A 144179-nucleotide genomic window follows, 5' to 3' on the forward strand; every position below is an offset into this window, starting at 1 on the left:
GCATTGTTGCTTTAGGTGGGGTGGGGGGGATATGGCTATTAGACCTTAAACACGTAGTGGAAACGCTAGGTGTGTCACCTCTTGAGATGACGCTCGACGTCGGTAATTAGTGTTCTGTTTATAAATTTCCCCTCAATGGTAATGAGAAGACAGGGAAAAATGGCAGCCGACATGCAGTTCCGTGTAAAGTGCACGATCTCCACGCGTGTCACCCTTCCATACAAAAAGAGGCATTTAAATTCTTCCTTCCCTGCGTCGTTTTGCATACTCCGTCAAGAACAGTGCGCTCGCCATACAAAATAATCCTCACTGAAAAGCAAAGTTTCGCATTGTGGCTCTAACAAGATAAGAGTTGTATCCTGTGTGCCGAATATTGACTCCAAAAACTAAAAGCACAGCGTTCATAGGCAATGTGCACTATCTCGTGTTAGTTAGTTACGTGTTCCATTGATCAATAGCTCGGAAAAACCGTTATGGTGTGGAACGTGTAAAATGCACAAGAAATGCGCACAGGAAACAAGTTTTTTTTTCTTTATAGCATTACGCATTCCTATTATCTATCCCATTCCCTTAAATGGCACAAAATGCATATATTTTATCTCCAGATTTATTTACTCATATTCAAGAATTCATCTATGGTATAGAAGGAGTTGTCAAGGAGGTATGATTTCAGTTTGGTTTTGAAACTATTACTGCTGTCTGTCAGACATTTTATTTCATCTGGTAATTTATCAAAAAGTTTTGTAGCACCATATTTTACCCTTTCTGTGCCAAAGATAGGTTAAGTAAAGGACAGTGTATGTCTTTCTTTTTTCTGGTATTGTAATCATGAATGTCTCTGTTAATTTTAAACTGGTCCATGTTGTTGAGAAAAAATTTCATTACTGAGTAAATGTACTGTGAAGCAGTTGTAAGAATTCCTAACCTTTTAAACAGATGCCTGCAAGATGTGCGACTATGAATCCCACACATTATTCTAACTACTTTCTTTTGAGCAGTGAATACCTTTTGCCTAAGTGTTGAGTTGCCCCAGAATATTATTCCGTATGACATCAGAGAGTGGCAGTACGCAAAGTATGTTAGCTTGCTAATTTCTGCATCCTCAAAATTGGCAATTATTCTGACTGCAAAAGTTGATGAACCTAGTCGCTTTAGGAGATCAAAAATATGACTTTTCCAATTAAGATTCTTATCTACATGTACACCCAAAAACTTAGCATGCTCTACCCTGGCTACTGACTTCTTTTCATGTGTTATGATTATCTAGTATAAATGATTCTACCCATATGCAAGCGAATGGTAGTGAGCTTTCCGTAAATGATCACTTGCACTTTTTCGCTTCCATTCGCTCCATTGTAAGCCATGCTTTAGGTGCTTAAAATTGGTGTCTGGATAATTTCGCTACGCGGCGCAGCGTGACTGCTCCGCTGATTCGCGCGCTAGGCGGGCATGGCTGTGCAAGCCGCTGTAACAAGCTGTTCGCGCGGCAAAAAATATGTAACTTCAACATTTTTTACAAAATACTTGTAGTGCCTCTTAGCAGCTAATATTTTGGCAGTGTATTTATTTTGTTGTATTCTTCCCGTGTAAAAAAAATTAAGGATAGGTTTCGACTTGTCTTGTTGGACTATTACCTTGTATGTTTGAATCTATCCACATACGTCTGTGTCAGAATCCAAGTTCTAAAATACTGGTACTATGCAGTCAGAGACAAAGGATGTTTTGTGTAGGCCTGTCCCCACCCACATTACGGTAAACAATTGACAGCAGCTACTGTAAGTTCAAAATGTTCAGAAAATCCACTTACTCCCAATTTAAAATGGTGGTAAGTCTGCCGACTGTCGAACTATAGAGTATTCGCCGTAATTTAAAAACTGATTACCCCACTGATGCAGCCTGTGTGGCTGTCACTATCGTTTTTAGTAGGACTAGGGGAGATATCCACTTGAGTCTTATTAAAACAACACCACACAGAGGAGAGTATTTTCCGAGTGCATCGCAAAGTTTTGCGTCGTTGTACCGACGAGTGTTGGCTGATGTGCCAGGCAGCGCTGCACTGCCACGCCCGACATCACCAGAAACTGTGCAGCGCTGTGTAACACTCCAAGGCTGCCTTCAAACTATCGACAAACCATGCACTGAGCGTTGCAGGACGTACTATAAACTACTACTGACTTATTCGCTTTCATCTCCAAGTACACAGCAGCAGGCATAACGTCATACAGACAGCATCCCTCGCCTACAGGATCTTGTTCAGACCTTGCTATACTCGGCATGACGTCACACAGTCCCATGCAAGCAACAAACACACTGTCATATAGTTTGCAGCCTGAATTTTGCTTTGGAAACGGAAGATCCAGTGCTAGGAACTCATCAGTCCAATCAAAAACCACAAATAAACATCCCGTATTTTGCTCATGTTTTAACATTTCGGATCTGTAATTAATACGTTGAAAACAGTGAATTATAAAATAATAAAATTTCTGCGCAAATTGGAGAATTTCCGTGGCAAATATATCTTCCTACTACAGTTGGACATACATATAAGAAAATTAAATGTAATTACCCACCCAGCAAAGACACGTTACGGCAACAAACGTTTTGTAAAGCCCCCTCTCTAGGTGCTTCTGAAATGAATATTGTACTGGCAACACTAAATCATGCACTGAAATAAGTCAGTATATACTACAAAATTAATCAAATTTTCGCATAAATCAAAGCATTCCTACATCAAATTTGAGGGCTATTCAGAAAGTAGAGAACGTTTTGACATAAAAAAACTTAAGTACAAGAAATACATTTTATTATATACATCTGAAAGAGCGACTGACATATTACTTTTCCACATAGTCACCAAACACATTGAGGCACTTATCATAGCGGTTGACAAGCTTTGAAAGACCTTCGTCATAAAATTCTGCCACCTGAGACTTCAGCCAGTGATTCACGCCCGCCTGGAGTTCCGCATCGTCATCAAAGCACTGCGTTGCAAGCCAGTTCTTCATCTTGGGAAACAAGTGGAAGTCGCTTCGTGCAATATCGGGGCTGTAGGGTGGATGAGGGAAAATTTCCCACTTAATGGCTCTGAGCACTATGGGACTTAACATCTATGGTCATCAGTCCCCTAGAACTTAGAACTACTTAAACCTAACTAACCTAAGGACTTCACACAACACCCAGCCATCACGAGGCAGAGAAAATCCCTGACCCCGCCGGGAATCGAACCCGGGAACCCGGGCATGGGAAGCGAGAACGCTACCGCACGACCACGAGCTGCGGGCTCCCACTCAATGAATTAAGGAGTTCTTTAGTGCTGTTTGCCGTGTGAGGTCTGGCATTGACATGCAAAAACAAAGTTTTGGACGTCATCTTTCCTCGGAGTTTGCTTTGAAGTGCTCTTCTAAGGCTGTGCAAAGTTTGACAGTACCAGATAGAATTTATGGTTGCTCCACGTTCGAGAAAATCAAGAAGAAGCACACCTTGCCTATCCCGAAACACTGTCGCCATCAACGTCCTTGCTGACAAGTTTGGCAAACATATTCTTGGTTTTTGGGGGGGACCTTGTGTGCCCCCACTCCATGGCCTGTCATTTTGTCTCACAATTGTCGTGTTTCACCCAAGTCTCCATCACGGGTTACACTTCGATCTTGTAATGAATCAGAATGTTTGTGGTCTGACCTCCAGAAATGTTAACGTTACCCCCATTTGCTGCTCTTTATGGTGCTCTGTAAGCATTTTGGACACCCATCGTGCACAAATTTTGTGGTAGCATAGCTTTTGAGGGACAATTTAAAACAACATAGTCCGTGAAACTTGTGGAAAAGAAAGCGATAGCTCCATTATTGTGATGCGACGGTTTTCACGAATCGTTTCATCAACTTTAACGACAAGATCGCCAGTCACAATGCTTGAGCGTCCACTCTTCTCCTCATCATGAAAGTTGGTTCGGCCATTTTTAAACCGAATCCACCATTTCCGGACCGAACATTCACTCATTACGTTGTTTCCGTACACTTCACACAGTTCACGATAAATTTCTATAGGTTTTAGGTTTTTTTGCCAACAAAAACCGTATCACAGACCGCACTTCACAACTGGTGGGATTTTCGATTGCAGTGCACATTTCAAATTCGAATATCGAAAAAACCAGACACGCAGAGGCGTTCCCTTTGTCACGGATGGATGCAGACTGAGCAGCCAAGCACGCACATACCAAAATATACGCGATCGACGCGCACCTAGCGGCGTCAGACGGAAACGTTCCCTACTTTCTGAATAGCCCTCGTATTAAGTTGGTGCATAAGTCTGTAGCGTTTTCCCATAAGTATAATAAACACAACAGATACACATAATAGAGATGTTACTCATCACTAATATTTCCTCCTTCACTATTTACAAGTCTGCCAATGCTGGGGCCACTTTTCTTTTCCGTGCTGTAAAAATCACACGGTTCCGCTGAGTCGTATTCAGAGAGTATTTTCATCTGGAAAGGAAGTTTCTTGAAGGTTGTTCGATAGAAAGTGGAAGAGGTGAAAATCTGGGGGCACAATATCAGGTGAATGTGGTGGGTGTGGAATGACTTCCCATCTCAACTCCTGTGTAGTGTTTTTTTGTCAGTCTAACAGAATTTGGGCGGGCGTTATCGTGGAGTTGCATCATTTCACGCAGCCCTCTTGTCCTTGTTTTCGGATTGCGTCTGCAAGACGTCTCAGTTGTTGACAATAGATGTCAGCCGTGATGGTTACACCTCGGGAAAGCAACTTGTTGTACACTATATTGTCGCTATTCCACAAGATGCATGACATCCTGTGTGTATATGTTTGTGCTGAGAGTTTCTGCTTTGTTTGGGCCCAACCATTCCTTTCTTTTCTTTATGCTAGCATAAAGACACATTTCTCGTTACCAATAACGATACAGGATAGGAATCGTCAGTGTTGTTCATGAGCCAATTGATGTCGAGCAAGCAGAAATATACATATGGCCACCCACTGATTTTTGTGATTTTGGCTTAGAACGTGCAGTACCCTTACACCCGATTTTTGAACCTTCCCCATTGCATGCAAATGTTGCACGTTGGTGGAATTACCACAGTTCATCACATTGGCCAGTTCTCTTGTACACTGATGTGATTCATTGTGGATTAATGTGTTTAAACGATCTTCATAAAACCCCAAATGTGGAGAGTTACTAATGTCAAAACGATTCCTCAAAACAAGAAGATCATTTTCTTGCCATGCTCTGTTCAGTAGCATTATCCCCATAGACAGCGCATATGTCAGAGACGATTTCTCCACATGGCACTTCATTTTCCAGCATCTACAGCTCCACTCACTATCTACAAGTGACAAGATAACAATATAAACTCAAATAGCAATAATGACTACAGATAAAAAATGGAAATCATTAAATAAACCCATAGCAAACTGTATATCAACACGCCAAACAAAAACTCTACGAACTTACCTGTAAGCACAAACTTAATATTTAACATCAGCCGTCTGCATAGGATTTCTAAATAGTGGCAAGTGACAAACGTAAAGTGAGTCACTGAATTTTCTCGTCAGACTGAACGAGGAAAAATAGGATCCAAACATCACAAATCTACTAGATTCGTATTTTCCTTATGTCGCTTAAAAAAGTAGATTCGTATAGAGGTACTGTATCCACACTTAAGGTAACATGGATTGCTGCTGGAGATCGTAATATAGGAAGAATAGCTACAATTCTGAAATAAACACAGCAGATGCAGCGTCAGATATATCGCAGCAGGAAGCAGAACTACTTCCAGGCAAGCTCCGTATACACTGACACCGACACTGGAGCAGAAACTTTAACAGGATGAAATTACTACGTTGGACACCAAATACAACATCGATTCTGTCTGACACAAACCACTTATATGTTCCCAAAGGTGTATAACAACGACTGTTTACGAAATTCATTTCCGATTACAGGTCGGAAAGTACGGCGGTTTCGCATCATCCCCTGTAAATGAGCGTCTGCGATGGTAAACGTATGTAACAGAACAGCGACTTTCCATTCTTATCCATGACATTTCAACGTGAAAATCAGTGCCAGACACCAGACTACAGCACATTTCAACACGAAAACCAGTCATCAGGCCGCAGGACACTTTATATTTAACACTGACCACAAGACAGGAACGCTAATTTCATATTCCAACACATACTTCACAACATAATCAAAGAGTAGATTCGGACATGTCTGCCACAGATTGAAATTCTCATAACGATCTATTTTGCAAAGTACAATCCGCACAGATTCACCACAATTCGACACATATGTTACTTGACAGAGGCACGTATTCGTTATCCCATAGCTCCATATCCAGGTTGAACAGCAAAGAAGACCAAACCACTCCCCCCTCTCTCTCTCTCTCTCTCTCTCTCTCTCTCCCCCTTTCTCTCTCTCTCTCTCTCTCTCTCTCAATGTAAGTGTCGAGGAAATCGAGAAATGCACATTCATCTTCCTGATGGTGGACCATTCCTGCCTCTACATGACATTTCAGCACGAAAAATAGCCACCAGTGGCGACAGATGCCATACCACAGCATTTTCTGTATTTAACCCAACCAGAAGTTAGGAATGCTTACTTTGTTTTCCAACAAATTTTTGACTACATAATCGAAGAGCAGTTAAGATCTGCTCATTGAGATCCATACCGCGCAGGTTCACCACAGTAGTGGAGCTGACTTGGACACTGCGAACTATGCCCCATCCACTGGTGCATGAGAAACTTGCAAACGTCAAATACTTCCGTACCATCCAACGAACAAAATGAGCACCATAAACGCAGTCCAGTTCTGTAACTAGCATTCGACGAAAGCTGTAGGAGAACTCCTTGACAGAAATGGACGTTTGCACAGGACATTTCCTGAAGCACACACATGACAATATACCTGTGGCATTGATTTGCCTATTGCACAGACATTGGACTGTTCGTAGCCCCCACCCCGGCCACAGCACTGCAGACATCTCCATCATACAAGAGCTGTGCTAGAAAGCGCCGCTCTGTGGATCGGAAAGTCTCAATATTTGTTCCCTCGTTAGTCAGTTAAAGGATTCGTATCTGCAGATTACCATCTCATACGACTCTGTTAATCGAAAACTAAACATCTACTAGAAAATGGAGAGTTCCACACACATTTTCAGAGAATACTGGTGCTAGTCATCTAACAGCTTGTTAACGTTTCCAAGAAATCTAAGTCTTCCATCTCCTTCTACTATAGGCACCCTCCCCTAAGAAGGAACCCTTTGAGTGTGAGGTCGAAAATGCACTATTTAGTAAGGATCATTTGAAAGTTTTGCGTTAACAGTTATGACTGGCAAAATATTAGTTGCTAATGACTCACCATGTGCATCAGGAGGGTGACAGAAAATGATTGTCTGGGAGGAGTAGAGATCAACCATCTATCGGATGTATGTATTACACTTCACAAAATGGACATAGTCGACATTCGAGAAATGTTCAAAACAAATCATTAACTGGCACCATGAACACTAAATGAAGAATGACACGCCACTGTGATCACAAAAGTTTGCACCATTAAGATCGAAGTTGAACTCCTTGGGGGTTACAAACATGTACACTCCTGGAAATTGAAATAAGAACACCGTGAATTCATTGTCCCAGGAAGGGGAAACTTTATTGACACATTCCTGGGGTCAGAAACATCACATGATCACACTGACAGAACCACAGGCACATAGGCAACAGAGCATGCACAATGTCGGCACTAGTACAGTGTATATCCACCTTTCGCAGCAATGCAGGCTGCTATTCTCCCATGGAGACGATCGTAGAGATGCTGGATGTAGTCCTGTGGAACGGCTTGCCATGCCATTTCCACCTGGCGCCTCAGTTGGACCAGCGTTCGTGCTGGACGTGCAGACCGCGTGAGACGACGCTTCATCCAGTCCCAAACATGCTCAATGGGGGACAGATCCGGAGATCTTGCTGGCCAGGGTAGTTGACTTACACCTTCTAGAGCACGTTGGGTGCCACGGGATACATGCGGACGTGCATTGTCCTGTTGGAACAGCAAGTTCCCTTGCCGGTCTAGGAATGGTAGAACGATGGGTTCGATGACGGTTTGGATGTACCGTGCACTATTCAGTGTCCCCTCGACGATCACCAGTGGTGTACGGCCAGTGTAGGAGATCGCTCCCCACACCATGATGCCGGGTGTTGGCCCTGTGTGCCTCGGTCGTATGCAGTCCTGATTGTGGCGCTCACCTGCACGGCGCCAAACACGCATACGACCATCATTGGCACCAAGGCAGAAGCGACTCTCATCGCTGAAGACGACACGTCTCCATTCGTCCCTCCATTCACGCCTGTCGCGACACCACTGGAGGCGGGCTGCACGATGTTGGGGCGTGAGCGGAAGACGGCCTAACGGTGTGCGGGACCGTAGCCCAGCTTCATGGAGACGGTTGCGAATGGTCCTCGCCGATACCCCAGGAGCAACAGTGTCCCTAATTTGCTGGGAAGTGGCGGTGCGGTCCCCTACGGCACTGCGTAGGATCCTACAGTCTTGGCGTGCATCCGTGCGTCGCTGCGGTCCGGTCCCAGGTCGACGGGCACGTGCACCTTCCGCCGACCACTGGCGACAACATCGATGTACTGTGGAGACCTCACGCCCCACGTGTTGAGCAATTCGGCGGTACGTCCACCCGGCCTCCCGCATGTCCACTATACGCCCTCGCTCAAAGTCCGTCAACTGCACATACGGTTCACGTCCACGCTGTCGCGGCATGCTACCAGTGTTAAAGACTGCGATGGAGCTCCGTATGCCACGGCAATCTGGCTGACACTGACGGCGGCGGTGCACAAATGCTGCGCAGCTAGCGCCATTCGACGGCCAACACCGCGGTTCCTGGTGTGTCCGCTGTACCGTGCGTGTGATCATTGCTTGTACAGCCCTCTCGCAGTGTCCGGAGCAAGTATGGTGGGTCTGACACACCGGTGTCAATGTGTTCTTTTTTCCATTTCCAGGAGTGTAGAACAATCAGCTAGGTATCCACTCTTAAAGAATTCGTATAGAATAATATTGGTGTAAAGAGGTGATGGAGAACTGAAAGAACGTGATTGCATGAAACGAAATGTGAAACAGTCTGTCGTGTAGCTTATCGTAAAACTGGCTATCCTTTAAGGTGTAGCTGCAGAGTTTTGTTTTATAGCTACGGAAAAAACAAACCTCCACAGGCTGAATTTGTCCAGAGGCTCCTGCTAGTATGAAATGCAATGTCATACACTTTTCAGGAGGGATACTGTGCTCTAAATTTTTATATGCAGACCAGAACCCAATCAAAAGAAAGTATTTTGATCAGCTATTGACCAAAAGCAGTGCTTATCCCACAGTTTTAGTTCTCTTACGTCTATTTTCCCTATTTTGCTTGTTACTGCCCTTGCAAGATCACTCACACGAGAAAGAATCATACGGGGCAGAACACTGCCAAGTTTTTGTGGCACAATAAATAACCATCCAGCCAGTTTACCATGCAATTAGCAGTCGGCATAATTGTATACAAATGCGTTAAGGTACTGACGTTAGTTAATCTTCATACAACGCCGTTGGTACACCTATTTTCCAGGGTTCCTTTTATATGCATTTCCGCTTTAAATCCCGATTGGTCAAGTGGAAAACAAATCTCTTACTGAAAGATGCAATAAGTTTGTCTGTGTCCTCTTCAAATTTTAGAGCCGTTTCCGCAGTTTGCTGTGCATCGTCAAGTTGATGCTTTGTTTGGAATTTCACGTCTTCCAGTTCCGTAGCATTGTTTGAAGCTATGCAACCATCCACAGCTTCCCTTGAAAGCACGCGCAATTTGATGTGCATAACGTAGTAGGTCACCATCATGCACATCCTGTAAGTTGTATCGAGCATGCCTAAAACGCGCAAATGATCTTCCATGTACGTAATTATGTTCAGTACTCACTCCTTGGACAACGTCTTTTCGTATGTTTCACTGGAGACTGGGTTTGTGGCTCGCTGTCTGACAAAGATGATGAACTACATGGCTAGACACCTGTTTCAGTATCAGTTTCACTCTTTGAGCATGTAACATCATTGATATGGTCAATCACAATATACTGCTCCAAAAAATTTATTCCTATGGAATAAGGGGCACTGGCCATGACTGGTTTAAAAGCAACCTCGAAGACAGAAACCAATATGTCAAAATGAATGTAACCAATCGACCAGGAATTGCTAATACTGCACTGTCATCTACCCAAATCACAGAACATGGAGTTCCCCAACGCTCAGTGTTGGGACCCTTATTATTCTTACTTTATATAAATGACCTCCCCTTAAATTTACGCAATAACAGAACCTTCCTCTTTGCTGATGATACCACAATTATGATATTCAACTCAAATGAACATCTTCAAGATGTAATAAACAGGAGCATAGCACAACTAAACTCATGGCTTAATTCAAACAGATTACTCCTAAATATATAAAAGACAGCTGGTATTACTTTCCACACAGTCCAAAATAAAAACCCACCAGTACCAAATATATCACTGAGTGATGATAAAATCAACTATGTAAAGGAAACCAAATTTTTGGGGGTTACCATTACTGACACACTTTCATGGAAAAGTCATATTGATATAACCTGCACCAAATTGAGTAAAGTATGTTTCGTGATTAGACAAATAAGGAATGTTGTTAATACCAGCACCCTCACATCAATGTACTGTGCTCCTTTTCAATCTATATTATGCTATGGAACTATCTTTTGGGGCCACAGTGCAGAAACAGTGCGGCTGTTTAAACTGCAAAAAAAGTAGTTAGAATGATATTATTCAAACAGCAGAAAGAATCTTGTAAACCACTGTTCCAGAATCTGAACGTATTACCCCTCCCATGTCAGTACATACTGGACCTACTATGTTTCACCAAGAAAAATATTAGCAACTTAGATATAAACTCAAACTGGCACCAACATGATACAAGGTCAGAAAACTCTCTACGAGTAATTCCCAATTCAATAAAACTATACAGTAAAGGTGTCAAATATATAGGAATAAAACTCTACAATCATCTCCCAATAGTAGTGAAGAACATTACACAAGTGAAGGATTTTAAAGTAAAACTATGGCCACTCCTAATTAAACACTGCCTCTACAGCATACAGGAATTCCTTGAAAACAACCTGCTATAACGAACTGCTCAACAAAAACATCAGATAATGGATCACAAACTATTGACCTTATGTAACATAACTGAATGTAAGTTTTATTGGTATAAATGCTAAATTCTAGTACAGAATAAATATAAGACCTAAATACATTACGCATGTAATATAAAAATGTAATCATTTTATAGATTCATAGACATGTACCTCTCCCTATAAACGCCTAATATGTATCAAATGACCTGTCCTATATAATGATGTGCATATCTGTACAATGTATGATTCAGAGGATCAAAACAAATAAATAAATAAATCATCATTGTACTCCTCATGTGCATTGTCTACACAGTCGATCGTATATGATATCATGCGTTCTGCTGACTCATCTTGCAGAAACGCTGACATTTCATATGCCATTCCTTTCTCATTTTGCTAAATTTCTTGGGTTCCCTTCTGACGAAATGTCAACTTTGGCAGCTGTCATAGTAGATATAATACATTGTTTGCTTTGTTTATGGTTGCCATTGCCCTGTTTCATATCAGTACCACTACAACAGTTGTGAGTTACTCGTTGACTAAGCAGATCAACTATGCTCTGTAGCCTCATGCTGTGCTCATCATCGGATACCTCCAGTCAATCACCCTGTTGCGATTAGCAGCCAACATTGATGATGTAGACAGTATGTGGGGCATGAAATGCCTAAACATCGTTTGCCTTTTGCGACGTCACACTCAATGGGTTCCTTGTAAGATCCTACACTAGTCGTCTAGAATACAACACTGTTAACATTACAATGTATGAAATCTGTTCCCAACACCGGGCATACATTCAACATGTAAGTTCCACTCATTGTGGTCACAAACTTTAGTCCAGCATCAAAACAAATCACTTCTCACATAAGAATCTTGCATACAGGAGAAATCATGACTCATATTGAGATACAACCATTTTGCCACAGCTACAGTGTCGTTACTTGATGGTTTGATATGTTTTCACATATAGTGTAATGACACTACGATGTTAGATGTCGACTGTTCTAGGAGTAATCATGAGACCTACGACCATGAGCCATTATGTTGTAGGATAGAACAGGGTAGGAGCATGCATTTATGTAAACAAACATGTGGGTCAAGATCGGTGCGTCACGCACGCCAACGGCCGCAGAGTCCAGCATCATGGCCAAAATTGTTTCCGCATGTGTGTATGATAGCTTGGAGTGATGAACATTGTCGGCTATGACCCCTCCTCTAGTGCACAAGTCAGAGGCAAACGTCGGAATTTTCGCGCCATACAACGACCGAAAAGCGCACTGTAATTACATTCCACGAAAGCTGTAGAGAAGCTCCTTCTTGGCAGAAATGGACGTGTGTGGGATAGCAACATTTGATGTCATAACTTACAGTATGCTGCAGTAACGCAGTAACAGAGCACTAGATCACCACCATCCCTCTCTCCTGCACACAATAAGTGCCAAATAAATGGCTGGAGAAACGAGTGCATAGGGCTGGCAGAATCTCACCAAAACTATAAATGTTTTACGCTGTACCTAGGGCATCTGACATATGCTGAAGATTTTTTATGGTACAGTCATCTGGCTGTGAAAGTGCCGATGATGTCGATTTAATACCTTCCACCAGTCATTAGATCGATATGTTAAAGTAAAATCAATACTGCATTGGTCTGCAGGTCACACAACACTTCAGTCATCCCTCCCGAGCGAGCAGCGACGCATTATGCCAGAAAGCTAAGTCATCCCATACTGGTGAAAGAGGTGGATGGAGACGTCTTCTGTCATTATAGATGCTAGAGCCGTTGTCATACACACCAGCAGAATTGAATCTTAAGCTGTTAAATCTTACATAAGACCAAAAGAAATCTTCGGGTGTGATATACAACACCCAAATGATTTTGTGTAGTACATGGAAAGAGTTGGACGTATTCTGTACCATCCTGTTCGAAACACCCTGAAACTCTACTCGAGAAACACTTCACTAATAGAATTCAGTATGTTGTAAAAGTTGACCATAGTCGACCTTTTTTTCAGAATTACAGTTTTAGATCACCAGTAAGGCATAATTTTATCCTGCAATTGTCAGTTGGCCTGTCGGTTTGGCCGAGCGGATCTAAGCGCTTCAGTCTGGAACCGCGCGACCGCTACGGTCGCAGGTTCGAATCCTGCCTCGGGCACCGATGTGTGTGATGTCCTTAGGTTAGTTAGGTTTAAATAGTTCTAAATTCTAGGGGACTGATGACCTCATATGTTAAGTCCCATAGTGCTCAGAGTCATTTGAACCATTTGAATTGTCAGTTCATCTGCTGTCGTTAATAACTCATAATATCAGAACTGACAGACTTGAACAAGGGTAAAATAGGGGACAAACGTCACAAATCTCCTAATGCGTATAGAGGTACCGTATCTAGTGTTACACTCCATACTAGTGAAAGAGGCTGATGGAGATATCTTCCGTCTCTTGACGATGTAGCCACATTATAGACATGAGAGCTAGTGTCATACACGTCACTAGAACTGAATCTCAATTGGGTGAATCTTACAAAATGCTGAAAAAATCTATGGGTATCATCTGCAACAATTAAATGCTTTTGTGCAGTGTACAGAAGGTGCTCAATGCATTCTGAACTCTCATATTCGAACACTCTAACAGGACACATAGAACGTTTCCAGAATTTGCTTTGATGAAGCATGTTAGTTACCCTACAGGCAGTGACTAGTATAAGCAAGTCTAAACCAGAAGCACAAGCTATCAGCTATTTATAACAGTGCTACTCACACCCCAGTACCATTTCAAGTCTACAAACACGCCCCCACGCTTTCACTCACCTGCAATGTAACACAGTAAACCACGTAACAGGGTAACAATGTTTCTAACCTACACAGACCTGTTTCATTGAAATTTTCTACAAACACGCCTCCACGCTTCCACTCACCTGCAATGTAACACAGTAAACCACGTAACAGGGTAACAATGTTTCTAACCTACACAGACCTGTTTCATTGAAATTTCTTATATAGGTAATTCCCAATGCAGTGATGTTATAAGTCAGTCACTAACACCCAAATGCTTTGGGGTAGTACATGGAACGAGTTGGTCGTATTCTGTACCATCCTATTCGAAACATCCTGAATCTCTACTCGAGAGTCACTAACAAGTGCACTTTGTCTTGTAAGTTAGATTGGCAATATTCCCATGTACTACTGCTTGATAACTCTTCTAGTTTTTTCAAAATTTCTGGCGTACTGTTATCCATTTTGCGAGTAGTGATCGGCATACAGAAATAACAACACTATATACGATCAAGAACCCTGAAATACTATGATTCTGTTTTGATACCCACACAAAAAAATCAGTAGATTATATACGGACGACACTTCACAGACAAAAAATTAGCTTGGCGTCGTTTACAGCTCATCTAATCAGACTCACCGCACGCTGTTCTGCTGTGCTACGCTGATGGATCATGCATGAGTGAAGCAGTGTCTCGATGGGCAGTTGTGTAATCATTCCCGGAGTCAGCTGACTGGTTGCCACACTGCTAAGTGAAGCCAGGTTGCTGTTGCGTTGGTCGTCTGCACCAGAGTCGCTCTCGAAGATCGCCACTGCAGTCGTAGCCTCGAAATCAGCACTATGAAATCTTGTCCTTCGTCGACGTAATATTTTTTTACTCACATGTCAACAGTTATTTCAACACAACTATTTCTTGTTGCTGCCCAGGTTTCTAAGGCCAATTAATTTCATTCCTTTCTTCTGATGTGATAATTCACAGCTATTTAGTTTTTGCTAAATCTCAGAATTACTTCTTCTTAGATATTGTAATTACGTTAGGTGAACTTCAGCATGTGTTCTCCTATGTTATCTTAATTTTTTGCTTTAGGTTATTCTAGGCACTGTCGTATTTTCATCCGCTATTTTTTGAAAATTCTCTTTATTATCGCAAAAGTTCTCTTATTTCAGCGCCTCTTATCTGCATCCTTCACCTTGGGGACCAAAATGAAGTGTTAGGGGCTCTGGTTATGGTTTGTCAATGGCTTCATTAATAATCTGTCATCCTGATGTTCATGAGCACATTTACCTTATTTTGGGCTTAGGCCGTGTCCTACGTGAGCGACAGAAGCGAGCGACAGCGCACGACAGCTTCAGGCGTCAAAACACAACCGCAGGTGTAGTTCGGAGGTGTTCTATGTGAGCGACATCTGTGTCCCTGCCTGTCTCCCGCTGCAACTGGCGACGTTTGAATTCAAACGTGTTTGAATCTTGTCGCTGCAGCACGCGCGACAGAGAGCGACAGCCACGTGTCTTCTCGGCAAAGCAGTGGAGCGGACGCGACGGCAGCTACGAATTACTTAACATCCGATTTCAAGAAAACTATTCGGTGAAAAAAAATTGGTTCTTCCGTAACCTATAGCTTGATATCTTTAAACGATAAAGGTCTGGATTTAGTTTCGTTATTCGTCATACTGTGCTGCACGAAATTGAGTACATGGTTGCACGAAATTTTTAAGAATTTGCAGAGGTAAAATCACATTGTGTAGACATTCCGTATAGTTCATTTAAGGCCATACATTATTACGTAATTGTAACAAATATATCTAAATTGTATTTGAAGTTTAGACCGGAATGATATCTCTTTTCATTCTTGATAAACTGGTCTTCATATACGGGTCGCTCGCGTCGCGTCCGAACCTTTCCTGCTCTTCGGGAATCAAGTGGTCGTAAAAATCGTCGTATCTCATAAAAGGTTCAAGATATCGAAACGACGAATTTTGAAAATGACAGCACGCAGGAAGGACTATTTTATCATATGATTAACACACGATACGTTTTTGTAAACGCGTGAGCAGAGCGAAAACAAGACTCCCTATAACTTACAACATGAGATTTTGTCCAAAGGAAGAGAAACAGGTAAATGGGGTATCAAAGTGACCAGCATGAGGTCTAGTTTGGCGTGAAAATATTTGCGTGCTTGAAAGTAATCAGGGTAATTAACCAAAACTTAATTAATAAGCTGACGAAAAATCGAAATATTTCACGAAAAGCTGCTGCCAAGCTAAGTAAATGAAGTGTCAAAAATTTCATCTGTTCAAGACCTAGCTATTTTGCACCTAAAAAGATACATTGGTGCAGTATTTAAATGTCAAAAAGGCTTCCTTCGAATCAAGTAAGTTAGGAAGGCAAACGAGGAGTCAGTAAGATCATTCTTTCTAAATAAAACTTGAAATTAAAAAATGAAAGAAGTCAGTCAAGTATTTTATGAAATGATTTGTGTAACAGAAAAAAGTAGATCAGAGAAACGTTCTACGTGCCTTTCAATGATGCTCAAAATCATGAACAGAAAATGAGATGCACCAAATGTTTCCCTAATATTTTTTATTTCATACTTTTAGACAAACATTACACAAAACGTTTGACTATCTCTTCAAAAATTTTGTGAGCTTTACTTTTACAGACTATTTAGAGTAATTGAAACGCTTGGCCTTAACACTGACTGCTGATCAATTACGCTCGCAACATCAAATATCGGTAAAATTTCATGGTTCATTGTAATTTATTAGGGATTAAATGTGTATGATAAACTGGCATGGGCGTATCCAGCGAGGGGCGGGGGGGGGGGGGGCAGCTCCCCCCCCCAGAAGATGTATTATTAAACAAGTGCATTCTTATATTTAAAATGTTTATTGAAAGCAGTTTTTCACTAGTTTACTGTTTTATTTAATAAGAAGTGCTGTATGTTGTCTCGAGTCCTTGTTTCCTGAGACTAGTATGAACTGCCCCCCCCCCCCCAGTTCAAATCCTGGGTACGACCTTATATACTGGGATATGTGTCAAGATCAAGTTCTTTGCCAAGACCTCAAATATATATTGCGATACAGTGTAAACAGTATACATAAAACTTAGTACACAGAATCGTAACTGAGCCAGTAAAAATTTATGACGGTCCTGGGATCGAACCCAGGACCTTTTCGCTACCCCTACACCACACCTAACCTCTGTTATTTGGGATAATTTTGTCTACTTATGATTGTTTTTGGCGTAGTTAGTCATGTAGTAGTCATTCCTTCGCATTTATTCGCTGTTAATAGTTCTTGCTCATGCAAAAAAACATTCGTATTTAATTTATTGATGAGATAGTCGAATGCTCCTCTGCTCATTCAATTGTATTCGAAGAATTTGTCTGGTGATTTTCGTAGTTGATGATATTTATGAAATTGTCTGTGGAGTTTCCTCCCTTTGTAAATTTCATGCACAGCATTCGTTTCCACTTTGTTTTCTTAACTAAACCTAATTATGTAGCCTGACTCTCCAGCTACAGTATTCCACAGGTTAGGGACGCCGTTTTATAGAAACAGCTGGTTGGATCTTAAGCAGCTATCTTGTAGCGCGACATGGTCGCTCACATGCAGACCACCCAAGCTTTTCGCCCGATGCTGCTGATTGTCGCTGGAGTGTCGTGTATCCAGAAGTTGCTTGCTGTCGCTTGCTTCTGTCGCTCACGTAGGACGCGGGCAACGGTCACCTTCTTGCAGTTTCTTGGAGCCGTGAACTTGCTATGCAGTACCACAACTCGTAATGTGGAACTTCTTCACTGTCTGCAGTAGGTCAAGGGCTGTAAGAGAGCCACGAAATGATGAGCCACGAAATGATGTAGCTGTCTTTTAAAGAAATATTCTGTTTTTTGCTTTTATGTAATATTCATATACATTGAGTGAGCAGATCTCGTATTAACTAGAGCAAAATTTTCGAAGAGAGAGTGACATTTCTCTTGTGCTTTGCCCAACAGTTTCAGGGAATTGACTTTGTAGGCAGTGCCTCTTTCTCTCGACCTTCCAAAATGCTGCCAAATCGTGACTCCAAAGCATAAGTGGCCCCTTCATAGCAGATGGAGGCGCTCGATCACCCTCGCACCCTGCCGATGTCCTGTGCCCACAGTTCTTTCATCATCTCTGTACATGTATCAACACAAAGTGCGCACAGTGGAAATTCTCTAGATGTCAACTGCCTAAACAACGTTTTTACATGAACACGTTTCATCTGATTGCGAAGAAGAGGTAGAACAATTTGTTACATCACGGATATCACTGTGAGCTATGATACATTGTGGACATGGTATTGAACTGTGCTTCATAAATAAAATGTATATGCAGCTAACTGCTTTGACTCCATAACTGAGAGAGACATTCCCTGTCACCCGACAGACAATAATTCCATAGATGTAACCACATTTGTCTATTTTATAATTGCTGTATTGGAAAGATAACTGCTACCACCTGAGTATTTGTTTTTTTAGGTGTAGAATTATTTTGCTTATCTCTTGTTGTTTTACTGCCTAAAATTCAAATCTCTTATCTGTTGTGTAACAGTGTATTGGGTTGTTGAGTGGATCTGTGTCTGAAACTGTGGTGCCAGTCAGGGTAGGAAAATGGTCGTTATGTATGTTACAAACAGTGTTTTAGTGTTGCGTCAGTAGATCATATCTGATATTTATTGCTTCCCCTTTCGTGTTCATAAATGTTTTAAGTATCTGTTAATTAGCTTATAAAAGGCATGACTTACATTTGCTGACGAAGCTATTGATTGACTGTGGACTTGTTTCCTAAGATTTGGAAGTTCTGAATTGAAACTTTGCTTAGCACTGACATATTCTTTATATTTGAGAATCATATTCGCATTGTCATGGTCACCAGAGCATAGTGCAGCCAAAGTTTAGGCACATTCAAAAATGTAAATATGAATGACAATGAAAATTTTTTATTGCCACCATTGCATAATGCGGCCAAAGTTTACAAATCGTAATATGATATGAAAGTATTCATTGTCACCAATGCATAATGCAGCCAAAGTTAATCTATATATGCAAATGCAAATATAATTTTTGTATTTCATACAGCATGCATGCATATCTGAAGGACATTGAATAGTACATTAGGACAACACAGGTACTAAAATTTAGTATATTTGCCTTTGAAAACGTACAGTGCAGATAATCTGTACAGTACATAGAGGTCACGGATGTGCTGTCTAAGCGGTAGTTTTTACTTAACTCTTTTTTCCCATTGATTGGAAATTATTTTTGTCTTAATTGGACAAAATGAGTCAAAATGTCTTAACGGAACTGAATAAAATTCATTCAGTTATTTTATTATTTGATCCTTCTAACTGGTAGCCACTGATCCAGTTCTGATGAGCTATTGTATTTTCACTGTGATTACGTTGTAATGGTTAGGTTTCAATTCTCCTGAGTTATTTTTCCAATTTTTGGAGGACCTACATTTAAGTAATCAATTTTCTGGCAATAATGATCAGAGAAGTTGAATTCTGTATTACTGAACATAATAGTATCACCATCTTATTTGCTACTGCATGTTATTCTGATGTCTGAATTTACCACATTTACAAGTTTACATGAATTCAATTAATCTGATAATTTTAAATGACTAATATTACAAGAATTAGCATCAATATCTAAATGACTCAGTACTGTGAGGCAATTGGGTCCAACTTACCCAGTGACCTTATTGAGGCTTTTGAAGAAATTATTCAGTTCTTCATTTGGTGGATGACAGACACCCATCAGTTTAGTTTCATTGTGCTGTTCATGAAGGCTTCACAATGTGTCACATTGTCAGTTAATTCTAGTAACCCTACTCTGCAGTTCCATACTCTTCATTCTTTTTGACTTTAGTATGTTACTTAACATAAAGAGCTACCCCATACCCTTTCTAATGCTGTCTACAGTCACTGCTTATTACGGATCAGAAATTTAAAATATATTCTTTCGTCCTGCTTTAGGTTGTGTGCTGTTATTGCCAGTACATGTGGATTATGTTCATCCATGAAAGCCTGCAGCAAGTGTAATTTACTTCATAAATATCGGTATTGGTGTTATATGTTTAAATGAATCAAAGGGAATGTCCTCTGTTCACTATTACACTATTTGATATAGCAGGAAATATATTCATGGAATACAAGCAATACAAGTTTGGGCGTTGTTAACATTTGCGTTCAAATATTTGTTTGGTGCAAAAGCAGCCTCTCTCAGTGCCAATACACATATTGATTGTTCTGCTTTAGCTACTTGGGTCTCGTTTTGTATAGACAAGGGAGATGCCTCATTTCTTCTTGGACTGTTTTTCTCTCATATGACACACCATAGAAAACATTGATCCCCTTTCCTGTTGTGTGCAGAATAAGCTGTTGCTTTTACTATGTGGTGATGCTGTTTTAGCTGCTCGTCCTGTTGGTTCTGTTGTTTATTGATGTGTCATGATACTTGTGATACTGATGCTTCTGCTGTCCCTGTCAGATGGGACACATCAAGGTATTCACATTCCACAGAATTTCTACAATTTTTTTACAAATGAATGTTTACCCTTTCCCATTAAGATACATACCACGTCTGGTAAAGAGTTATCAGTCCATATAATCTATGTCGAGAAAGAATGTGTTCTGGTAGGCTTCGCAGATTTTATAGTACCGTCTGTCAGCTTTCTCAATCTCTTTATTCACATAGCAAATATTTAGGAGGTTGAATGTGTGTGGAGTTCCAAAAAATCTTTGTTTGCTTGTACAAAGTTTAATGTTTTTTAAACATCTTTGGTTTCTTTCAGTTCATTTTTATACACGTCGTTGGCCCCCTCTATCAACGCCATGCATTGTTCGTTATTGTAGCCATTCTTACGATTTCACACACACATAAACTTGGTTTGACGAAACTAGTGACGTTTAACATGGATTCACACTTGATGAAACGTCACCATCAAGTTTTTGAACATCGACATTCAGAGGAACTCCTGAGCATTTACGCTACATGGCACATCAACACCAAAAGAACGTTGTGACGTTACAGCTGATTCATAAAACAGTCACCAGAGAGCTTTTTCGTAGTCCATGGTAGATCGTCATAAAATGCCGAAACTTAGTTTAAAGCAGTTTCCAATGATTACTGTTGAACTTGATGATGAGAAACAGAGAGCAAAAAAGAGTCTGGATTAGAAAAATGTTCAACAATCGAGACTGTGAAGGAGAGTTCCACACTCCTTACAAGGAGTTGGAAGAGGAGGAGTCATCGTTCTATAAATATTTCAGACTGTCTAAACAACATTTTCTTACCTGTTAAGCAAAGTACAAATAAAAATCGTGAAGGGGGTTTCAAAATATAGGCGTCCAATATCACCTCGACAGAAGCTGATGGTTTGTCTGTGGTATGTGCAGATGGGCTGCTGTATGTGGTTGAACTATGTTTACATATATTTCTGCTACCTGATGTTCATTGTTAATTTATTACATATATTATTTAAACTTCCGCATGCCGCATCAATTTTATTCCCGGTTTTTGTTTTCGCTACTCCGCTGGAAAAATAGCGAATAAATCACATTGAACAAAATATTTAATGTTTATTTTGTAATGGATTCCTTCAGTGTGCTAAATAAAATAATTTAGCTTCGTAGTGTCTTCCAGTACATATTAAGACCTTTTCGCAATAGCAGTTAGTGGGGACTACATCGTTTTAGTTCGCATAGTTGCTCGGCAAGTAGACTGCGTTATGGTCTGTCGAAACATTCTTCCCGAGAAACATTGACCTGATGCTGATGTGAAGTGACGTGTCGATTACATTTCGTTGACGGCATGTGTGAATGCCACCACTGAACTACAAAGGAGAATCTTTTGACGTGGCAGTAATCTTTCGTCAAATTTGAATTTACCTTTACACTTTGATCCCTCCGTAAATTTTTTGTAATTCCTCCTCGAAAACTGTCAAAATACACACATGTATCACTGTTCTGTTCTTTACACAGAGTTGCCTTGTCGCTAATAATTACTTTCGTCTGGCTTACTTTAGGTGGAATAATTGACGGTCTAGTAGCTGCATTTCGTGACTTGCGAGTGTCTTTTATGTGCCTCTTGTGTTTAATATTTAGCTCCACTGTTGTAATTCCGTTGTTAATAACGTTTGAAATCATTGTAAATGGCGTCAGAATTTCGTATCTGTTACTTAGAGGCGCATCATAAATTGTGACTGTAGGCGTACGACGGAAATTGGTTTTACACCTAACGAACTGCGACTGTTTGTCACTACTGTAAGTCTTCTATAAGTCAAGAAATGTCATCATCAAGTCTTTCCAATATCCGGTGCTCCCTATGCCTTTCCTTCAACGTACTAAAGTGGTCCATTGTTGATCAACCGTGTCGAAAGCCATACTGCTTCTCTTTTCCCCTCTATCTTCTTTCCAGTAACCTCTCCATTATTTTGTTACCTTGCTGTATTGCAGATGAGATTGAAATTAAATGTAATCTTAAATTCGTTTCCGCCTTTTCACTTTTGAAATATATTAATCAAAGGCCCTCTTTGACTGTATAACTCACGGATCACTTTATTGGATGCATACCACATTCCATTGTATAAGGACTCAATTTCAGATAATCAACTTTTAAAAAAATGTTTCACATCCGTAATCATATTAGTAATAAAATGGCTCTGAGCACTATGGGACTCAACTGCTGAGGTCATTAGTCCCCTAGAACTTAGAACTAGTTAAACCTAACTAACCTAAGGACATCACAAACATCCATGCCCGAGGCAGGATTCGAACCTGCGACCGTAGCGGTCTTGCGGTTCCAGACTGCAGCGCCTTTAACCGCACGGCCTATTAGTAATACAAAGAGGTTTTCTTGGGATACTTACCTTTTACGTACCAGTAAGTAAGTAATCTTTCCGTGAAATATATTTAATTCATAACCATCAGTTCTCTGGGTATTAGCATTTTTGTATTTTATTCCTGTCATAACGATATAATACGTCATCTGTGTCACCTCTAAAATTTAAATCTTGTGACATGGCACATATCCAAACTCACCATATGATGGCAACTTTGATGTATTGCGCCACCAACACTGCAGCCACTTATTGGTTAAATTTCCGCCGACGATCGTGATTCATATGTATGCCGACTGGTAATTGTAGCGTCGAAACAGAAGCTTCTCATTAACAATGTTGTGGTCACGGAAGTCCAGAGCTGCCAGTACCTAAGTTCCTTGGTAATAAATTTGTTTACTGGTTGCCTCGGTGCTGGACACTGGTACGGTATAATAGTAGCCGACTGTTTCTACCGCTGATTAGGGTTCGCCTTAAATCGGTATAAGCATGAGCGTTGCAGTCGCTCTGTTGGCTCCTAGTGGCGCGCATTTTTAAAACACATAAGCCGTAACTCCCACTGAAAGAACCGATTTCCTTCTTCAGTCATTCGTCTATTACGAGTCGTCGAACTGCTCCAGCATTTGAGTTTGGTGTTGGCGTTTTAGAGATATGGTAAGTATCTGCAGGGTATATCACAATTAATAGCGAAAACTGACGAGTTGAAAATATACCATAACATAATTATTCACAACTACTAATACAAAAATATGTAAATCGTGTATCACAATTAACATGGAAAATTGAGAGGAGAGAAAGTATACCATAACCGGAGGAAAAATGTTCCAATAAACATGAATCACGAAACAAACTGCCAACATGTGGTTAAAAGCTGCCACCGACTCGAGTATTTCTTATTGTAATATTTGATACAGATATATTTGAAACATAAACCTCTCGATGAACTCTCCATCTATAGTAACTGAATTTAAATTTAACTCCATGTAACGTGCTGATGTAATAAGCGCTATTATATTTCTTGTTAAGTAGGCCATGGGTGAAGCTCAAGCCCAATTAGATGAAGACTTAATCAAAGATTTTACTTTTGCACCAACGTAGACAATATTTCATACTAAATCAATGGCAGCTCGTAACCACACATTTCCAATATCATGCAAGTGGCTCATATGCGGAATCATGTTTATTGGAATGTTTCTGCTTCTATTCTGTTATGTTTTCATTATTATCAAGTTTTGAGTGTTAATTATGATACAAATGTATATGTCCATGTGAACAGTTGTAAATTTTTCCTCGTTGAAGATCTATTCTTGGTAAATTCACGTTTAGGATTTGGAACCAGACCACTTCCCTTCCCTCAACTAAAATGTTTGTTACTGCACTTCTGCTTACGGATGTTCGCCTTCTTTTGTATCATAAATTTATCCAAAAATGACTGGTGGAAAATAGGAAAAAATGGATCGGCTGAATCAGCAATGAATAAAATAGAAAACAATGAAGAAACTAGGAGGAAGAGCTGACAGGGGGCATTCTGAATGAAAACAGATGTCAGTAGACCTTACAGGATAGTTAATGTGTTTGAAAAATAGGTTGTGATATTTTAAAGGAATAATGTATCATCTTTCTTCAGACTGCTTGTTGGTAGTTAATTATATATAGGGCCAATGTAATTTGTTGTCACTATAGATTGACATTTATCCAGTGTGAAGTTATTTTTCCTTCCCCATAAAAATAGAATTGAGACCAATGGGGACATCCTACACTGATCATCTGAACAAAAGCATAAAGCAATTGTTATAACTATTCAGTTTCTCAGGACCACTAATGATACACATGAAAATAGCATGATTTTTTCCGAATGTTGTTATATATATATATATATATATATATATATATATTGGGGAATTTATCAACACATGAAAACAGGGGGGCACAGAGAGGAATGAACTATTTTTAGTATAAATAGTGGTCTTTACAATAACAGAACAAATAAATACTGCTGAATAGTTCATGGAAGGGTTATAGTGTGCTAACAAATGATGGCGATTATGAGAGAGAATAACGTAAGAGCAAATTTCAGTTTATCGTAAAAACTTTTTATGGTTGATATATGTTGAATATTAAGTGCAATAGCTTTCTGGATGGGAGATGCAGGTGTAAGTAATGGAGGGAAAGAGACTTTTTGATATTACTATAACCAATGCATTTGTTTCAGTAGCTACAGTAGTGATGGTAATACCAAGCATCCCAAAATTTTATGAAGTATGGGTGTAGAAGCGTGGAACTGCAACTCTGCTGGGGAGCCAGTAGCTATTTAATGATGGGAAATTGATCACCAGTCAGCAGCAACTTATTGCCATCTAACCACCAGAGGGCAAGCTCACAACCTTACTATTGTATATGGCTCATCGAAACAAGGGATTCGGTCCTGTGCTGTTACTTCAAGCAATTATAGAAGCAAGGATCCATCATGAGGCACATTACCTTAGTGTAGCAATAACAATGAATTAAACAAACAAATTAATAAATACACTGAGAATATTAAAGTAAAAATGTTAAGAATATGATCCCATAGGATAATAATGTGGATCAAATTGAGGGATTGTTACTGACTGTTTATTTAAATCATATATAGATTTTTTTCGAATGGTGGCCTCACACAGGTTGTTATAAACACTATATAGAAAGACAAATAAAAATGAGTGATGTTGCAGTCTGTCCACTGGCAGTAACGAATGGAAACTAAAGGCATGGCGCCATACAACAAATCACGTAAACTTCATAAAAATTCTAAAGTTTATCAAGTGCACATAGTTCCTTATAAAATAGCATAATTCACCCCTGCTGGAACGTTCAGTCACTGTTAGGCCTACTATGGGTCTATGCCTACTAGCACCCAGTCACAGAAAATTAATATGTCATAGGTCTCTAGGCTTGCGAGCCTTACCAAACCCACCTAACCAACCAAGAAACCATGAACCTCACTTTACCTGCCTATTTAAAAACTTGGTCATGTGACACTGTCTGACTCAGTGTATCAACTTAAAACTTGATCGCTGTTTTTTAAGATTACGTGTATTACAACATTTATACATTTCAAACATATGTTACATACGCTTTTCAGTGATAGGCAGTCTTATATTGCATTATACAATTTTACACATTGCTAAATAACTGGCTTTATTTAAATGTCGTATACCAGAAATGAAGCTGAAGGAACCTGGTCAAGTGGACGACTTTATACAGCTTGGTGCTGCTGTTGTATGTTATTCAAATTACAACATTACAAATATTATGTTACCAAAATTCTTAATAAACAACATTAGTATAATGGGATAAATTACTCATACTGATGCTAATTATTTGTGTCATGTGTATAAATCTTTGTTTTGACATTATTCGGTAAATTATTTATGATAATGTTTGTATTTATATAACAATAATAAAAATGCAGTCATTCTCTATCTGGCATCAAAACCTATCCAACTGCTTGCCATAAGTATATGTTCCATGCCTATAACATATGTTATAGATTTCATAAACCATTTTTAATATACGAGGGTAATCCCAAAAGTAAGGTCTCCTACTTTTTTTATAAGTACATAGACCTGTTTATTTCTACAATGACTTACATCAGTTTACAGCTTGAACATTTAGCTATTTTTTGACATAGTCACCATTTCTGTCTATGCATTTTTGTAGACGCTGTGGCAGTTTTTGTATGCCCATGTCATACCAGCTCGCCGCCATGTTGTTCAGAAAGTTATGAACCTCTTCTTTTACCTCATCGTCGGAGCTGAATCGCTTTCCGACCAAATGTTCTATTAACCTAGGGAACAGGTGATAGTCACAGGGCACCAAATCAGGACTATAGGGTGGGTGGGTGATTACGTTCCACTAAAACTTTTGCAGGAGAGCAACAGTTTGCCGAGCAATGTGTGGGCTAGCGTTGTCATGTAGAATGTGTATGCCCTTGCTCAATATTTCTCTTCTCCGGTTCTGAATTGGCCGTTTGAGTTTCTTCAGAGTCTCACAGTACCTGTCAGTGTTAATTGTGGTCCCAGTGGGCATAAAGTCGACCAACAATACCCCTTTCCGATCCCAAAAAACGGTTGTCATGACTTTACCAGCAGACTGTGTTTGTTTGAATTTCCGCAGCTTTGGCGAAGAAAGATGCCGCCACTGGCATGATTGTTGCTTGGTCTCAGGTGTAAAGTGATATGCCTAGGTTTCGTCACCCGTGAAAATTGAGTCCAGAAAGTTGTCCTGTTTGGCTGCAAGGCGGTGAAGAAATGTGCGGGAAGCATCAACTCGTTGCCGCATGTGGTCCTCAGGCAGCATGTGTGCGCACACCTTCTGGTAGTTCAATGTTTCCGTTAAAATTCTGTGAGCGGTGATTCGAGAAACCTCAGTAACCAACGTGCAGAGATCAACCAGGGTAATCCGCCGATCTTCACACATGCTTTGCTCAACCTTCAACACTGTCTCCTCAGAAACTGACGGACTCCCGCTCCTTTGTTCATCGTGAATTTCGGTCCGACCAGCTGCAAACTCTCTACACCACTTACGAACATTTTTGACATCCATGCATGACTCACCATACACTTCCTCAATTGGCGCTGGATTTCAATCGGCGCAGTGCCCTTTGCGTTCAAACTCCGAATAACTGTGCGCAATTCACACTTGGCGGTAACATCCAACGGGAGCTCTATTCTCAACGGCTGCCAAGTCAAGACTGAGCGCCTCAGTCAACACAGTGCGTGAAGCACTCTTCATAACAGTGTGACCAACTGCCACACAAACGGAGTTCTGTACTTATAAAATAATAGGAGACCTTACTTTTGGGATTACCCTAGTAAATATTAAAACTTTGTTAATAATGACTTTAGGAACATAGTAATAATTTTAGCGAGCTTGGCTCACTAATATGGGTTCAGTGGTGTCTTTGAATTTTTCGTAGCATATCTGTAAGGAGTTTTAGTGTTTTCAGTGAATATTCTAAGTTTCAGTTTCAACATGTTCGATTTTGCCTGTATTACTTCACATTTTTAAGCATACTATGGCTCCTTGTCTCCTATCACCTTGAGGTTTTCCAAGTTGCTGGTCTGCTGAGACTGGACCCACATCAATTCACAGCTTGTTGCAATAACTCAGGTATGCTGTCCAATGCATGCTCACTTACGTGGTCTGAACACTACACAGCAATCTGCCAGCTAGCCACATACTGTTCAATCAATCTGTTTTTGAATACAGTTGCATAGTGGACTCACAGCTCATAGTGTCACAGAGTGTTGTGTGGGAGGAACAATAATCTCTCTTTGTTAGTTCATTGAAAATTAGAATCTACATAGTATACATGAAAAATAAGAACAATAGCAAAACCTACAAAGAGTGCATGGTCTTTAATGAATGTACTAGATTTCAGCAACATACGAACACCTATCAGTAGTATTAAATATGTATTCCATTACCTTGAAAAAGTAGTGAATGTTCATATGTACATGCACTTAACAAGGGAAAGAAAGGTATTAATAACTTTATAAATCTATATTTTCGAAGAAACTTTTGTGTTCTGGGTAACTTAAGGACAATGGAAAAGCCACAGAATGTGAGGAGACTGTTGATTCATCAGATACATATTTCTACTTAGCAAACCCACTGATCCCTTTAAAATAAAATCCTCTAGAAGAGTGAGAGGACATGAAGAACATTTTGTCTGGATTAATAAACAAGCAAATATTCATTTACCCAACATAGCAACGTTAGACCATTTTTAACACCTTTTGTCACAAGCTAGTGTCACACTCACCCAACACAAAGACCATTTTCTGGCAAACACTTATAGAAATTAACATATTTAGGGAGCATATCAGAAAAATAATGGTTCAAGTAGACATGACTTTTCTCTTCAATAGTAGATTTGCATGTAATTATGACACAAGTGTAACATGAAAAACACATTTATCCCTATATTTTTGTGTATGTTCAGATAATTGTCCTTTACCTCATACATTTGCATTTGATTTTATAATCAAGTTCCTCAGGCAAACATTACATAACTTCCATACTTTGCCTTTTATTCTTCACTAGTCTTTGTGTTAAAGAAAAGCTCCCAATCCTCCACAGCGGGATACACCTTGCCTCTGGTGCTTTCCGTACCAGCCCTGTGGACAGCGTACTAGTGGAGGCAGCTGTCCCTCCACTGCGGTTACGGCGCCAAGTCCGCGTGCGAGAGCTTCTCTCTGGGCTTGGGTCTTTACCTCTTCCGCCTCCTTTCCGGGCACCTCTGCATACACCCTCGTGGTGTGAGCCTCGCCCTCGCCTTCAGCTGGAATTGGCACAGGGCCCGAAGGACTCAGTCCCTCCGGAGGCCTTCCACCGCCGCTTTCTTTCCATCCTCGCAACGTATCAGGGCTCTGGCATTGTTTACACTGACGGCTCGATGGTTGCTGGTCATGTCGGTTATGCGCTAACTCTAGGGGATCATTTCGAACAACGTTCCTTGCCGGCTGGCTGCAGCATTTACACTGCTGAGCTGGTCGCCATCTTTCGAGCCCTAGAGTATATCCGCTCCTGCTCAGGTGAGTCCTTTGTTATCTGTAGCGATTCCCTGAGCGGTTTACGAGCTCTCGACCAGTGTTTCCCTCGTTCTCGTCTGGTGACGGCTATCCAGGAGTCCCTGCATACTCTTGCCTGTTGCGGCCGATCTGTGGTCTTTGTGTGGACCCCAGGCCCTGTTGGGATACCCGGCAATGAAAATTTTGACCGCCTGGCGAAAGAGGCCACCAGTACACGATCTCTGGACATTGGCCTCCCTGAGACTGATTTGCGAGTGTTCTTACGCGGAAAAATTCTGGAACTTTGGTACACTGAATGGCGCGCCCTGCCTTCACAAAACAAACTTCGGGCCATCCAGGAGGCTACCGGTGTGTGGCGCTCCTGCTTGCGGGTCTCTCGCAAGGAGTCTATTGTCCTCTGCTGGCTGCGCATTGGGCACACATGGATGACGCACGGCCACCTATTGTGACGTGAGGACTCACCTTTATGTCGCTACGGCTCCGTTTTGACGGTGGTCCACATTTTATTGGAGTGTCCCATTTTAGCTATGCTCAGGCAGATGTTCGCACTGCCTGACACGCTCCCTGCCCTTTTAACAGATGACTGTGCCATGGTGGACTTAGTTTTGCGTTTTATTTGGGCAGGGGGTTTTTATCATTTAATCTGAGTGTTTTTATGTCCTTTTTGTTTTGATTCTGGCCTTTGGCCTACGATTTTAGACTGAGTTTTTAATGTGTTCTTGGTGGTTGGCTTTTCCTTTTTTTTATCTCTATGGTCGGCCAACCACCATCACACTCTGTGTGACTTTAATTTGTTTTGTCTGATCTCTGTCTGAGTCTGTCTTGTCCTGTGTCGTCTGCCGTCTTTTCTGTTGTTCGTTTTTTATTCTCTGTGGGTGATGTTAGTTTGTTTTGGAAAAAGGGAACAATGACCGTAGCAGTCCGGTCCCTTTAACCCCCACCAACCAACCGTTAAAGAAAAGCTAAAAAACATAAATAAACAGTACCAGCGATACTGTTGGTATTGATACGTTTGTTCCAACATTATGAAGTACTGGTATGATGTTAGATATTGGTGTTGCTACCAGTATTGCACTGAATCTGGTGTTTAAGCATCACGAGGGGGAAATATTGTTGTTCCACAAGTAGTCCCCTTTAAACTGAGTGCTTGCAGTTTTCGATTTAAAAGGAAACCTGATTAGGCCAGACAGAACACAGCCTCGTGGCATGGTTCAGGCTGTTGAAATTCAATGCTTCTCTAATTGTTGCAGTTTTCCCTTTGGCATTATAATTTAAATTAGCTGTGTCGGTCACCACTGTTCCTTTCCAATAGCCATCGTGACTACATTAGATATATTATGCCAACAGTGTAAGGAAGGCCACCCATGGCTGCATCTTTGTGGCAGAATTGCAGAGCTGTGTGAGCAGCATCATGCATAGCCTAGGCTGGGTGGTGACTGAGCAGCAGATGCGTCCTGGTGTTGTGTGATGGAGGCTGGTCATGGCTGCATCTTATCAGTGGAGTGCAGGGGCAATGTCAGACATGGCTGGGGGCAATGTAAATGTAAAACTTGTTGTGTTGGCAGAAGAGCCAACACCGTGTTACGAATGGAGGCTGAAATGCACGCGTTTTAGCTCGCGCAGGCTGGCGTAAGGAGGGAAGAATTATACTGACGTGAGGTCTGGAACATGACAAGGAATGAGAATTCAGAAAGCGGACATAATTAGTTTGATACTTAACTTTAATCCATTAATGATGAACGTCGCTCTTGATGGTACAAGATTCACAATATTATCTGTTCAGAATACATTCTAGTAACTGAATATGGCGCCTTGCTAGGTCGTAGCAAATGACGTAGCTGAAGGCTATGCTAAACTGTCGTCTCTGCAAATGAGAGTGTATGTAGACAGTGAACCATCACTAGCAAAGTCGGTTGTACAGCTGGGGCGAGTACTACGGAGTCTTTCTAGACTAGACCTGCCGTGTGGCGGTGCTCGGTCTGCAATCACTGATAGTGGCGACACGCGGGTCCGATGTATACTAACGGACGACGGCCGATTTAAAGGCTACCACGTAGCAAGTGTGGTGTCTGGCGGTGACACCACAAAACTTGTTGCCAACTGATGTTGTATGCCACCATCATAAGGGAGGCTGGCCGTGGCTGCATTTTCATGGCAAAGATGTGGATCAGTGGAAACGATGTCAGGCTTGCAGCCAGAGGATGATGCTGACTGGGCTGCAGCTGAGGTCCGGTGCAGCTGGAATGCTGCCGTATCCTTGTCACCGATGATGTATCCTTGGCTGTGCCACCACAGTGAGGATTCTGGCCATGGCTCCCATGTTCACACTGAAGTCACAATGTGGCAGGGCAGTATCGGGCAGAGCTGGTAGGGGAAGTGGCTGGGAATGACTAGAACTTCAGGTGAATCCTGTTGCTGCAGCATGCAGATTTTATCCTCATTGCTAAGTGATTCTCCTGAGTGGTAGGCTACACACAGTGAATGGTGAAGTTTCCAGGTAGCATATAAGCAATACTTTATTAACACCGCATAGAACACTATGTAGCTTCCAATAGATACAATTGAAATAGGTCCTCTAGTATGAACATGATGAAGCCAAGAGTCTGCAGTTCTCTGTAGTGATCTACATCATAACAGTACTCTGTTGTGATGTATTTCATGATTGTAAGTGCTAGGCACAGGTTCACATAAATAATAACATTTGTGGATACACTGAATCTGGAGATGGCCAGCATCAGAAGAGGCAAACAATTCAAAGGCAATGGCTGGCATAATGGGGATGCTGTTGCGTGTCTTCCATGGAAGGCTACAGAGATGCTGAGTACTGGGAAGGCCAGTGTCAGAGTAGGCAAAGGTTCCAAGGTGATGGCTGGGAAGAGCCCCAATTGATGGGTCACAGGGCACAAAGCCCATAGCATAAATGTGTGCTGCTTGATAGCAATCGAGCTGCAGCTTAAGTAGGCTGTGGGAGGATGGATATCATACTTTGTTGGGTGAACATGTGACTTGCAGATGCAACATGGTCTCTCTGATTGCAGCGCCACTGGTACTGGTACACACGATGCATGTGGATGAGGTTGGCTTCTGATAGAGGTCAGCATGTCAACAGATGTGTTATTGTCTGTCAAAAGTAATGTTTCCAAAACATGTGGTGTACTTACAATGCTAACCGCATACTGTCTGGTGGAGGTGCGCTTGGAACATTGGAGCAGACTACCCTCTGCTCGCAGGTGTTGCATCAGAGGCAGAAGTGGCTGGTGTATGGCCGGATATATGGCAGAAATTATGGTTAATTGTTAGAGACTGGTCATCGCTCGATAGTGTGTTGAAGAACATAAATACTGGTGAATCTGAAGATCCATTGTATGTGTTAGTAATTGTTGAACATAGTTAAAATAACCAGACAGTTCTTCAGTTTGAGACTACAAACTTTTGGTGCTACTGAGGAAAGAAGGGTCTACAACGAAGTAAGTCCATTTATAAATAGTGTATAACAATGTTATGACTACTTCCTTCCTCCATCATTATATACATGACACAATAAAATAGTTTCATCAGGGTAATTTGTATGAGATGTCTGATTCAAAGTGTCACTCACTGATACTGTAGTTATATCTTATAATGTCTTATTACATTTTTGCATTTTGTGACATGCAAAATTGCCATTTTCTGAACATTTAAATGAGTCATCAATCTTTGCACCACTCTGACATCTTACCAAGCTTTCATTGGATATTTATAGTGGCCTAGGTCATTATAGATAGCTCTATCACGTGCAAAAATTCTTAGTTTACTGTCTTCAAGACATATATCATAGACAGAAAGGTTCCCAACACACTTGCCTTGGGCACACCTGAAATTTCTGGTAATATGTCAGTGATGTTTCATTGCAGATAGCATGCTGCATCCTCTCTGACAAGAAATCTTCAGTCCAGACCAAATTTATTCTGATAACCCCATATTATTATACTTCATTAATAAGCATTTGTGTGGCCCCGAATCAGATGATTTTCAGAAGCTTTTAGGATATGAAATTACAAGTACTCTGATGGCATATTTAAAAGCAGGGAAAACAATACCCAACTGTCAGAACAGCCAATTCTAGTTGCTACATCAGGGAGGAGGAAGGTATAGTTTGAGAAAAGGTGGAATTGGAAAGGGGGGTGGGCGGAGTAGTCACTCAGATCCCAACTTGAGAGGTGCCCACCTGTTGTTAGAATGAGGTGAAATAAATAATCACGATCAGTTCCAAAGAAAACTAGAAACATACCTCAATAGCCACTCCCGTTATATGTATTCACAGAGTGCAAATTCCTGATAGCTGTATAACAAGTAACAGTGTTCACTGTAAAGCTTCATGACAAGTAATAGTCTATTTGAAACAGGCCTCTATTGGTTCATATGCAGATAACTACTTTTTATTAAAAAAAGTGTGAATATATTTATGTAAATATTAAGCTGTCAGTAGGAAATGAATTTGTTATAAAGTGTTTTGAATTTATTATAAATGTCCTGCCTGGTGCAAGCACAAGTAGTATTAAGCTGTACAGTGATTGTTCATTGTTAGCACACTGTACCGGATAAGTTTCTAGAACTGATTGTCTTTTATTGCTGTTTGGCTTGACTTGATCTACACTCCTGGAAATGGAAAAAAGAACACATTGACACCGGTGTGTCAGACCCACCATACTTGCTCCGGACACTGCGAGAGGGCTGTACAAGCAATGATCACACGCACGGCACAGCGGACACACCAGGAACCGCGGTGTTGGCCGTCGAATGGCGCTAGCTGCGCAGCATTTGTGCACCGCCGCCGTCAGTGTCAGCCACTTTGCCATGGCATACGGAGCTCCATCGCAGTCTTTAACACTGGTAGCATGCCGCGACAGCGTGGACGTGAACCGTATGTGCAGTTGACGGACTTTGAGCGAGGGCGTATAGTGGGCATGCGGGAGGCCGGGTGGACGTACCGCCGAATTGCTCAACACGTGGGGCGTGAGGTCTCCACAGTACATCGATGTTGTCGCCAGTGGTCGGCGGAAGGTGCACGTGCCCGTCGACCTGGGACCGGACCGCAGCGACGCACGGATGCACGCCAAGACTGTAGGATCCTACGCAGTGCCGTAGGGGACCGCACCGCCACTTCCCAGCAAATTAGGGACACTGTTGCTCCTGGGGTATCGGCGAGGACCATTCGCAACCGTCTCCATGAAGCTGGGCTACGGTCCCGCACACCGTTAGGCCGTCTTCCGCTCATGCCCCAACATCGTGCAGCCCGCCTCCAGTGGTGTCGCGACAGGCGTGAATGGAGGGACGAATGGAGACGTGTCGTCTTCAGCGATGAGAGTCGCTTCTGCCTTGGTGCCAATGATGGTCGTATGCGTGTTTGGCGCCGTGCAGGTGAGCGCCACAATCAGGACTGCATACGACCGAGGCACACAGGGCCAACACCCGGCATCATGGTGTGGGGAGCGATCTCCTACACTGGCCGTACACCACTGGTGATCGTCGAGGGGACACTGAATAGTGCACGGTACATCCAAACCGTCATCGAACCCATCGTTCTACCATTCCTAGACCGGCAAGGGAACTTGCTGTACCAACAGGACAATGCACGTCCGCATGTATCCCGTGCCACCCAACGTGCTCTAGAAGGTGTAAGTCAACTGCCCTGGCCAGCAAGATCTCCGGATCTGTCCCCCATTGAGCATGTTGGGACTGGATGAAGCGTCGTCTCACGCGGTCTGCACGTCCAGCACGAACGCCGGTCCAACTGAGGCGCCAGGTGGAAATGGCATGGCAAGCCGTTCCACAGGACTACATCCAGCATCTCTACGATCGTCTCCATGGGAGAATAGCAGCCTGCATTGCTGCGAAAGGTGGATATACACTGTACTAGTGCCGACATTGTGCATGCTCTGTTGCCTGTGTCTATGTGCCTGTGGTTCTGTCAGTGTGATCATGTGATGTATCTGACCCCAGGAATGTGTCAATAAAGTTTCCCCTTCCTGGGACAATGAATTCACGGTGTTCTTATTTCAATTTCCAGGAGTGTATTTTGTTGAATGGTCTCCTTCATAGAACACTATGAGAGAATGTTTTTTTATGTTGTTATTAATTCGTCCCAAAGTCTAGTTAAGTCATCAGAAGACCAAAACAAATTGCGAAATGATTTAGAAAAGACATATGTATGGTGCGAAAATTGGCAATTGACCCTAAATAATGAAAAGTATGAGATCATCCACAAGATGCTAAAAGGAGTCCATTAAACTTCGGTTACACGATAAATCAATCAAATTCAAAGACCGTATATTCAACTAAATTCCTAGGAATTACAATTATGAATAACTTAAATTTGAAAGAATACATAGAAATTTTTTTTTGTGCGGGGGGGGGGGGAGTCAAACCAAAGACTGAACACTTAGAAGATCAACAGATCTGTTAAAGAGAGCCCCTACACTACACTTGTCCGTCCTCTTTTGCAGTAGTGCTACATGGGATGGGATCCTTACCAAGATGGGTGGTGGTGGTTAGTGTTTAACGTCCCATCGACAACAAGGTCATTAGAGACAGAGCGCAAGCTCGGGTTAGGGAAGGATTGGGAAGGAAATCGGCCGTGCCCTTTCAAAGGAACCATCCTGGCATTTGCCTGAAACGATTTAGGGAAATCACGGAAAACCTAAATCAGGATGGCCGGAGACGGGATTGAACCGTCGTCCTCCCGAATGCGAGTCCAGTGTGCTAACCACTGCGCCACCTCGCTCTGTTACCAAGATAGGGTTAGCAGAATGCACTGAGAAAGTTCAAAGAAGGGCAGCATATTTTGTATTATCGATAAATAGGGGAGAGTGTGTAACGTACATGATACAGGGTTTGGTGTGTGCATCGTTAAAACGTGTTTCTCTTTGTGGCAGGACTTTCTCGCAAAATTTCAGTCACCAACTTTCTCCTCCAAATACAAAAGTATTTTGAGGATGCCAACCTACATAGGGAGAAACAATCATTATAATAAAGTAAAGGGAAATCAGAGCTTGCACGGAAAGATATAGGTGTTCATTTTTTCCATACACTTTTTGAGAGTCGAATGATAGAGAATTATTGTGAAGGTGGGTCGATGAACCCTCTGCCAAGCACTTAAGTGTGATTTGCAGTGTTGCCATGTAGATGTTGAAGTTTAAGATAGAAGCTTCCTCTCTGAAGTTTGTGGTCAAACATGAGGTCAGGCAGACAACAAACAGATGGATCCCTTTCTCTGCTAGGACTTTTTATAGGAGATGTCAAAAATTTAGAGATACAAAAACATTTACATTAATAAATAATAATACAGCAATAAAATCATATTTTTATGAACAGTTGTATATACCTAGTGGGGATATTAACGAGTTGTATTCAGCTCAAGTCACTAGTTCGTCTTGCATGAATATGCCCCACTGAGTAATATCATTTCAGTATAGCACCTGTTATAGCATTGTTTTTAGTGGACCTACCATCATCTGCATCAACTATTTCACTTTTAATTAATTATAAATTTTCATTTCCACTTATTGAGGAACTTTGGCATACAGTTTGAGACGGTGGGTGGGAAGCATAAGTTTTCTTTGTTTCTTGTGTTGTGTCTATAAACAAAATAATTTTCCTCAAATAAGTCCTGTTTGGTATACAAAAAAATGATAATATCATAAATATATACTAGTGAGAGACTTAAAATTTGTAAGTTTCTATAAGGGCCGGTCAAAAAGTTTCCTTTTGAAAGCTGTACAGTCCAGAATTGGTATGCCAGTCAGGGAAAATGACTGTAAACATTCAGGCAATCATCCCATTGACACACCAGGTTGAAGATACCCATTTGGTAAAATGTAGAGGCCTACTTCGCAAAGTAGTCTGTAACTGCCTGCTATATATCCTCATCTGACAGGAGTCATCAACCCCTCAAGACCTTTTTTAAGAGATCAAGGTGTGATAATCATGTGGCAAGAGATCAGGGCCATAGGGCGGGTGCTCAAGTGAAGACTGGCTTTCCAGATCAACCAGCATCTTGTGGCAAATCACAAACACCACCGAACTTGGTGCACCATTCCACAGTGGTGGTTGTCAACAGACATTCTTCATTCTCCTGTCGATGTCTACCAGCATATGTCCTTCAGCAGCCAAGAAAAGAATAACAGCTCGTTTATCCCGTTTGGAGCATTTGGTAATAGTTTCGCCACAGTTCATGTTTCTGCATTTACCACTTGGATATTGGAAAGACACGAATGCTACACTATCCCTCACGTATATATATTCACATAGAAGACATACTACACTGCATATACACTACAGCAATGCCCTCAAACAGAAACTTTTTGATTGTCCCTTAAAAACAATGAACAACATGGTTCTTTCAAATGTATAGTGCACGTATTCTTGCAGCGGTGTATCGTAGGTCTCTAGAAGAGCGTAGCGTTCCAAAGGATTGGAAAAGGGCACAGGTCATCCCCGTTTTCAAGAAGGGACGTCAAACAGATGTGCAGAACTATAGACCTATATCTATAACGTCTATCAGTTGTAGAATTTTGGTACACGTATTATGTTCGAGTATAATGACTTTTCTGGAGACTAGAAATCTACTCTGTAGGAATCAGCATGGGTTTTGAAAAAGACGATCGTGTGAAACCCAGCTCGCGCTATTCGTCCACGAGACTCAGAGGGCCATAGACACAGTAGATGCCGTGTTTCTTGACTTCCGCAAGGCGTTTGATACAGTTCCCCACAGTCGTTTAATGAACAAAGTAAGAGCATATGGACTATCAGACCAATTGTGTGATTGGATTGAAGAGTTCCTAGATAGCAGAACACAGCATGTCATTCACAATGGAGAGAAGTCTTCCGAAGTAAGAGTGATTTCAGGTGTGCCGCAGGGGAGTGTCGTAGGACCGTTGCTATTCACAATATACATAAATGACCTTGTGGATGACTTCGGAAGTTCACTGAGGCTTTTTGCAGATGATGCTGTGGTATATCGAGAGGTCGTAACAATGGAAAATTGTACTGAAATGCAGGAGGATCTGCAGCGAATTGACGCATGGTGCAGGGAATGGCAATTGAATCTCAATGTAGACAAGTGTAATGTGCTGCGAATACATAGAAAGAAATATCCTGTATCATTTAGCTACAATACAGCAGGTCAGCAACTGGAAGCAGTTAATTCCATAAATTATCTTGGAGTAGGCATTAGGAGTGATTTAAAATGGAATGATCATATAAAGTTGATCGTCGGTAAAGCAGATGCCAGACTGAGATTCATTGGAAGAATGCTAAGGAAATGCAATCCGAAAACAAAGGAAGTAGGTTACAGTACGCTTGTTCGCCCGCTTCTTGAATACTGCTCAGCAGTGTGGGATCCATACCAGATGGGGTTGACAGAAGAGATAGAGAAGATCCAACGGAGAGCAACGCGCTTCATTGCAGGATCATTTAGTAATCGCGAAAGCGTTACGGAGATGATAGATAAACTCCAGTGGAAGACTCTGCAGGAGAGACGCTCAGTAGCTCGGTACGGGCTTTTGTTGAAGTTTCAAGAACATACCTTCACCGAGGAGTCAAGCAGTATATTGCTCCCTCCTACGTATATCTCGCGAAGAGACCATGAGGATAAAATCAGAGAGATTAGAGCCCACACAGAAGCATACCGACAATCCTTCTTTCCACGAACAATACGAGACTGGAATAGAAGGGAAAACCGATAGAGGTACTCAAGGTACCCTCCGCCACACACCATCAGATGGCTTGCGGAGTATGGATTTAGATGTAAATGTAGATGTTAGCAGAGTTTCCATCAGAAAACAATACCATGCCCAATATGCTACTTTTGTGTGTCCATGTCAGTTGCAGTGATAATATTTGCATTGCAAATGCAATGTTCCCCAGTTTATTAGCTTTGGTAGAGTTGGTGAAAGGAGATCCCTGACAGCGTGCAGTGCTGTTGCTAGTTTTCAACTGGAAAGAGCAAATAGTTACAAGTGGAACCCTGAAGCATTAACATAGGGATTTACACAAAATTGCAATACATGACTGGTTCAGGTAAGCCCATGAAGCAGCTGCAGCAAGCCCCCTGGTAGTGTCAGGCATCTTCTTTCACCAACTTGAGTATAGGTACTCAATGTGTGCCTGCCAGGTCAAATTTTTATTAAAATTTAATCATAAAAATGTGATTGGGTCAGTTTTTTCTCTACCTTTGTTGCTGTGATAATCTTAATCTACTTACATTTTGACTGGTTTTGGACTGCATTATGTGAGTCTTAGGTATATTTAGAATCAATTCATTTAGCTGACACCAAATTTCTAAACTAAGGATATTGATCAGTGTTTCAGGAATTTTTTCTGATTCTTGATTTTCAACTAATATAGAAGCATCATCTGCAAACAGAATTGATGGGGAGCTGATATTTAATGGCAAATAATTAACTTAGAATCGGAATAGGATTGGATGTAGTATGGAGCCTTGAGGCACATCCTCAGGTGATATTTTCCAGTCACGATAATAATTTGCCCCATTTAAATTAATGATAACTCCTTCTATTCCATAAGTAAGATTTAAGCCCTTCTAGGGCATGGCCTGCAATGCCATACTTGGCACTGCCCCTAATGTCATACTCACCAAGTTTGTAAACAAGCAGTGCACAGTTTACAGGATTAAAAGCCTTTGCAAGGTCACAGAAGATTGTATAAGTTCACATAAGGTATCTCAAATGCTGAAACAGCAGAAGAAAATTGTCAGATACAAGTGTTCTGTATATAAAAAGAACCTTGTCACACATTACTTCAGAAACTACCAATCCTAGCTGTTCCCCGTGTAGACATTCACAAAATTACAATATTCTTTCACAGCAGACAAAAATTATTTGAGGAGAATCATTTTAACCACACATACAACCTGAGAAACAAAGAGAATTTTATGCTTCAGACATACTGATTGAAATTATGAGTATACGCACAGATTCCATGATATATAGGGATGGAAATGTGCAATAAAGTAACAGCAAAAACATACTTAACACGATGCCAGAAAGTCTAAAAATAAGGCTGCACCAGATTCTGTGGCACAAAATGTTACTATTTGGTAGAAGGACTTGAAAAATCTGTGGCAGCCTTGTTTTTATATTACCTGGCTTCACATTAAATATGTTTTTGCCTGTTTATTTATTATATATTTTCATCTCCGTATAGCCTGTAATTTGTGCATATACATTGATCAGCCAAAACATTATGACCACTGCACACCATGACGGATGCTGCCTGGTGGTGTTGCGGACATGTAATGTGGTAACAAAAGTATGCATGTGGAGCAGACATGGACAGGGGATCACCCTAGTGGAGATATGGTCTGTAAATTAGGAAATCCATTAAGATAAGTGACTTTGGCAAAGGGCAGATTATTATTACACAAAGTCTGTGAACGAGTATCTCAAAAATGGCGAAGCTTATCGAATGTTCACGTGCTACTGTCATGAGCATCTACAGAAAGAGAGAGAAGGACAGTGAAACTACCACTAGGCACTAAGTGGTTGGACATCAATTACTCTTCCTAGGATGTGGGGTTCAGAGGTTTTTCTGCTCTGTAAAGTCCGATAAATCGTGATATGTGGCATCTCTGCCAAAAGAGCACAATGCTGGTGCACACACAAGTGTTTTGGAGCACATCGTTCATCGTACAGTGTTGAATATGGGGCTCTGCAGCAGACCACATGTTCACCTGTTGACCCAATAACATTGTCAATTACAGTTTTAATGGGCATGAGACCATCAGCATTCGGCTGTCGATCAATGGAAACATGTCGGCTCTTTGGGAGAATCACAGTTTTGCTACAGTAGGTCAGTGGTTGTCTCCACAAACACTGTCATTGAATTGAATGGTGTCTCGAAAACTGCAGCACATCACCAATGTAGACTGGCAAGAGCAGTGTTATACTGTGGGAGACATTTTCCTGCACTTGCACGAGACCTGGTACAGGACCTGCGGTAGCAATTGAAGACACGCTGACAGCTGTGAACCACCTGCATCCCTTCACACTTGGTGTCTTCCTTGACAGCAATGTCATCTTTCAGTAGGAGAATTGTCCATGTCTTGGAGCCAGAACCGTGCTACAGTGGTTTGAGAAGCATTGTAATGAACTCATGTTCATGTTTGAATGACCTAATTTGCCTGATATAAATTGTATGGAATCCTTTTGGGTCGCTATCGGGTGCCATCACAGTGTACGCAAATCAGTGGCCTATTATTTACACAAACTGCATGATCTGTGCGCAGACATCTAATGTCACATACTTCTACAAACCTATCAACAAACTGTTGGATCCCTTATACACAGAATCAGTGCTGTATTTCGTTCTACAGATGGACAAACAAGCTATTAACCAGGTGGTCATAGTATTTTGGCTCATCAGTGTAATTTCAATTGGTGCGTGGGAAGCATGAAATTCTTTTTGTTTCTCATGTTGCGTGTTCGAATAAAATGATTCCCCTCAAATAATTTTTGTCTATAAATGTGTAGGTAGGAAAACAGGATATTTAGTTTCCGAAATAATACACAAAGTGTAATGCAGCATTCGATGAAAGTTTCTTGACGTACTATAGTAATATGTAACTTACTTTTAGATGTCCTTTGTACATAATTCAAGGAACAGTAGCTAATAATACTACAGTTTTGTTATATTAGCTACTGCTACTTGCGTTAGCTGCTCTATGTTTATCGTGAAGTTTTATTACTGCAAATTTTTTGATATGTGTTCTATACCAGAATTATTTATGAAGGGATATCAAAAAGTAAGTTTCACATTATTGTTGCAGGCCAAGTAACTTTTATTGCATGCTGCACTACACTTCAAAGTGACACAGATTCATTACATTATTGTTCAACACAATCACTAGGACTGTAAATAATTGCAGTAACATTCTTCCAATCGTTAAGTTCCTCAATAATACAAGTCTGCTCCTTGGTAATGGAGCCATTCAAGAGCCTCTGTCTGAATGTCTAAATTGCTAAGCGTAAGTTCCTCAATTGCTTGGACATTGTTGTCTGTGGTCGATGTTGATGGCCTTCCTTGCTGGTCAACATCACCCACATGTGTGCAGCCTTGGTCAAATTGTTGGCATCATTTCACTATTGGTTCACGTAGTGGCAGAGTTTCATGATGACTCTGTATGTGATTTAGACTTTTGCTCACAAGAATCACACTGTCCCATGTACTTCAACAGTACAGTAAGTTTCCAGTTGATACGCAGTTTCACTCGCACACTGTTTTGAACCTGTTCTTTGTACGGCAGGAAATCCTAAACATGTTCTCTCTTCTTGAAATGCACAACTGCTATAACACAGTGGTCTTAGAAAGGGACAACATGTGTAACTTACTTTCTGAAGTCGCTACGTATGTTATGAGACTAATAAGTAACAATTTACTTAATTTCCCTTGTCTAACAAAGTGCTTATTTTCTCATCAAAACTGTTTATTGCATCTATGGTGTTTTTCATGTGTTAAAAATTAAACTGATTGTTTACTATAATGGAATATTTTGCAATAAAATTTTGGATTTGGGTAACATCTTGTTACTCAAATGCTTTAGATATCACTGGGAGAATTGACATAGGATGATAATTTTCTATGACCCCTTTTAAAAGTGTCTTAAATTCAGTAAACTGCAGTATCCATGGAAATCAGCTATCTTCAAAATATTGATTAATTACTTGAGTTAGAGGGTGTACAATTATGTAGTGTCTTTCTTTAACGATTTCAGTGGGTATTTAATACCAGCCAGCCAAAATTTTGTTTTTTAATGCTAAGGTTACATTTTCTGCACCCTTCATGGAAACTTGAGTTAATTTTGTAGTGTTCAGAATTCTCAGTAAGACCAAAGAGATTTACTTTGTTATGATAATGTGTTACACTGATATAAGATTATGTTAAACAATGGAAAATCCAGGTCAGAGTATTAACAATAATATGAAAAGGATAGATTGCTGTTCACTCTAAAGATGACAAATTGAGTTGCAGACAGGCACGATGCCTGGTGATGTCTGTTTGCAATTCTGTGTGTCATCTTTATGGTGAATAGCAATCTATCCTTTTCATAATAAGATTTTGTTACATTTATAAAGAATTCATCGAAGCACTCTGGTATTTGAGTCGGGCTTCCAGCAGCGTTTCCTTCAATGTTGATTTTTGTAATTTCTTGATTACAGTTGGTTAAGATTTAATGACTGATCACATGGCTGTTGCCTTATTTTTATGGTTAAAATTATCCTGCTAATTGGCTGCCTTGACAACCGCTTAAGTATCTTTACATATTATAATAAAATGTACGTATGTATCACATCTCCTCCTAAACCATTTCATAGATCACCTACCTTACATAGGGGTAGGGGTTGGGAAGAAAACAGGATGACAACGGAGCATAATACCTATTCAATTTTAGTTCTTGCATGACAGCTGTGCTTGGCAGATTGCATCACAACTGCTACATGCGAAACTCAGTTTGCCGTTTTCTTACGTGATATACTGTGAACTATGGATGAAGGGCAATAGGCAGATTCCATATTTCTAGATTTCTGGAAAGCATTTGACACTGTGGGCCATTGCAGGCTGTTAACAAAGTTATAAGCATATGGAATAAGTTCACAGAAATGTGACAAAATTTCCAGTTGGTGTGATGAGTGGCAGCTAGCCCTAAATTTGGAAAATGGAAGTTGATGCAGATAAGTAGGAAGATCACACCTGTAATGTTCCGATACAGTTACCTTGTTTAAATACCTGGGTGTAAAATTGCAAAGCTATACAAGATGGTATGTGCATGTGAGAACTGTGGCAAGGAAGGTGAATGGTCAACTTCTGTTTATTGGGAGAATTTTAGGACAGAATGGTTTACCTTTAAAGAAGACTGCTTATAGGATGCTGATGCGACCTGTTCTTAGCACTGCTCAAGTGTTTGGTATCTGTACTGGGTCGGACTGAAGGAAGACGTTGAAGCAATTCAGATGCGTGCTGCTAGATAGGTTACCAGTGTTACAGAGATGCTTCAGAAACTCAAATCGGAATACCTGGAGGGAAGGCAACGTTCTTTTCGAGTAACACTATTGAGAAAATTTAGAGAACCGGCATTTAAAGCTAATTACCAAACAGTTCTACTGCCGTCAACATACTGTGTGCATAAGGACCATGAACATAAGATATGAGAAATTAGGGCTCATACGTAGGCATATACACAGTTATTTTGCCCTTGCTGTATCTGCAAGTTTAACAAGAAAGGAAATAACTAGTAGTTGTACAGGGTACCCTTCGTCATGTACTGTATGGTGGCTGGTGGAGTATCTATGTAGATGTAGATGTAGATGAATGTGCATAAATTACCTGCTGAGGGATGAGCCTGTGGTAACTCGTTTGATTCATAGGTACACCTTGTAACAATGCTTTATTCTTGAATGTTACCTAAATTAACTTAACTTTGCCTGGAGTTCATTTGATGAAAGAATATAACAGTTTCCAACTTCACAAAATTTATTGACAACTGAACTGCATACTCGTCATGTTAACAAAACACTGACTGACAAAACAACAACTAACTGACTGACATTTGCAGCATCGCTGCTTTGCTTTATGTAGAATTTTAACAATAAATTTCAAAATAACCCATTATTAATTTTGTACAATTTTGATGTTACAATTAAAATTTACAAAACGTAAAGAAACTGATGTTACAGCCGAATAAGGTATAAAATACAATATTAATTGACATAATTTTTATAGTATTATCATTAGTTTTAAATATGAAAATTGATCTGAACTTTAATTACAATAATGTCTCTTGTATTATTTTAGCTACATAATTAATTACAGTTTGGATTTGGTTACTAACATTCAATCACAGTACAAATCTCGTGCTTTATCCGACTACATCTGTAATACATAAGGCCTCAAATTCTGAAAATAGGAAAGTTGTGTGATGTAAACAATTGGAGAGTTAATTAGAAATGTAATTGCAAAGGATATTAATTACAGAGGAGGACATAAAAATAGATAAAAAATGAAAATGCATCACTTAGTAATAATTTTTAAGCCGTTTATCAAGATAATGAGGTTCTCTGTGTCAACCCACCAATCATCTGCAATTAAGGTAATTACAGGTGCCAGCCACTTACGTCAAAATTTCCACAGCCTCTTAACATTTGTTACTAGGTATCTCTTACTTCAACTTCTCAACTAGGTTTTTGATTTGGAACCTGTACATAATTTTGTTAACGACAACAATCCATAGACAATTACAATAATATACATCCTTCCAGAATATTAAACATGTGTTTAGAAATAATAAACTGTATTTTGGCAAATTGAACTGAATAATGCATCCAAAACACACACAAAAGTCTCGAGCAAGCACTGAATCGTCCGAAAACCACCTGGATGCATAAAGAAGCATGTTGCTAAAAACCACCTACCTTTTATAAGTGTGGGGGTTATCACTTGCAATATGGAAACCCACCCCTACGGCTGAGGGCAGAGGTGATATAAAAGCCTAACTCAGGTAGACCTGGAGCAGTTTCAGTCAAATTTGGTATATACATTGTGATGTCATCTGAAGAGCGAGGTGTCAAAGTGAGATTGGTACCTCTCAATATAACTGCAAGAACAGATAGTCACTGCAAACAGCATCGATGAATGAGCGCCACCAGTGTAGCCACGCTAAGAAACATTTCGCTATGCTTCAACAGATCTTTTACTAATGGCTGAGTGTAGTAGCATTCAGCTCAGTCTGCGATCATCGAGTAAGATGACAATGCTGTCTTCTAATAAGCCAGCTATTTGATCACTGTATTAGGCAGAGCACTATGTGAAAGTTATTGTCAGATATAATCTGAATGAGAGACTTATATTTTGTCTGTATCAAGTCATATGTCATTGTTCATAGACAGTTGGAAGTACTTATGATATTCCTGTGGAAATGAGTTGTGCAAAGTTAAGTAATTCTTCTTACCTATGTTATAATAAGGTGAACTAATATTTTTCATGTTATACTATCTACTCGGTCTCCTCCTGAAGCAAACCGAAGAACATGCCGTTGTACCGAAGGAGAGTATTTTCGTCTGATACAACTTACATGATTCATTTTTGGTACAAAAGTACTGTGGGAGTAGGATACCCCTACTACGACCTGTTGGTATTTCTTTCATTTATTTAGTTGACTTGGGATACTTTAAAAGCATGAAGTCCAGTTTGTTTCTTATTTGTGATGTTCGGTCTGTATACCAGGTCGTGAGAATCAGAAATACATATGTGCAATATATGTGATGTATTGGACATTATGAAATGTTCAATATTGCTCAATAAGAACTGTCATGATGCCAGATTTTGCATATTTTTGAAACACGTATTCTATGATTTCTTTCTCTAAACCAAATTGTCCAATACAAAAGTACCAATAGCAGAAAACTCAGTAGTACGTTTAGTTGCAATAGCAAAAGTTCAAAAACTGCACATTTCCTTTTATCTCAAATTCTTATGTTAAAAACTAATTTCATAATTTGGTTGTACTTTAGATCAGAAAACCATGTAATTGTTGAAAGCAAAAAACCTTACTATAATCAACAAGTAACCTTTTATTTCTTATATTGTTCAACGACTTATACAAATCAATAGTGTATGTGACACGCTTGCTGTCAAAATAAAGAAAACAATGCACCATTCTGCAAATGCATCTGTAATCAAATAATATTTGGAAAGTCATAAAAACTCAATTTTTTATTATAAATTAACCTATTTAACAAATCTAATAATAGATTATAAAATAGAAAAACTGGGGCTACAAAGGCAACCATGTTTATTGTACACATATCCAAATTTGCTTGGGTTCCACATCAGTAGAAGCCACAATTTTATCTCAAACTTTTGTGCAAAGAAGTAAAGTGCAATAAACATCAAAGTTTAATTACAAGCCTGGTGTCACCTATATTATTTAGAGAAACTCGCTCATAAGATTTCTCTAGGCACCAAAATACAGACAGACCCCCTTCCCTTCCCCTAAATCAATGTGTTTTTGTTGCCAGGTTATATGTGAATAAAACTCTGTCAACTTCAATTTGAGTGACACACACTTGTAAAAAGTTTGTCATTTAATTTGGAACATATAATCTTATTTTGATTACTGGTTTGGTAGTAAGTGTATATCACAACACATATGGGGGTGAATCCATAGGTAAAAAGCTAGTCATTTTATAAATTCTAACATATCCACTGAAATAAGTATTTCTTTGATGTTTTAGTTTTTTGCTCAACTGCCTTTTCCTTACATTGAAATTTTTTGCCCTGGGTGAGCCACTTTATTTATCACTTTACTACTTCAGTTTTGTAACAACGCTGGTGGATTCTTTCAATCTGTAATATTTTTTTACTCCCAAAAATAACCAATTTTTTTTGCAAAGTATTATCTTATTTTCAATACATTTACCGTGCGATATGTGACATGTACATGGAAATCTCAAATTCTTGTTTAGAGCTAATTTCACTGGAATTTGTTATTAAGTTCTTATATGAAGTGTTTTTTATCTCGTCTGTGTAATTAATTTTCATTAGGGCACTGATTTCTTCCTTTCCCATGGTTATCTCACTTATAACTATGTTCCAGGCAGCTTTACATTTGTTTTTTTAATTTAAAATACTCTCTTCATTTGCTTTCATTTTTGCTGCTTTAATTTCAGATTTGTATATTTTTCGTAAGTTTATATACCTATTCTTGTTTTCTTGACTGCCTTCAATTTTGTCCTTCAGTGTGAGTAGAAGAATTCTGATTTTATTGAGGTGTGGGGTGTGCCACTTTTTTGTGTGTTGTGGTTTATGCATATTGCTAGGGTTACCTCTCTTAGTGATAAGAGAACAGTTATTGTCTAATGTATTTTTTATATTGTATATGAATGCAGAAAAGTTTTCATTTATATCTTTGTTGATGGTTAGTATTCTAGCCCCTTCCATTCTACTCAGTTCATTTCTCATTACTTCATTGTTCTCTTCCTTGAGAGCTCTATATGTAGTTAGCATCCTGGTATCATCAAGAGTCAGATTTCCAATTTTGAGCCATATGGCATCATGGTCAGATAGTCCTCATTTGATGGTATCGCACTCTACTTGATTCCTACAGATGAAGCTAATTATATTGTCAAGGCATGCCTCCATCCTGGTCGGTTTTTCATTTAAGTTCTTATTCATTGATCTTAAGATAAATAGGATGAGTACCTAATGTGAATTAATCTGGGTAAATTTAAGTCCCAAAGGTTGGTCAAAAATGGCAATTGGATGCTTTTATAGACTTTGTGGATCAGGAGCTGTTGTGGTAAAGTGCTTCAGAGAGACCTTACAGAATACCATTAATAATTTTCCTGGTGCTGCCATTGTAGTATGGGATGACTTCAACTTGCCAGATACAGATAGGGAGTCACAGTATCAAAACTGGTGCCAAGACAGGGATTTGTGTGACACTGTTATGAATGTCTTTTTCGAAAGTCACACCGAACAGATAGCTAGAGAACCAACTTGTGTAGGTAACATCTTGGGCCTTCTAGCAAAAGACAGACCTGAACTTACCAAATATATTTACATAGATGAAGACATCAGTGATCATAAGGCTGTGATAGCAACTATGCTATCTGTTGTGCAAGAAATGTTAATAAAGGTAGGAAATGTTTTTGTATAGCAAGAGTGACAGGATACAAATTGCAGAGTATCTGAATATTCAGCATCAAGTATTCATTACTGAGGACAAAGATGTGTAGCACAAATGGAAAAAAATTCAAAAGCATTCTTCACTGTGCCTTAGGCAAGGATGTTCCGAGCAAGGTCTTAAGGGGTGGGAAAGACCCACCGTAGTTTAATAGCCATGTTAGAAAACTGCTATGTAAACAAAGGTAGCTTCATTACAGATTCAAAAGAAGTAAGAACCTAGCTGACAAACAAAAACTGAACGAAGTGAAAATGAGTGTAAGGAGAGCAGTGGGAGAGGCATTAAGTGACTTTGAAAGTAAGATTGTGTCAACTGATCTGATTAAAAATCCTAAGAGGTTTTGGTCTTAATGTAAAATCAGTAAGTGGTTCGAAATCCTTTATTCATTCGCTCAGTTACCATACTGGCATCAAAACAGAAGATAGCAGAGAGAAGGCCAAAATATTAAATTCGGTCTTCCAATATTGCTTCGCTGTATAGGATCGTAACACAGTCCCTCCTTTCAGCCATCATACAAATGCCAAAAAGGCAGGTACTGAGATAACCAACTGTGGAACAGAAAACAACTACGATTACTTAATAGTGGAAAGACATGAGGACCAGATGAGATACCTGTAAGATTCCACAAAGATTATGAGAAAGAACATGCTACCCTTTTAGCAGCAGTTGATTGTAGTTTGCTGGAGCAACAAAGGATATTTGGCAACTGCAAGAAAGCACACATCATTCCCGTTTTCAGGAAAGGTTGTAGGACAGATGCATAGGTCTTTATTGCTGATGTAAGTCTGTTTTATAATTATGGAACACGTTTTAAGCTCAATAATCATGACGGTTTTGGAGAATGAAAATCTCCTCTATAAAAATCAACATAGGTTCCGCAAATGGAGATCTTTTGAAATGCAGCTTCATCTGTTCCTCAATGAGATCTATAGCGCTGTAGACAACAGCACTCAGGTTGATGTCATGTTCCTTGACTTCAGGAAGGCATTTGACACAGTCCCACACTGCTGTTTAGTGAAAAAAATACGACCTTACCAAGTACTGGACCAGACCTGCAACTTAATTCAAGACTTTCTTACAGACAGAACTCAACATGTTGGTCTTAACGAAACAAAATCAACAGATGTAAATGTAATTTGGGGAGTGTGATAGGGCTGTTATTGTTTACAATGTATATAAATGACATAATAGAAAGTATCAGAAGCTCTTTAAGACTCTTTGTAGCTGGTGCGGTTGTCTGTCAGAAAGTAGCAATGCCAGAAGATAGCACTGATTTGCAGAATGACCTGCAGAGGATTGATGAATGGCACAGTCTCTGGCAGTTGATCCTGAACATAAATAAATGTAACATATTGCATGTGCATAGGAAGAGAAATCTACTACTCCACAGTTACACTATTGATGACAAATTGCTGGAAACAGTATTTACCAAAAAAATACCTGGAAGTAGCTGTCCAGAGTGACCTTAAGTGAGATGACCACATAAAGCAAATAGTTGAAAAAGGAGATGCAAGACTGAGATTCATAGGAATAATTTTAAGGAAATGTAACTCATCGTTGTAGGAAATGTCATAAAAGAAACTTCTCTGACCAATTTTTGAGTATTGTTCATCTGTCTGGGATCATTACCCAGTAGGACTGATAGAAGAGAGAGAGAAGATTCAATGGAGAGTGGTGTGTTTTTTTCACAGGAGTGTTTAATCAGTATGCTCAACAAACTCCAGTGGCAAATGTTACAAGAGAGACATTGTGCATCAAGGAGAGGTTTCTATTGAAATTTCAAGAGAGTCAGACAACTTATTACTTCCTTCCACATACATCTTGCAAAATGACCCCAATGAGAAATTAGAGCTAATACAGATGCTTACTGATGATCTTCTCCAACATGCCATTTGCAAGTGGAACAGGGAAGGTGGGGATCAGTTGGTGGTGTCAGAAGTACCCTCCACCACACACCATTAGATGGCTTGCGAAGCATGATGTAGATGAGAAAGGCCCGTGAATATAATTTATTACTGCTACGTAACACACGTCATCAGGCTGTAGATATTTAGTGCTACCCACGCAAAGCCAGGGCAGAACACTAGTGAATGAATAAATACATACAGATTTTAAACCAACAGTTGGCCTCATTAAGTGAGAAACAGTAACCAATCGAAAACTTTGTCCAACTCTGCATTTTGCCAGCAGTGTAACAGTACCACACTGTCTGAACTTGTGTGGCTGCCTATCGATATACGGCAATTGTCTCTTGTCACTTTTCTTCTTTCTCTTTTTTATTTTATTTATTTTTTAATTCTTTGCTTTATTCGTTTCACACTCAGTATGCTGCTGTTGTGGTCTTCAGTTTGAAGATTGGATTGATGCAGCTCTTCGTGCTAGTCTGTCCTTTGTAAGACTCTTAAACCTCTTCATACGTGCTTAACTACTGCAACTTACATCAATTTGCATCTGCGTGTTGTATTCAGGCATTGGTCTCCCTCTACAGGTTTCACCTTCACACTCTTTTTATTTTCTAATCTAATCCTTACAAAACTAATGATCCCCAGATGTCTCAGGTTGTACCCAAAACTAATCCCTTCTTTTAGTCAAGTTGGGCCATAGATTTATTTTTTTTTCCCAGTTCTGTTCAATACCTCATCATTAATTATTTGATCCACCCATCTAATTTTCAACATTCTTATGTAGCACCATATTTCAAAAGCTTCTATTCTCTTGCCTGAACTGTTTATTGTCCACATTTTACCTCTGTACAATGTTACACTCCATATAAACACCTCCAAAAAAGACTTACTAATGTTTAAATTTGTACTGAAATTTCTGGTTGAAAATTACAAATTATTTAGGAATAAAGGAGATGGCTCACTATAAGGCTGAAGCGCTGTGTCACCGTTAGGCACACAAACAAAAGGTGTGTAGCTTGGCTAGCTTTCCGAATGCACTTACTTCTTGTAGCCATAGGAAAAACACACACACACACACACACACACACACACACACACACACACACACTGTTGGGGGGTGGGGGAGGAGCAGGTAACTTGCGAGCTCCCACCCAATTTTGTGTGTGTGTGTGTGTGTGTGTGTGTGTGTGTGTTTGTACCCCAGTACATTCACCGTGGTCGAGTGAAGAGCTGACAGTAGACTGAGCACAATGTAGGGAGATAGGCATGTACATGTGAGTGAGTGTATGTTTTTCCTACTGCTATAAAAAAGGCCATGAATTCTCAAAGCTAGCAAGCTCCATACCTTTTGTTTGTGTGCCTATCGATGACTCAGTCCTTCTGCCTTTCGGTGAGTTGTCTCCTTTATTCCTAAATAATTCATGATGTTTAAATTTGTATTATATGTTAACAAATACCTCTTTTTCTTAAATGTTTCCCTTGCTATTGCCAGTCTGCATTTTATTTCTTCTCTACTTTGGCCATTGTCAGTTATTTTACTGTCCAAATTGTAAAACTCATTGACTGCTATTAGCATCTCATTTCCAAATCTAACTTCTGTAAGCATTGCCTGATTGAATTTCTACATTCCATTATGCTGGTTTTACTTTTGTTGAATTTCATCTTATAACCTCTTTTCAAGACAATATCCATTCCATTCAACTGTTCTTTTGAGGCCTTTGTCATCTCTGACAGTAAGAATATCTTCAGGAAACCAAAGACTTTATTTCTTCCTTAATTGAATGTCACTATGCCATGAAACAAGTTCTTTGGTTTTGTAGTATTTCAGGTGAGAGTTAAATATTGTTATCTGGTGCACAATCTTTTTTTTAATTTCATAAATTAGTAAAATATGAATCCTTCGTGAAATACTTATCCTATTGTATGTTTAACTGAGACATTATTTTTCTTTTTATTTCATAAATAGAATACCTATCTTGCAATAATTTTATTGTAAAAGATTGTAACTTTGTGATCATAATGAGTGTTGCTGTGGCTCAGCGGAAAGTCTCAGATTGCAAATCCAGAGGTCTGTGTTTCAGTCACCAGTCAATCCTAAGGTTTTTATTTCTTAAAAACAAAATATAGGATGGAATTGCTGACCAGTATTTACATTCAGGAGAAGAAATATTTAGTACTGCGAATAGATACATGTAAAAGTACATACAATATCGTAGTTTTCAGAACAGTTAGTTCCTTCCTCAAGGAGGATATGTGGATAGTCTGCGGATTCTTAAAATGTAAAAGCAGCTCACTCCCCCCTCTGTATGAAAGGGACCCATCTGGTGTGAGGATAAAGGAGACAAACATGAAAGGAGAGACGCACTAGAGACAATCGGAAGTCAAAAATGGTACACTGGTAGATGTCCATAGATGATGATGATGATGATGATGATGATGAGGCAAAGTGAAAGGTAAAGATTTGTTAGAGGAAGAAAAATGAATAATCAAATTAAGAAATGGGTGGAGGGGGTTGAAATGAGAAGGAGGGGAATGATGATTAAAATGTGAAAGTATTAAGGATTATAATGAGACATACAAAATGAAAAATTGTGATAGTTATGAATAAAAGGGAGGAGGAATGTGTCAACAGAGGCTGAGTCTATGAGGGTTTCGGGACTTGAGGGTGTGCCGGAGTGCAACCTATACAGCGTGGAAGAACCCAAATATACATGTGTGGTGCATCAGGCGGTCAGGTCTCTTGAGTCATGGTGAGCAGCATTTTCAGCAATTAGGTACTATGTGTCCCCAACCAAGGTGGACAATTCTTCAATATCTATGTATGCCCTCTCGCAGTCTAGCATCATTCCTGTATGAAATGCTACACAGTTGACACAAGTTGGTTGATAAAATAAAACGATTGGTTTTTCAAGTTGCTCTGTCTTTAATATCATAGCATTTACCAGTAATGAGAGTGGAGTAACTGGTGGGTGCACGTGGTAAGTGTTACAGTGGGAACAACTGCAGGGGTAGGAACCTTGTGGCTTGAGATTGTCACATGGTTTAGACTAGGATGCTATGGAGGTTAAGAGGATCACGGTAGGTGCTATGGGGAGGATATCAGGAACAGAGGATCTCATTTCATGACTTCATTTGAAAAATTAATATCCACAGTGGAGTAATTTATTACAGCATCTGAGGTATGGGCAATAGTGTGTAACAAGGAGGATGCATCTGGGTTTTTTGGATGTGGAAGCTGTAATAGTTGGCGGGTGAGAGGTGGATATAGCATGGGAGATTTGTTTCGAATGAGATCTATGGGGTTATTCTGGGAGAGGAAAACCTGGGAGATGTTCTTGGTGTAAGTGTTGATGGGTTCAGCGATGGGGCAAAATGTTAGCCATGGATTCCAAGACTGTGAGGATGGGAGCATTTGCTGTGGAACAGCTGGTGCCGTCAGAAGGTAAGTATTGTTTTATATTGATTAATTTTATATGAACTAAGTTTTGCAAGTGATCTTTGTTGTGATGGAATCAGCACAAAAGAAAGGTTGCTTTGGATTTGGAAAAGTACCAGATGAGTTTCAATTGTGGTAAGAACTTGAGTTGTTGCAGGAAGTGGGGAAGTTCATCTTCATCATGAGTCCAGACTTCAAAAATATCATCAGTAGATCTGCTTCAAGGAACGGTTATGAATTTTAATATGTCAAACAGCTGCTGTGCCACATACTCCACTCATTCAATTACAGCAGTAGTGGAGACTTTGTCAACAGGGAGGATAGTATGAAGTTCAGATCATATAAACTGTTTCTTGATCAGCTTATCAATGCACTAAGTCCATAATGCTTTTTCAATGACAGGATTTGTTCTATTACTTGTACCTTTTTTCCCCTTTAGTCAGTGATTTATAAATGTGAAAAATGCCAAGTTTCTTCATGATTCACAGTCAGTACCAAACTGTAGGTTCCCTTTTAATTTGTTGGTCCATGCCTAGTAAAGAAGGGCAGATTTTAAATCAATCTTCAGGTTGAAGACAGTTTTACCCATATTTAACATCAAACTTTATACCAGAAACTTTACTTTACATGAACGTTTCTTGATTAACTGTTAATAATTAATTTTCACAAAAATATTTCTGCAGACTTCTTCTGAGAAAACATTGAAGTCTCTTTCCAATAAGAGATCAAGAACTACATTTGAGCTAACAAAGGAACAGAAGGCAGATATGCTGGAAGCATTCCACTTGTTTGACACTAAGGGCACAGGAAAGATTGCAACAAAAGAGCTTAAGGTACATCTGAAAAATTAGAGAACAAACAATTGTGTGTATTACTTTGTAGTTAGTGTTTCATTTTCTTTAATTATAGAATATCTGCATATTCTTAACCCCATCCAGATCATGTTATAGACCTCTGATTATTAGTTTTTTTTCTGTTTATCGAGATACCTAGTAGATAGCTTTACTGTGTGTGTGTGTGTGTGTGTGTGTGTGTGTGTGTGTGTGTGTGTTTTTCGGAAGTTGCGAGTTAGTACTACTATTAAATCTTAGAACAAAAAGCTTGCCATGTTGGTGGCAGTCAATAAGTCACATGTGCCTCTGGGGTCGTGCCAAATAGTGAGCATCTCAGGGAGCTTAGTCTATGTTGGGTTGGTGAGTGACACTAGTTCTTTGTAACCATATGCTTTTAGTGACCACCATGCAGTGTGGCAGTGGAATGTTGTGTGTCATATGGAACAGAGGCCATATGTTAACCTTCCAAAAATGTGAGGGCATTACAAACCTCTATTAAAGACCCTTAGCATGACAATGTGCTACATGCCAGTGGTGTGGATGGTTGTTGAGGCAATACAGTTATCAATGAGGAACCTGTTGTGGCTCAGTTTTATAAGGTGGTCTGTATCAGTGGATTTCTATATCCCTAGCTCCTCATGAGAACAACATCGCTTCCACAAATCCTAAAAAAATCACACCCAGTGTTTTGTGTGGGCCGCTGTGCAGTGAAAACGCCCATCTAACAGAGAGAACTGGAGGGTAGTCCTTCTGATCATGCATGTTTTAAAGTAAAAGCATTTTGTTGTAACAAGGCACAGCTGTTGTGTCAAAATCTTTCTTTTGTCATAAGAAGAGGAGAATGTACCTTCTGCATCCAAAAAAATCTCAGAGATTTGGCGAGGACCCTGAAATCTGTTTAGAAAGCATGGTCACATCATAAACGATTTTGTCAATAAACTAAGGGCTCGCCATCTAATCAGTTCAGACCATTTAGCTAGCTATGATATAGTATCATCTTTCACAAATGTCAATCTTGCAGAATCTTTTCATTAACAGGTAATAAATTTCTGGTGGACATAACTCTTTGTTGCACTAGACTCTTTCTTCAGCCTTTCTTAGTTTCAGCCAAGGATTTTTTGAGCAGACTGACAGGGTCACTACACGTGGCCCATTTGCTCCCCTGATGAGATCGCTAGAATCAGCAGCCCTTAAACCAACTGTATTTTGGAGGTATGTAAATGATACTTTTATAGTGTGGGCTCATGGAGAAGGTGAATGAGCAGAGTTCTTACATCATCTTAGTTACATTCATTAGAAAATTAAATTCACTGGGGAAATAGAGAAAGTTGATTGTCTACCTTTCCTGGACATTTTGGCTGTATGGCGCATTTATTTTTATGTAAGCCCACTCGTACTGATTAGTATTTACTTGCATCGGGTTGTCATAACCCATGGCAAACTATGAGTATGTGTGTGTTTAAGACAGTTGCCCAAAGAACTCAACAGTCTCAAACGCAGATAGTTTGTCAGAAGAACTGGTCCACTTAAAGGCATTGTTCCAAGAAAATGGACATTCTACTGGGTAGATTAACAGGGAACTGTGTATAAGTACATGGTGAAAATCCCCCGGGGATATCGTAAAATTGAGATTTATTAACACTTAGGAGCTGACGCCCTTAAAAATACGGGTGCGCCTGACCAGCCCAAAAATCGACAATTTTACGGGCGTGTGTGCTCGATCTTCCCCTTCATTCCTTTACGTGTTCTTAGGGCTCCCAGTGGTCTGGGAGGCACGGCAGAGGCTATAGTTGAAGTATTTGACACTAGATGGTGCGGGATGGACAAGGGAGCAGCACTCCTTTTTTTTTTTTTTTTTGTGAGGCTTTGCGAGAATATTCTGTCGTGCGCACGCTCAGTTGTGTTGTCATGGCGAAGCGTGGTTTGACGGATGATGAAATCGCTCGTGAGTTATCGTGCGAGTTTGAAGAAAGTGATGTTGATTTTTCAGAGGATGATGATTTGCTTGATTCTGATGATGACATACACTATATTCAAGAAGAAGGCTCTTGAGTCTTCAAGTAAGGAATGCAGATAACAAAATACACAATATTTTTATTCAGATTTCAATTGAAAGAGCTTTCAATATGTAACTACTGTAGTAAGTGATTTTATTTGCAAATACTACTTTTATGGTAGATTTAGATGAGGAGAGCGAGTGTCCAAGTTCTTCAGAAGCATGTATTGTCATGGTTCCTGATGATACCACACCTGAAGTGCGTGGGCGACCAAGGGTGAGTGTGGGACCGAGAACTTTGCACCATACCGATTCTGAGGAAGGCTGGACGACTACTGATCATGTGCCAAATATTTATACATTCTCAGGACACTCTGGGAAGTGCAACCTTACCAGTTTATACCAGAACAGCACACCTCTACACTTCTTTTTGTGTTCACTTACAGACAGTATGGTGAATCATATAAAGCAGCAAACTAATGTGTATGCACAACAAAGCATAAGGAAATTACAAAGTACAAATTCCCTTTCCCCTACCTGCTCGCTATCAAAGTGGAGAGGAATTACTCTCATAGAAATAGGAAAGTTTCTGGCAATTGGAGTCCATATGTGAGTAAGCGTGAGACCCCGTATATGAGAGCACTGGTCTAAGAATCCTGTTGTGTCATGTAATTTCTGTCCAAACATCCTGAGCTGTGACGGGTTTATTTCTATTTTGAGAAACTTTCACATCAGTGACAATTCAGTTGCTAAGAAAAAAGGAGAAGGTGGCTATGACTCACTGCACAAGGTGAGACCCCCTCCTGGATATGGTGTCTGCTAATTTCCAGTGAGCATATACACCCTCTCAAAACATTACAATTGATGAAACATGTGCAGATTTTGTGGCCGTGTGTATTTCAAACAGTACATGCCACATAAGCCAAATAAATGTGGTATAAAACTGTACATGTTGTCAGAGTCAGAGACAGGTTATGTCTGGAATTTTTCTGTTTATGTGGGTGAGAAGTCTGACACAGTGACACCCGTAAAGACATTGCTTGGGAATCTGTCAGGAAAAGGTTACACTTTGTTTACAGACAGATTGTACACCAGTCCAGTCCTTGCTTGATTTGATTTGCTTTCATGTTCCATAGGTCCAATTGTGTTGGGTTCACGAGGACATGGAACGAGTCAGTTTTTTACAAATGCAATACAATTCAGAACTGGAAGCTGCTCTTTTGGGAACTACAAGAAAATCTAGACAGGGATTACCTTCTGCTGTAAAAGATCAGAAACTTCAGCGAAGTGAACTAATTTTTAGGCGTAAAGGAAATATCTTGGCATTATGTTGGAAGGACAAAAGTAATGAGCACATGATAAGTACAAGGCACACTGCTGAAATTGTGATGTATATTGATAAGAGAGGCAGAGAGAAGTCAAAATCAGCTTGTGTGGTGGACTATAATAAAACCAAGTTCGGTGTCGACTTATCAGACCAAAGACTATCATACAGGGCTGTTGAGCATCGAACTGTGAAGTGGTGGAGAAGTCATTCCACATAATACTAATGGTGATAATAAATTCAAGTATATTGTACAACAAGGTAACTTCAAGATGCCTCACCGAGCGAGGTGGCGCAGTGGTTAGCACACTGGACTCGCATTCGGGAGGACGACGGTTCAATCCCGTCTCCAGCCATCCTGATTTAGGTTTTCCGTGATTTCCCTAAATCGTTTCAGGCAAATGCCGGGATGGTTCCTTTGAAAGGGCACGGCCGATTTCCTTCCCCATCCTTCCCTAGCCCGAGCTTGCGCTCCGTCTCTAATGACCTCGTTGTCGACGGGACGTTAAACAACACTAACCTAACCCAAGATGCCTCAGAACATCACAGTTTATGACAACTATCTGTGCAGGTCTTGCAGACAGCAGAGATCTGGAACCCTAACCTGATACCTCGGGACTCTCCAGACTATCAACTGGAAACCATTTTCTGGAAAAGATTGAGACAGAAATAGGCAAGAAACAGAAGCAAAAACAATGTGTAGTGTGTTCTCTGAGAGGCAAAAAGCTTACTGGGAAAGTGTGATGCAAAGACACAAGCTACCAGTGTAGTGAATACAAAGTGGCATTGTGCAAACTATTGTGTTTCAAAGTTTATCATACAAAGACCAAAAGTGCATCTTAAAATAAAGCCAAATGAGGTTACTGTATATAAAACAAGCAGTATAAATAATTATTAAAATTCTTGTTTAAAAGAATGTAGTTTTCCTTCTGAGCATTAAGTGCATATATCTTTGACCAATTTTTTCCTCTTTTCAAAAACAATGCTATAATTGAAAGTTTCATGAAAGCAAATATTAATTAAAAGAACAAAGTATTATACATAGCTTCAAACTAGAAAGTTCAGGCTCTTCAATAAGGGTAATGTCATTACTATAACAAAAACAATTTAAGAGCTGTAGTAAATTAAAATATGCTAAAAACAGCTAGGCCCTGTGGTAGAGCTTCATGCGCTGTGGCTCAGGGCCCATAGTGTTAAAAATAAATAAAAAATAAAACACCAATCAATCATAAGCATTGGCAAAGACGTTAAATATGATAGCATGGCAAGAAAAAAAAAAAGAAAGAAAAAATTAATTTTTTTTACATGATTTTGTTTTTACACTCTCTTGTATGTAGAAGTTCTGTTAAGTAGTGTCGTGCGGAGGATGATGGGCTACAAGTATTTTGTATCACACATGTTTGGAATAAGAAAGAAATAAGAAATTTTGATACCAGTATTAAGTATTTCTTATTGAAGTGAAGTGAAACCAAGTAAAGAGGATTTTCTTAATTATGACAAGCACTGGTGTACTTGGAGTCCGCTGCCTGCAGCTACAATTGAAGAAGTAAGAAATGAAGTCTGATAGCCTAAAAAATTCATATAAGCACAGAACGTTTCTAATAATGAAATCATGTTATATCAATTTAAAAAGTGTTTTCATATGCATATGTAATAATATTTAGTAGTAATTATTTATTTATTCTTTTTTTATTGCAACACAACTGTCAGTTAAAGCCAAAAACCAGGAAGTGAGTAAAGAGAACATGTCGGTAAAATTCCTAAATTTTCTCCCCTTTGTTGGCATTTCTACCTGTTGGAGATTTTAATGCATGTAATATGCTATGGGGGCCTACATCTACCTGCCCTAGTGGTCGAGTAATTGAAAGCCTCATTGTGCAAGAAGAGTATGTCTTCTTAATTCTGGTAGAAAGACCTTAGTTTCTGCTTTCCTGCTCTTGGAGGTGCTGCATAATGGGAAGTGCTCAGAGATAAGCATTCAAGTGATCACTTCCCATCTGGACCTACCTCTCACATGGAACAATCTCTGAAAGGAAGGCACCACGATGGATGTTTAGCTGAGCAAACTGGATGCTGTATAGCCAACTGGCTGTTTGAACACTGAGACAGCATCCAGAACTGGGTCGATTGCATTACAAGAGTGATCCACTATGCCACCTACGCATATATCATAAAGTCCTCAGGCCAAGTTCACAGCCATAAAGTCCCATAGCGGAATTGTTACTCCACAACAAGGGCCAGATGCACAGCCTTATGATGGCTCAAATGGCAACCACCTGCTGTAAAACTCACAACCTCCATGAGGAGGATATTTAGCAAACATGTCAGGCCACCGATAACTGCTGTTCTGAAGTAAGAGTGTTTCCGACATACACCTGGAGAAATCGCACAGGCAACTGAAGCACTTCAGTTTGACCACTGCCACTGCAAACCAGGATCCAACTTTCCACTGTCATCGTCCATTAATTTAGAAGGATGGTTAGAATCAATGCCAACAACACAAAGGAATACAAGTACCCCTTTTTCTTTTCTGTGTGGGGAGTTAGAATGTGTGTTGTCCAAGATCAAGAAGAATGCACCAGGTTAAGTCTGAATTCACTACAGTATGTTACAGCACCTCAAAAGAAAGCAAACTAAATCATCTTATTTCTTTTTAATAAAATCTGGCTGACTGGAGAGTTTCCCGACTCATGGGGTGATGTAAATTTTGTACTACTCTTGAAATCAGGAAAAGACCAGTGTGTGGCACTCACTGGCTGTCTTGGAAAGACTCTATAATGCATGGTCAATCAACATTTTACCTGTATCCTAGAAGAGCAGAAACTACTTAATTGGTTTGACTGTGGGTTTAGGAGGTATCTTTCAACCCTCGTCAACCTGACCCTTGTGGAAGCAGGAGTACAACAATCTCTCCTTTGCTGACAACACCTCATAGATATATTATTAGATTTTGAGAGGGCCCATGACACTACTTTGAAGCATAACATAATCTGACAACTCCAAAAATGGGGTTTCTGAGGATGCCTACCCACTCCGTACTTTCCAGAAGGTCGTTTGGATATCAGTTCAGTGATGCTCTTTCAGAGCAAATTGAGAATAGTATCCCTCAGGGACATGTTTTAAGTGTGACTCTATTTGCTATAGCAACAAATGGCATTATGTCTACAGTTAAGTCTCTCTTTCAATGTCTGACGTGTGCAGGTGAGTTTGCCATAGTCTACTCCTGTTCCAACATTGCAAGAAATATTCATTAGCTGTGATTAACAAAAAGACAGTTGAAGGGGTGGACATACAGCACAAGTTTTAAATTTTCCTCAGAGAAATATATTTGTGTTTATTTTAATCATTCCTGTTACTCCTTTAAACTAACCATTCTTAAAATGAGGGACACTGTTCTCAAATTTAAAAGATCTTTGAGATTTCTGGGTCTAACATTTGATTAAAGGCTGACATATTTACTGCACCTAAAGAATATAAAGGCCTAAAGGCTGTAGTGGTTCCAGGATGGCTGGCAGAATTCAGTCAGCATATGGCCACCTGACTGGGAAGCACCTGATCAGCTCCCCATAGCATCAGGGATAGGGGCAGCTTGTAGCCTGCATCTAACAGAGGTGTGTCTACTAGCAGTAAGTTGGTGGCATATCTCATATAAACAATTTAGGAGACAATCTGCACAGTCCTCTTGAATTGTTTGCAGATGATGCTGTCATTTAGCATCATGTAAAGTCATCAGATGATCAAAATCAATTGCAAAATGATTTAGACAAGATATCCTTATAGTGCAAAGAGCGGTAATTGACTCTGAATCATGAAAATTGTGAAGGCATCCACATAAGCACTAAAAAAAAATCTGCTAAATTTCAGTTACACGATGAATGATACAAATCTAAAGGCTGTAAATTCAACTAAATACTTAGGGATTACAGTTATGAATAACTTAAATTGGCACAATCACGTAGATAATGTTGTGGGCAAAGCAAACCAAAGACTGAAATTTATTGGCGCACTTACAAAATGTAACCTCTACTGATGAGACTGTTTACAGTACGCCTGTCGGCCCTCTTCTGGAATATTTCTGAGCGGTGTGGGATCTGCTCATTTTGTATAAATGTAAAACAGGGGAGAGAGTGCCATGGATATGATACACAAATTGGGATGTCACTCATTAAAACCAAGACTTTTTCACTGCAGCAGGACATTCTCATGAAATTTCAATCAGCAACTTTCTCCTCAGAGTGTGAAAATAATTTGTTGTACCCACCTATCTAGGGAGAAATGATCATCATAATAAAATAAATTAGGGCTCTCATGGAAAGATTTAAGTGTTCATTTTTCCTGCACACTGTTCATGTGTGGATCAGTAGATAAGCAGCTTAAAGATGGTTTGATGAACCCTCTGCCAAGCACTTAATTGTTAATTGCTGAGTAATCATATAAATGTATATGTAGATCAGGTTGACAAGTGCTGTTGTGTACCTCTAGCTACAGGCACTGAGAGACATTGCATAGTTGGAACACATTGTATTTATGGTTGCTTGTTCCATCCCTCTTTTGCAGGACATCATTCTTTTTCAAGTAGGCCAAAGAAGGGGCACGGTGCCAGGCTTGGACATATGGCATTACAGATTATCACAGTGACAATCTGGCACCTGCAGTTTGCTGTATTGGCTATAATCCAGCCCAGGCAATCATATTGAGTCTGGAAATATGGTGACTAGTCCTGCTGGAGCACGGTGGAGTCCTCATCACTTTAGCTCGGCCTTTTTGTAGCTTCATGTATCACACTGCTGTGACAGCCTCCCTTCTGCTTGGCCACAGATTACAATGCTAAATTAAAAAGCTGTGGCATGACATGCCTGCCCTCTTTAGAAGATCCGATCCATCTGATCTCAGACTGGTATTATTTCTGAAAATTAGCTGAAAATATATTTTACATGTATGTACATTCCATTCTGATTTCTGGTAAGGTAACCCAGTTTGAACAACAGTGTCTAATGGCTGTCCAATGTCTGGTATTCTTAATGAGTAATTACTTGTTAGGGTGACCCGTTTGGTCCATACTTGGTGTACAGCGAGCAGCAGGAACACTTAAGGGCGGAAGCACTGTCACGAGTAGTAAAGCACTAGTGGTTACAGGTGTCAGTGCAGCATCTTTTTAAGGATAGGAAAGACGGAAATAAATAAAGTTTTAAAAGGTGTTAGGATCAAACCAAACCTTCAGTTTGAGAAAGAAACTTAACAACATAATTCTGACATCCTGCATCAGCACCAACAGTTATTGGTTAAAAATTTTCAGTAATTCACAGAAATTTTGTTTCAACCCAATTTTATGTCAGTCAGTGTGAAATTCTAGATATCTTTATTGCCTCAAAATATCTGAGGACTGAGAAGTAAAATTAGTGAACTACATATCTGCATTGACAAGTCAGTCTTCAAACCCAGCCTCTGAGCATTGTGTGACCATTAATATAGATCTGCTAAGTATTAAAGGATTTATAACATCTCACTTTTGTAGAGCAGAAATGGAGAAAGGAGAGCAGAAATGGAGAAAGGAGCATTGCCACATTGATCAGGAATTGTCACCCATCTAAGAGCATGGACATTCACACAGTTTGCCTAGAGCAGTAAATATAAGCATGTTGAACAGAAGTGGGATTTCACACTAAATCTTTCAGAATAGTAAGTGTATACCAAGCTATAATGTTTTAAGCATAACACTGTTTGCTATAGCAACTAATGGGGTTATTTATTCATACTGTCCAAAGATTTTTTTGTCACCATTACAGCAGGTGCACCCCTTGAGCTGTTACTTTACTAAACATTACATCATGTAATTGCTGGCTAATGAATTCCTCAATTCCCCAGTTATAGGTGATGGGGCACCCTATATGTCTTATGGTACACAGGTGATTGACTCCCAGTAGCAATTCTGCATTGTGTTGTGTTGTTGGTAACGGGCCATGAGGATTAAATAAGTCCTCAAATTCCAACAGTAATTCCTCCACTGCAAATCTTTCTGTTCCCTCTAAATATTCTACTTCCACACTTAATGCAGTTGCACTAGTGGCTTACTCATAGCTAAGATCCAAACTTATTCTGTCTAGCATCTAAATTGGTAACTAATAATCCCTTAGAGAAACTTACATCTTCGATCCCAAAATTAACATTACCAGCAGGTGGTACTTGTTCACCATCTATTTCCAGTACATGTACAACACTTCTGAGCACAAACACCACTCTTTATTTAGTTCGTCATTTTTTTCCACGTAAAACGTTTAAAGGTAATCCCATTCCCACATTCATCCAAAGTATTTACCCTGTACCATGTGATACTTTATCATGTGAATTGATCCTTAGTGATTTTGCATGCAATTAACTGGTTTGTCCCTCATGAGAGACAAAACTCATGGCAGTATGTCACTAACAGTCTTCCCCAGATGGAACAATGTCTCCTGAGATCTACCATGTGTTGTGCAGCCCTTTAGCTCTGCAGTCTTGCTCTCAGTGTCCCACTTTCCCACATCTCTGACACTGGTTGACAACACTCTCTTCAAATGTGACCTGAACATCCACAACAATAGCATTTCATATGGACTCTTGTTACCATATCTGTTTCCTCCAGTGCCATTGCTGTGCCCATGGCATCAGGCAAGTCCTTACGAGATTCAGTGCAGATCTCTCTTTACCCATGAGGTGGCAGTTCTTTTAGAAATGCATCTGTCACCCTTTGTTCCATTCCTTGCAGAATGATACTATTTGTCTTGTTGCTGTCTGTCAATTGACAGGCATCACCATCACCATAATCTTCTGTATTCTATCCAGGCCTACAAAATTTGCAACAGAACATTTTGTTACTGATGCCCCAATTAATTGTTTGCAATAGTATCTGCAGCTATTTTGCCTCTTATATCACTGTACTAGATCAGAGCCACCAGGTTAGCCAAGAGCGCTAATGCGCTGCTACCTGGACTCGTGTGGCATGCTGGTCCTGGATTGAATCCGCCTGGCTCATTAACAATGAGGGCCGGCCAGCCTGGATGTGGTTTTTAGGCGGTTTTCCACATCCCACTAGGTGAATACCAGGCTGGTTCCCACATCCTACCTCAGTTACACGACTTGCTGGGTGGTGACTCACAGGGTGGTGACAAGAAGGGCATCCTAACAACATTGCCAAAGCCCATAGCAACACGGCCAACCCCGCATTGGAGTGGGACAAAGGCCCAAAAGGAAATAATGTTGATATCAGTGTACCAGATCATCACGGTGTCCACTAAAAGATTGGGCACTCTTTGGTTCTCATGATGCACCACGCAAGTTTTTGCTTCCCCTCTCAACTGCAATTTGATCATTTGCAACTGTTCATCCATCCAAAATCCCAACTTTGCAGCTGTAAACAGGTTCCCTATAAACAGTAGTGTATCCTTTGCTGTCTTGTCTCAAAAAGAATTAACTAAGCCACCAATAGTTGAATCTAGGGTGGAGCAGCTAAATTATTTTCTCTCAATTGAGCCACATGCTTTGACAAACACTGAATCTCTCCTGTGCAGCAACCCCTTGCGTTTTTTGTTCAGTCATTATAAAGACTTTATCTAGTACACAGAAAGAAAACACAATAAGAGAAACAAAATGGGCACAACAGAAAAAGAAGCCAACAGTAACACTACCGAAACATACAGCTGCTCATAGACATGTGCGTTCATGATGTGACCTAACCTAATGCCCACACCTATGGCATGTAGAGCATGTCACTAAGGCCCGATTCCTTACAGGGAGCACTATGTCCTAAGAAATTACAATGTGTGCATTCACATTACACATGCACAAGAAGAAAAAAAATGAAAAACAGTTGCTGTGCTTACCCCAGTGTGCTGATGGTGCTGTATGCCATGGCTGTTGATGTTAGCACAAATCTACTGTCCACTTCTGATCCCAGTTGCAATGGGGGCAGGATGATTGGAGAGTTTATTTATCCCACTGCAGGTTGTAATGACAAGGCAGAACGATTGGTGGGACAGCAAGTACATAGAGACAGGTGGATGAGCACCATAAAATCAATAAATATAATTTGATTTATTCATGCACACAGTATAACAGTCCATCCATAAAAGTTCTAAGCTGGACTAGCCAGAAGATTACGAGAAAAAGGCTTGCATAGTTTTCTGTGCACCTCATATACTGGTCAATTTGTACACTATAGCTGCACAGTGAAGTGGCTGCACCTTTAGCAGACTGCTTTGCTACGCTGGCAACTCAGGTCTGATCCTACCTTCAGCTAATTTTTTTAATTAATTTAAAAATTATAACAACTTTTAAATAAAGTTCATGACCTAAAATACTATCGACTAAATTTATGAAATGATGTTTACATCTAATTAACATAAAATATGAGTTACAATTAGATTTTTTTTTAATTTGAATAATTTCAAATGCATTTTAATGGAGGTAAATTAAAGCTTTAATTAGCACTGTAACAAAATTTTGGGTAGTGTTTAATTTATATAAGAATTTTTCAATATCATCTTTGTGAATTTGAGTCTGCGACGGTTCACCTGAAGATGACTGGCAGGTGCCCAGTTGAAATATCGTGCGAAGTATTGAACGACGACTGGCTGCAAGCCCGAAATTTGTTTGAACAATATCATCTTTATTTGTCAATGTTGTATTTTACATACAAGCATCAGAATAATAATTATCATAAAAATATTGAAAACAAAAAATATTTTGACATCTTGCACAATGTTTGAAGGATGGTTGTTTATAGGAACAGTGGTTGTTTTTTAAAAAAATACATGTGTTGGAAAACATACTCTGTTTACATTCATGAAAAGTTCGCTTTCATCACTGGACCATCTCATTAAAAATTTGCAGTGATAGTAATGGTGCTCCATTGAATGTATTTTTATACAGTTTTTATGGCAATTTATCCCTCTATTATCTTCAATCAGATAAGCACAATTTTGTGTACACTTTATTAGATTTTCACACAATGGAGTATCATGGTGGAATAATGAGAATATTATGAAAAGGACAGAATGGTACTCACCATACAGAGATGTTAAGTTGCTGACAGGCACACTAAAAGCCTGCTAAACATGTGAGCTTTAGACCAACATGTCGTCTTCTGAAACAGAGAACATACACAATTCCGCAAGCACAACTCAAATACATGTGACCACTGTGATTTTTGTGTGTGTGTGTGTGTGTGTGTGTGTGTGTGTGTGTTTTGAATAGTGTCTGAAGAGAGAAAGGGGGGGGGGGTGCGCAAATATAATATACAATGGAAAATGATTAAAAATTGCTGCTTAAATAATTAAAAACAATTTTGAAAGAATAATTGAAAGAAATTGGAAAGTACTCATATCCTGAGGAACTTTAGCTGGCATTAATATCAACAGACCTTCAATATTCAATACATTATTAGATTAAAATTTGTAAATTTACATACATCCTTTTCCTGTTACTGCTATTGTACATAGAGATTAGTATAACAATACTGATTCCAGATTGCCCCTCCTCTGCTCACTCAAAGCCTTCTTGTTTGCTTCAATCCTCTTGATGCAGGCGTGGGCAAAATGATGAACAGAATATGAATGTACAAATAAACTTTGCTTTCTATAACACTTCTTTAATGTACGATTGGAATACACATTTTTTAACAATATTAACTCGACGGAACTTGTACTATGTCTGCCGGCTACCAGTTATAGAGACAAACAGGTAAAGATAAATCAATTGAAGAGCATATCACTCCTTGTTTTGTTTGTATGCCAGTATTATCTATGTTCTTTACAATTGCCCCCCCCACTGTGCACTGATGTCATATGGAGGTGCACAGTGCCTGAGCTTATTTCTTTTTTTTTATGGGTTGATAATTCTGGCCTGTATGGGCATATCCTTTATTTTTTGGCCATTGTAGTTATCCTATAAGGTTGTCAATTTATATAGGCATATCAGCTTCCCTTAACACATACACACATAAGATTTCTTTCATAACAAAGTGATTGTGTAACTGCATAGTCCCATTATTGTCAGTCAGTATCTGCCCAGTTTAGCTTGCAAAGCATGCATGCACAGCTCGATGTTCGTTACCGTCCTAGCTCACACCCACATGTTTAATACAAAGTCAGAGTACCCGTGTCGTGCATTCACATAGCCTTCACTGCACAAATATGTGAAGCTCGTGTTCAGTGGTGTGATCCTTTGTGAAATCTTCGATGCGGTGACAGCTGGTTTCCATATCAGCGGCCCTAGGAATGTATTTCAACTCGTCGCCTGCACTTATTCAGTGGGGACACCAACCGTACAGCCGACATATGCCAACAAGGTAAGTTTCTTGCCACTTCTACGACGTCAAGTACAGAAAATTCATGTTACACTAAGTATTGTCATTTTTAGTTCATCATACGCACACTTAACACTTCGCAGGCAGGTTTCGTATGTTTTGCGCTTTGTTTTGGAGCGTCTTTCATATGTTGCATTACCCAAAATTTCTGTAGTTTCCTATCCACATACTATACACATCACAAAAAAAATACAACTACAAAAATAAACTTCCCCTATTCATTTGCTGCCATGCCATTATCATTGCTTATATACATCATTGTCATTTTGTTTAGTACATTTTATTAAATTATAATTTTGTTCCCTTGTTCAATTCCAATTATATGAGTACACTTTTTACTGTCGTTTGGTTTTATATTCTTTACATAACATTCATACAATAATAGATTCTTTTTTCCTTTCTAGCATAAACTGACATATATTTAATGTTACAGTGACTTCTTGTCAGAGCATATTTATCAATTTAAAAGAATTAAGGAAGTAAACAATAGTCGCTACAACAGATTCTATGCGCTGCTTAAATAACTATACATGGCTTCACCTCTCTAGCATTCTCCAGGAAGGATCTACACACTACAGGGTTGAAGAAATTTCATGGAATGGCTTTTATGTGCTCAGTTATTTCTCATCACTAGATTTAATTGTGATCCCAAGGGCAAGATAGTTTGTTGTTTATAAACACAGTGCAAATCTGACGATACCAATCATATCGAATACTTATTCAGTGTTTAAAGTGCACCTCAGTATCTGCTTGTTATGTTCATTGTGTAAAGGATAACCATTTCATATGCTGAGGTATACAGAGTTGTATCATCATACTATATGTCATGTACAATGAGCACAAAATAGTGTTTATATAAGTAACAAAAGTGCAAAAAATATTCAATGTAAATCAGGTGTTTGACGCTTTCATGAGTAGTGGAGTAGTCGACGCTCACAGTAGGAAGGCTTTAACCCCTTGATTATTTCGTAGTGCTCCACCTTAGTTCAGCATCGTGATATGCAACATACTGTAACTGTATTCTTCTACACATATTTTCACACTATCACTTTCATACATATTATAAACTAACAATTGTATTTACTTTTGGTGTGGTCCTTTCTTATGTTTATATGGTACCTAACATTCGACAAGCATTTATCTTTCTTCACTTTAGGACATGCCAATGCATTGTTCCCAGGAAGAAAAAAACTTAATATTAACTTAAAATTAATTCTTCATTGATAAGTGTACAGTGGCTCAATGCTCTTTTATATATTCAACCATGTACTCATTTACTTCAGTGTGCAGTCATGCTATCACAAACTCATTTAATGTCTTTGTGCATCTCTACTTACCTTATAAACCTGAAGGATAAGCGTGGTGCAACCTCTTATTCAGTCTGCCACTTTTATTGTACTCACTTGTTTACCTGTAGCAAGAGTTTTCTTATGCCTCAATTATAATTAGTGTGTCTACTTTCAGTATTTAAATCTGTAAATATATAGATATGATGTACATAGTAGCATAACCTCAGTATATATATCATAGTTTAGGATCCAATTCCGTGTATATAGTCCCTTAGCTTATCTTTGTTTGTATGTATTGTGTAGATAGTTGTAGTCGTAGTACAGATTCTCCCTTAATTTTCTATGTCCATGTTTATACAATAGGCTTTAAAAATGCTAGTGCAGGCTGTAGCTCATAGGGTTTGTTTGGGTGCTCCAGCACTTTCGGCTGTCTGGCACGCACACGCTTGCAGTTTGTTGACTAGCTTTCTGTCCAGTGCACATGAACTGTGTCGCTCTGTTACCACTAACGTCGCAGCGAGTTGTGTAGCGCACTGCGCGCTACCGTGCATTTCAAAAGTTCGTTTATTCATTTACAACTGGACTACATGAAAGGTGAAGTGTTGTGTTTAAAGTAGCGTTATCTCTAAAAACATAAAAGTAAAATTCTTCCTTGTTACATCCACTCACCTTATCATTTACAAATTTGACATATAAGAAGAAACACAAACAAAAATTTTCTTTAGCCACTAAGAACATAAGTTCTGGAATGTAATTTTCCAGCATCTAAATCTAACATTATTATACACATATACAACTTAGAGGATATACAGCCCTTCTTCAATATATAAATGTTCTCAAGTCTTTGTGTGGGTAAAGGCCCTTGTCTTTAGGGATTTTGGTAATCATGTATGGTCCAGTGTATACTATTTGCCACTTACGGTTCAGTTTTCCAATATTTGTGGATTTGGGATGTGTTCTAAGTAACACGTTTTGTCTTATGTAAAACTATGTTGTATGTTTCAGCTTTCTGTTGTAAATTCCTTTCCTATATTTAGCCCACGTTTCAAGGTTGATTACTGCTTATTGTATTTTATCATTTAGTGATAACTCCAGTATCAGTTCTTGGGCAAAGGTTTTCCCCTTTGACCTACTTGTCTGCAACTGAACTTCAGCTCATTTGGTGTAAATCCAGTTAATGTATGGGGAAGGTTGTTAACAACTTGTAAGAAAGGAGTGATATATTCAATCCACTTGGTATGTTTGTGCGGTATATAGGTCCTAACAAACCTGTTGAATCCCTCAAAGTCCCTTTCTATGGGGGATGCTTCAGGATGAAATTTGGATACTAAAATGTGTTTGATTCGGTTGGAATCTACAAACTCTTTCCATTTACATCCCAAAAAGTACTATGCATTACCTGTTAACATGACTTCTGGTTTTCCTGCTCCTGCAAAATAATCATCTTTAATTCGTCTTATAATTGAACTGTCTGTAACTTTATGTACAGCATACAGTTTCATGTATTTAGTGAAAATATCATACAGGCTGTGAGGTAACGGGCGAGTAGTGGCACCCTGGAAATATTGTATGTTCGGAGTTGGGGTGGCCGCACAGGACGCTCGGCGGGCACGGGCCTCTCGGCATGCCGAACATATGGTGCTGGACATTGGCTGAAGCAAGGGGGCGGCAGTGTAGGACATAGGTGCTGGACTCAGGGCACGCGTTGGACACACGGAAAGACTTGGATGGTGGAGCAGTTTGCGCGTGGCCGCGAGAGATAGAAATACTTCGGAGTGCCGACTTGTGAACTTGTGAGATTTCCGTGGTTTCTACAGTGAAGATGTAGTGTGCGTTTAGAAGTGAATATCACGCAAGCTATGTTGTTGTTCATAACTAATTACATGTAGTAGGAATCTATTGTTTCCCTGTTATTCAACTTATATTTTATTTAATTGCTGCACCATCGACATCAATAAGCATTTTGCAGAAATATACCGCATTCTCTAAAGTACTTCTACTATCGAACTTATCATTTAAAGTCGTTAAGATAGTATCTGCAGATTTTATTTAATTGCAATCTTTCATTATAAATTTATATTTTACATTCATAATTCACAATTGACGAGTGATAGAAACCTGCGACCATTCTATTCATATGTGTATTCTTATCGTATACTGTAGAGTCAGCCGTATTTGGCCTGTACTGTGGCAACTACGTATCCCAGCCTTTAGACAATCAAACCAGCCAAAACTTCTAATATTGCAACGTTGAATCAGAGGGTACGTAGTTGAGTGCCACCATACCAACATCACCTGATACATTCATTTCTATTTGAAAGCCTGCAAGGCCTACTATATATTTTACTCCCCCTTTACCTCTGGGAGAGGGCCCAGCCACATCTAACAGTACCTTTTCTAGAGGTTTCTTAGCCACAATGGGATTTAGCTCTATCTGTTTGGAGATATTAGAATGCTTTGCTTTCTGGCAAACAATACACTTCCTTACCATCTGTAGTATTCTTTGTCTAAGGTTGGGGAAATAACAATATTTAGCTATTTTTATCAGTGCATTTTGCAGTTCCATAATGGCCCCAACTATTGGGTGTGTATAAGATAAAATCATCCACATATTCCTCTGGCAAACACATGCACCATTGTTCTAGTTCGAGAGGCTCCTATGGAACAGAACACCTCTGTGAATAGTGGAAAACCTTTAATTTTCATCACTGTTATGTGTAAGTTTTGCTCTTACCTTACTCCAGCGTGTGTCTTCCTGCTGTATTTGTTCCGTACGTTTGTACATGTGGACATAGTATGGTAGGAGTGTTTTGTCCTCCATCAACATAACTCTTATTTCATCATCCTGCTCTATAAGATCGTTGAATTCATCTAAGCCTTGTGGCAGTCGAGAAAAAGTATCAGCTATTATGTTCTGATTTCCTTTTATGTATACTATTTCAAAATCAATAACTTGAAAACACATACACCACCTGGCTATCCATCAATGTTGCAGTTTACAAGTTAACAAAAACGATAGGGACTGATGGTCACAGTACACTTTTGTGTGTTTACCCCAATATGAACATCTAGCTTCGGGTAAGGTACGACTGGCGAAGCTAATTACTTTAGGGATGAGATTTCCCTCTTCGTCTACCACTTGAAAAAGGCATGCATCCAGACCGTGAAAGGCATATCGGTGCATGAACAAAAGTCTTTCTTCATGTCTGCTTGAGATAAAATGTTAACATTTAAAATAAGACTTGCTTGATGTTTTCGAAATTGGTTTGACATTGCTTGACCCATAACCAAGGTGTGCTTTTCCGGAGAAGATTGAGTAAAGCATCACTGTTCACAAGTTGGTTAAGGACGAATTTCCTGAAAAATGACACTAGGCCTAAGTATGCTGTTAATTGTCTCTTGTTTTGAGGAACAGGGCAGTTCCTAATGGCATAAAGTTTTTTAGGATTTGGCAGTATGCCTTCCGAAGAGATTGCGTGTCCTAAAAATTTTCCGTTTTCTTGTCCGAAATTAGATTTCTTGAGATTTGCTGTTACTCCATATTCAGATAAACGGCTCAGTACTTGTTCAATTAATCTTAAATGTTGTACCCAAGTAGGTGTAGCTACTAAAAGGTCGTCCACGTATACTGTTATCTTCTTCAAAAGTTCGGGCCCTAGCACTCTGTCAAGTGCAGAGATAAATGCACCTGCACTTATGTTCAGTCCAAATGGTAATACTTGAAATTCGAAACCTTATTAGTTGCATGAGTTGTGTCAAGTTGTGGGGTGTCACTAGGATTTACATTGCTTTTTTGAACTGTTTCCTGCTCTTGCATTCACAACGTAATGAGCAAATATTCAGAGGAAGTTTCGCTGTCACGCGCTTCAGTTTCACTATTTGGAAAAATGTTTCCCGGTGAGAACTGAGAAATTGTCTCCTTGAGCATCATAAAAGTGACATCATCACCAGTGTCATCAGTTTTTAATAGTGGGACGTCAATTTTTAATAGTGGGACGCCAACCTGGTTGTTTTGGTAGCCATCATCCAGTTCACGAGTTGGGGTGTTACGTTCAGCTGTTGCCAAACTCAGATTTCTGACATCTTGGCATATTGCATTTTATAAAGAGTTTTCACCAATGGAAATTTCCTTTGACTCTATTGTGAACAGCGTTTAATACAATTATGAAAAGAAAAAAAAATTTAAACTTTAAATTTTGTTTGTATCGGTACTTTTCAATGAAAGCAGATTTATATGCATGTTCATTAATGAACCTGATTATTCTCCACTACAGTCTTATAGAATCTGAATGAATTACTTTGCATTTTAATGTTGACTTTACACAAATTTTTGTCTTTCCTGTAGAAAAGCACTTTCCGTAAAGAATATTAATTGGAAGGAAAAGAGATTATTTACTGCGAGACAGATGGTGCCAAACATCGCCATACAGCATAGCAGCTTCCTACCTTTACCGCTTAAATGAGCATTCCTGGTGTGTCTTGTTTGTAGGCAGTATTTAAATTTAATTTGCTCCTTAAAGTTGTTAATAGTCCCAATCTCATGGACATGTAACAAATGCAACAAAGGCCTCATTAGTTTCTTGTAAGGACAAAATGGACCAATTATTTCAAAAAAATTTTATCTCAATAATTGGAAGGTCTGTTCATATTCCGCTCGCCGCCGTCCTTTGAACAGTTGCCAATGAATGGTGTCTGAGGAGAGGAGAATGGGGAGGGGGTGGGGGAGTGTATAAAATATAATATATAATGGAAACTGATTAAAAATTGCTGCTTAAATAATTAAAAAAGAAATTTTGAAAGAATAACTGAAAGAAATTGGAAAGTACTCATACCCTGAGTGAACTTTAGCTGGCATTAATATCAACAGACCTTCAATATTCAATACATTATTAGATTGTTGTTGTTGTTGTTGTTGTGGTCTTCAGTCCTGAGACTGGTTTGATGCAGCTCTCCATGGTACTCTATCCTGTGCAAGCTTCTTCATCTCCCAGTACCTACTGCAGCCTACATCCTTCTGAATCTGCTTAGTTTATTCATCTCTTGGTCTCCCTCTATGATTTTTACCCTCCACGCTGCCCTCCAATAGTAAATTGGTGATCCCTTGGTGCCTCAGAACATGTCCTACCAACCGATCCCTTCTTGTAGTCAAGTTATGCCACAAATTCCTCTTCTCCCCAATTCTATTCAATACCTCCTCATTAGTTATGTGATCTACCCATCTAATTAGATTAACATTCATAAATTTACGTACACCCTTGTCCTGTTACCACTATTGTACATAGAGATTGGTATAACAATACAGGTTCTGGATCGCCCCTCCTCTGTTCACGCGAATTCTTCTTGTTTGCTTCAATCCTCTTGATGCAGGATCCTCGGCGCAGGTGAAATGATGAACAGAATATGAATGTACAAATAAACTTTGCTTTCTATAACACTTCTTTAATGTATGATAGGAATAAGCATTTTTTTACAATATTAACTCAGCGGAACTCGTACTATGTCTGCCTGCTACCACTTATAGAGACAAAGAGGTGAAGATAAATCAATTGAAGAGCATATCTCTCCTTGTTTTTTTGTATGCCAATATTATCTATGGCACAAAACAATAATAGGATTATTTACAGTGAGAGAGAGAGAGAGAGAGAGAGAGAGAGAGTTGCGCATATGTGTGGTTTGTCTATGTCAGAAGGAGGTCTCTTGGCCAAAAGCTCACATGTTCACATGTTAAGCAGTCTTGTTAGTGTGCCTGCCTGCAACTCAGCGTCTCCTTCATTAGATTTATCTAGCTGCCTATAAAAATAGACCTCACAAGGTTGAATAAGAGAAGTATATTTTGGACATTGGGAGATTTTGCACATGTTGGTGATTTCTGATCATCCTGAAAGATTTGTTATATAATTCAGGCTTTTCTAGCCCATCCCCAAGAGTCCATAATTAATAGAAACTGTTCTTTTCCCAGAAAAGACTTTAAACAATGGTTGAGTCACCATACAGTCCTGTCATTGCCTTCCCAGATTCTGAAGATGTTATTAAGTCATTTTTGTGCATATTCATTTACTGTTTTTAATTTGGGGGCCAAAGTTACCAGTTACTTCTTGTAACCAAATAAATACTTGAGGCACAATTTTCCCTGAAAGAATGAGAGCATACTGAGTGGTATGTGTATGCATCACTTTATTCATGTTGTGTCTTTTGACAAAAATAGTTCTGCTTTCTTAGTCAGCCAGAGTCCTATTGTACATCAAATGGTACGCACATCACAGAAAGAGAAAAAAACCTCAATTGAAGGATTTTGTTAGAGAGTTGTAAAAATAGAGAGCAAAATGAATTTGCCAGTGCTCTGCAATAATCTGCCTGTCTGGTCAGTGATAACAAAATCTTTGTTGAAACTCAGTTTCAGTTTGAACATCTGGGTTCAAAAAGTGTCTGCAGAAGCCAAGGTTTCTTCAATCATTGCTGTTTCTTTTTCTGAAACAAATTTTGTCACTTTTCATTGACAAATTCCAAGATTATTTTTGAATTTATGAACCCAGCTGTCGAAAGCTTTAAATTCAAAATCTTTAAACTGTTGTGCTGCTGTTAAAGCTCACTGTTGTAAATTTGAAGTAGTCAATTGTTGATAATTCTCTCAGGCTTCAACAAAACAATCATATGCCCATGAACTAATTGTTACTCAAATCACGTTGATTACCTCGTTTTCTTTATTTCTTCTTCCCATTGGTATAAATTTTCCATTGACAGTGCTGTATTATTTCCTGAATATGCCATCAAGATTCATGTACCTAATACATTTATAGCATATGATGCTGAAGGCACTTGCAAGCACTGAAGCAGATAGGGGTAATTATGGTACCAAACTCCTCATCTTCAATGACTCCTTAAGTCCACTGCAGGCTATCTACCACATGTACCCAGCAGAAAAACATATCTAGATGATCCCTGACACCTTTTTATCTACAGAGGAAGGGCAATGAGGATCATTCTGCTGAATTCATGGTAATGAAATAGTTAAGAATGCCTGCATGGAAAATGTGATTCCCCACAATGTGGGCACCTTGCTGCTGAGACACAGGATCATGCGCCTTTAGGAAGAGGAGGAGAGGGTAGGGTTGAAAACAACAAACTGTCAACTGTGAAACAAAAAGCATGACTACGGCATTATTAATTCCAGCCACTGAGGTGGAACAAAGAACTTTCACTGTGTTCCAGAAGTAGGCACTGTCCACTGACGCATGCATACACCCACTGGCGAGAGGGCCCAGCAGTGGTGCAGTACTTGTGGTGTACAAATCTGGAAGACAAGAAATGAAGTTAGTTTGTATTTAAGACTCTGAGTAGCGTCTGACATTCTGTATTTTAACAATGGGTTTTACTTAACGACTGAATATTAGGTATTTTGAGCTTTTCTGTGAGTAAGAATGGACCAGAATGGAAGAGATTTAGATTTCGTGTTTTACATTTTGATATGCAATTTTAAACATTTTAACCACATTTGCCTCCAGTTACTTTATTAAGGGCACTGATGAGATCATTACTGTAAGCACTGTACATACAACCAATCAGCCAACAAACTTATTATTTCTCTTTAGATGAACAGATGTCTGTCCTGAGTTTTTATATGTTTTTCCTCCAGGGACTTCCATTATAATAATATGAATTAAGTTCACTTCCTGTTAGATACTAGAATGCAGAATTATTGTATGCACCTGTGGTACAGAACGTATATAAATATTCACTGACTGTAAATTAGGTTCCTCATTACGTATGACCATTGATGTTAATAAAGTTACATTTTTCTGTGAAAGAAAGTGATGTATGAAGAATATGACTCCTTGATGAAAAACAGAATGTTGTTGTTGATAGATCTACCCCAAGAAAAAAAGGGTTTTACCGTGTAGTAAGTGTGTATTTGAAACAACTGCAAATGAGAAAGGGGAAATAATTCAGTGTAAGGCAAGACTAATGGTTAAAGGAGCTGCTCGAAGAAAAGTTACTGATCATGATAAAGTCTAATATCCAGTTGAAAGATACGCTTCAGTTTGTTAACAATTTCCTTTGGCTAAATATAACGTAAATATGGATCAGATTGTTGCAGTAAATGTGTTTCTGTGGGGGCCATTGACTCTGAAAGTTATATGTAACAGCTGGAGAGGTACTCAGAAGGTGCTCAGGCATGTTTGTTACATGTATGGTTTGATGCAGTCTAACCAACAGTGGAATCTGAGGTTGAGTAGTGTAGTGTTTAAATAGGACTCATAAGGTCAAGATTGGTCCCTGTATATATTATTCTGTTGATAAATCAACAATATTATTTCTTACAGTGTGTGTAGACATACTGATTTTTGCTGGCCATCGGCAAAACAGTAGATATCAAAGAAAATCTAAAAGAAAAATTTTGCATTAAAGGTACTGAGAAGTGAAACAAACAATATATTGACATGAAAAAGAAATTGTGAAAGAGCCATAATTAAGTCGGGTCAGAAGAAGTATGTCAATGAAGTATTGGATCTTTTTGAAAGTCAGGCTGAAGACTAATTTGAACTCCCATTGAACTAAATGCAAATTAGATGAAAAATCTACTGAAAGAAGAGAGAACATAAGTGATGGGATGTGTATTGTATCTTGCAGAATTGACAAGACCAGATATTTCATATGCTGTAAACTAAACAAGTTAAGAGAAGACTGCAATGATCCACAGAACCAACACTGGCTCGGTGCGAAACAAGTTCTCAGGCATCTTCAGGGAACCAAGGATCTGCAACTACATTTCACTAAAGAGGATTTCACAAAAATAATTTTGTTCTTGGCCACAGTTTGGGAGTGGCCATTTACACGGGTAAGCAGTTGGTTACCTGGCATGCCCACATAGAATGCTGCACAATAATTTCAGCATGTTATTGTTGTGGTCCTTAGTCTGAAGACTGGTTTAATGCAGCTCTCCATGCTACTCTGTCCTGTGCAAGCCTCTTCATCGCTAAAAAACAGCTGCAACTTTTATCCTTTTGATTCTGCTTACTGTATTCATCCCTTGGTCTCCCTCTATGATCCCCCCCCCCTCCCCCCTCCCCTGCAGTTCCCTCCAGTACTACATTGGTGATCCCTTGATGTCTCAGAATGTGTTCTATCAACTGAGCCTTTCCACCCACCTAATCTTCAGCATTCTTTTGTAGCACCACATTTCAAAAATTTCTATTCTCTTCTTGTCTAAACTGTTTATCATCCATGTTTCACTTCCACACATGGCTACACTCCAGACCATCAGAAAAAAACTTCCTAACACTTAAATCTCTGTTCAATATTAACAAATTTCTTTTCTTCAGAAATACTTTTTTGCCATACAGTCTGTATTTTATATGTCCTCTTCTTTGGTATCATTAGTTATTTTACTGCCCAAATAGGAAAACTCATGTAATACTTTTAGTGTCTCATTTTCTAATCTAAAATCCTCATCTACATCTGGTGTAATTACACAAATTTACTGCTTGCCCTGTATACAGATTGAATAACATGAGGGATCCTGTCTCACTCCATTCTCAACCATTGCTCCCCTTTCATGCATCTTGACTCTCATAACTACTGCCTGGTTTCTGTACAGGTTGTAAATAGCCATTCATTTGATCTCTGTATTTCACCTGTGCTACCTTCAAAATTTTGAAGAGAGAATTCCACTCAAGATTGTCAAAAGCTTCTTCTAGTCTATAAATGCTATAAAGCAGCAGGTGTGATATATAACATGGCTGCTTTCACACATGATCCTCCTTTTTGTTGGGTAGGAAATATCTGTAACTGGACTGAGGTAGGAGGTGATGGGTGGGGGTATGGGACAGGTTTTGTGTCTGTGTCATCTACAAGGTACATAGCCATGGAGTGCAGGATTGAAACAGGGATGGACAAGGATATTTTCTCTAGATTTGGTGGGTAGTGGAACACTACTTTAGATGATGTGGGTAGGATTCCCCCCTACCCCCTTCTCACAGCATGATGAGAGGCAGTTGAAGCACAGCATGATGAGAGGCAGTTGAAGCCCTGGTGAAGGATGTTGTTGAGCTTTTGAAGACCAGGATGATACTGGGTGATCAGACAAGAACTGGTCAGCAGCTCGCTAACAGTTTACTGGCATCAGAAGGGGAGATGGCACGGGAGATCTGTTTATGGATGAACTGGATAGGATATTGCCAGGCTCCGGTAAGGTTATTGGCATATTTCGACTACTCCTGCTTTCCATTGCAGATTAGATGTCCACAGTGGTGAGACTAAGGAGGAGAGTTTTTGAAATGGAAGGGGTGACAGCTGTCAGAACAGAAATACTGTTGGTAGTTGGTGTGCTTGATATGAACAGACATATTTGTGGAGCCATCTGAGAGGTAGAGATCAACATCAAGATGATGGCTTGTTGAGTCGAGGACCAGGTGAATAGATTATGGACTCAGGTATTGAAGTTATGGAGGAAAGATCAAAGGTTGTTCTTGTCTCGAGTTTAGATCATGAAAATTCACTAATGAATCTGAATTCTCCTTTGCCCTAGAAAAATTTCAATCACACACACCCTCTTTCTGATGTCTGGCGTGTGGTATCCCACCTACGGTAATAGGATTACTGTTAGAATTGGCATGTCAGGCTGTCACCCATCCTACTTCAAGAGCCTTCACCTTTTCCTATTCTATCAGTTTCCCACCCTCACCAATCTGGTCCTTCATAATCATACACTCAAAGCTCAAAATATACTCTGCAAACACAACTTCCAGACTCCTATCATTACAATAGAATCGCTTGCCCTTCAACAGTTGGAACAGCATTCCCACCTCCAACTGAGAAATCTGTCTCAGCTGCTCCTATTATGCCAGCATGGGATTACCTCTATCCAATGTGAAATCTACAATTCTCATTCAGCACCCCTGTCAACCCCTAATAGCTCCTTGATATATCTTGCTGACTTAATTCACCTTGCTCACACCCATAAACTTCCCCCACCCTCCACAAAACACATGGCTCATGAACACCCACCCTGTAACACTTTTCTTGATCTTTTCGCCACAACTTGGACCACTGCATAAGTCTCAGTTTTTTCTGAAGGCCTTGTCTTTAGCCAAAAACCTAAGTTGAACCTTTCTGGACTTGTAAAAGGGCCATCTTTCCTTTCCTCATTCTCTGCAGTGGGAACTTTTCTTTGCCATGCCCCACACTCACAACAGTCAACCAAAGCTGCACATAGAACTTCATTTAAAACAGTTCCAGCCTCCGTCAAAACGAGATCCTCTTCACCTTCCAACCAGTCATCCCACGTTATCTTTCAGGAATTCCTCATTACTTCTAACTTGGCCTCACCTTCCTTTCCTAATCACCAGTGAGTCCAGCATCATAGCTATGGAACACACAGCTATTTAACCTGAAAAACTTACCAGTACCTTATTATCCTTCCCAAGGACAAAGGTTCCACCACTTTGATCATGATCAATAGTGGCAGTTTGGCTGAGGGGGTCTCCACTAAGTTTCTGACACTTCTGCTTACAAACCTAAGACTGTAATCTTCATTTCAGAACTCCAATATGACCTTCAGCAACTACTCCAAGGCCCTAGGTCCATCCCAAAACTTGATACCTGAATCCATCTCCCTCCTCACACTGGCAACCCCCGTTCCTCTCTTTTACACAATCCCAACCACACAGGCCTCCCTATTGCTCGTCCCTTTGTGACTGGTTACAGTGCTCCGAAAGGATGTACCTCTGCCTTTGTTGACCAACAATTCCAAATATTGTTCGAACCTCCCATCCTACATCCAAGACACAACTCACTCGCTTCACTGCCTTTCCAAAGTTCCTGTCCCGTTACCACCAGACTCCTCATTGGTCACTGTGGATGTGATGACCTTGTACCACCAGACTCCTTATTGGTCACTGTGGATGTGATGCCCTTGTGCATGAAAGTGTTAACGCCATGGAACACTACCTCTCCCAGGATCCTTCTGATACCATACCCATCACATTTTTTCTAAACCTTCAGGTCAACCACATCTTGAAGGTCAAATCTACAAACAAATCCATGGTTCTGCCATGAGTATTTGCATGGGACCATCCTGTCCTAACTTATTTCTGGGCTATCTGAAGGAATCCTTCCTATCCAGTTAACACCTAAACTTCTTGTGTGGTTCAAATTTATTTATGACATTCTCATGACCTGGACTCGTGGCAAGGACAACATTTGCTTTTTCCTTCATAATCTTAACACCTCTCATAGATCCACTTCACCTTGTCCTTCCCAACTGAACAAGCCATTTCTTAGGTGTCGATCTCCACCTCTTAGATGGCTCCATAAGTATGTCTGTTCATATCAAGCACACCAACTACCACATTCACGTAGACAGCCATTACCCAATCCATGTCAAAAAGTCTCTTCCTTACAGCCTCATCACCTGTGGATGCATCTGCATGGAAAGCAGGAGCTGTCAAAATATGCCGATAACCTTACCAGGGCCTTTATTGACAGACAGTATCCTACCCAGCTCATCTATAAACTGATCTCCCATGCCATATCCTCCTCTGGAATCAGTAATCCTGTTAACCAGCAGCTGACCAGTAAGCCGTCCTTTGATTATCCAGTATCACACTGGCCTTCAAAAGCTCAACCATATCCTTCACCTGGGCTTTGACAGCCTCTCATTGTGCCTTGGGGTGAGGGATATCCTACCCAAAATCTTACTCACATCACCCAAAGTAATGTACTGCCATCCACTCGATCTATAGGATGTCCTCCTCCATCCCCATATCCCTATTCCAAACCTGCTCCCGGTCCCTTGATGGATGACTCAGGTGCTAAACCTGTCCCATACACCCAACTGTCACCTCCTAGTGTAGTTCAGTCACTGGCATTTCTTACCCAGTAAAAGACAGGGCCATATGTGAAAGCAGCCATGTTATATACTAACTATGGCACAATTATTGTGCAGTCTGATTGCTAACCAACTGTCTACTCATGTGAATAGCCACCACCAAACTGTGGCAAACTGCAAACTTGATGATCCAGTCACCAAACATGCTTCCCCCCTCCTGCCCCCTCCCCTGTCCCCCGCCTCCCACCACAAGACAAACAACTTAAACAGCTACTTTACAATGCGTGTCAACTGGATGCTCCCTTACAGCACAATTTCTGTGATCTTCTCAGGATGGTACTGTCTGCAGCATATGTTGTGTTCTCCCAGCCCTCCTGGCCTAAATCTCCACTGTTTCTCACAACCTCACCTTACCCTTTTTCCTTTCCTCCTATGTCATTGTCCACACCACTTTTTCCCTGTACAAATTGTGCACTCCACACATCCAACAGCCCCAGTAACTACTCACTAATCATCAGTATTGCTGTGGCCACGGTAGTGGGCATTTGATTGTCTGTGTGTGGGAATATGTGCACTTTCTGCCAGAAGAAGAGCCAGGACTCGAAAGTTTGTTAATACTGTGTCTGTTACATATTTCTGTACACCACATGTCTGACTGCTAAATGTGAGTTGTTGCCTTCCATTTATTTATTTTCCATTAATTTATTTTACATATTATTCCATCTAGCAATTTCCTTTATTGTTGTGTATCGCAATTCTGAGTAGCTGAGTTCGTAACTTTTAACAACACTGTCACAAGACAGCTTTTGGTAGCTTTGCCGAACAAATGAGCTGACGACTTGCTACTGATGTGTGTTCACGTCTGCTAATACAACAACTATCCAGTGACACCTCAATTTTTAAAATGTGTTAACTACTTTTTGTGGTTTTAATTTTGCAATTGCTAGTGCACTTTCTTATCTGTTATTGCTATATGAGAAGCCATTATCACCAGTAATTCTGTTTCTGCATTTTCTGTAGACCTTATTATGTAAGGCATTGGTAACCTACATTTACCATATTCTTCTGAAATATTAAGCATTGTATTCCGCCATGCTGCGTGTATTCAGCACAGGAGCCATTCTCCACCTTTGAGCTCCTGGTTCCCAATGGATTTTTCACTGTATCACTGCTTTTATCTAACCTTGTACTGGTGTTCATTGGTCCCCACCATCTGCCAGCCAGGTGCAGTCTTAACTCATCTTTCTAGCTTGCACAAACAAACAAGCACTTGACCAAGAAAGTGCCCAGCCTGATTGTGCGTACAATCTGCCAAACCTAGTCCTCAGTCATGCATTGAGTCTGTACATTACATCATCTAAACCAGCACAACAAAATAAGCAAAGATACACAAGTCACTGAATGTATAAAACATTGTTAAAAAAGTACAAGAAACTGATTTTGATGAACAATGTCAAAACAATCGAAGGTGCACAAAGAAGAAACAGGAGCCATGTGAACTATCATAAAAAATGAAACAAATACAACAACTAGAGACCAATCTTAAGAGAAAATCAAGGAAATATAATAAGGGGTCAAAAATTAGGTTATTATCTAAATGACTGTTATAAAAGCATACCAATGAACTGCCTCTTAATGTGTACCAAAGTGTCAGTATAATAGCTACAGGCAAGGCCTGTGCTGATTAATGATGTTCAATCCCATAGACGAACTATAAGTTCTGGGAGTAATGAAATTACTGAAAAATAAATGTCATGTGGTCTATCCTAGTTTTATATGCTAATTTAGATTCCAAACCTCTATTGCACACTATGAAAACACCTTTTTTAAATGATTTTCTAAACAAATTAAAAGCTTCTAAAATGAAGCCTCCATACAAAAAGGGAGGAACACGTAGAAGTGGATGACTATAAAGTTATATCATACTGTTAACCTTCTCAAAAATGGTACTTTCTATCATGATGAACGGAGTACCAAATGTTTTTGTAAAATTTGGCCTTCTTCCTACTTTTCTACATGGTTTCCATGAAGGTAGAAATATCGAAACAGCTATAGCTCAATTCATAAAACACTGTGAACAGACGAGCAGACTGCACCAAACAGTAGCACTAGAGGAATAAATTTTGACTTGTTTAAGACATTTGATGCACTGTGCACTCTTGGAAAAACTAGACTAAATTGATATTAGAGAGGTACCAAAAGAAATTTTCAGTCTTACCTTGAAAAGAGATTCAAGGTCGTGGAAATTTTGGCATCATCCAAAGAACGAGGTCCAAGGTAATGTTGGTACCTCGTGACAGCCTCACAAGTAAGCACAGTTACTGCCAGATGCAACAATGAATGAGAGACACTGGCATAGACACACCCTCAAGAGTCTCCATATGCCACCACTTGAGAAGGCCTACTTATGTCAGAGTGAAGTGCTGCTTGCTGCAGTCTGCAGTCATCGCTGAAGATGTCGGCATGGTCTCACTACAGCCATCAGTGCGAAAGTTGTATTTGTCAGAACTGCAGCAAACTTTATAGTCAATTGTATTTTGAGAGAAGGGGCTGTTATCTCATACTGTATCAAGTGATACATTAGTGTTCAGAGACAGCAATAAATATTGATGACGTTCCTGTGGCCATGGATAGTTACAAACTTAAGCATTTCATTGTGTTTAAGTTACAATAATGTCATCTAATTTTTTTTATGTGTTGTAGTATCCAGTCGGCCTCCTCCAGAAGTAAATCTAAGAAGCCCCCACTGTGCTGAGTGTTATTTCATCCGGCACAAAAGAAATAATCTTGACTAACAGTCAGTATCAAAGAATTAAATTCACATCAGAAAAGCAACCAATAACCATGGGTGTTCCTGAGCATAGTGTCATAGGCCACCTCCTTTTGCATGTTTTTATTGATGATGATAGACTCATTATAAATAATTCAACATTACACTGCTTTCTGATGACACAAATGTTGTAATAAGGGACATAGATCAGGCACTGCCAAATCTTGCAAGCAGACTTGTGGAATATATACGAAACTAATTTGACAAAACTAATTTTATTCATTTTAGGAAAACAATATTTCAGCAAGAGCTTGTGCTCAGTATCATTAAGCACCAGCTAGAGATTGTAGCATCCACTCAATTTTTGGGATTGCAACTGAATGAAAGCCTAGACCCGAAGGCCTTCATCCTAAATCACACAAATAAGCTGAACTCAGTTTGTTTTGATTTATCTTTAATACCATATATGTGAATCTTAAATGTGATGGAGGCACTTGTTTTTCATATTTCCACTCTGTATTTAAGTATGGGATCATGTTATGATGGCATGGTACAACAAATCTCAAAACCATTTTCATCTTACAGAAATGGCCTATAAAAGCAATTATAAAAAGTTCCAGGATAGCTCCCTCCAAACAACTATTTGTCCAACTAAACATTCTTCCTTTGCTTTGTTGCTACATTCAAACAGTGTAATTAGCATAAAATGAGGATAAGTTGAAAATTAATTCTGATCTCTGCCCATACAAGACAAGGACATGTAGCAGCTTTCATGTAATAATAGTTCTTGTTGTCTCTGAAAGCTAGCAGGCACTCCTGCAGGGAGTGGGGCGCTGCTCCGTGTGCTGTGTGTCCACAGTGCTCTGTAGATGATGGTTGCGCTATGAGCCTTCAAGAATATGTGATAACACTTCACACTAGAACCTCAAATGTCTGGAAATGAGCTCTTCATAGATTTCAAAATAAAAATTTTAGCTGAAGACACACTTTGGTTGTTAAGAACACGATCGGGATACTGTATCTTACTACCAAGAATTTTTAGTTCCTCCAAAATGTTGTATCTGCTTTTGGGAGTCGTGCACAAAATCTTCAAATTATTTGCTATGTCCATTAGTCTGTGGTTTTGATTTTCTAAATATAAACTGGAATATCAGAAACAGGCCAATATGCATGTTCTCAAAGTTAATTTCATCTTCTTCCTTTACCAGATTGATTTTAGAGCCCTGACATTGTATTCAATTTTAGAATGATTTGTGTAATCATTCTTTATTTTTGAACATTTTTTTTTAATATCTGACCAGTTTAAATTGTCAGAAGATGGATATTTTTTTTCATGTGGGCAACTTTTTTAAAGAAATATTTTGCTTTCTCACATTCAACAGAGACAATTATAAATAACTGTAATTTTAAATTTAATTTTAATCACTTGCTTAAATATCTGTACATTATGCATGTATCAATGACCTCTAGGATCACTTTGTATCCTATGTGTATTGCTAGTTGATGGATGAATCGCAGTTTTGATTTGGGTTATTTTAACATGTTATGACTTGTTGCAGTGCAGCAGAATGAGAGGTATTAACTTTTGTCATTTGTTGCTAATATCATAATGTATTAGCAAGTAATGTACTTTCTTTTACTTCTATTGTACAATCTTAAAATAGCTATTGCACAGTCAAAACCACTAATTCTATTCAAAAAGCTGTGCAGTCAAGACAATTAAATAAAAATTATGTACATCATGATCGCTCTCCAAATGGTCATTTTATGCCAGATTCTGTTCTATGAATGTATTTTAGTAAGATTAATTAAAATTATCAGATTAAAATGATTTCTTCAATTTTTGTACATAGTCAAGGAACCCGTTAGTGAAACCTTACCATATTTTTTTATCTTTGCTTGGAATATTCTTTTTATGTTATGTTGTCACCAGTGTTCAGAGGAAATATCACTTAATGCTTTAGTAAAATGAATCTTATGAATTATATATGTCTTATTATAATGTGATGTCATTACAGTAACTCCAACAATGGGTTTGTTATTATTATTTATTTTATGGCCTTCATTGGACCACTCTAGTCAAAAATACAAAGTTTTAAACAAGTTGTTACACAGGGATACAATTTGGTTCAACAATAACTTAATATGATATCTAGATAATATAATTATTAGAGTCTATTCTTATATGAAAGGTGTTTTGCTCTTCTGTCTGTCCAATATTTCTTCATTCTTTCAGATATTTTCTTTCTTTCTTCATCTGAGACAACTCTTCCTGTACTCCTTTTATTGATTTTCATTTGTAGTCTGGTTTGCGGGACTTGCGGTATTCTGGTTTTCTCTGTCTTGTTTTTTAGGTCATCTACTGTAATTTGAAGTTCTTTTATATCTTCCTTAATTTCTGTGATCCATTTAATGTCGCTCTTGCTATTCCACAATTTTTGTATTATTTTTTTACTAATTCTGTTTTCTGTAGTTCTCATCAGATGTCCAAAGAATGAGATGCGTTTCTTCCTGATTGTGCTCATGACTGGTTCTATTTTCTTATATATTGTTTCATTTGACTCTATTCTCCAATGTCCATTTATTTTATACTGTTTATTTATACATGTCCTAATTATTATTCTTTCAATTTTTAGTATTCTGTCAATTTCTGCTGTATTATTTGTTTTGAAGATAGTTTCAGCTGCATGCGTTATTTCTGGTTGTGTAACTGTTTTATAGTGTTTTAATTTTGCATCTATAGATAGGCTTTTTTTGTTGTATGTAGTTTTGGTAATGTAATTTGCATAGTTCAGTTTTTTATTCTATTCTGCCATGATGGCTTCTCATTTAGATTGTATGTTATTATTTCGCCTAAATATTTAAATTTATCAACAATTTTGATTTCCTGTTCTCCTATTGTAATTTTGTTTGCAAGTGGTGGATCACTTAGCATAATCTCCGTTTTTTTCAAATGATATTCTAGGGCCTACTTTCTCTGCTATTTCTTGTAGTGATTTCACGTGTTGCCTGGCTTCTTGAACGGTGTTGGCTAGGAGAGCAAGATCACCAGCGAATCCCAAGCAGTTTAAGCTAATATCTTCTTTTGCACTTCCAATTCTTATCCTCTTTGGATTGTCCTTGTACCATTCTCTCATTATGTATTCCAGTGCACAGTTGAACAGTAATGGTGATAGGCTGTCACCTTGTCTTAAGCCTGTTTTTATGAGGAATGGTTCGGAAATTTCTCCTCTAAACTTCACTTTTGATTTGGTGTTGGTTAGAGTGAGTTGTATTTTTTTTATTAGTTTTGGATGGAGTCCTAGATTTCTTAAAATTTTTAATACTGAAAGTCTGTGGAGACAGTCATATGCCTTCTTAAAATCTACAAATGTTATTGCCAGAGGTTTGTTCCGTTTCTTGTATTATGCTATAATCAATTTCAAAACTAATTATCTGCTCTGCACAGCTTCTCCATGGTCTGAAACCTCCCTGATATTCCCCTAACTCCTGTTCTAATTGCTCCTTGATTCTTTCATATAGGATCTTGGATAGAATTTTGTAATATGATATTATATGTCTGGAGACACTTCATCACAAATGTGAAACAGGAATTATGATGCTTTCCAAATATCTTGCAATAGGTTCAACAACTAGGTTTACTGGAAAACAGTAAAATGCAAAGCAAAACACAAAAGCCTGTTATAATTCTATCCCAAGCATGAAACTAATTTCCCTTGTTTTCCTAGCACTGGACTGAAACTTTTGTTTATATGTTTTCTGAAACCTCACTTATGCCATCTGCTAGAGCACAGGCGAGATAAAATGACTTGTTTAACTGTAAGGTACAAAAATCTTTTCATTTAGTATTAGTTCATTTTCTGTGTATGTATATCAGGGGCAGGCAAATGTTGCACACGGCTCATGAGCGCACAGCACTGCATGTGTGCTGCTCGCATGCGATCGTAGACCGGGGCAGTGGCGACAGCCGGCAGGTTGCGGCAGTGTAGTACCAGCTGCAGACGTTGATGCGAAGCGACTACTACATAGTGACAAGGAAACGGAGATGTGGAGATTTGCTATCTTTTAAAAAGGAATGGGAGAATCATTTTTTCTTTGTGCAAAAATGTGAAAATTCGAAATGTTTAATACGTGGCAGTATTCTTGCTGGTCAGCAGAAGTTTAGTACTGAACACCATTATAATAAATTTCACAAGGACGTGTACAATTTATTGTCTGATTCTGAGCGGATGGGGAAATTGACTGAGCTTAAGAAGAGCAATCTGGACGAAAGTTGCTGTTGTCACGAGATATCTGCGACTTTCTTTCGTCATATCTCTCATCTAACTGATTGAACATTTTATGGAGCACTGTTTCCAATTTTTCAGGACAACAACAATGATAGCCCAGTGGTACGTGCAAGTTATAAGATTGCGCTTAATATAGCAATAGCTGGCAAACCATTTGCTGAAGGTAAGTTTATAAAAAAGTGCATCAATGATGCTGCTGATTTACTTTGCCCACTGAATGCAGATCAGTTTCGAGCTATCACTCTTTCTCGGCGTACTGTAAGTCATCGTATAAGTGCCATGGCAGGTGACGTTTACCGTCAATTAAGGAGTGCAGTGCGGGAGTTTATTGCATTTTCCATCGCACTTGATGAGTCTACAGATATTTCAGACACTGCAAAATTAGTGATTAATGGACACTGCTCTGCACATAACAGAGGATTTTTTTTTTTTTTTAGCTATGATGTCTTTTAAAAGCACGACCACTGGTGTGGACACCATACAAGCCATTGAACAAGCTGCCATTTCAGCTGGCTTAAATTGGGAATGTTTGGTGTCAGTGACAATGGACGGAGCACCTGCAATGAAAGGGGAACAAATGGGATTTGTTGGATTAGTAAGAAAGAAGCTACAGTGTGCAGAAGAATCATTGTACAGCGTCCACTGCATTTTGCGCCAAGAAGTACTCTGCGCAAAAGCAGCAGAACTGCGGGACATCATGCAATTAGTTATTTGGGCAGTTAATTATTTGAGATCTCATGGGCTTCCACATAGACAGTTTCACACATATTTAGCTGAAATTGGGGAAGAATATGGTGGCATACACTACCACAGTGAAGTCCATTGGCTTAGCTGCTGTAATGTACTCAAAAGATTTTTTGAGCTGAGAATACCAATAAATCAGTTTTTAAAGGACAAAGGAAGGTACAACCCCAAGTTAAAAGATCCAGATTGGGTTGCCAACCTTGAATTTTTAGTCGACATTATCGGACACATGAAAGCATTGAACACAAGTTTGCAAGGGGAAAATCAGCTAATTTGAGAAACAGCTGAAAAGGTGCAAGCTTTTGCCAGCAAGCTTGAGCTGTGGAAACAACAGTTCTCGTCAGGGAATACAGTGCATTTTCCTACTCTGTCTACTGTGCGAGAACAGAATTGCAAAGAAAAAGTTTCCGTACTTAGTGCAATAAAAGAGGAATTTCTCAAGCGATTTGGGGATATATCAAATTTATCCCAAGCTTTTGAATGGTTCTCGAGACCATTTGCTGTTTCTGTAGGTGAAATTCATCCCAATTTGCAAATGGAATTAATAGATCTACAGTGTAATTCTTGTTTCAGAGACAAGTTCCTTGTGGCAAGACGTGTAATAGACTTTTATCACAGCTTTCCACAGCAAGGGTTTCCTCGTCTCCATCGTGAAGTCGCAAAGATAATGTCAATGTTTGGCTCGACATACATTTGTGAGAGATTTTTTTCTGTTATGAAAATTAATAAGTCTCGGTTAAGACCAAACATCAGGGATGAAAATTTACATAACTGTTTGTGTTTGTCTGTATGTAGAAATTTTGTTCCATACATTAAACGTATTGTGAACTACACCTGTGATAATTAAATAAAATGTATTGTAGGTAATAGGTACTCTTTCAAACCATGATTTCTTTCAAGCACTCCTACTAACCTTATTCCTTCATGCAATAAAGCAAGCTAGGAAACAAAACGCATTACAGAGGAAGGAGCGGAGAGACGGTATGGTGGGGAGGGGAGAGAAGCGAGTGGCCAGCTTGCCCCTGTGTGCACGCAGAACACCTGTGAACTGCACATGTGCAAGTGCACTGCACATGTGCAGGATTACTGCCCACCCCTGATCTATGTGATGAGCAGTTTACTGTGTTATCCTTTTGTATGTGACTTATAGGTAAGAATATAATAGAGGGAAACATTCCAACTGGGAAAAAATATATCTCAAAACAAAGATGATGTAATTTACCGAATGAAATAGTTGGTATTTGATACAGATACTAATAAACACAAACCCACACACAAAATTCAAGCTTTTGCAACCCACGGTTGCTTCATCAGGAAAGAGGGAAGGAGAGGGAAAGACGAAAGGATGTAGGTTTTAAGGGAGCGGTAAGGAGTCATTCCACACACACACACACACACACACACACACACACACACATATACAGACACAAGCAGATATGTCTGCTTGTGTCTGTATATGTGCGGATGGATATGTGTGTGTGTGCGAGTGTATACCTACCCTTTTTTCACCCTAAGGTAAGTCTTTCCGCTCCCGGGATTGGAATGACTCCTTACCCTCTCCCTTAAAACCCACATCCTTTCGTCTTTCTCTCTCCTCCCCTCTTTCCTGATGAAGCAACCGTGGGTTGCAAAAGCTTGAATTTTGTGCATGTGTTTGTGTTTGTTAGTATCTGTATCAACATACCAACGCTTTCGTTCGGTAAGTTACATAATCTTTGTTTTGAGATATGACTTATAGGTAAATTATTCTGTTTTTTACCTTGAACATCTATACTAAATGATATCAAACAATGGAAAATATGGGATGAAATGTAATAATATTATGAAATAATCATCTTGAGGTTGAAGCTCTTTTGTCTGTGTTTGCTTTAACAGTACATATGTTTCTGGGTGGGGTCCGCCTTTAGCAAACCACAATTTTGTTTTTGTCCCAGACATGTTTCACTGCAGTTGCTGCATCAGCAGTGGGTTCTTTTATTTTATGTCTATTAAATTTAATGAATGTTCTTTACTGTATATATAAAAAGTTTTTAAATCATAGTTATAGATTTTTGAAGAGCAGATAAAATTATGTATGTAAGGTATGATTACATAATTTTATGTGCTCTTCAAAAATCGGTAATTACGATTTAAAAACTAAATATATGCACAAACAGTAAAGAACATTCATTCTGTTTGATAGCCATAAAATAAAAAAACCCATTGATGATGCTGCAACTGCAGTGAAACATGTCTGGGACAAAAAACAAACTTGTGTTTTGCTGAAGGTGGACCACACCCAAAAACATATGTAATATTATGAAAGTCTGACCTCTGCAGCCAGAGACTGTGGTCATTTATGTGTGTGAGTTGCATTTGCGTGAGTGTGTGTATATGTTGTCTGTTTTCAACGAAGGCCTTGTTTGCTGCAATCTCACTTTCTGACAGTCTTTTTGTTGTGCCTATCTGCGACTTAGCATCTGTGCTATATGGTGAGTAGCAACTATACTTTTCATAATATTCATACTAAATTATATGTAGGATATAAAGACATTGTATGTGAAAAATGAATGCCAGTCCTCCTCCTTAATATGTCAAATTGTAACATGATTTTAGATCCAAGGACTACAGTGTTTGTAAACATTCGTGAAACTGTACGAAAGAGCCGGAAGCGAAATTAGAGAAATCCCAGATTAAAAAAGGAAAAGGCAAAATGTAGTGATGAGTACCTTGTTATATTATACAACAACAAAAACGATTAATTTTTGACAATATAATGTAATTGAATAGATAAAAAATCTACTCACCAAGTGGCAGCAGAACAAGCACATTTCTGAAATCTACCCCTTTTCCTAGACCACTCCAGTTCTTTTCCTTTACCTCTCTTCTTTCCCTTTCAAACCTTCTACCAGAAGAAGGAGCCACTGGTTCCAAAAGCTTTCATAATTATAATAATTATAACCCTTTTCTTTGTTTGTGTTCTGCCACCGCTTGGTGAGTAATTATATTGTTCCTTTTTCTTTGTGGAATGTTAAATATGTTCTGTTATATTATGAATACCATCAACAATCTTGAATATAAACGATAGCTATGTGGCGCCGATGAAATCGACACCAACATCAACGCATCCATCTTTTAAGTAAGCTAAGCTTATCTTTGCTCGCTTACGCCATGTCCAGTTCTTTGTGAGCCTAGCTTGTGTTCGGGTGAATAAATGAACTACTGCTAAATGGAGGTTGTTTGGTGTAACTAACCCGAACATCTTCCTCACTGGTGACTGTGAGTTGTAACGTCTTCCGTTTTTGCCATTTTACTATGTCCGCGACCTCCGCGTCGGTTATTTTCGCTTATATTACATCGAAACAGTATTCGAACAATGACTTCGGCCCAATGCCTAATGCCGGATTTTGTGATCGACATGCATCGTGTTGCGGGCAATGTACACCCGCCAGGACTGCAACATGATGCCTCTCACTCGACGATTACGCCGATTTTGCCGGACATTTTTGAGCCTGCAACAATAAGTGAGGTTTAGGAGTGTGCATGACTCCGGCTATCAAACGCCTTTGTTCCCAACACATGTGCCCTCCCTCATCGACTGTGCAGTTACATCTTACAGATCTCCGTGCAGTGCGGGACCAATACAGATTTCTGCAAATGCTTCGCTGGACAACCTACCACCGCCAGGACAACGATTTGTCACACCGCAATCCATGCAGTACCACGCGGATACCTGCCATGCGGCCGGAACTGCTTTGTTCACAGGTCAACCTACTCAGCATCTGACCACGCCACACCTGACTCGGTTCAGCATCAGCACTTGCCTTCCTACTTCGATATCTCGGCCTGCAACAGGAACAATAACTTGTTATCTGTGCCTGACCTCCACCTCTGTCCCACTGCTATGCCTCAGTGTTTTGTACCACGACATTCACCTTATCCACATACCGTTTTGAGTGGAGTGACTATGAATAGTGAACATTCACACATTCCGTCCCACGTTCGACATCATTTCCCACACTGTGCTTCTGGACAGCCCGTACCTCCGCAGCCTTCCTGCAACACAGATGGCCCCGGCTCTGATCGTACGTCGAGCTTTCCACGGACTAACACGCATTCTCAAACTTTGAACTTTTTCTCACCTGTCGCCCCCACGCCGGCTCCGGTCGAGCTTCCGCTACCATTCTCGGCGCATCTCGGTGCCTCACCCGCGTCGGTCTTCCGCGACGCGTCAATCTGAACACACCCGCAATGTGTTGAGCTTCTGCAACTGCAATTGACACATTACGGTGTCTCACCCGCGTCGCCTTCTGCATCATGATGGATCGCGCTCAACCACATCGTGTCACCCTGACGCTGCCACCCAAACAGCTGTCGTTGCCACATCCCCTGGAGGCACACTGTCCTGGAATACTACAGCAACAACAGCTCGATTCAGGCAGTGCCCCGATGAACTCAACCTGTTCTTCCGAACATTCCACAACGCTTAGCGATGCTGCCGCCGTTTAATCCCGACAGAGCAACAACCTGGTTTAAAATTGTGGACAAAGTGTTTGACCATTACAAACTCGACGAGTCAACCAGGTTTCTGTGCCTCATCACCCACCTGCACGACCAGGAGGACTTGATTGCTGACCTGGTCGACGGCCCGGACCCATCTACCCGGTACACTGTAGTCAAAAAGACAGTTCTACTTTGGCTTGCAAGCTCAACTGAAGCAGCAATACGGCAAGTGCTCCATGTAGAGCAACTAGGCAATGACAAACCTTCCCAGTTCTGGAGATGGCTACGTGTCCTGGTCAGCACCGATCTACTCTCTGACACAGCTCTCCTCGCCATCTGGTCAGATAAACTATCTCCTCACATCCGGTTTGCTGTGGCTCAGAGGTCTCCCAAACCTGTCGAGCAAAGAATGACAATTGCTGACAAGCTACACAATGCATCACTGCTCTATTTCGCCAGCCACTGCCTACCTGACACATCTCAGGTTCAGGCTCATCGTCCTGCGGCCGGACGTGGCCGGGGCCGCACTGTACCGACCGTTCCGCTCGCTCCGGGAAGCAGTAAACAAGCTACTGGGACGTCACCGGCTCCGCCCATGGTCACGCCCCCTCCTGCAACCGAGCCTGCTGTGGCCACTGAACCTCGGCCACCACCACTGGCAACGAATGTTCCGCAGGAAATGCAAACGCACTACCCGTACTGTTACTTCCACACGCGGTTTGGTGAGACAGCACAGAACTGCAGACCACCCTGCTACTTCCCAAACGCCAATCGCAGGTAGGTCTGGGTGCCACTTCCTGCACACAATATGACAGGCACCCCCCAGTGCTCCATTCTGTCCAGGAGCGACCAGATAATTGCGGACGATTTTACATTAAAGACATTTTGTCGGGATACCTTTTCCTAGTGGACACAGGCGTCGATGTTTTGCTGCTGCCTGCGTCCTTAGCATCACTGAACATCCGCTCTCATCATACTTCACTGTAGGCCGTGAATTCAACTAAACTACAATGCTCGGGTTCAACTTCCCATGTCGTTTCACTCACCGCAAACTCGAGTGGACTTTTTTAGTGTGCAAAATTGACGAACCTATACTAGGCATTGACTTGTTGCGACACCACAAACTTTCACCGGACCTAGTGCGACACAATGTGTTTCATCACCCATCCAAGACTCACTTCCCTGTGCTCTGTCAAGCAAACACCCCCCCACCCCCCCGCCCTCCGTGACACATCGGTCCGGGCTCATCTCATCCGTGCATGCTCGTCTCTGTCGACAACGTTACAAGAAACAACGCACAAGTGCCTTGTCGAGCTTCAAAACGTCCCTCGCCTATGCAAGGAAAATTTCGAGTTCTCCCTCCAGCTCCACTAAACTCAGCTCAAGCTCTCCGATGCAGCAAAGGAATTACAGACACTACAGCAAGGACAAAGCAAGGTCAGTAAGTGCACCGAATCTGCTTGCAGTCCCAGCAATCGAGCCTCCGTGTGTTTACCTCCCACTACCCCTCGCAACTGTGCTATCAAGACTGCCATAACATGCACTGACAGCTCCGCAGGGCCACACCCACCTAACATGGCAGCGTTTGACACTTGGCCAGACACAAGTGCGTATGCGCGACGATATGGACGTGTTCCCGAACTGACGGATCCTACTCCGCCCCTTGCGGACAGCACCTCAAACTATGCAACTTCGGCTCCTGCGCACTGCCGTGCGACCGCCACTGACAACATAAACAGTGCACTTGCGCCAAGCGTTTCGCCCGCGACCGTGCTGCCACAGGCCGTGCCCTTGGACGATGGACTCACTAATGGCTCACGAGCTTACCCGACCACAGTGCCACTGCTTCGGGCCGGCCGCCACCTTGTCGCGTTGACTCCTGGGACACTTTGCCGCCTCAGCTCCCGTTGGATCCGCCGAGTGGCTCCGAACACCAAGACCATGCCTCGCCTGCCCAGCCCGCCACACATTGTAAACAAACCGCCTCCCGCGCCGCCGGCAACATTTCCATTGTCACCAACGCCCTGGTTCAGAAGCTTAGCCTCACGCCAGGTCCCCCGATCACCAGTAAACCACATCGACTTTGTCCTGAGCACCTCTCAGACCTTAAAAATCAGATTTCTGAACTACTAAGCTCTGGCATCATTGAACCCTCTGCCAGTAGCTGGTCTACACCCATACATATGACACCCAAGAAAGACGGGTCCTGGAGTATTTGTGGAGACTACTGTCGACTAAATGCACGAACAATCATTGACACCTACGCCATACCCAACATTGCCGACTTTACCAGTTCCCTCGCAGGTGCGACCATGTTCTCTGTCACTGATTGCAAACGGGCCTACCACCAGATCCCCATGGCACCTGAAGACACCAAGAAGACAGCAATCACCACCCCGATCGGGTTATTTCAGTTTTAATTCATGCCCTTCGGCCTGAAAGACGCAACCCAGACCTGGCAACGCTTCATCAACGAAGTGCTATTCGACCTAAAATTCTGCTTTGCATATCTTGATGACATTCTTGTGTTCAGCTCCTCCGTCGATGGCAACATTCGACACGCGCAAACTGTTATGAACACTCTTGCGGCAGCAGGCATAGAGACCAACCAGGACAAATTGCAGCTACATCAACCCGCTGTCACTTTTCTTAGTTTTCGGGTATCTGCCGACGGCATTTCACCGCCCCCTGAGAAAGTACAAACAATAATAAACCTACCCAGGCCTTCGTCATTCAAAGAGCTCCGGCACTTTCTGGGGACGGTTAATTGTTATCGCCGACATCTACCTCGGGCTGCGGAGATTAAGGCTCCACTGACGGACGCCTTGGCAGGCACCAACACTTCTGGATCTCGGCCCGTTCCGTGGACCCCTGCTATGACTGACTCTTTCACCGCCCTCAAAAATCTTCTTGCCGAGGCCTGCACCATCGCGCATCCTCATCCCAATGCGCAGTTTTTCATCACCACAGACGCGAGCGATACTGCCATCGGCGCTGCCCTTAGCCAGACAATTGACGGCCAGACTTCGCCTCTGCGGTTCTTCACGCGTAAGCTCACCAGTTCGCAACGGAAATATTCCGCATTTGACAGGGAGTTGCTCGCGGTCTACGAAGCGATCAAGCATTTTAAGACTGATGCTGAGGGATGCCCTTTCTATGTTTTAACGGACCACAAACCCCTGGCTGCGGCCATTACAAACCTGCCAGCTGACCTGCCTCCTCGCCACTTCAGATACATGGACTTCATATCTCAGTTCACGACCGAAGTGAGACACACACTCAGTTGAGCTGTCTTCAACGCATTGCAGAATTTAGCCCACCCCGGTGTTCGAGCGTCCGCCCGCCTCGTAGCGGAGCGCTTTGTGTGGAGAAATGTCAACAAGGTCTGCCAGCAATGGGCATGCTCCTGCATTGCGTGCCAACGCTGCAAAGTACACAAGCACACTTCACCCCCCCTCGGCACCTTTTCGATCCCTCCTGGGCATTCCCAGCATATTCATATTGACATTGTTGGCCCTCTACCCCCCTCTAACAGCTTTCATTATGTTCTCTCGTCTATCGACCAAACAACTCGCAGGGGTCGAGGCTGTCCCCCTCCCCAATATTACGGCAGAAACTGTTGCTCGAGCTTTCGTCGAGTCATCGGTATCACGTTTCGGATATCCAGCTATCATCACGACTGACCAGGGCAGATAATTTGAGTCGGCCCTGTTCAACGAGATTTGTAACATTTGCGGCATCTGGCGCATCCGTAACACAGCATATTACCCGCAAAGTAACGAGCTAGTTGAGTGCTGGCACCGCATTTTCAAGGCAGCTCTTCGATGCCACGACTCTCTATGGATGGAGGTCCTTCCCCTTGTGCTACTCAGCATTCGTGCGATCTATAAGGAAGACCTCAAAGGCACAATAGCCGAGTTTGTATATGGCCAGAACATTGTTCTCCCTCCTTTGCCAGCCGGGGTGACCGAGCAGTTGTAGGCGCTTCAGTCTGGAACCGCACTGCTGCTACGGTTGCAGGTTCGAATCTTGCCTCAGGCATGGATGTGTGTGATGTCTTTAGGTTAGTTAGGTTTAAGTAGTTCTAAGTCTAGGGGACTGATAACCTCAGATGTTAAGTCCCATAGTGCTCAGAGCCATTTGAACCATTTGTACTATATCCTTTGTTTTATCACTATACCAGAGTGTTTCTTTCCATCTCTTTTTGTTGCTTGTCCTTCCACATATTGCTTCTGCCGCACTTACTAATGTTCCCTTGAATCTACCCCTTTCCTCTTCTACCGTTTTTGGTTCACCCTTTGGGATGCTTTCCTTTACTACTTGTAGGTACTGTAGCCTGCTTTCTTCCTCCTTCAACATCCATACCCTTTTATGTCTTTCCTGGTTTTCTGTCCCTTTATTATCCTTAGTCCCCCTCAGGTTCATTATCTGCAAACAGTGGTCTCTATCCAAGGCCTCTGGTGGTATTACTTTAATGTCAATGATGTTCCTATTCATCTCACTATCGTGCAGTAAGTAGTCAACTATAGACTTTCTCTTTAAGTATTGACTGTAGCAGGTAACCTCGTGGCTCTCGTTTCCTCAACCAAGAGTTTCCAACCAGCAAGCCATTCCTTTGACAGAACTCGAATAGTCTTTCACCTTCCTCATCGAAAAAGTGCAAAGAAGGGCAGCTCGTTTCATGTTATCGCGCAGTGCCGAATGTGAAAATATTTTGTTGACACCCACCTACGTAGGAAGAAATGATCATCATAATAAAATAAGAGAAATCAGAGCTCAAATGGAAAGATTTAGGTGTCCCTTTTTCCCCCCCACTCGCCATTCGAGAGTGAAATGGTAAGAAGTAGTATGAAAATGGTTCGACAAACTCTCTGCCAGGCACTTAAGTGTGAATTGTAGAGTAACCACGTAGATGTAGATGTAGAATTGCAACATAGCTGATCTACAACATGGCTGCTTTCACACATGGTCCTGCTTTTTATTCGGTAGGAAGTTCCTGTGACTGGACTGCTATAGGAGGAGAATGAAACAATCCATAGGGTGCAGGACTGGAAGTAGGATTGGAGTATAGTGGACAAGGATATTGTGTAGATATGGCGGGTGACAGAACACGACTTTGGCTGCTGTGAGGAGGATTGTGGGTAGGATATCACTCACCTCAGGCCTGGTGGAGGATATGGTTGAGCTTTCCAAGGCCAGAGTAATACTGGGTGATTAGAGGAGTGCTGGTCAATGGTGATTAACAGGTTTACTGGTATCAGGGGAGCAGATGCCATGCAAGATTTGTTTATGGGTGGGGTGGATTGGATACTGTCTATCGATAAAGTCTCTGGTAAAGTTATCAGTATATTTTGATAACTCCTGCTCCCCACTGCAGATGTGGCATCTTCAGGTGGCAAGGCTGTAAGTAATAGACTTTTTGACATGGAATACATAATAGCTGTCAAAGTGGAGATACAGTTGGGGTTGGTGCACTTGATATGGACGGATGTATTTTTGGAGCTATCTGAGAGATGGGGATCGACATTTACAAAGGTGGCTCGATTTCTTGAGAAGATTTGGAAACAGATGTTGTGGTTATGGGAGAAAGAGTAAAGGTTATCCTTGCCATGTGTCCAGATCATGAAAGTGTCATCAATGAATCTGAACCAGACAGGAGGTTTTAGGTATTTAGTGGTTAGGAAATATTTCTCCAGATGGTCCATAAATAAGTTGGTACAGGATGGTGCCAAGTGAGTAACCACAGCAGTATCATGAAATTTTTTTATACATTTAGCTTTCGAAAGTGAAATAATTGTGAGTCAGAATGTGACTGGCTTTTAGGATTGTGAAAGAGGTGGTGGATTTATCAGGAGAATGTTGTGAAAGGTTGTATTCCATGGATGCAAGGACATGGGAATGGGGAATGTTGGTGCAGAAGGAGTCTGGTGGTATTTGGATGGTAACTGTGGAGAGACGGTGAAGGAAGTGAGCAGTGTCTTGAATCTAGAATGGGAGGTTATGGACAATAATCTGGAGATGTTCATCAACAAAGTCAGAGATTCATTCTGTGGGAGAACTGTACCCGGTCACAAAGAGACAACCAATATGGGGGCCTGTGGGGTTGGATTTGTGGAGTAGGTAAAAGTAGCAGTACAGGGGGTTGCTGGTGTGAAGAAGGAGATGGATTCAGGTGTCAGGTTTTGTGGTGGATCTAAGACCTTGAGGAGCCCCTTGCGGTCTTGTTGAACTTCTGGGATGGGATCATGGTTGTAAGGTTTGTATGCAGAGGTGTCAGAAAGTTGGCAGAGACCCTCAACCACATAGTATGATTCATGACCATTGTGGTGGAGCCTTTGTCCTCAAGAAGGATGATTATGTCTGCACTATTTTTCAATTAACAGATATCACTGTGTTCCACAAGAGTGATGGTGGATTTACCAGTGAGGAATTTAAGAAAAAGAAGATGAGGTCACAACAGAAATAACTTCAACAGCTGGTTCACTACACAGACTGTTTGGATACCCTGTTCCAGCAGAAGTTTCCCTGGATTATGCAGATGGAAAGTGTGCCTCCAATGTATACTGTGCTCTCACAATCCCCCTCGCCTAAACATCCGCTAACTTGTTCCCACTGCCATTTCTTACCTTTTCTCTTCTCTATTCTGTCCACATCTTTTTGTACACCACTTTCTCCCCAACACTTTTCCTTCTCTGTCCCCCGTCTCTCTCCCCCCCCTCCCTCTCTTTTTCTCCTCCCCCCATCTTTTTCTCCTCCCCCCTCTCTCCCTCTCCTCTCATCCCTTTTCAACCCCTCTGTGCTCTTCTTGTGGCTGCAGAGTCATCTGCCTCCTACCCCTTTTGTATCCTTGCCTACCCTTCCCCACCTCCATCAGCTCAGGCAACTGGTTTGAATAATTGAGTATCAATAATCAGTGTTGTTGGAACCACAGAAGTGTGTGTTGCCCATGTAGATGTGTGTGTGAATTTATGTAAATGCTGCTTTCTGTTCTGTGTTTGTGTGCACAACACATTGATCCACTATAGGTGAGTGCTTGCCTTCCCTTATTTTAGATAAAACTAGCTAATGTGCTGTAACTGAATACCATGGTAAGTTTGGTTAATGTGACTTGATTAACTGGCCACTGGTATGCAGAGTGGCCAATTTTATACACTGACTGAACAGTTTAAACCTGCTGAGTGCAAAGTGACAATGATAATTGTCCTATAAGTTGCGTTTCTAAAGAATGAGCTGGAGGAAAATTAGTAACTTTGTCAGTTCATTATTGGTCAACATTATGATACTGAAATGACCCAAAAATACAGGGAACATGACAATGATGGGGCAAAATTAAATGATAAATACACAGAATTAAAGTTTCCAAGACTCTACATTCACATACTGAAAGTTATATCTGGATGGGTTCAGATAATACTTCTCAAAGTTTTCCCTGTCATTAGCACTAACATGGTACCACCTTGGTTACTGCATAAACATTTACAGCCTTCGTCTCATGCAAACTGGATTGTGATCAATCCATGCTCCTTAGGCAGGAACAGGCATGATCCGAGATGGTCCTTCAGTACATTTAGACTGACGAGTGCAGAAATTGCGTCAATTGCTACTTCCATCCCAGTGCCTTAGACATGCTCATTTCTCAATGATAGCTTCCAGGTGTGGCATATAATGGTTGTGCATGTTACTTCAACAGTGATCTTTTTTCTTGCCAAAAATACAGATTCTATGATAATTAGATATATGATGCATCATATTTTTCATAGCAGAGCAATTTTCAAATGCTTATAAATTTATTTGTAGGCCAAAATTAATTATTCCTCACTTTTAATTACTGTGTTTTACATAGCTATAAACAGATGCAATTATTTTGTTACGCCACCATCTTCCTAAGCCCACTCCGCAACTTGTTGCCGGGTGAGCCAGCAGTGTGCATGTCACATTCTGCAGACAGAGCTGAAAAGGTGATAACCTGGCATGATAAAAGCCTCAGCTCTGGCACTGAGGTGAGCACAGTTACCTCATGACGCATGTTGCCTGGGTAGTAGGTGATTGAAAGGTACACTTTTCAATAATAACACCTGTGCGAGCTAGTATAAATAGTAGCTGTCCCAACTGTGCTGTAATGAACACTTGCCAGTCGATTCACAGCAAGAGAAGTCAAATGGCATCCAGAATAAAGACTCTTCGACTGTCACAATTTTATCAGTAAATTGTCAAAGTATTCATAATAAGTTACCGAATTTACTGCCCTCCAGGAAAGTTCTCGCCACTCAAATTATTCTTGGGATCGAGAGATGGCTGAAACCCGATGTGGAAAGCTCTGATATATTTAGTGAGTCATGGAACGTATATCAGAAAGACAGATTAGAGGCCATAGGAGGGAAAGTGTTCATTGCAATTGACCAAAATATTGTTCTTATTGAAGTCGATATTGAGTGTTACAGTGAAGTTATCTGGTTGCAGATAAAAAGTGTAAGTGAAACTAAGTAAAATTGTTGGATGTTTTTACCAGCCACCCGATTCCACTGTGACCATTTTAGAGTCATTCAAAGAAAGTATACAGTCAATAGCACATAAATACCCAGATCATGTAATACTAGTTGGAGGTGACTTTAACCTGCCGAGTATAGACTGGAACGTCTATGGATTCATTGCGGGGGGGTGCACACAGTCAGTCATGCAAAATACTTTTGAAGACATTTTCTGAAAATTGTCTTGAGCAACTGACTTGTTAGCCCACATGCAATGGAAATATCTTAGATCTTGCAGCCACAAATAGGCCGGACCTTATCAACAATGAGAGTGTTTTTGCAACATAGACCAGATAAGCAGTTATTAACATCCCACTTAGACAGTGAATTGGCATCAATTAGCTCCAGTAAGATGGATGTAGAGGAATTATGAGTGAAGTTTAAGCAGACTGTAAATTGTGGTCTGGAAAGTTATGTGCCTAGTAAGTGAATAAAGGATGGAAAAGACCCACCATGTTTTAATAATGAATTTCAGCGGATACTGAGAAAGCCGAGGCTGTTACATTCTATCTTCAAAAGGGGACACACAAATGATGATAAGCAAAGGTTAGTAGAGATTTGTGCAGCTACGAAAATATCCACGTGCAGAGCTTACAACAAATACCACCTTAGCAAAAGATCTGGCAGAGAACCCAAGAAAATTCTGATCCTATGTAAAACTGCTAAGTGGGTTCAAGGCTTCCATTCCCTTGTTGACCAGTCTGGTGTGGTGGTTGAAGATTGTTGTTGTTGTTGTTGTTGTTGTCTTCAGTCCTGAGACTGGTTTGATGCAGCTCTCCATGCTACTCTATCCTGTGCAAGCTTCTTCATCTCCCGGTACTTACTGCAGCCTACATCCTTCTGAATCTGCTTAGTGTATTCATCTCTTGGTCTCCCTCTACGATTTTTGCCCTCCACTGCTAAATTTGTGATCCCTTGATGCCTCAGAACATGTCCTACCAACCGGTCCCTTCTTCTTGTCAAGTTGTGCCACAAACTCCTCTTCTCCCCAATTCTATTCAATACCTCCTCATTAGTTACATGAACTACCCATCTAATCTTCAGCATTCTTCTGTAGCACCACATTTCAAAAGCTTCTATTCTCTTCTTGTCCAAACTATTTATCGTCCATGTTTCACTTCCATACATGGCTACACTCCATACAAATACTTTCAGAAATGACTTCTTGACACTTAAATCTATACTCGATGTTAACAAATTTCTCTTCTTCAGAAATGCTTTCCTTGCCATTGCCAGTCTACATTTTATATCCTCTCTACTTCGACCATCATCAGTTATTTTGCTCCCAAAATAGCAAAACTCCTTTACTACTTTAAGTGTCTCGTTTCCTAATCTAATTCCTTCAGCATCACCCGACTTAATTCGACTACATTCCATTATCCTCGTTTTGCTTTTGTTGATGTTCATCTTATATCCTCCTTTCAAGACACTGTCCATTCCGTTCAACTGCTCTTCCAAGTCCTTTGCTGTCTCTAACAGAATTACAATGTCATCGGCAAACCTCAAAGTTTTTATTTCTTCTCCATGGATTTTAATACCTACTCCGAATTTTTCTTTTGTTTCCTTTACTGCTTGCTCAATATACAGATTGAATAAGATCGGGGACAGGCTACAACCCTGTCTCACTCCCTTCCCAACCGCTGCTTCCCTTTCATGCCCCCCGACTCTTATAACTGCCATCTGGTTTCTGTACAAATTGTAAATAGCCTTTCGCTCCCTGTATTTTACCCCTGCCATCTTTAGAATTTGAAAGAGAGTATTCCAGTCAACATTGTCAAAAGATTTCTCTAAGTCTACAAATGCTAGAAACGTAGATTTGCCTTTCCTTAATCTATTTTCTAAGATAAGTCGTAGGGTAAGTATTGCCTCACGTGTTCCAATATTTCTGCGGAATCCAAACTGATCTTCCCCGAGGTCGGCTTCTACCAGTTTTCCCATTCGTCTGTGAAGAATTCGCATTAGTATTTTGCACATGTGACTTATTAAACTGATAGTTCGCTAATTTTCACATCTGTCAACATCTGCTTTCTTTGGGATTGGAATTATTATATTCTTCTTGAAGTCTGAGGGTATTTCACCTGTCTCACACATCTTGCTCACCAGATGGTAGAGTTTTGTCAGGACTGGCTCTCCCAAGGCCATCAGTAGTTCCAATGGAATGTTGTCTACTCCCGGGCCCTTGTTTCGACTCAGGTCTCTCAGTGCTATGTCAAACTCTTCACGCAGTATCGTGTTTCCCATTTCATCTTCATCTACATCCTCTTCCATTTCATAATATTGTCCTCAAGAACATCGCCCTTGTAAAGACCCTCTATATACTCCTTCCACCTTTCTGCTTTCCCTTCTTTGCTTATAACTGGGTTTCCATCTGAGCTCTTGATATTCATACAAGTGGTTATCTTTTCTCCAAAGGTCTCTTTAATTTTCCTGTGGGCAGTATCTATCTTACCCCTAGTGAGATAAGCCTCTACATCCTTACATTTGTCCTCTAGCCATCCCTGCTTAGCCATTTTGCACTTCCTGTCAGTCTCATTTTTGAGACGTTTGTATTCCTTTCTGCCTGCTTCATTTACTGCGTTTTTATATTTTCTCCTTTCATCAATTAAATTCAATATTTCTTCTGTTACCCAAGGATTTCTACGAGCCCTTGTCTTTTTACCTACTTGATCCTGTGCCGCCTTCACTACTTCATCCCTCAGAGCTACCCATTCTTCTTTTACTGTATTTCTTTCCCCCATTCCTGTCAATTGTTCCCTTATGCTCTCCCTGAAACTCTGTACAACCTCTGGTTTAGTCAGTTTATCCAGGTCCCATCTCCTTAAATTCCCACCTTTTTGCAGTTTCTTCAGTTTTAATCTACAGTTCATAACCAATAGATTGTGGTCAGAGTCCACATCTGCCCCTGGAAATGTCTTACAATTTAAAACCTGGTTCCTAAATCTCTGTCTTACCATTATATAATCTATCTGATACCTTCCAGTATCTCCACGATTCTTCCAGGTATACAACCTTCTTTTATGATTCTTGAACCAAGTGTTAGCTATGATTAAGCTATGCTCTGTGCAAAATTCTACCAGACGGCTTCCTCTTTCATTTCTCTCCCCCAATCCATATTCACCCACTATGTTTCCTTCTCTCCCTTTTCCTACTCTCGAATTCCAGTCACCCATGACTATTAAATTTTCGTCTCCCTTCACTACCTGAATAATTTCTTTTATCTCATCATACATTTCATCAATTTCTTCAAGCTTGTACTACTGTAGTAGGCATGGGCTTCATGTCTATCTTGGCCACAATAATGCGTTCACTATGCTGTTTGTAGTAGCTTACCCGCATTCCTATTTTCCTATTCATTATTAAACCTACTCCTGCATTACCCCTATTTGATTTTGTGTTTATAACCCTGTAGTCACCTGACCAGAAGTCTTGTTCCTCCTGCCACCGAACTTCACTAATTCCCACTATATCTAACTTTAACCTATCCATTTCCCTTTTTAAATTTTCTAACCTACCTGCCCGATTAAGGGGTCTGACATTCCACGCTCCGATCCGTACAATGCCAGTTTTCTTTCTCCTGATAACGACGACCTCTTGAGTAGTCCCTGCCCGGAGATCCGAATGGGGGACTATTTTACCTCCGGAATATTTTACCCAAGAGGACGCCATCATCATTTAACCATACAGTAAAGCTGCATGCTCTCAGGAAAAATTATGGCTTTAGTTTCCCCTTGCTTTCAGCCGTTCGCAGTACCAGCACAGCAAGGCCGTTTTGGTTAGTGTTACAAGGCCAGATCAGTCAATCATCCAGACTGTTGCCCGTGCAACTACTGAAAAGGCTGCTGCCCCTCTTCAGGAACCACACGTTTGTCTGGCCTCTCAACAGATACCCCTCCATTGTGGTTGCACCTACGGTACGGCCATCTGTGTCGCTGAGGCATACAAGCCTCCCCACCAACGGCAAGGTCCATGGTTCATGGGGGTAAGAGTTGAAGATAGCAAAAAGAAAGCTGAAGTTTTAAATTTCACGTTCAAGAAATCATTCACACAGTAGAACCATACAAAAATACTGTCATTTAACCATTGGGCAGACTCCCATATGGACAACATAGTAATAATCATATGTGGTGTAGAGAAACAACTGAAAGACTTGAAAAAAAATAAATCACCAAGTCCGGGTGGAATCACACTTCGATTTTACAAAGAGTACTGTACGGCATTGGCCCCTTATCTAGCTTTCATTTATCATGAATCTCTTAGCCAGCACAAAGTCCCAAACAACTGGAAAAAAGTGCACGACTCCATTATATAAGAAAGGTAAAGGATGGACCTGCAAAATTACAGATCAAAACCCCTAATTTCTGTTTGTTGAAAACCCTTCAACATATCCTCATTTCAAATATAATAAACTTTCTTGAGATTAAAAGGCTTATGTCCACAAGTAAGCATGGTTTTAGAAAGCATCACTCATGCGAAACTCAGCTCACCCTTTCCTCACGTGGTATATTGAGAACTATGGATGAAAGGCGACAGGCAGATTCCATATTTCCAGATTTACGGAATGCATTTGATATGGTGCCCTATTGCAGGCAGTTAACAAAGGTACGAGCATATGGAATAAGTTCACAGATATGTGAGTGGCTCACAGACTTCTTAAATAATAGAAACCAGTATGTTATCCTCGATGGCAAGTGTTCATCAGAGACACGGGCATCATCAGGGGCCCAACGAAAAAAACGATCTCTTAATCTCGCTAAAAAGAAAACTGTAGGAGCTGAGAGGAACAAGTGTTATTGTTTTTTCAGTGCTACACCGTTACGACTTGATAGAATGGTCCTGTGTAAATAAAGAAATTGAAATTGCAAATAAAGAGATGCAAAATATTTGCAAGCGGTTTGAAAATGTAACATTTGTGAACACCAGCAATTTAGGGAAAAGATTTCACACAACACATGGTTCTCATCTAAATGTACTTGGAAAAGACGTAATGGTAACAAATATTTTAGAACTTGTAAATAAAATCTCAAATGTGCAGTGTGATGATAGAAAAGTCATACCTCTCATGTACAGGAAGTGTGTGTTACCTGTAGACTCCATTGTGAAATCTGCTGTCAGTGAAGCTAACACCTCTCCAAGACAAATGTGAAATTTTATTAATGCAAGTGAACACTCCAAATGTTAATAATTCACAGAAAGGCACAGCAGTTGTGGAACAACAAACACCAGAAATAAGTGAAACAGCAGCAGCACCATCATTATCAGCAGAAGCAGCAACAGCAGCAGAACCAACGACGACTGGAGCAGCAACACAGCAATGCTTAAGGATGAGCCAAAGGAAAAATACATCTGTGTCATTCAGTGATAATTTTTTATGGTTTCAAGCCAAGAAGAAAATAAAAATGTGAAAAACCGGCCTGCTAACTCACAGATAAGTCATAACAACATCCTATTTTTAAACATTCAGGGTCTTGAAAATAAAGTTGAAATTCTGGAGGAGTCATTGCCACAGAATAAGTATTCTTTCTTATGTCTATCAGAGCATTGGCTTAAACCAGAACAAATACAATACTATGTACCAGAAGGTTATAAACAAAGAAACAGTTTTTGCAGATCTCAGTACCGTAATGGTGGTACTGTTATATATGTTTCAAATGAAATAGAGTGTAGAGAACTAGATCTTAGTTGGGCATGTGTAGAGAAACACTTTGAAATTACCGGGATCATACGTGACATAATGAAACTTATCATAGTATGTATCTACCATTCCCCTGACTCAGATGATAAAACATTTTTAGATAATTTAGACAGTGTACTCTGCTACATAACAAAATGGAAACAGTATGTAACTGTAATTGGGGGAGACTTTAATTCAAGCTTTCATGTAACATGTAACAAACCCAGTGTAAATAAGTTACTGAATATGCTAAGGCAGCACAACTTCCATCATGTAAATTCAGAACCAACAAGACTACAAGCGTGCTTGGATAATGCTTTTGTCAACTGTGCTCGTGATACGTACTCCACCAAGGTAAAGGAATTTGTTTTCTCAGACCACCCCATGTTAACATTAGAGTTAAGACATTTTATAAAAGAGGATGAGAGCAAGGCTGCACAAAAGTTAACAAAATCTAATACCTTAATATTAACAAAACACAATCTCATAAAACTAACACACCAGCTGAGCATAACAAACTGGGACAAATTATTGCAAGACTGTGATTTCAGTGCCCAAACAGTTTATGAAACATTCCACAATTACTTAACAGGTATTTTAAAAGCCCATCTTGTTCAAAAGAAATACCATAAAACAAGAAAGGGTAAATTTTGGTACACCAAAGAACTGGAGAATCTAAAAAATAAGCTAGTACTGCTGAAGCCCCTTGCCAAAGTAAACAATTCTAATGAAATTAAGGATCTCGAAAAAATCACTAAGAAACTGTATAAGAAAGAGTTGCAATTGGCGAAACAAAGATACAACACAAATTTCATAAAAAATAGTAAAAACCAATGCAAAACAGCCTGGTCAATAATTAATACTGTTAAAATTGAAGTCAGAAACTTCGACAAGACAGTCCCAATACCAGCAGATACATTCAATAAATATTTTGCAAGCTGTGCTGATGATATCAAAAAGCTGACCAGTAAACCCAATGCAACATGTATAGATTATCTTAAGAGAGCAAACCTAAATCATAATAGGGCCAGATCATCATTGAAACACTTCAAAGAGGTACGCCAACATGGAGTTCTTAAAATAGTCAAAGAAATGAAAAATTCATACAGTACAGATATTTTTAATATGTCAAACAATCTATTGAAAGAAATAATACATTACATTGCAGCACCATTAACATATTCTATAAACCTATGTCTCATAGAAGGGTTTTTTCCTGATCCTCTCAAACTATCCAAGGTAACTCCAGTCTTTAAGAAGGGTGTCAAATCAGATCCTGCAAACTACAGACCAATTTCACTAATTCCAATACTAGGAAAAGTCTTTGAAGGCATAATATATAAGCAGATGTATCAGTACCTAGAACTAAATGGTATGTTAAGTGCATCACAGTTTGGTTACAGAAAAGGAAGGTCAGCTATACATGCCATAGAGCTCTTAGTCAGAGACATTCTAGCAGCAGTTGAGGACCATGCGCACACACAGGTAACCTTATGTGATCTGAGCAAAGCTTTTGACTGTGTTGACCACCCACTTCTGCTCTCTAAACTTGCATACTATGGAATATGGGATAAAAGTTTTACCAGGAAATATAGATGTAAAGACATATATGTATGCAGATGACACAACTTTTCTATCTGTAAACCATGTACTTGATAACCTTGTAAGTGATATGAAATTGGCAAAAGAAAATGCAACATCATGTTTTAATGCCAATGGTCTGCTATTAAATGAGGAAAAGACCCAGAATATGTGGTTCAGTCTATCAAAGACTACAAAAATAGAAAAACAAAAGGCAAAGTTTTTAGGTATCGTACTTGACAACAGTCTAACATGGAACTCTCATGGTGATCACATAGTGGTTAGGTTGTCAAGAGTTATGTATTTGTTGAAGAGACTGATGTGTTGTGTGACATTTGAGCATGTAAGGACAGCGTACTTTGCCTTTTTTCAATCTGTTTTAAGGTATGGGTTAATACTCTGGGGAAACAGCAGAAAAATAAATGAAATTATGGTGATCCAGAAGAAAGCAATCAGAGTAATGGCTAAGGTAGATAATAGAACACATTGTAAACCATTGTTCATTAAATACAGAATTTTAACAGTTATTAATTTATATATTCTTGACAGTGTTAACTACATACTTGCTGAACTGCCTAATTTAAGTGTAACAAATGAAAGGCATGACTACTATACAAGAACGTGTACTTCTCTGCTGTTGCCACAAAATAGATTAGCTAAAACTAACAATAGTCATAAGTATATGGCAATTAAAATATATAACAAATTGTCTAAAAATGGGTCAATCAAGCCTGACAAATTATTTAAAGACAATGTTCATAACTTCTTGTTAGCTAATCCATCCTATTCATTAGAACAATTTTTAAAAATGCCCAGTATCAACTTAAATACGTAAAAATTTATTTTGTAAAATTAATTTAAGTGAACTGACGAAGTCTATTGCATGTAATAATGCTGAATGACCAATAAAGAATCTGAATCTATGCTGTATCTTTCTGCCATTTTGCTGATTGGTTCGGTATGCGAGCACACCGAATGGTCTTGTTTTCAAAACAGAGCCCCAACATTATTCAGTATGCATTTTGAAAGTGATACCGAAAGGTCCTAGTGAACTGAAACACTGTTGCCAGTTCTTCTAGTGCCAACCAATGGAAAGCAATCTGCCTCAGATACACGCATGCTCACTGCAGCGGCACAAACTCGAAGAGGCTATCAGCCGACACAGGCATGCCATTCTTCACAGTACCGAAAAGTGTGGTTAGAGTACGTAATACTGTTCAAATTTTGCTGACCACGAGCTTCCATGAATGCATAATAACGATAGAATATTGACTGTGTTCTGGAAATTGTCGTAAATGTCACATTATGTCATTTTATTCTCATTCACACTGATGTCTTGTTTTGGATTTTACGTTTCGGAAAGTGTAGCACCACATTGTACAAATACATCTATAGAAACACCCGAAAAATCCATCATTTTTCCGTTCTCCATCGTTCCTTAGTTGCTTTAAAATTCATGAAGGTATGTTAACGTCTGTGCAGCTAATTGAGGGCAGTTTGTGTATTGCCATACGCATTTTGCTTCCTTTATTCTTGATGATGCTTCACAAATAAAAGAAGCAAAATGGGTATGTGAATGAACTGCCTTCAATTAATTGAATAGATGGAACACATCTCCAAGAGCCCAAAAAATTGTTTAAGAGAGTGTCAAAGAATAAGAAGATGCATAGAATGTGGTTGTAGCTTGCTAGAGATCCAAATGATGAAGTAGCCTACTTCCCTATGTGATACACCAACGATTTGGTTCATGAAAACAAAATTTAAAAAAGAGTGCATCTATAGAAGTTCACTGTAGTTTATAACATGCATCTGATGAATCAAAATGTTTCATAAATGATGGTGTAGTCTGAAAATACTTTGGCGGGAACCTTTCATCTCTGTCTACTGTTGTTAGCGATTCAATCGCAGATAAATATTTGACAAGCTAAAGTATAAAAACGATTGCTGCTAGTCTCATTCGCAGTAATTTACATTGCGCTCTTAGATTCTTGTCTGGCCACACTCTCGGGATCGCTACGTATTCCAAAAAAGATGGTGAATTATTTGTGACAAGAAGAAGTTAAGTGTCACTGTCAGTTGTTTCACGCACAGTAATTTCATCTTTCGTTTCTTGAACATATCGAAGTCATGAAACAGGAGCTACTCATTACTGAGAAAGCGCGCTTTTACAAGTAAATTACAACGAATATTTCAGAAAAATGCTTAACTTTGATGATTAACGAAGTCTCAGAATGCATTACAAACATGAAGAGGAAAAAAATATTTTCGCATCCAGCAGTATATGAACCTCTGCCATGGCAGCTTTTTTTATCGTTGTGTTTGGTCGTTGCAGACGTCACATGATATCTGTTCAAGTTCGTTTGTTGATCTTCCCACTCGAGGTTACAACTTAAGTGCTGCTCTGCTGCTGCTGCTTTATTTTATGTAATTCCAAGCAAGAGAGACGCAGACTGACTTCGTTGCCAAATGATGCATGAAATTTTGGAAGGTTCCCTCTATCAGGCTTCACAAAATTCCTTTACATTGTTGCTTAAAAGTTTTAAATGTGTTTTGATAATTAATAAGTAAACAATTTGCGGAAAAGAGTACGCAAAGTCACTAGTAATTTCAGCTAACGCTCACGTAATATACGTAAGCAGAGTCTGGGTATTTAACGATCTTTAAACTCGTAATTGCATAAAATAACAGGTATTTTGAGAGAATACTGACCGAAAACGTTTTTTTTTTGTTGGATGTTGTAATCATTCAGAGTAACAGCCTAACCTAACCATATTTCTAACAAAGGAAAATAGTCTATTATGAACTGACTTTGCAACCGGACACGTCATGTGATGATTCTTTAGTAACAGAAACACTAAATCCAAAGCTAAAAGTGCTCAATATTTTTAAAATAATATATTACAGTTGTAAATAATCCACAGCTAACCGAACGACAGAGCCGTACCAAAATCCAAAACCTCTCGGTACAGTTGTCGAAAAATCGGCAGGAGGACCATTCGGTAACAGGTCTCAGAAGGTTACTGAATAGGAAATTCAGATAAAGAACCAAAAATGACGTCACTACCGAGACTAACCTACTGCACCGATTGGTATGAACTTTATAGAATAGGGCTCCAGGAGTGCCCCAGGGAAGTGTGATAGGACCACTGTTGTTCTCTATATACACTCCTGGAAATGGAAAAAAGAACACATTGACACCGGTGTGTCAGACCCACCATACTTGCTCCGGACACTGCGAGAGCGCTGTACAAGCAATGATCACACGCACGGCACAGCGGACACACCAGGAACCGCGGTGTTGGTCGTCGAATGGCGCTAGCTGCGCAGCATTTGTGCACCGCCGCCGTCAGTGTCAGCCAGTTTGCCGTGGCATACGGAGCTCCATCGCAGTCTTTAACACTGGTAGCATGCCGCGATAGCATGGACGTGAACCGTATGTGCAGTTGACGGACTTTGAGCGAGGGCGTATAGTGGGCATGCGGGAGGCCGGGTGGACGTACCGCCGAATAGCTCAACACGTGGGGCGTGAGGTCTCCACAGTACATCGATGTTGTCGCCAGTGGTCGGCGGAAGGTGCACGTGCCCGTCGACCTGGGACCGGACCGCAGCGACGCACGGATGCACGCCAAGACCGTAGGATCCTACGCAGTGCCGTAGGGGACCGCACCGCCACTTCCCAGCAAATTAGGGACACTGTTGCTCCTGGGGTATCGGCGAGGACCATTCGCAACCATCTCCATGAAGCTGGGCTACGGTCCCGCACACCATTAGGCCTTCTTCCGCTCACGCCCCAACATCGTGCAGCCCGCCTCCAGTGGTGTCGCGACAGGCGTGAATGGAGGGACGAATGGAGACGTGTCGTCTTCAGCGATGAGAGTCGCTTCTGCCTTGGTGCCAATGATGGTCGTATGTGTGTTTGGCGCCGTGCAGGTGAGCGCCACAATCAGGACTGCATACGACCGAGGCACACAGGGCCAACACCCGGCATCATGGTGTGGGGAGCGATCTCCTACACTGGCCGTACACCACTGGAGATCGTCGAGGGGACACTGAATAGTGCACGGTACATCCAAACCGTCATCGAACCCATCGTTCTACCATTCCTAGACCAGCAAGGGAACTTGCTGTTCCAACAGGACAATGCACGTCCGCATGTATCCCGTGCCACCCAACGTGCTCTAGAAGGTGTAAGTCAACTACCCTGGCCAGCAAGATCTCCGGATCTGTCCCCCATTGAGCATGTTTGGGACTGGATGAAGCGTCGTCTCACGCGGTCTGCACGTCCAGCACGAACGCTGGTCCAACTGAGGCGCCAGGTGGAAATGGCATGGCAAGCCATTCCACAGGACTACATCCAGCATCTCTACGATCGTCTCCATGGGAGAATAGCAGCCTGCATTGCTGCGAAAGGTGGATATACACTGTACTAGTGCCGACATTGTGCATGCTCTGTTGCCTGTGTCTATGTGCCTGTGGTTCTGTCAGTGTGATCATGTGGTGTATCTGACCCCAGGAATGTGTCAATAAAGTTTCCCCTTCCTGGGACAATGAATTCACGGTGTTCTTATTTCAATTTCCAGGAGTGTACATAAATGATTTGGCAGACAGGGTGGGCGGCAATGTGCGGTTGTTTGGACAAAATTTCCAGTGTGATGAATGGCAGCTAGCCCTAAATATGGAAAAATGTAAGTTAATGCGGATGAGTAGGAACAACAAACCTGAAATGTTCAGGTACAGTATTACTAGTGTCCTGCTTGATACAGTCAAGAAGTTTAAATATCTGGGCATAACATTCCAAAGCAATATGAGGTTGAACGAGCATGTGAAAACTGTGGTAGGGAAGGCAAATGGTTGACTTTGATTTGATGGGAGAATTTTAGGAAAGAGTGGTTCACATATAAAGGAGACCACATACATGGTGCTGGTGCAACTTATTCTGGAGTACTGCTCGAGTGTTTGGGATCCGTACCAGGTCGGATTGAAGGAGTACATTGGAGCAATTCATAGGCGGGCTGCTAGATTTGTTACCTGTAGGTTTAAACAACACATAAGTGTTAGGAGATGCTTCAGGAACTCAAATGGGAATCCGTGGGGGGAAAGATGACATTCTTTTCGAGAAACACTATTGAGAAAATTTAGAGAACTGGCATTTGAAGCTGTCTGCCAAACAATTCTACTGCTGCCAACATACATCGAGCATAAGGACCAGGAAGTTAAGATACAAGAAATTAGGAATCATACGGAGGCGTACAGACAGTTGTTTTTCCCTTGCTCTATTTGCAAGTGGAACAGGAGGGGAAATAGTAAGTAATGGTACAGGGTATCCTTTGCCACACACCGTACAGTGGCTTGTGGAGTATCTATGTAGAAGTATATGTAGATTGTTGTCAACCTCTGCCTACACCAAGTAGCACTCCACACCAGCTGTTTCTTTGGTGTGAGTCATCCAGTCTCAACTACTACTAGTCACTACCTCTGTCTGCTACCTCCTGGTCTATTGAGTCATGCCTAGCCCTTATGCTGCTGGGAGCTGAACTTCTGGCTCCCAGCCTGTATCTGGCTGACATCAGCGGACTCCACAGTGCCTCCAATGGTCCTCAGTTCAGTCCCCACTCAGGTGCTACCCACACCTGACTTGCTGTTGAGCTGCCATCTGTCTTGCAAGCATGTACCCTGCTGCCACAGAGTTTTGTCTGTGGATCACTAACACTATATGCTTCGTTGATGTTACAGGTTCAGAGCACTGAGCGACATGTCTCTATGCTGCTGCCAGGTGCCACAGACTAAGTCTGTCACCTGATGTAGAGTCACTCAGGCACAGTTATCACCCAAGGCTGCCGCACTACTGTGCCTTGCTGAGCGAATCTATTTCGACTGCCACTACATGCCACCTTGTTTTGCAGTGGTCAACACTACTTCTCGTGGTCACTGCATGTCACTGGGAGCTGTCTACGGCATCTGTATGAATGCTGCTGAATAAATCATGTTTTTGTTACCATTGTATTTATGAATCCATGATGGCCAAGGAACTGGTTCTTCATACCTGCTGCCCAGCCTATCATCCTGCATGTCATCGTGACCTATTCCGGGGTCAACAATGCCTGTACCATCCTGACCCCATGACAGAATACACATATATGGCTTGTGGTCACTCCCCTTTTTAATGTGTAACGGATGCCTAGCATTTTAATAATAATGATAACAATACTCATTTTAGCATAACACCCAAGAAATTTAAATTCAGAGTAATACATCATTTTAAAACCATTGGTACCAAAATATGATTGTTCCTATGCACAAGCTGTGATTGATTTGTGGCTATGATAGCAATAATCTAAAAGCACCTGTGGCAGTATCGCCATTTACATATTATGAATTTTTATTTATTATTTATTCAATTTATCCTTGGAACAATTTCCATAATCTGGATTACACATGAAGCACATACCTTTTTCTAACTTTTTTTGTACAGTACAAAGTATACAAATTTTTTATTACCACAGATTTTAAATATATGTCTACTATAGACAAAAGAATATAAAAATCAACGTGCAAATTAATTATAAGTTAAGTATCATAGGGCTAACATAGAAGATATTGCACTATGGACAAAATTAAAGTTATATTTGACATAAACCGGACTCCATAAATTCGGCAACAGAATAAAAACTATGCTGGTGACATTCTTGCTAAATGAGTTATTTTTAACTGAGCTAGGTAATGTATTTTGAAATATGCTCTCTATGTACCTCTAATGTGAACTTAATTATGTATATTATAAACTGGGTAATATAAAAGTGGAAATTGAAATTTATGTAAGTTTAATATGTAACATTGTATTCTGTTGCCCAGAAATAAATAACTTGTACAAGCATAAATTAAAATTTATGTAAGTTATATGTAACCTTATATTCTGTAGTCCACAAAGAAATAACTTGTACTTGACGGTGTCTTATTCAACAGCAATGTTGTATTCAGACAAATGAAAGGAATTGATAGATATGTGTCTCATTCTGTCACAGCATTTATTGGCTTTGGCTTGTGAGATAAATGTTACCATTAATATGAGTTGTTCCATTCACTATTACCAGTATTTCACTTTGCACAATGACTGTGAACACATCTGCAAACTACATCTATGTGAACATGTTATTTTGTGTGTTTGTGGGGGGGTGGATGCTGTTTCTCTCCATTGTTTCTGCCTACTTTCTGAAAAGACAGTATGTTATTTTTTTCTTTGTAAAAGCTTTCCCTTATCTTCTTTCTTGTATTACTCAACTTCCTGTGATTTGAAAGATGTACCAGTGGACCTACAAACCATGTTCGACCTTTTGTTGACAGCATAGATTTAGTGGAATTCTTTATTACACATGTGGAGCAAGTCACATTTTTATTTTTCAGGATCAACTGCCACTTTTCATACCATGCAGATATCTTGTTTAAATCATTTTGTTGGTTGGTTGGGAGAAAAAAGGAACTAAACTGCTTGGTCATCAGTCCCAATCATTCTGTAATTCATTTTGATTTTCTGATGGTAAGTGAAGACATCATCTACCAACAATCTAAGAGGTCTGCACAGATTGTTTCCTAAATCATTTAAGAACAGCGGAAGATCTATGATGCTTTCTTGGAGCACCCCATTTACACTTCAATTTCTCTAGGTGACTTCTCATCAATTACTAAGAAACTGTGACTTTTATGCAGTCACGCAACATTACTGCATAGGCAAGCAGGCTGATTAGAAACTGCTTGTGAGGAATGGCATGAAAAACTTTCTGTAGATTTATAAATATCAAATCAACTTGAGGTACCCTGTGAATAGGAATGATTCTCTCATGCGAATAAAGAACCAGTTGTCTTTCACACGAATAGCCTCTCAATCCTTGCTGGTTATGTATCAATGGATCATTTTCTTCAAGGTATTTCACGATTATTATTATCATCTTGAAGATTGCAGTGACCCAACCTTTAAGAAAACATTCAAACTAAAACAGTCTTTGATTGTAAGTTTCTTTATTGAATTCAGTTACCAGTCATCGTCATCATCATCATCAGATTCATCTGTCTCCTTAAACTTAGTAAAAGAAACAAAATTTGTAGCCATGATTAGAACTGTTATAAGATATAAAGCACAATGATACTATGATGAACATGGTAATACTGTAATGAACTTGATAATACTGTGATGAATGCTCATGACCCACAATGTAGGGCTGTCATTAATACAGTGAATTTTTGTCCAAATTGGCATAGCCAAACAAAGACTGGGAAAAGTACAAACAGGGTATCAAATTTGAGAAAAAGCAATCAGTAAATTTAAAGTAATCATGCTAATTTAAAAAATCTTAATTAGTGATTTGAGAGAAAACTGATATATTTCACAAACTTTATTAGTTTCTTCAAGTGCCAATCCCACAACTATTTGTTGATTTCATGGTAAACCACACCAGTTACTGGTGAGAACTTTATTGAGTCCACTGACGGTTTTGGCTTTTATATTAGGCCATTTTCAAATATTTCTGAAAAATTATGCTGTAGAGAAACACCAGCCCAATAATAAAACTACAAACCAGATTTTTTTTAAATGTTACATGCGTAATGCTTCTCATGATAATACCGGGCATGTAATATGTTAAATCCACCTGGCTTGTACTTTTATCATTTGGATGTTGTTTCTCTACAGCATTATTTTTTAGAACCTCTTGAAAATGGCCTAATATAAAGCCCGAAACTGCTAGTGGACTCAATAAAGTTCTTGGCGGCAACAGGAGCAATTTTTCACCAAATTTCACAAACAGCCTCTGCTAGCAATGTAATGAAGTGTCAAGAGGTTCACGTCTTCATGAACTAGTTATTTTGTACATAAAAGGATAGATTGCTACTCACCATAAAGATGACACTTTGAGTTGCAGACAGGCACAACAAAAAACTGTTACACACTGAACTTTTGGCCAAAGCCTTCTTCAGAAAAGAAAACACACATTCACACAAGCAAGCACATCTCATGCACTTATGACTGCCATCTCTAGCAGCTCAGACTAGAATGCAACTGTGATGATGGGGCAATCTAGAGTGGGGCAGCGAGGGGAGTGGGATAGTAAGGTACGTGTGGAGGGAGAGTCGAGAACTGTCTTTCGGAGTGTTCAGGGACTAGATGGAGGCTTGAGAAGACTGCCAGGTACAACGTCTGGAAGCTGTGGTGCAGGGAGGTGGGGGGAGGGAAGGAGTATAAACGTAGAGGAGAAGGTTTGGGCAAAGACAGGCATGTGCATTGGCAGAGGGCAAGTGAGCAGCATACACAGGAGGTGAGGAGAGCTGAATAGGGAGGACATGGTAGGGTAGAGGGGGCTGAAACTGTTGGATGAAGAGTGTGGGGACAGTGGGTTACTGTAGGTTGAGGCTGGAATAATTTGGATGCAGAGAATGTATTGCAAGGATATGTGGCAACACATATGCCATAACATCGCTGGTGTGCAAAAACTCTTTGGGGGCCAAGGCAGCCATTATGTTCTGTCTATGTGATACTTTCGATGTGTAATGATGTACATCTGAAGTGTGACAATAAATGTGCTCATTGTTTTAACAAGTGGATCAATGGGGTGTTATTTATAACGATAAGGACCCAAACACCCACATTGGTGACCCCGATGACAGTTTGTGACGTTCTTCCCGTGTTCTATGTGAGTTCAATAACAATAACAATCTTGTGTACGAGTGAACTGCCTGTATCGTCATGTGGCCTACGCAACGAGGTGTACTGCCGTACGATTTCTATGGTCAGAATCCGACCTTGCCACCCACCTGCACTACGCATGGACTCTATACATCGAACATTTCGAGGCCCTCCAACCTGCGAGTGGATTGCAGTACCACAGTACTCACAGACAACGCGTATGTACCGCCTGCCATCTTGCCTCAAGATCGTTCTTTCGAAAATACAGGACAAAGTGTGAAAAGAGATCCAGACATTCCACCGCTAATGTCGCACGCTCAGAGGTGCGCAACCCCCTCAGAACTTTGCACCAACTTTCGGAGCAGTGCCACTAAACGGCTGCTACATCATTCGCGCCGCGAATCGGTTCCATGCCTGGCTACGCACAGCCTCAATTTTCTGATCGAACTGAACAGTGTATAGTGAATGTGACCTCTCCTAGTACCTCACCCACTTTTGCTAGACATCAGACAGCAATAACGACCGATCCGAGGGGTGTAACAGTTTACGGGCTCCCAGGCCTACCCCCCCACCCCCACCCCACCCCCCCGGCAGATGCCATATTGACTGCTCCCACACCTGTGGCTCTTACACACCCAGTGGTTGTGGATTCCAAACCAACTAAGTTACCTAAACTACCAACTTTTGCAAAAACACATGGTTTGCGTTAGTCGACACTATTTTTGCCACCACAGGCATTGACTCAGAAGAATCATGCTTCGTGTGTTTGGTGGGACATTTGCATGACCATTTGGATTTGATTAGCAACATTGTGATCAGCCCACTGCCTTCACCGAAATATAAGAAGGCGAAAAGACTCATTTGTGAAAGACTTTCTCGAGCTCCGGACAAGATTATTCATCATATCATTCACGAGGAACACCTGGACGACCTCACCCAATCGGGAATATGGCGATGACTCCGCGCCCTCGCACCTATGGATTTGCTAACCGATACAGCGTTATGGTCAATGTGGCTTGTCAAAATGCCGGAAGAATTACAACTACAGCTCCTGCCGGTCACCAACAGCACCTTGGACGAGAAGATTTCGGTTGCGGATTGAGCTTTCAGGATTATTAACAGACGAGCGCACAGCATGAAGAGTGGGGGTAGCAATCTCAAAAGCACGCCACCCTCCCTTCCCCCTCCAGGATTCGGGCAAGCTCGCTTCCTCAGCGCTCACACTACGACAGTGGTGATATCTGCCCGCTGTCGCGGGGAACCAGATACAGCCTCCACGACATCCGCCATGACAACCGACACTGCACTGCAGCGCTCAACAACGGACACAGCCGACACCAGGAGCTCTACATCACCCCCGCCTAACGCAACCTGGCCGCTGTGTTGGTTCCACGCCAACTTCGGCGGCACGGCCAGGAAATGTTGCAGCCCTTGCGTGGCATGAAACACAGCTCACGAGGCGCCATAGGAGCAGCGTCTCGCTCACAGGAAAAAAGATGCCTTACAGCAGCAACAGCATCTAACACGGTAAGTGCCGACAGTTGTCTATTCGCTCTTGACCTCATCTCAGCAACTACATTCCTCGTTGACAGTGGTGCTGATACGAGTGTAATACCCCCAGCGCTCGCACCTACCGTGTTAACTTCCTCGCCCAGACTGTTACGCGCAGCTAATGACTCTCATATCAAAGTGTTAGGTACGGCGTCTTTAACGCTGAAACTGTCAAAAGACTCGAAGTTTTCGTGGACTTTTCATGTGGCACAGGTGACTTGTCTGGTCTTAGGCATTGACTTTCTGCGACACCACAAATTTTCGCTAGACATTCTGTGAAGTACATTAGTCCACCAACCTTCGCAAAAGACTATTGCCCTTACTGCCACTGCGTCTGTATCACCTATTTGGTCAACAAACATTGACATTTCACTATTGCAGACAGAATGTGCTCTTCTTGCGGCAGAGTTAACTAGTAAAAGTTGTGACGTGCTACGACGACGACAAGAAGTCAGTGAACTCAAGCAAACACAGGCCAAGCTCACCTCCCTTATTGAGCGTACCGAACAGACATTACAGAGCATGAAATCCGAACTCGCCTCACTTCGAGTTATTTGCTCTTCACACAAACCGGCGTGTGCTCAAATCATTGACTCATTGCATGAGTGTTCGAACGCTAATGACGCACCCTGCACGCATAGCATGTTATCACTCACAAGCGGCGCATGTCACAAACTCAATACGACTGAGGGCCCTCCGGTCAGACACCGGCCACAACGCCTTAATCCACACGAACTCAAAGTGGCGAAAGCAATCATCTCGGATCTAATAAAAGCAGGCATTGTACGCCCATCCTCAAATGACTGGTCGTCACCGATTCACCTCACACCGAAGAAGGATGGTTCCTACAGACTCTGTGGCGATTATAGATGTCTCAATGACCGCACAATCATGGACAATTATGCAGTACTGAACATTCAGGACTTGGCTTCTCAGTTGGCAGGCGCTAAAATTTTCAGTGTGGTAGACTGTGAGAAAGCGTATCACCAAATACCAATGTACGAACAAGATATCCCTAAAACGGTCATCACCACACCCTTCGGCCCCTTCGAACACATTTACATGCCTTACGGATTGAAAAACGCTGCCCAAACCTGGCAGACGTTCGTAGATACAGTGTTACGACCCCTACCTTTTTGCTACGCATACCTGGACGACATTTTGATCTTTTCTTCCTCTCGGGAGGAACACGAGCTTCACATCCGGGTGCTGTTTGACACATTACAATCCCACAGTGTGATCGTCAATAAAGAAAAATGCAAACTGAGACAGGATTCTGTTGTTTTTCTGGGACACACAGTTTCAGCCAATGGTATCCGGCCCACACAAGAGAAAATAGACATTATCAAACAGCTGCCGATACCAGAAACATTCCATGAACTCCGTCGGTTCTTAGGAATGATCAGTTTTTTCTGACGCCACATTTCAAGCACAGCCGAACTACAGGTCCCCCTCACAGACTCACTGCGCAGGCCACAAACGTCAGGCGACAGGCGCGTGCCATGGACAGAGGTCATGCGTGCATCTTTCAAAAGACTCAAAACTGCACTCACGGAAGCCATCACGCTTGCCCATCCACACCCAGATGCAACACTTTCGCTCACCACGGACACTAGTGAAATATCTATCGGTGCAGTACTTCAACAACACAGAGGAGAGGTGGTGCAACCTCTTAAGTTCTTTTCAAAAAAACTTTCTCCCTCTCAGTGCAAATGGTCCGCTTTTGACAGAGAGCTCTTAGCTGTCTAAGAAGCCATTAGATATTTCCGCAAAGATGTCGAGGGACGCCCCCTCACGATCTTTACAGACCACAAACCTATCGCCCAAGCACTCACAAACCCTCCAGCCGACCCACCTCGTAGGAGGTTCTGTTATTTCGACCTCATTTCACAATACACAACTAATGTACAATATGTTCGAGGATCTAACAACATAGCCACTGATTATTTCTCCCGGATCTCAGGCATATCTTCCTCAATCGATTTCGATGCCCTTGCTCGAGCGCAAACAAATGATGACTCCTTGGCGAGCCTTTTATCTGACAATAATCACTCTCTGCACCTGGCGCGCAAGACGATCCCCGGCACATGCTCAGAGCTATGGTGTGACACTTCCACTGGTGTGCCACGCCCCCTCGTCCCCACCTCTTTGCGTCGCTCGGTGTTTGACGCACTGCACAGTCTCGCCCACCCGAGCATTTGCGCAACTACGCGCATCATCGCCGAGCATTTCATATGGCCTTCGCTTCACAAAGACTGTCGCGACTGGTGTCGCACTTGTATTTCGTGCCAGTGGTCCAAAGTCGGACGCCACTGCACACCCCCCTCAGGCATCTTCTGTTCTCCTTCTGGCAGACTCCGCCACATCCACATCGATTGTTGCCCCCCTTCCCCAGGTGGACGGTTACCGATACTTGCTTACTTTTATAGACAGAACAACTAGATGGGTCGAGGCAACCCCTCTAGCCGATATTTCGGCCTAAACAGTCGCCAACGCCGTCCTCTCCACATGGATCGCACGTTTAGCTGCCCAGAAACCGTTACTACAGACGAAGGCTGTCAATTCGAGGCTGTCCTCTTCACAAAAATGTGCGAGCTTTTGGCCTCAGCTGCATTCGCACGACAGCCTACTACCCCCAATCAAACGGCTTAGTGGAACGATGGCACCACACATTAAAGACAGTGCTAATGTGCCACGAGGAACGGTGGTTACACGCCCTCCCGTGGGTACTGCTAGGCCTCCGTTCTGTATATAAAGGTGACCTGCAGTGCTCGGTGGCTAAACTGCTCTATGGTGAGCCGTTGACTCTACCAACAGAGTTTGTCGAGCCTTCACCGCTCCAAGATACCATCAAATACCCCTGTGCTAATCGAGAACATACGACAGACAATACGAGTGCAGAGAGCACCCGCTCCGAAAGCACACACTCTGCCTAAAACATTCGTGCACCAGCGGTTAGACACATGTGAAGCTGTGATGCTTAGGGACGATACAGTGTGCGCCGCCCTGCAACCCCCATACACAGGCCCTTACAGAGTACTTAGGTGCTTGTCGAATACTTTCGACATCTGTATCAAAGGCAAACACTCGACAGTGTCAGTGTCTCGACTCGAGCCAGCGTGGGTCACTGCAGACAACACCTCCAGCGACCCGACACCACCGACCACGACAAACAATGACCTCCACACTGCCACCCCCTTCCCAAATGCCGGGAACCTTCACTGGGCAGAGTCCGGGGTCCACGCCCTTCACCCCACCTTCTCCTGCTATGCCTGTCACACACTTCTCCCCCAACATTCAACTACCCACTACCATCTCCATTGACGTCTCTCACTTTTCACCGTCTGACATCTGTATAACTACCACAAATGTTTCTCTCTTAGTCATCCACGCTCCTCCCTGCTCCGCCGACAATGACACCTTCCAACTTTCCATTCTCCACTCCTCACCGATCCCCAATTCCTTAGATCCTTCCCTCATTCAATCTTTCATTGACGCCACGGGGACACTTTACGTGTTGTACCCCGTGTCTCCGTCTATTCCCCCCACCCCCTCTGTCACCTCACGAACCGGTAGCCGCATACTCCCACTGGTGTGGCACCGTGATTACATTTTTCCATCCAAAAGGGCTCGAGCCCCGGCCCCGCCCCGCCCAGTTCCCCCTCCAGACGAAGACGGCACGACACCTGCACCCTCCCCCCACAACAGCCAAAGCCTCATGCTCCGTACTGCAGGGGGGGGGGGGGGGGGGCTCTGCGGGAACACTGACATGCCATAACATCTCTGGCATGCAAAAATACTCTGGGGGCCAAGGCGGCCATTATGTTCTGTCTATGTGATACTTTCGATTTGTAATGACGTATATCTGAAGGGTGGCAATAAGTGTGCTCATTGTTTTAACAAGTGGATCAACGGGTTGTTATTTATAACGATAAGGACCCAAAATCCCACAGATAACTCCCGTCTGTGTAGTTGAGAAAAGCTGGTGGTGGAGGAGAGGATCCAGTTGGCCCGGGTTGTGAAGCAGCCATTGACACCGTACCTGTTACGTGCAGCTGCATGTTGTGCCATAGGTTGATCTACCACGGTCTTGACCACAGTTCAGCAGTGGCCATTGATACTGGTGGACAGCTAGTTGGTAGTAACACAAATATAAAAAGCTGTGCAATCATTTCAGTAGAGCTTATATATGACATGGCTGCTTTCACAGGTGGGCCAGCCTCTGATGAGGTAGGATAAGAATGTGACAGGACTGGCACGGAAAGTGCTGGGTGGGTGGATTGGGCAGGTCATGCAACTGCGTCTTCCAGAGGAATATGACCCCTGTGGCAAGGGGTTGGGATTGGGGGTGGCACAGGGATAGACTAGGTTGTTGTGGAGGTTGGTCGGGTGACGGAACCCTGCTTTAGGACGGGTGGGAAGGATTTTGGGTACGATGTCCCTCATTTCAGGTAATCAAAGATCTGACAAATGATATGATTTAGTTGTTCCAGTCTGGTGTGGTACTGGCGGCACTTCTTTGTAGCTGATTCTTGGGGGTGGGAGGATTGGAACACAACCTACGACCAGCTTAGAGAAATAAGTGATGACACTTTCTGCAGGACCAAGACCATCATTTTGCAGGACAATGCTCAAGCACGTACAGTGTTATTGATTGTTTGACTGATGGGGCTGCTAAGTGCTATATGACCTACTGCACTCCCCTGACTTAAGCCCTCATGAGTTATCTAGATCTCTTAACTGAAGGAAACACTTCGCATTTGCTTCAGAACTGCTACAAATTCATCAGGCAATAGACAGCGCCGCTCCTACTGTCAACACAAATGGCACTTCTAAGAGTATCCTACGACTTCCACATCACTGGCAACAGGCTACACACAATGCTGGTGACTACTTTGAAGGTCAGTAAAACTTTCAAACACATATCTATTTTGTGTGAGCTGTAAATAAATAATTGCCACTATTTAAGTTCCAACCCTCATATTTATTTTCAGGGGCATTTTAGTTATGGATTAAAGATCATTTTATGGAGTTAAAAAATGAGAGGAACCTTATGTAGTTCCAACAGAAAATCCAGTTTTATCTGATCTAAGTGAATCTGAAGACTGTGAACACAAAGTTTTGGCACATTTTAGTGATGATGACCCAGACTATTTTCCAGAATACAGATCTTGATTCCATAAGCTAGTGATACGAGAAACCGATTCTGATTCAGGAAGTGAAATTGCAGAAACTGAGCACATACTAGAGTCATCATCACTGAAGTGCTACTCAGGTGAAAAAGAAAATTACAAAGAGAGTCACCTACACGTGGCTAACGCAGATCTAACTGTCAGAGCAGATGGTCTCTCTCCCATGTTTTATAATGAATACAATAGACCTGTGAATTATTTCAAAAGAGTCTTCAATTCAGAACTAATTACTAAAATGGTGCAGGAAATGAACTTGTACTCTGTGCAATGAACCACCATATCAGTAAACACTAACCAAAGCAAAATGGAACAATTTTTCTTTTTTTTGTTATGCATGGGTCTCATTTCCATCACTTCATACAGTGACTATTGGTCTCTATCAATGAATTCGGAAAAAATCGCCAATATTTTCAGTTTGAAGACCTTTCAGAAACTCCGTCAATTACTGCATTTTAGAAACAATAAAAATGCTGTGAACTCTTCTGACAGACTTTTCAAAATAAGATCTGTTCTTGAGTCACATGTAGAGAACTTCTGTGGACAGCAACAAGAATCAGAATTTTCTGTAGTCGAGATGATGGTTCTGTATAAAGGTACAAGAGCAGCTAACTTGTTCTAATACATTCAAAACAAGTGGCGTTTTAAGATTTTTGTTTCTGCTGGTGTGTCTGGAGTTGTCTACTGTTTTCTTCCCTATACTGGCAAGGGAATGATAACTGATCATCCTGATGATGAGAAAGTATTTGGAACAACAAATACTAACAAAGAGATAGAGGGGCTGGCCAGTACTTACCTCAGCTCAGTGCAGCCGATAGATACACAAAAAACAGAACCGAAAATTTATGTTCCTTGCTTTCGGAACTTTGTTCCTTCATCAGCGAGGAGAGAGGGGAAAAAGAAGGGAAAGTGGATTCAGTTACTCACAACCCAGGTTATGAAGCAACAGGGAAAGGAAAACAGGGAGGGTAGCAAGGATGGAGGCATGGTTGTCAGAGGGAAGCCAAAGATATTCTACTGTAAGTGCTGGGCCAGCTTCAAACCAAAGATGATGCATACAGAAGTAAAGAGGTATATAGTATAAAGATAAATACAACTATGGAGGATGAAAAGATGCGTGAATGGCTAAAGAGGAAAGGGAAAGAGGAGAAGACTGAAGAGTAAATGAGAGTGAGGTTGTTTAACGTAGGTTCAGTCCAGGGGGAAGGCGGGATGAAAGGATGTGTTGGAGTGCAAGTTCCCATCTCCGCAGTTCCGAGGGACTGGTGTTGGGTGGGAGAAGCCAAATGGTACATACAGTGTAGCAGGTTCCTAGGTCACTAGAATTATGCTGGAGGGCATGCTCTGCTACTGGGTATTGGACATCTCCTAGGCGGACGGTTCGTCTGTGTCCGTTCATGCACTCAGCCAGTTTAGTTGTTGTCATACTGATGTAAAAGGCTGTGCAGTGCAGGCATGTCAGCTGATAAATGACATGTGTAGTTTCACATGTGGCCCTGCCTTGAATTGTGTATGTTTTACCAGCAGCGGGGCTGGAGTAGGTGGTTGTGGGGGGATGCATGGGGCAGGTTTTGCAGCGGGGTCGGTTACAGGGGTAGGAACCGCTGGGTAGAGAAGGTAGTCTGGGAATATTGTAGGGTTTGACAAGGGTGTTACGGAGGTTAGGGGGGCGACGAAAGGAAACTCTGGGTGGTGTGGAGAGAATTTTGTCAAAGGATGATCTCATTTCAGGGGTTGACTTGAGAAAGTCATATCCCTGGTGGAGTAATTTGTTGATGTATTCGAGGCCAGGATAATATTGGGTGACAAGGGGGATGCTTCTGTGTGGTCTGGGGGCAGGAACATTTTTGTTGGCTGGGGAGGAATGTATTGCTCGGGAGATCTGTTTGTGGACAAGGTCTGCAGGATAGTTGCGGGAGAGGAAAGCACTGGTCAGGTTATTGGTGTAATTGTTGAGGGATTCGTCACTGTAGCAGATACGTTTGCCACGAATACCTAGGATGTAGGGAAGGGAGCGTTTGATGTGGAATGGATGGCAGCTATCAAAGTGAAGGTACTGTTGTTTGTTAGTGGGTTTGATATGGACAGAGGTGTGGATGTGAGCTTCAACAAGATGAAAGTCAACATCCAGGAAGGTGGCTTGGGTTTTGGAGAAGGACCAGGTGAAATTCAGATTCGAAAAAGAGTTGAGGTTATGGAGGAAATTAAGGAGTGTTTCTTCACCATGAGTCCAGACCACAAAGATGTCATCTATGCACCTATACCAGGCCAGGGGAAGCAGCTGTTGGGTCTTCAGGAAAGCCTCCTCCATGCGGCCCATGAAGAGGTTGGCATAGGACGGAGCCATCCTGGTTCCCATGGCCGTTCCCCTGATTTGTTTGTAGGTCTGGCCTTCAAAAGTGAAGTAATTATGGGTGAGGATGAAGTTGGTAAGTGTGATAAGGAATGAGGTTTTTGGAAGATCTTCGGGTGGTGGTTAGTGTTTTAACGTCCCGCCGACAATGAAGCCATTAGAGACAGAACGCAAGCTCGGGTGGGGAAAGATTTGAAAGGAAATCGGCCGTGCCCTTTCGAAGGAACCATCCCGACATTTGCCTGAAACGATTTAGGAAAATCACGGAAAACCTAAATCAGGATGGCCGGAGACGGGATTGAACCGTCATCCTCCCGAATGCGAGTCCAGTGTGCTAACCACTGCGCCACCTCGCTTGGTGATCTTCGGGTGGGCGTTGGGAGAGGTAGTGCTCAAGGGCAGAGGACCATGGGTATGTGGGATGTTTGTGTAAAGGGATGTAGCATCTATGGTGACAAGAAAGGTTTCAGGTGGGAGAGGAGTGGGAATGGATTTGAGGCGTTCTAGGAAGTGGTTTGTGTCTTTGATGTAGGATGGGAGTCTGCGGGTGATAGGTTGGAGGTGTTGGTCTACCAGAGCTGAGATACGTTCTGTTGGGGCTTTGAAGCCTGCTACAATGGGACGGCCTTCTTATGATTACTATTTTAACTTTAGTTATTTAATTTCCCTACCCACCAGTTACCCACTATGTACCCTAATCCTATACCACATTATTTACATTCATTCCGGAAACATGCATTCACCGTAGCCAAACTGCAATCCCACATACTTCTCCTCTGGTCCTGCTTAACCTTTGGAATTACCCCTAAAGGACTTACCTTAAAAGTTCCCATCTCTGGGTGCAATTGCTCCTTCCACCAGTCTGTCCTGGACTTCCAGAACCTTCAATCCTTAGCCCTTACCCAACTTGTCCTGAATCTCTACACTACTTCATGTAACCATCACTCCCAACAGCTCCTATCTCTCTTCAAAGTCCTCCACCCCTCAAACCCTTGCTTGGAGAACACACTCAGGAACATCATCCCAGAAGCCAGCTGTAAACTTGAGTTCCATGCCACACACCACCTGAAAAAACTATACACAGTGCTAGTGCAACACCTAAGAAGTGGGGTCCCTCTCCCTATCCCTCACAAACACCAACCACAACAGAACCTTCAACAAACCCCCCTCATAGCCAACAAACCTAGCCTAGCCACCCTCCTCAATCTCCCAATCCCAGCACATACCCCACACAGACCAAATCTCAACTATAACCACAGTCAAATGCCACATATCACCAGTCCCAATTCAGTTCTAAACCTCTCATCCAGATCCCTCTCTCCTCCAGAGACATCTGTTCTATCAAAAGGCTTAACCTTTAGCCCCACACCTAAATTCAACCACCCTACCCTGGTTAAAGATCTCCTCTCATTCACCCGGAACCTCAACTGGAAATATCACTTCACTACCCAAACACAGCCCCCAAATACAAGACCCAGTGTTGAACCCTGTCTTGAACAGTACCGACCGCCTCCTCAAAGGGATCCTCCTCCCCTCCCCCAAAACCATCCCTTGCAGACATTTCAGGAATTCCTCACATCCAGTGTTGCCTCCCAGTCCTCCTTGAAGAACATCCCGACAACTCCCAACATCACCCCAGCTGAATCCCGTGAAATTAAGAAGCTGAAAACAGACCGCCCTATTGTCATCCTCCCGGCGGACAAAGGCTCCACAACTGTGGTACTTGACCGTGTGGAGTATGTGGCAAAAGGACTGTGTCAACACTCTGACACCTCAACCTACAAAGCTGTTACCCAGGATTCCATTCCCTCCATCCAGACTGATCTGCACAAAATCCTAAAAATCCAAGGTCCCTCACAAGGCCTCACAACGGCTTCCATAGACCTACTCACTCCACCTGAGCCACGTACCCCTACCTTCTACCTATTACCCAAAATCCACAAAGAGAACCATCCTGGCCATCCCATTGTAGCAGGCTTCAAAGCCCCAACAGAACGTATCTCAGCTCTGGTAGACCAACACCTCCAACCTATCACCCACAGACTCCCATCCTACATCAAAGACACAAACCACTTCCTAGAACACCTCAAATCCATTCCCACTCCTCTCCCACCTGAAACCTTTCTTGTCTCCATAGATGCTACATCCCTTTACACAAACATCCCACATACCCATGGTCTCTCTGCCCTTGAGCACTACCTCTCCCAACGCCCACCCAAAGATCTTCCAAAAACCTCATTCCTTATCACACTTACCAACTTCATCCTCACCCATAATTACTTCACTTTTGAAGGCCAGACCCACAAACAAATCAGGGGAACGGCCATGGGAACCAGGATGGCTCCGTCCTATGCCAACCTCTTCATGGGCCGCATGGAGGAGGCTTTCCTGAAGACCCAACAGCTGCTTCCCCTGGCCTGGTATAGGTGCATAGATGACATCTTTGTGGTCTGGACTCATGGTGAAGAAACACTCCTTAATTTCCTCCATAACCTCAACTCCTTTTCGAATCTGAATTTCACCTGGTCCTTCTCCAAAACCCAAGCCACCTTCCTGGATGTTGACTTTCATCTTGTTGAAGCTCACATCCACACCTCTGTCCATATCAAACCCACTAACAAACAACAGTACCTTCACTTTGATAGCTGCCATCCATTCCACATCAAACGCTCCCTTCCCTACATCCTAGGTATTCGTGGCAAACGTATCTGCTACAGTGACGAATCCCTCAACAATTACACCAATAACCTGACCAGTGCTTTCCTCTCCCACAACTATCCTGCAGACCTTGTCCACAAACAGATCTCCCGAGCAATACATTCCTCCCCAGCCAACAAAAATGTTCCTGCCCCCAGACCACACAGAAGCATCCCCCTTTTAACCCAATATTATCCTGGCCTCTAATACATCAACAAATTACTCCGCCAGGGATATGACTTTCTCAAGTCAACCCCTGAAATGAGATCATCCTTTGACAAAATTCTCCCCACACCACCCAGAGTTGCCTTTCGTTGCCCCCCTAACCTCCGTAACATCCTTGTCAAACCCTACAATATTCCCAGACTACCTTCTCTACCCAGCGGTTCCTACCCCTGTAACCGACCCCGCTGCAAAACCTGCCCCATGCATCCCCCCCACAACCACCTACTCCAGCCCCGCTACTGGTAAAACATACACAATTCAAGGCAGGGCCACATGTGAAACTACACATGTCATTTATCAGCTGACATGCCTGCACTGCACAGCCTTTTACATCAGTATGACAACAACTAAACTGGCTGAGCGCATGACCGGACACAGACGAACTGTCTGCCTAGGAGATGTCCAATACCCAGTAGCAGAGCATGCTCTCCAGCATAATTCTAGGGACCTAGGAACCTGCTACACTGTATGTACCATTTGGCTTCTCCCACCCAACACCAGTCCCTCGGAACTGCGGAGATGGGAACTTGCACTCCAACACATCCTTTCATCCCACCATCCCCCTGGACTGAACCTACATTAAACAACCTCACTCTCATTTACTCTTCAGTCTTCTCCTCTTTCCCTTTCCTCTTTAGCCATTCACGCATCTTTTCATCCTCCATAGTTGTATTTATCTTTATACTATATACCTCTTTACTTCTGTATGCATCATCTTTGGTTTGAAGCTGGCCCAGCACTTACAGTAGAATATCTTTGGCTTCCCTCTGACAACCATGCCTCCATCCTTGCTACCCTCCCTGTTTTCCTTTCCCTATTGCTTCATAACCTGGGTTGTGAGTAACTGAATCCACTTTCCCTTCTTTTTCCCCTCTCTCCTCCCTGATGAAGGAACAAAGTTCCGAAAGCTAGGAATGTAAATTTTTGGTTCTGTTCGGCTGTATTGAGCTGAGGTAAGTACTGGCCAGCCCCTCTATCTCTTTGATAGTATTTGTTTTACATCTTTATATGAGATTTTCCATTAATCATTTAGAAAGTATTTGGAATCAGAGGACCAGTTGTGATTACACCTTTCAAAAGTATTCCAAATTATATTTCTCCATGACTATACTTCGAAAATTTCTTTTGTAGCCTTTAACTTATAGTAAAAAAATCTAAACTTTGGCTCCATGGGTACTGTGAATAAATAACCATTCTCCAGACGGAAGTGGAAAATGAAGTCTCATGCTTCTTGACATTGTGTAGGGGAACAATGAGGGAGACCCGCTCCGCTGTACTAGGCAAGGTCTTAATGGAGGTGGTTTGCTGTTGCCTTCCTCTGACCGTAATGGGGATGAATGATGATGATGAAGACTACACAACACCCAGTCATCTCGGGGCAAGTTGAAATCCCTGACCCTGATGGGAATCAAAACCGGGATCTTCTGCTCGGGAAGCGAGAGCGCTACCACGAGAACGTGAGTGGCGAACATCCTCCAGAAGTGTAGTGTCGGCAGACTTGCCAACACTACGTACACTAATTGAAAGAGGCGGCCAAGATGCACGCGCTAACTCACGAAGGATGGAGTGAGGTCTGAAACAGGATTCGTAATGAATGTGATAAAGAAAAGAACGTAGCTACTAGAACACTTAACTTTTATATCGTCCTTTGGTATACAGCATTCTTGATGATACAAGTGAGACTATCTAGAGATACATGCAATGGTACAAATGGCGCCTTGCTAGGTCGTAGCCATTAACTTAGCTGAAGGCTATTCTAACTGTCTCTCGGCAAATGAGAGAAAGGCTTCGTCAGTGTAGTCGCTAGCAACGTCGTCGTACAACTGGGGCGAGTGCTAGTACGTCACTCTAGACCTGCCATGTGGTGGCGCTCGGTCTGCGATCATACAGTGGCGACACGCGGGTCCGACATGTACTAATGGACCGCGGCCGATTTAAAGCTACCACCTAGCAAGTGTGGTGTCTAGCGGTGACACCACAAGAAGACTAGAAGAAAATACTGAAACAAAGATGAGGCAGCTATGACTATAGGAAGGACACTCCCTTGGCCCTCATGTTGGTAAGACATGCAGACAATAAAGTTGTGGCACTTGCAAGCTCATTTTGTGGTATCTGTCCACTCTCAGCAGTACCGCTTGTATGCTGATAGATAGAGCTCTATACAGTACCGATGAAAACTGGTTGTTGGTACTGGGATTGTTCGGGTTTGTGCTAGACCTGAGTGTTGTAAATATCAAAGAGAATCTCAGGACAAGAAAACCTCACAAGTCATTCAGGGCAGACATTGCTGCCAATGGTTTGACATTTGCAGGGAAAAGGATTGTAGGAAGGCCCTCACCACAAAAGAGGAACTGAGTGAGATGGTGAAGTTGTCAGCATACTGGATTCGCATTCGGGAGGACAATGCTTCAAACCCGAGTCCAGTCATTCTGATTTAGGTTTTCTGTGATTTCCCTAAATTGCTTCAGGCAAATGCCGGGATGGTTCCTTTGAAAGGGCACGGTAGACTTCCTTCCATAATTTGATGGGAACAGTGACCTCGCTGTTTGGACCTCTCCCCCAAATCAACCAACCACTACAGTTCTGACTGTAGTACAAGGAGTTCAATATGATAATATGGAGCATTGGCCTATATATGGTCCCAAATATCATTGTCCATCAGGATATTCTACAGTGCTATGTTCAAAATGCAATTTAGTATTGTACTTTGTAACAAAGAGGAACTGTTTCAAAGATTTCCATTGCAAGAAGGACTAAAAGGGAAAGCAAATTAGTTCTATTATGTAGCAGGAATGTATAAAAGTGTTTATCAATTTAAATCATACACCTAGATTAAACCTTTTGCTTGATATTATGATTGGAAAACACTTTTTTCTACAAAATGTATATCTGTATAAAATAAGAATAAGTGTGATCTACCACTGGTAATATTGCTTACATGCAACATTTGATAATTTTGGTAATTTTTATCAAAAAAATCTAAAACAAACTGAATTGTATTTCTTTAAGCACAAAAATAGACAGAAGCACTGAAAAAAATTTTGTTCTCTCCGTTTACCAAATAGAGGATTAAGGCACAGAATGGGGCTGGATTTTAGCCAGGGAAAGGGTTACTTTTCTGAACTGGTGCAGGAAGATGGAGCAGTGGTCCATTTTGGCAGGGATGGCACTGGAGAAACAGTAATGATGCAGAAATGGGCAAATGAAGATGTTAGGTGTTTGTGAGGGGAGCCGGATAACAAAAAAATACCTACAGACACTCAAGGACACGAACAAATATGTAAAAAACATACAAACTCCATATTGCCACTCAAAATCACAGTTCCATTCCGGTCTGAGCTACTAAAGATGGCAGTCATATATATGTGAGGTGTTCTTGCTTGCGTGCATGTGTTCTTTTCTGAAAGAAAAATCTGTTTTATTTTTGCTGAAAGCTATATGTGTAACAGTCCTTTCACTGTCAGTGTGTCACCTTTACGTTGGGTAGTAACCTACCCTCTTTATAATACTATTAAACTTACATTTGTGTGATATTTAACGGTCAGAATGGTTTCCTTCAGATCAAATACTGAATGCAGGATATTTTGAGAACAGAAGATGCTAGGAAAGCAAATGAGTTGTTAATAAAGTAATGCTTTCTGATAACTAAAAAATTAAATAAATTTTGAATAGAATTGTTCTAATAATTTGTGAAACAATTTGTCCAAAAGAAAGAAATATAATAAATTAGAGAAATATACGTATCTTCATTATCCACCGTAGTGGATTATGGATGAACAGAGCCACATATTGTAATTACAATAAATAAAATAGCCTCGGGCTACATTTATTGTGTTACAAGTTTTAGTGTATGATCGACTTCAAGACTTCGTGCCTCATTGTCAGATACTTCTTTGTACAGCATCTAATCAATGGTTACATGTTAATTTCACAGTTCACACAGGTTACCATCTGAAATACTACAATCACACCCCACATTCACAAACACCATGCAAGTGAGTGCAAGAGACAATGCGTACATACACTGATGAGTGAAAACATTATGACCAGCTGCTTAATAGCTTGTTTGTCTGTCTTTAGAATGAAATACATCACTGATTCTGCATATCATGGATCCAACAGTTTGTTGGTAGGTTTGTGGAGCTATCTGGCATTAGATGTCTACGCACAGGTCAAGTAATTCATGTCAATAATGGGCCACTGGTGTGCGTATGCGGTGATGGCATCTGAAAGCAACTCAGATGGCTTCCGTAGGATTTGCGTCAGGCGAATTTGGTCACTGAGACACCAACATGAGTTCACTATAATGCTCTTCAAACCATGGCATCATGGATCTGGCTCTGATACAAGGACAATTATACTGCAGAAAGATGACATTTCCATTGGGAAAGACATCAAGTATGAAGGGATGCAGGTGGCTTGCAGCTGTCAGTGTGTCTTCAATTACTACCATAGCTCCCATGCAGGCCCCGAAGCATGTCTGCCATAGCATAATACTGCTCCCACTAGCCTGCGTCTGTTGCGCGCTGCCTTTCTTGAGCTGCTGTTCACCTCAGTGACAGTGTTTGTGGAGACGACCATCAACCTAGTGTAGCCAAAATGTGATTCACTTGAAGACCCAACACAGTTTCATTGATTGATGGTCAAATCCTGATGGTCCCATGCCCATTGCAATCATAACTGATTATGTCATTGGGTCAACATGTGAACACTTAGGGGTAGTCTGCTGCGCAGCTCCATGTTCAACAAGGTACGGTGAACAATGTGCTCTGGAACCCTTGTGCATGCACCAGCATTGTGCTCTTTCAGCAGAGATGCCACAGGTCACCATCTATCCTACTTTACAAAGCAGACAAGCTTCTGAACCACATGGCCTGTGAAGAGTCATGGATGTCCAACGATTTAGCACCTAGTCATAATTTCACTGCCCTAGCTCTTTCTGTAGATGCTAGATGCTTTCAACAGTAGCTAGTGAACATTTGACCAACTTCACCATTTTTGTGATACTCGTTCACAGGCTCTATATAATAATAATCTGCCCTTTGTCAAAGTCATTTATTTCAATGGATTTACCCCATTTGCAGCCCATATCTTCACTAGGGTGATCCCTGGCCCATGTCTGCTCCACTTTCATACTTTTGTTACTATGTCATGTGCACACAGTGCCACCAGGTGGTGTCCAGTGTTGTGATGAGTAGTGGTCATGATGTGCTGTATCTTTCCCACCAGTGTAGTGTGACTGAATGGTGTTGCAGACAGTATTTCAGTTGACAACCTGTGTGAGCTGGGACATTAACACATAACTGACTATTAGACATGTACAAAGGTGCATCTGAGTATGAGACATGAAGTCTCAAAATTGATTATACAGGGTGATTCAAAAAGAATACCACAACTTTAGGAATTTAAAACTCTGCAACGACAAAAGGCAGAGCTAAGCACTATCTGTCGGCGAATTAAGGGAGCTATAAAGTTTCATTTAGTTGTACATTTGTTCGCTTGAGGCGCTGTTGACTAGGCGTCAGCGTCAGTTGATGCTAAGATGGCGACCGCTCAACAGAAAGCTTTTTGTGTTATTGAGTACGGCAGAAGTGAATCGACGACAGTTGTTCAGCGTGCATTTCGAACGAAGTATGGTGTTAAACCTCCTGATAGGTGGTGTATTAAACGTTGGTATAAACAGTTTACAGAGAATGGGTGTTTGTGCAAAGGGAAAAGTTCTGGACGGCCGAGAACGAGTGATGAAAATGTAGCACGCATCCAGCAAGCATTTGTTCGCAGCCCAGGAAAATCGACTCGCAGAGCTAGCAGAGAGCTGCAAATTCCACAATCAACTGTATGGAGAGTCCTACGAAAAAGGTTAGTTATGAAACCTGAACGTCAACTACCCGAGGCGATGGATCGGCCGCCAGGCAGCCCGTGACAGAGCACTTCATCACTGGCCTCCAAGAAGCCCTGATCTTACCCCCTGCGATTTTTTCTTATGGGGGTATGTTAAGGATATGGTGTTTCGGCCACCTCTCCCAGCCACCATTGATGATTTGAAACGAGAAATAACAGCAGCTATCCAAACTGTTACGCCTGATATGCTACAGAGAGTGTGGAACGAGTTGGAGTACCGGGTTGTTATTGCTCGTGTGTCTGGAGGGGGCCATATTGAACATCTCTGAACTTGTTTTTGAGTGAAAAAAAACCTTTTTAAATACTCTTTGTAATGATGTATAACAGAAGGTTATATTATGTTTCTTTCATTAAATACACATTTTTAAACTTGTGGTATTCTTTTTTAATCACCCTGTACAATAAAACTCGTAATAATATAACTGCATCTTGAAATTCTTTTATTTATTCTTATTAGATTACAGAAACATTTAACACACCTCTCCAACAATTCTCAAAATCATGTACAGCAAAAAATTGCATCAGACATTGCTATAATCTGTTTTATTTCTTACTTTTAGACAATCACTTCACAAAACATTTGGCCTTTTTTTCGCAATTTTTTTTATTCACTTGGATGCCAAAGAACTTCCCACATGGAGCCTCATGCAGTGTATGCCGTTGATACCTATTTCTGGTACTTGTAAGTAATTTTTATTTGCCTGGAATTTCATTATCTGAACTTTTGTATGTTTATGAGTTAAACTGTTACCTGTGGACAACTTTTAAGGCCATTCCATTATTTTTCTGGATGTGATTGGGTCCTTCCTCAGTATTCTTGGGTCATATCTGAGGTAAATCTTATGTACATCAAGACCACAATACTCCATCCTTGCAAGGACTTTTGTTTCGCTAGTAGAATTTTGTGAGCTGCACAATAGCCTTGTCTAGATGACAGAAAAACCAATAGCGAAATTTTTCTTTACATCTACGAGAACTTAGTTTATGAGATCATACATTGCTTTTTGAATAGTGAAGCCAAATTTAGCTGTTGTTGAAAACTTATTTTCAGAAAGATGGTTAAATAATCAGTTGTAGGCTACCAATCATTTTTTTAAAAAAATATGGGAAGGAGGGAGATGGCTCTATAATTAGAGATCACTTTCTTATCTCCACCTTTTAAATGGGTGTTACTACTACAGCCTTTCAGGAAAAAACACTCAGCTTGGTTACAAAGATAGGTCAAGGGGGCCATTTCCAAGTTTGCAAAAGATTTCTGTAATTTGGCTGAAATACCATCATAGTCAGAAGAGATACTGTTTTCTTGTGATAAAATGATTTTTGTGGCTTCTCCAACAGATGATGTACCAAAACTAATATCTAAGTAACTCTTATGGCTCTGCATTTGACAGAGCTTTTTTGTCCATGTGTTTTTGATTACTATTCTGCTAAATGTGGCAGATGTAATTCAAAATCTGAGGAAAAGCTGTCTAATGTCAATGTTGGTTTGAACTGTACAATCTGCTCATGTGTTCTGTTCATGCAGCCTCACTTCATTATCTGCAAGGTATGTGTGTGTCCTTGTAATTATTTTCCCCCATTTTGGTTTACATTGGTGTGCTTAAATGTGTGAGACTGAATGTACAGCATGAGTTTGCATTAATTAAACATTTATTTCTACCTCATAGACATTTAAGATATACATTTTATAATGCATGCTTTTTGCACTCTGTTTAGATTGTTCTTAGGGCACTGGGTTTTGAACCACAGAAGGAAGAACTTAGGAAGATGATTGCTGATGTTGACAAGGAGGGAACAGGCAAGTATTCTAATAATTTTTGTATACTCTCTATACTAATCAACCAACTTAGTGGCATAGTTAAATTGTATAAGGCATAACATTCTTTAAGAAAACTCCATTTATTCCCATAATTTTTTTTTAAACATCCCAATAACTTTTAATTAAAACTCAAGAGGTAGATACGAACAGAGTTACTTATCCATTCCTTCATCTTCTGTGTACCACATCATTAGAAAAGTTGTATCAATATCTGATTACTGTTAAGTAGCTACATATTACCTGTGCTTGCTTACACTAAATTTTAGCTTATCTGAATGTAGCATAGAAACCACTATTTTAAAAAAGGCTGTTTGTTTCCAGAGTTATATGGAAATTGCGAATGAGGAGACTGAATGACAGTAAGCCTCCACATGAGTGTCAATATACCTTGTTTTCTAGTCATTTCGCCAGGTATATGTGGGAGGCAGTAACATGCTTCCTGACTCTTGTTGGGACATATGTTCTTGGAGCTGTAACAATAAACTTATCTTTGATGAACAATGCCTTTCTTGTAAAATCTGCTACTAGAGTTTGATGAGCATCTCCCAAACACCCTCAGCTTTGTTAAACAAGCTATCAACAAAATGTGCTGCAATATTTTTTATTTTGTTTATATCTTCCATTAAACACATCACATAAGATTTCCAGACTGACGATCAGTACTCAAGACTCAATTGGATGAGTTTTGTAAGCCAAAAGACAGAGTTATGGTACAATATGGCCTCAGTAGTAGGAATGGAAGAGGAGAGAGACTGATTGAGTTAAGCAATAAATTTCAGCTAGTAATAGCGAATACACTGTTCAAAAATCACAGGAGGAGGATGTATACTTGGATAAGGCCCAAAATTGGATTTCGTCATCATCAGATGGTGATTCTGAAATCAGTTATTGGATTGTAAGGCTTATACAGGAGCAGATATAGGCCACAATTTAGAAATGATGAAGAGTAAACTAAAGTTTGACAGAACTGTCTGGAAGAATCTATTTGAAAAGGAATTTGACTGCACTACAGACTTATTTTTGCGATCAAGTTTAGATTAGACTGATTTATCGTGTAACCGAAGTTTAACGAGTTCCTTTTAGCACTCATGTGGATGACCTCACACTTTTCATTATTTAAGGTCAACTGCCACTTTTTGCACGATTCAGATATTTTTTCTAAATCGTTTTGCAGTTTGTTTTGATCTTCTGATGACTTTATTAGTCGATAAATGACAGTGTCATCTGCAAACAACTGAAGACAGCTACTCAGATTGTCTCCCAAATTGTTTATATAGATTAGGAATAGCAAAGGATCTATAACACTACCTTGGGGAACGCCAGAAATCACTTTTGTTTTACTCGACGACTTTCCGTCAGTTACTATGAACTGTGACCTCTCTGACAGGAAATCGCAAATCCAGTCACATAACTGAGATGATATTCCATAAGCACGCAATTTCGCTACGAGACGCTTGTGTTGTACAGTATCAAAAGCCTTCCAAAAATCCAAGAATACAGAAGAAAGAAAAAGAAAACTGAGGATCAGTTAGATCTGTATCTACATCTACGTACATACACCACAAGCCACCGAATGGTGCATGGCAGAGAGTACCCTGTACCACAACTAGTTATTTCCTTTCCTGTTCCACTCGCTGATAGGACGAGGGAAAAATTACTGTCTATACACCTCCATATGAGACCTAATTTCATGTATCTGATCTTCTTGGTCGCTATGCAAAAGATAATGTTAGTGGCGGTAGGAATTGCGCGACCGCTACAGTTGCAGGTTCGAATCCTGCCTCCGGCATGGATGTGTGTGATGTCCTTAGGTTAGTTAGGTTTAAGTAGTTCTAAGTTCTAGGGGACTGATGACCTCAGAAGTTAAGTCCCATAGTGCTCAGAGCCATTTGAGACATTTTTTGGCAGTAGGATTGTTACACAGTCAGCTGCAAATACCAGTTCTTCAAACTTTCTCAGTAGTGTTCTTTGAAATGAGTGCCTTCTACCCTCCAGGGATTCCCACTTGAGCTCCTGAAGCGTATCCGTAACACTTGCATTCTGGTCGAACCTACCAGTAACAAATCTAGCAACTCGCCTCTGAATTCCTTGGATGTCTTCTTTCAATCTGACCTGATGCGGATCCCAAACACCCGAATAGTACTCAAGACTAGGTCACATTAGCGTCCTATATGCGGTCCCCTTTACAGATGAACTACACTTCCTTAAAATTCTCCCACTACATTGAAGTGACCATTCACCTTCCCTACCACAATCCTCACATGCTCATTCAATTTCCTATCACTTCACAGTGTTATGCCCAGATATTTAAATGATATGACTGTGTCGAACAGGACACTGTTAATGCTGTACCTTAACATTACGGGTTCGTTTTTTCTATTCATCTGCATTAACTTACCCTACATTAAGAGCCAGCTGCCATTCATCATACCAACTAGAAATTTTATCTAGGTCTTCTTGTATCAAACTACAGTCACTAATTTTTGACACCTTCCTGTACACCACAGCACCATCAGAAAACGACCACAGATTGCTGCCAACCCTGTCTGACATATCATTTATATATATAGAAAGTAGCAACTGTCCTATCATACTTCCCTGGGGCATTCCTGACGTTACCCCAGTCTCCGATGAACACTCACCACCAAGGAAAACATACTGGATTCTATTACTTAAGAAGTCTCTGAGCCAGTCACATAAGCGGGAGCCTATTCTGCATGCATGTACCTTTGTTAGCAGTTTGCAGTGGGGTACCATGTTGAATGTTTTTTGGAAATCTACGAATAAGGACTAAACCTGTTGCCCTTCATCCTTAGTACACAGTATATCACGTGAGAAAAGAGCAAGCTGGGTTCTGCACGAGCAATGCTTTCTAAAGGCCTGCCGATTCGTGGTTCGTCTCTAGGAAATTTATTATATTTGAACTCAGAATATGCTTTAGGATTCTGTGGCAAACTGATGATAAGGATATTGGTCTGTAATTTTGTGGGTCTGTTCTTTTACCCTTCTTATACACAGGAGTCACCTGTGCTTTTTTCCAGTCACTTTAGCACTTTGCATTGGTTGAGAGATTCATGATAAATGCAAACTAAGTAAGGGACCAGTGACACAGAGTACTCTTTGTAAAACTGAATTTGGATTCCATGCAGACCTGACAACTTATTAGTTTTCAACTTTTTCAGTTGTTTCTCTATGCCAGGGATGCTTATTGCTATGTCATCCATATGGGACTCTGTGCGACAGTCAAATTATGGCTTGTCTGTATGATTCTCGGGTGTGAACAATTTCTTAAATGTGGAGTTTAAAACTTCGGCCTTCATTTTGCTATCTTCTGCTGCCAAACCAGATTGGTCAATGAGTGACTGAATGGAAGCCTTAGACACACTTAAAGATTTTACATAGGACCAGAATTTTGTTAGGTTCTCTGCCAGATCTTTAGCCAAGGTGTGACGGTGGTAGCTGTTGTATGCTTCGCTCACAGATCTTTTCACAGACGCATGAATCTCTACTAATCTTTGCCCATCACCCTTTGTGCATCCTCTTTGAACCAAGAGTGCAACAGCCTTGCTTCCTCGGTATATTCCAAATTTTGTTATTAAACCACAG

The 144179-nt window shown here is 40.9% G+C and overlaps 1 protein-coding gene across 2 annotated transcripts; it reads left to right on the forward strand.

The window, feature by feature from the left end:
* Positions 1 to 23123: 23123 nt before the first annotated feature.
* On the forward strand, positions 23124 to 117528 carry LOC126252104 (uncharacterized). 2 transcript variants are annotated; one of them, XM_049952967.1, is made up of 4 exons: positions 23124 to 23491; positions 55174 to 55323; positions 90238 to 90322; positions 116899 to 117528. In XM_049952967.1, exons 1-4 carry the CDS (start codon positions 23489 to 23491, stop codon positions 116910 to 116912), a joined length of 252 nt encoding a protein of 83 aa, XP_049808924.1. In that variant the 5' UTR covers positions 23124 to 23488; the 3' UTR covers positions 116913 to 117528. The 2 variants fall into 2 exon arrangements, 1 of the variants encoding a protein (XP_049808924.1); XR_007545832.1 differs by lacking the exon at positions 90238 to 90322.
* Positions 117529 to 144179: the final 26651 nt, after the last annotated feature.

The sequence above is a fragment of the Schistocerca nitens genome, chromosome 4, assembly GCF_023898315.1.
Source record: "Schistocerca nitens isolate TAMUIC-IGC-003100 chromosome 4, iqSchNite1.1, whole genome shotgun sequence".
Lineage (NCBI taxonomy): Eukaryota > Metazoa > Arthropoda > Insecta > Orthoptera > Acrididae > Schistocerca > Schistocerca nitens.

Coding starts and splice junctions, on each gene's coding strand:
- LOC126252104 (XM_049952967.1), top strand. Junction 55,324..90,237: donor TTGCAACAAAAGAGCTTAAG/GTACATCTGAAA, acceptor CCAATTTTTCAG/GACAACAACAATGATAGCCC.